Source organism: Thermobia domestica, chromosome 12 (assembly GCF_964235325.1).
Source record: "Thermobia domestica chromosome 12, izTheDome1.hap1.1, whole genome shotgun sequence".
Classification (NCBI taxonomy): domain Eukaryota; kingdom Metazoa; phylum Arthropoda; class Insecta; order Zygentoma; family Lepismatidae; genus Thermobia; species Thermobia domestica.
Window position 1 is genome coordinate 101,611,770 of NC_137465.1, and position 133,308 is coordinate 101,745,077.

General features: G+C 36.4%; 2 protein-coding genes across 3 annotated transcripts; both read right to left on the minus strand.

Annotated features, from left to right (window-relative positions):
• Positions 1-24,995: 24,995 nt before the first annotated feature.
• ClpX (Caseinolytic protease chaperone subunit) lies at positions 24,996-109,098 on the minus strand. 2 transcript variants are annotated; one of them, XM_081733882.1, is made up of 13 exons: positions 108,944-109,098; positions 94,640-94,752; positions 86,249-86,518; positions 75,232-75,374; positions 69,383-69,554; positions 68,249-68,455; positions 62,619-62,783; positions 53,077-53,177; positions 50,371-50,526; positions 48,040-48,210; positions 44,712-44,840; positions 39,602-39,694; positions 24,996-25,774 (listed from the first exon to the last, which is right to left on the minus strand). In XM_081733882.1, the coding sequence occupies exons 2-13, from the start codon at positions 94,710-94,712 to the stop codon at positions 25,616-25,618; spliced, it is 1,839 nt and encodes a 612-aa protein (XP_081590008.1). In that variant the 5' UTR covers positions 94,713-94,752; positions 108,944-109,098; the 3' UTR covers positions 24,996-25,615. The 2 variants fall into 2 exon arrangements, with proteins under 2 accessions (XP_081590008.1, XP_081590009.1); XM_081733883.1 differs by lacking the exon at positions 108,944-109,098 and adding an exon at positions 108,394-108,852.
• A 16,012-nt stretch (positions 109,099-125,110) lies between these two features.
• Positions 125,111-129,974, minus strand: LOC145666056 (zinc finger MYM-type protein 1-like). Its single transcript, XM_081733155.1, has 2 exons — positions 129,931-129,974; positions 125,111-126,869 (listed from the first exon to the last, which is right to left on the minus strand). The coding sequence occupies exons 1-2, from the start codon at positions 129,972-129,974 to the stop codon at positions 125,111-125,113; spliced, it is 1,803 nt and encodes a 600-aa protein (XP_081589281.1).
• Positions 129,975-133,308: the final 3,334 nt, after the last annotated feature.

A 133,308-nucleotide genomic window follows, 5' to 3' on the forward strand; every position in this document is an offset into this window, starting at 1 on the left:
ATGCTGTTACCAGCACTTTTGATTTTCCGTGCCACGTTCCGTGCCCCACCTAACCGTTATTTCGAGGAAAATACGAAACTCGTATCCTCATGTTACGTTTGCAATATCTGCGCTTAATTTCGTTCACTTCGGTTCACTTCTTGCCTTTCGGACATCAAGTTTCAAAATTTTGGGTGGGAGCTTTTGCCCCTAAATCCGTTTTTCCGCAGAAAATTTAAAAAGGCCGTATTCCTTTAGTTTTCGCGTATTTTCAATACAAAATGTTCCGTTGCAATTATTCATGTCTTTTACACACTTCTGACATACTGTTACTAGCAGTTTTGATATTTCGTGATAAAAGGTTTGGAGGGGTCCGTGCCCCACCCAACCGTTTTTTCCAGGAAAATACGAAACTCGTATTCCCTCCTTTTACGTCTACAATATCTGTGCACAATTTTATTCACTTTGGTTCAGTTGTTCTTGCCTTTCGGGTGTCAACTTTCACAATATAGAGTGGGGCTTTTATATTAAAACTTACGTAACTTTATGTAACTCTTTCTTTTTTATGAGATTCTTTTTTGGGAGGTGAGGAGAGAAATGTTTTCCTCTGATATGTGTCTTTTGCCATTCATCTTTTTTGAACTGCTTAAGTAAGATCATTTTGTAACTTTTGATGTCATCCATCTCCGTCATGATAATATTATTGTTATTTTTAACAATTTGTTTTATTCTCTCATTTGCAGTCTGCCACACTGATATATTTATTACAAAATTGAGGTTTGGTCCAGCGCCTTTCGAATTCGGAACCAACCCAACCGCCGAGCTTTTTGGGTTGCCTGCTATTGCAGGAAAACGAGAATTGCAGGTGGTAATGCACTTTTGGAGTCGTGTATACAACCGCTGAAGTTGGAAACTTAAAGCTTGGTCAGTACATAGGATCTGAGACGTAAGATACCACAAAGAAACGATTTTTGGAATTTCGAAGTGGAAGCGAAGAATACGGTTGAAAATTATCTTATAAAAACGTGTACATTTTCGGACTCTATTAAACTCTAGTCATCAAATTTGGTATTTCAACATCTCATTTAAAATAAAAAATAAGTTTTAGCTTTATATATATATATATATATATATATATATATATATATATAGGGTGTTGCAAAATAAGTGTTACAACTTTTGCGAGGTGACTCCTGCCACTGAGACAAGAAAAAAGTTCTCTTGAATTTTCGGCTATCGTACATAGTTTGGGATCTACTAGGTGCCGAAAGCGTGGGAAAGTGACTTTCGGACGCTAATAGTTCGGAAACTATCCAACGGAAAGAGGACGGATAAAAAATTCACTGAAGAAGTCATACCTGCTGTATTGAATTTTGCATGTTTCACAATTCTACCATGCACGCGCAAGGGATTCTACAAAGGAACGTAGGGAGTCCCGGATAATCTGCCAAATGAAAATTGACCTAAATGGATATGAATTGATAGGATTTTTATCAGGTAACAACAGTTCGTTTGTATTAAGTCGATATCTGGAGCAAATACAAAATGACGGACACCTTCATTCCCGTTGTGTGTGGTTGCATAATCACCAGGTACGAATGCTGGCCAAGAGTGACGTTCTGAGTATTAAGTAGCGAATTTGTTCTCAAATGCTCTAAAAAGGCATCTGGAGCAGCGGCCGTCCGTGGGGGTAGTCTGCAGGACTGTAGCCCCCCCAAAGTAATTCCATATTTCCGATCCGAGACTTAATAATCAATCTGTATATGTATGCTCTTTTAACGCGCGTTTTGTTGTTCAATTTTTCGCCTGCTTTTAGCAAATTTGTTGTTCCACTTCACTCCCTGGGACTGTCAGTACAATCTCCTGGCCTTTCTTACGATGTTGTGATTCCACTTCCTCCCCTTTTTAGCATGTCTTTCCTGATAACGTGTGGACTGCTTTCCCTGCAGTCCTTTCGGAGTTTTGACAGTTTGCGCAAGCGCGTTCTTCTCAATTTGTATCCGTCTGCTTTGTTTGACGATGCGCGCGTAAATTCAGACTTGCCAACTCTAGGGAAATCTTCCCTGGCTAATCCTAAATAAAATATTCAGTTTCTGCTTTTTAGCTGCGAGTGGCATAATCTCCCTTTCTTTGATTAGCAACGCTGAGTATACTTGTTTGTCTACTGGCGGGGTGTTTCTAGTAGGCAAGTGATTTATTCTGTGCAATAGTGGATTATATTAATTCTTTGAAAATGCGGTATTCCGTTCCGTGAGTATTTGCGTTGCGTCGTGCGAGTGATCTGGTGTTACTTGTGAATTTTGTCTTCTGTATCAGTGTTCCCAAAAGACAAGTGAAACTATACAACTATACAACAACTATGAAACTATACAATTAGAATTCCTGCAGTTCTTTTAGGGTGGTCTGTTTCGTCCTTGTCTTCTTGTGAGTGCATTGGTGTTCTGTGACGACGTGCGTGTATTTTTTCGTGCTTTGTTATGGTTCCACATCTTGTGTTTGTATAGGGAAAATGAATAATTCAGTAGAATATCTAAAATCTATTCGATTTGGTAGTTTAACATTGGCAGAAAAGTGTGAAATTAAAGCACATGGGAGACTGACTCCTGTATTAAACATAACAAAAACTGCTGTAAGTCGTCAAAAACAGTACATTAGGTGTTTCAATACTGAAATATAGCTATAACAAATATGAGTGGATATGTGGGTGTGAAATAAGAAATGCACTTTTCTGTTTTCCTTGTGTTTTGTTCGGGATTGACGATGACGCAGCGAACATCGCGTGGGTTGAAAAAGGGGTATCGGATTTGAAGAGACTTCATGACAAAAGCCATAAACATGAAATATCAAGGAAGCATGTTAATAATATGTTAAATCTAGCCACACTTGGTTCTGTGAACGTCCAGACTTGTTTAAGTCAAGCCTATAAAGACTCAGTTGAACGTCATAATAGTCAGGTGCAAAAAAAAAAAAAAAAAAAAAAAAAGGGACACTTTCAAAAATCGTTAACTGCGTAAAATTTTGTGGTTTTCATGAACTAGCGTTAAGGGGGCATGATGAGCGTGAAGGATCGAAAAATCAAGGCGTGTTCATGGGGTTGATTAAATATACATCTGAACTAGATTCCTTATTGAAGTCTCATCTTGACAGTACATCAGCATTTAAAGGGACTTCTAAAAGTATTCAAAATGAGTTACTTCAATGTATGCTAGAAGTCACCAGGGAAAATATAATAGAAGAAATTAAAGCTGACGAATATGTTTCTCTTATGGCTGACGAAACAACTGACATTGCAGATATGTTTCAGCTTGTTATTGTCTTAAGGTACTGTACTGCAGAAGGTGTTCCTGTGGAAAGATTCTGGGGCTTTTTTAATCCAAATGGCCAAAATGCCGACTCCATTGCTGAATGCATACTTTCTGAAATTAATCAAATCCAAAGGCGCAAATCTGTCTTCAACATTGGGGGGGACGGGTAAGATGGTCCCGTATATATATATATATATATATATATATATATATATATATATATATATATATATATATATATATATATATATATATATAAGCGATGTTCAAAATATTTATGAAGTTGAAAAACAATGCTGAGAAGGATCAGGGGAGCAGAATTGTCTTCAGTGACGAATTTAGGAGGCTATCGGGCTCATTCTCCCCTCGAAATAATTTGTTAGTTTTACGCATTCCACGTACAACAATAATCCTTCTTACCATTTCTAAGAATGTCATTGACTTTCCATTTTCTTATGCTTTTTGTTTAGAAATAATACTGTATTTGTCAAATTTCATTCCATGTAAGAACCGCGTCCTAATTGTTCTTTCTGTCATCCTTTCTATTTTTCTGTTTCTTTTTCTTGACGTTACTACTTTCATTTCGCCTATCATACTTTATCGACCGTTGTCAGTTGTGATTCAAGTTGGCCGTCATCAGTAACACCAAAACTAAGAGGAGTTGATAAGCGAAACTAGTGTTCCACACCAACATGCGCGGATATCAACATGACAGGACTTTAGTTATTATAACAAAGGAACAATTATATCGTTTAGTTATTTTTAAAAGAAGGAAATGTTTGAATTAAAGAAAATCAAAACGTGGGAATAATTAGCCCGGGAAATTAGGACGGCCAAGAGGATGCTTTCCTTTTCTTGTATGAATAGAATAAAGGGTTAGATTCACTTCTAAATTTTTGTATCATATGATATAGGATTTATCGATCTGTGATTCTTGCCATTATAACTTCAATTTATGCATAAATTAAAATATATTTAATTCTCAAACTCAGGTGGGCAATTGCCCACTTCCTTCCTTGTATTGGGCATAGATCTCAAAAGAAAATCCTAAATACGCCATTGGTTGTCTTCAACATTGGAAGGTGGGCAGATTTGAGGCTTATTCTAGATAAGGGAGATGAAACTCATATTACGGTAGATGAATCTGATCAACTGTTGTAGAGTATATTATATATTAGGTGATGTAGATGAAGTAGTAGTACATATCAGTATTACAAATCACTGCCGTGAAAACATTCTGAAATCTGAATACATGCATATTTATAATTGGTATGTTTCTAATTAGGCATCCACAAAGATCCACGTTAAAATTGTTTTATAGTAATATAATAATATAAATGACGACTTCCCCAAAACTATGAAGAAAGAATATCAATTATGTGTGACGCAACAATACTCTTTGAGCAAAATGATTATAATCTCAATAACATTACAGGAATCGTTTCAGAAATCTGACGCATGTCATACTCTTTACTTAACAGATGTAACCTTAAGATTAGAGAGAAAAATATTCCAGCAATTTTATTCTTTTCTTTGCTTACGAAACATCCTCTCTCAAAAGAAAAATTGGGACACGCGGAAATAATACGTAGGAACAAACCATGGTTCGAACTAGCAGAGAAGAGAAAACAGGCAAAATTACGTTGGCTACAAAATCCGAATGAAGTAACTACACAAAATTTCGTAGACATCAGGCGAGGAACTTCCAAAACTTTTAGAACAAAAAACGCGATATTTTGAAAGCTAAAATTTAGGAACTTGAAGATAGTAAAAATAAAAACATTCGGGACATGTATAAAGGGGTCAACGAATTTAAGAAAGGCTATCAACCTCGTTCTTATATATGAAAGAAAGCTGATGGAACAGTTCTCACTGATACAGATAGCATTTTAAATAGATGGAAAGATTTCTTTGACGATTTGCTTAACACGCAGCCAAAAACTAATGTGCGTGGAGAAAGAAAGATACACACGGCAGAATCATATATTCCAGAACCCAATCGAATAGAAGTAAAACTCGCTATAAAGAAATTAAAGAAACACAAATCTCGGGTGCAAACGAAATTCCGGCTGAGTTAATTTTAGCTGGAGGCAAAAAATTGTGGAACAAGATACACAAACTCATTCTCCTTATCTACAACAAGGAAGAATTGCCACAAGAGTGGGAAGAATCAATCATTGTTCCAATTCACAAGAAAGGCGACAAAACTGACTGTAATAATTATCGAGGCATCTCTCTTCTGTTAACATCCTATAAAATCCTTTCAAACATTCTATTAGCAAGAATGAGCCCATACGCAGATGAAATGTTTGGAGATTATCAGTGTGGATTTAGACGAAATCGATCAACTATCGACCAAATATTTACCATTCGCCAAATACTCGAAAATAAGCGGGAATACAGTAGTCCGGTACATCAACTATTTATTGATTTTAGAAAGGCTTATAACTCGGTTAGGAGAGAAACATTGTACAACGTTCTTACAGAATTTGGAATACCGAAAAAGCTAATTAGATTAATTAAGGCATGTTTAAATGAATCCCAAAGTAAAGTCCGGGTAGGAAAAGTTTTGGCCACGAGCTTTCACGTTAAGAATGGCCTGAAACAAGAAGATGCGTTGTCGTCATTATTATTCAACTTTGTCCTGGAATACGCTATAAGGAAGATGAAGGATAGCAACCAGGGCCTAGAGCTGAACGGTGTTCACCAGGTTATGCGTACGCTGATTATGTAAGTTTAGTAGGGGTTGATATGAGAAAAATAGAAAGAAATGCAGAGGTCTTATTAGACACGCTTGCATGGACATGAGTTTAGAATTTAATGCAGAGAAAACTAAATACATGGAAGTGCGTCGGGACCGTAATACGGCAAATTATGTATTTTTAAAATATTAAATAATACTTTTGATAAAGTGGATACTTTCAAACATCTAGGATCAATATTAACAGACGAAAATCATATTCACGAAGAAATTAAATGTCGACTAAAAACAGGGAATTCGTGTTATTATTCAGTTCAAAACCTCTTGTCGTCGCGAATTCTGTCGAGGGATTTGAAGCTTAAAATGTATAAAACGATAATCATACGCTTACTGAGTACAGAGCATAGACTGAAAGTATTTGAGAACAAGATCCCGAGAGAAATATTCGGACCAAGAGGAACGGGAATGGGGAATGGTGGAAACTTCATAACGACGAACTACGTAAATTATATGGCTTACCAAACATTGTTAAGGTCATCAAGTCTAGGAGGCTTAGGTGGGCAGGACATGTAGCCAGGATGGAAGAAAATAGGAACGCTTTCAAAGTGTTAGCGGTAAGACCAATCGGAAAACGACTATTAAGAAGACCTAGGCGCAGATGGGAAGACAATATTAAGATGAATCTCGCAGAGATAGGAATACAAAGTAGAAACTGGATCCAGTTGGCTAAGAATAGAAGTCAGTGGAGAGCTTTTGTGAACGCGGCATTGAACCTCCGAGTTCCATAGGCTATAGAGTTTGTTAGCTTACGAAGCATGAGTAGATGCCTAGGCTGATACTACAAATAGATTAAATGCGCATTTACTGAAAAGATGGGTTCTACTGACATTGGATAGTCTATATACTCTTCGTGTGCTAGGGCCTAGGGGAGAGGAGGAGATAAGATTTCATATGAGGTTACGTCACGCACAGTCGCACGCCTTCATTTTCATTATAAATGGAAAAGCCAAGAGAAACAAATTTCATCTAACTTTCCTTTGTGGCAGTCGGACACAACTCATCACAGTTATCTGCAAAATGCACTTTTCAAATCGGCACTTTTCAAATCGGATTATTGGGAGAGCCTCTAGTTCCAATGTTGGGGGGGACATGTCTCCCCATTTCCCCGGAATTTGTGCCCGTACCTACAGCTGAGACAACTTTCCAGCATGAGGAGAGGGGCATATCCTCCTCTGGCATTTATTGCAATTTGTGCCCAAATAGCGGAAGTGGAATTAATACATATTGATGAGACTACTAAACTCACTACAGCACGAAGTTCAGTTTGAAATACTACAGAATACGATTCTTTTTTAAAAAAAGTGGAAAAGCCCAGAGAAATCAATTTCATCTTACATTCCTTTGGGGCAGTCGGACACAAATCCGAAAAAGCGCTTTTTAAATCAGATTATTGGGGGGGACAGTCCCCCCCAGGTCCAACATTGGGGGGGACATGTCCCCCTCGTCCCCCCCGGGATTTGCGCCAGTGATCAAATCTTAAAACAAGAAAGTAAACTTATTGGCCAAAGCTATGATGGCGCAGCTGTAATGAGTGGAGCTATAAATGGAGTTCAGGCCAAAGTGAGAGAGGTATACCCTAATGCTTATTTTGTGCACTGTTTTGCTCATCAATTGAATCTTGTGATAGAAAGAGCCACCAGACAAAACACTAAAGCCAGAATATTCTTTTCTAATCTTTCTGCTATCCCGGCTTTTTTTTCTCGCTCTCATAACAGAACAGTTGTTTTAGATTCCTGTTGCCAAGCGGATACCCACTGGTGGACCAACTAGATGGAATTTTAAATCTAGGACTGTTAATGCAGTGTATGAAAAGCAGGAAGAACTGAAAGAATGCTTCCAAATTTTGTCAGAATCCGAGACCTTAAGCACCGCAACAATAAATGAAGCATCTGCCTTGTTGGGTTATCACCAAAATGAATTTTGTTTCTGGCTAATTTTTTTTTCACTTAGTTATGCCACATCTTGATATTCTATATAACCAACTACAGAGTCATCAAATAGATGCAGCAAAAGTCCAGTCATATTTATCTGCCTTTACTACTGAAATTAATAAAATCAGGGAATCAGTAGGACTAATTGATACCGAAACGCAAAGTCAAAACAAAAGGAGAATTGTTTCAAACGCACAATCAAGAACAGCCGCAGCCAAAGAAGTGAGTGATGTTATTTTAAACGAAGTGAACCTGCGCTTCCATTTTACAGACCACTTATCGATATCTTCACTTCTGCAGGAATCTAATTTTGATCAGTTTAGTGCTTCCTTTCCCGAAGAAATCTTCAATAAATGTACAGAACTCTTTCCTGTGTTTGGTAAAGATAAACTTCATACAGAACTTAGGCTAGTTTTAGACAAAAGCATTTATCGTAGCATTTCTTGTAGCAAAAATCGTATCATCAATATCCTACCGTGTAAAGTAGCAAATGCTATAGGATTTCCCATGCCATGGCATATCCTATGGCATTTCTTGTCGATAGAACCTGCTCTATTTCGTAGCATTTTCCCCAGCATTTCTGCTCCGATTGCAGCGCCGTGGTGTGTTAAAAGGAAGCGATGTGTGGAAAATTGAACTGTAGTAAAGAAAAATGAGTTGGAGTAGGGATACTATTATTATGTTGATTAAAAAATATGAGGAACTTCCTTGTTTGTACAAAGTTAAAAGCGTGCAGTTTCACTATACGGATACACACATAAATTCATTTAAAAAAAACTTTTTCGTTTCATTTATTGGTGTGCTCTTGCATTCTCCGGTGCAGGTTCACTTTAAGAGGTGGTAACGTGTAGTTTTACTATACGGATCCATAGTATAAGTAGTAGTAGTAGTAGGAGGAGGGGGAGGAGAAGTAGTAGTAGGTGTATTCATAGTAGTAGTAGTAGTAATAGTAAGAGTAATAGTAGTAGAAGTAAGTAGTAGCAGTAGGAGTACTTAGTAATAGTAACAGTAGCAGTAGATGTAGTAAGAGTAGTAGTAGTAGGAGGAGGAGGAGGAGGAATAGGAGTAGGAGTAGGAACGGATAGTAGTAGTAGTTGGAATAGGAGTAGTAGTGGTAGCAGTAGTAGTAGTAGTAGTAGCAGCAGCAGTAGTGGGAATGGGTTAGAAACCCCGATGGGGATGGTTGGGTTCTGTTTTCGATACAAAATGGGGAAATTACAGACTTGCCAAAATTTTATGGCAGCTTATTGATAATTACGTGCATTTCAGGTTCGACTTTAATTTCTATATTTCCACATAAATACGCATCTCAGATGTAAGTGCACACCATATTTCAATTACTTATACACTACTCTATTAAAACATTAGAAATTTCTTCTGTAAATTTTAAAATCTATGTATCTGTATAGTATAACTGCACCGTTAAAAGTCCTTTGTATCATAATAACCATATGCGAAAAAGGACTTTAGAAGAAATAGTGATTGAAATATCTGTTTTTAGTTTTGGAGCCATAATTGCGCTCTTCTCCAGTGATTTGTTTGCTACGTCACAAAATGCTTATCAAAATGCTACCGTGTAAAAGCACAATATACTTTTGATGCCATAGAATATTATACGAGATTTTTGGCAGCACATCTGCTACGAGAAATGCTACGATAAATGCTTTCGTCTAAAACTGGCCTTAGTGTAGTTTATGCAAGAGAAGAGTTAAGGAAACTTGGTGATGCTGTGAGTTTCCTCCAATATATTATAAACAATAGTCTTGCTTCCACTTTTTCTGAAGTGTTAAAACTTTTGAAAATATTCATAACGTTGCCCCTAACTACTAGTGAACCTGAGCGATGCTTTTCTACCCTTAAAAGAGTGAAAACTTTTCTGAGAAATACAATCTGAGAAGAACGGTTAACAGCACTTGCCATGTTATCAATAGAAAAGGAAATGGTTGAAAAGGTTAAAGATCCCTAACTTTAATAATACAGTTATTGACAAGTTTGCTACAAGGAAGGACCGTCATATGGAATTAATTTTTAAATAAGGTAAGTGTTTTATTTTATGCAGCCCTCCTAAGTATAAGTAGCACGAGCCGCCACTGATCTGGAGTGTCGGTAGAGCACAACACATGAAGCAGGGTGATTCACATGTGTGGAAACACGTTACGAAAAATGCCCAGAAATGCACTCATACTCAGTAAACGTGAGTTCAAAGCGTCGGAAATGTAAGGAATAGCATCAAGAACATGAAAGTCATTACCGATTCACCAATAATATTCCCTCAATTCGATGCAATATGATGTGCACGGTTGCATACCAATAAGGATGCAACAACTCAGGCCAAGTTGAAATTGTGCAAGGGAACTCACAAAGAATCTGGGTAAACTAAATGTCCAGGGGTGTAGCCAAGGGGGGGCCATCGGGGCCAGGCCCCCCAAATGGTTTCCTGGTCCCCCAAATGACCAGCTTTTAAAACATCATAGTAAAATTATCTCGCTTCATTCATTTAAAAGTAACAAAGTTTATTGACAATTAATAGTTTATGGTAAAATAGTATGGAGAAATATGTTTTTTCCATACCGATCGAAAAATAGTATAGTATCTCTTCCTTATATCGATCGAAAAATAGGATACTTTTTTGTGACAGCAGATTACACAATTTACTGCGATTTATATTTGACAGTTTGAAGACAAACGTTTTAACAAGGTACTACAAATACAGCCATAAAACAAAGATACTAAACTGATTTGTAAGTACAGTATATTTTATTTGCTTTAACAAGTGTTTTAAAAGGCATAGAGGATGGAAAATTTGGTGAGAAACAATGTTTTATTCAATTTGGATTTCATTCGCTCTCTTTTATTTCTACTCAGTGTAATAAAATAATTATGTTTTGTTTTAGTCACGAATAATAAATAAGTATTTTTTTCAGGAAACCGTAAAGAAATTAAGTGAAATTTCAAAGAAAATCAATCTTGTGTAGATAGGTTCTGTATAGAAAGTCTTAAATTTAAATATAAAGGTAACCAAGAAAAGTTTTATTGCTTTTCCACCCACCACCTTCGAACATCGATATGTCACCTAACCTGGAAGATCAAAAATAGTCCCCATCACCATCGACGACCTTCTGAAAACGTTCTGGAAGGCCATGCAATCCATCGCGGTAGAACTTGGTGGACCGTGAAACGAAGAAAGTACGAGGTGCATTTTGGACTTTTACTAGGGATTTGAACTGGCGTCCTCTAAGGTGATTGTCCAAAGAATGGAGCAGATGATAATCGGACGGTGCAATACCCGGGGAATATAGTGGTTGCAATATTGTTTCCCATCCAAGGCGGAAAATGGTGTCCTGAGTCATCCTAGCCACGTGGGACTTAGCGTTGTCCCGTAAACGAGGACCTATTTGCAATTCAGAAGTGATGGCTCCAGAGTTTTGAGCTTTTGTTGAGCACAGCTCAACTGCTGACAGTACACAGTTGCATTGATACTCTGACCAGCTGGTAGCAGTTCCCGATGTACGATGCACCCAACACACACAAGGACCTTCTTCTGGTACAGTGCTGGTTTCTGCTGTTTTGAAATCGATTCATGGGATGCTAACCAATGATGACGGCGCCGTGGAGCTTCGTATAGGACACACTTTTTATCACATGTCAACGCCCTGTCCAGAAATGGCTCCGAAACTGTAAATAAACACAGGCGACTGCCGCATTGCCTTCTGGCCGGGAGTAAAAATATGAGAGACCCATCGACCCAACTTGTGGTGCTTCACAAGTTGATGGATGTGCTGCCGAATGGTTTCACCACATACTGAATTGTAGTCCCAGTTCCTTTTTGTACATGTGTTGGTCTTCTGGCACATGGTGTTTTCGGGTGTTTCGTCATCGTTCTTTAACTTGTTAAACTATCGCTGCACTGTCCGCGTCGTCACGACACCCTCACCAAAGGCCTGGCATATCTTCTGTCCCGCTACACTGGCGTTTGACCTCCATTTGAACTCGTTCAGCATACATGCTCTTATGACGCTCTGTGGATGTCCCATGTTCCATTTAATTAGAGAGATTAAAAAAAAAGTCAGGGGCAGATGCATTGGGTTCCATGTTCCTCTGTCTTTACGCAAGTTCACGGTGTGTCTGAATTGCCACAACCAGGTAGTATGTTGGATATACCCACACCAACAACTGACGTTCGCCTTATCTCCACTCGCATTCAACTCACAGTGTGAGGTCCAATTGAACACAGGCCTCCACGAAAAGGGACAGAACTTTCTTGGTTACCTTTATAGTTATGCACAAAAGTATAGCGTTTTGTCCCGGGCAGTAGTTCTTGATTAAGCATAATAAAACTGTCTTGAATATAATTTATGGATAATAATAATAATAATAATAATAATAATAATAATAATAATAATAATAATAATAATAATAATAATAATAATAATAATAATAATAAGCTAAGATAGTGGTTTTAGTCTTCCAGAAGGAAACCAAAACTTTCCTTTCATTCAGGCATCAAAAACACTAGCAGCAACACATTTTTTTTTTTGGCTTTGTACATTGTAGCTGGCCCCCCATCAAAAACGGCGGCCCCCCTACACAAACCTGCTGGCTACACCCCTGTAAATGTCACTAGTGGGATCGCATGATCGATATTGAAATGTGGCTAATGTGTGTGTTGTTATCAACATGTAGCTAATGGACAACACAGTCGACACATACGAAAAGAAATCTCTTAATCCATGGTTCAAATTCTGATAGAGCGTGAAAATAACAAACTTTCTGGGACGTATGACGTACTCGAAATATAGACAAGTACCTCACGAAATTCGTATCTTACACACAGTGCACATGCTAAGACAAAGACGAAAATGAACCAATTTGGCACATGCAACACTACTGTTGGAACATTATACATATGGAAAATAAAACGACATGGGAAATAGGAAGAAACGTCTTAAAGCTCTGATTGTTTACAACTGCGCAGTGGGAGTAACAAAATGAAACACAAGCGTGTCGGGAGGCTGTACAAGAGCGCTTGCCAAACAAAGTGGGTACTCCTCAAAGAAATGAATACAGAGAAAGCGAGACTCCCTCGAAGTCTCAGGGATAGAGCGCTCGCTTTCGCACGCGTGGTCGCAGCTTTCAATCCTACTTGGAGCCCACGGCCTCAGATTCAAGACCCAAGTAGTTATTTTCCTATTTTTCGCACGTGGGACGGTGTCCCAGCAGTAGTGGGACATGTTGACATTTGTCCATTAGCTACATGTTGATATCAACACACACACTGGCCACATTTCAATATCAATTATGCGATCCCACTACTGACTTTCATTTAGTTTACCCAGTTTCTTTGTGAGTTCCCATGCACAGTTTCAACTTGGCCTCAGTTGTTGCATCCTTATTGCTATGCAACCATGTACATCATATTCCATCGAATTGAGGGAATATTATTGGTGACTTGGCAATGGCTTTCATATTCTTGACGCTAATCCTTACATTTCCGACGCTTTGAACTCACGTTTACTGAGTATGAGTGCATTTCTGGGCATTTTTCGTAACGTGTCTCCACACATGTGAATCACCCTGCTTCATGTGTTGTGCTCTACCGACACTCCAGATGCTTTTTTAGAGCATTTGAGAACAAATTCGCTACTTAATACTCAGAACGTCACTCTTGGCCAGCATTCGTACCTGGCGATTATGCAACCACACACAACGGGAATGAAGGTGTCCGCCATTTTGTATTTGTTCCAGATATCGACTTAATACAAACGAATTGTTGTTACCTGATAAAAATCCTATCAATTCATATCCATTTAGGTCAATTTTCATTTGGCAGATTATCCGGGACTCCCTACGTTCCTTTGTAGAATCCCTTGCGCGTGCATGGTAGAATTGTGAAACATGCAAAATTCAATACAGCAATTCAATTCTTCAGTGAATTTTTTATCCGCCCTCTTTCCGTTGGATAATTTCCGAACTATTGGTGTCCGAAAGTCATTTTCCCACGCTTTCGGCACCTTGTAGATCCGAAACTATGTCCGATAGCCGAAAATTCAAGAGAATTTTTTTCTTGTCTCAGTGGCAGGAGTCACCTCGCAAGAGTTGTAACACTTATTTTGCAACACTCGATATATAGCCTATATTATCTCATTACAAAATTTCCGAATGTAAAATCATCCTTCATCCTCCCCAAAGTGAGTGCGTCAGTTAAGACATAAAACGGTATAACATCAACTTATAATGTAATAATTTGACCTTATCCTTGAAGTAGCACAGAACCAATACAAGAGTATAAATTCCCTAGGGAAAAATCACCCCTTACAAAATTTCTGATATAAAGACATCTTACCCACAGTCAGTGCGTCTGTTAACAGATAATAAGGTATAATATCAATTTATAAAGTAACAATAGATTTTGTCTTTGAAATAACCAAGAAGGAATAGCCATTTTGCCCTAAGAAAATAATGCCCCCTCTCAAATTTTCGGATACAATGAAATCTTCGCGAAAGTCACCTTATCTGTTAAGGCATAACACGAAATAATATAAATTTATAATGTTAAATTTCAATTGGTCTTCAAGTAACTAAAAACCGACAGGGGGTATAAATTTCCTAGGGAAATATTATACTCCTATAAAACCTTCGGATTTAAAGCCATTTTGCCCAAAGTGACTGTGTCTGTTAGGAGATACTACGGAGTGATATCAATTTATAATGAAACATTTGAGTTTGTCTTTGAAGTAACCAATAACCGACAGGGGTTAATAATTACCTAGGAAATTTTTACCCCTACCAAATCTTCGGATTTAAAGCCATCTTGCCCAAACTGATTGTGTCTGTTAAGAGTTACTAAGGAGTGATATCAATTTATAATGTAACGTTTAAGTTTGTCTTTGAAGTAACCAATAACCGACAGGGGGTAATAATTTCCTAGGAAATTTTTACCCCCCTACCAAATCTTCGGATTTAAAGCCATTTTGCCCAAACTGATTGTGTCTGTTAGGAGATACTACGGAGTGATATCAATTTATAATGAAACATTTAAGTTTGTCTTTGAAGTAACCATAACCGACAGGGGGGTAATAATTTCCTAGGAAATTTTACCCCCCTACAAAATCTTCAGATTTAAAGCCATCTTGCCCAAAGTGATTGTGTCTGTTAAGAGTTACTAAGAAGTGATATCAATTTATAATGTAACATTTAAGTTTGTCTTTGAAGTAACCATAACCGACAGGGGGGTAATAATTTCCTAGGAAATTATTACCCCCTACCAAATCTTCAGATTTGAAGCCATCTTCCCATAGCGAGTGCATACACTGAAAGAACACATTCAATGGTATGCATTTTTTATGTGACTTCTGACTTTTCCTTTGAAATTACCAGAAACCGACAAGGGGGGGGTAAAGATTTCCAGGGGGTAAAACTTTCCAGGGGTAAAAAATCCCTGTGACACCGGGATGTTTTGAGATATAGTGGTTTGAGACGATTATCAATTTTTACCACGAAGTACTATTGTTTGTGTAAAGAGAAGGCTTAATTCAAAACGTAGAATATAATAATCAATAAAATGTTTGATGAATGGCACACTAACTTTTGTTAATGAGCATTTAAATTCCGTCATTTTATTTGGCCAAACTGGCAACTACTGTAAAATAATTGAACATATATATAATGTAGACTAAGTTACCATTAACACAGTAATATCTATACCAACACAGACTTTGGTAATTAAAGAGGGGTACTGTGCCTGTTGGTAGCCAAGTTGCGCTTTCTCTGTGTGCGATTACGGGTACTATCTTTTGTTCAATACTCTTCTCAGATACAGGATGTCCCAAAAGTCACCGAACCCGATGTTTAAGACCGTATAACTAAAAAAACTAAATGGAATGAGAAGGAACGCTCTTTGCAGCAGAAAGCCCTATATATTGAGAAAATTTTCAGACACAAACATGTTTCTTGCCGTGCATGATTTAATAATAAACATTTAAAAAGTTGCCAGAGTCGGATTTTTTTAAAAATCGATTATACTGAATCACAGAAGCCATACCGGTAAATTTTTTCAACATTTCTCAATACTAGCGAACAATCTGGATGCCCACATATTGAATTTGACAGAAAAAGTACATTGATGAAGTCTTACAAACATTGCACACGTGTATTATTGAGCTGTTCACAAAATCCAAGTTTTTACAATAATATGAACTACGCTGGCAACAGTGCTGCTGTCAAGTGTCACTGACAGATGGGTTTAACAAATGACTACAAACACACTAAGGCACTTTTAATGAAAAAGGAGAAAGTTGATTTTTTAAAGGAAAAATCTGATAACGTACATACACCTTACAACCCTGAAATTGACAAATGACTACAAATCACATGAAATGTTCAAAGTGTTCAAAATGTCCACCGTTTTCTTGGATACATAAGTTTGTACGTTTTATAATGTTTTCGGACACCTTTTTGTTGGTTACTACACAGATATTCCCAATTTTCTGTGTAATGTTTCTTTTCAGATGCTCCAAGTTCCTGGGTTTATTTTGGTTACTTTCCCTTTTAAGTAACTCCACAGGAAATAGCAGACGTCACACCTGGAGAGCGACTGGCTCATAAATCTTTGAAATCAGACGATCGTCAAAAATTTCGCGCAGCATACGAAGTGAATCGTTGGGTGTGACAAGTTGCTCTCCATCTTGTTGCAGCCAAGCATCACGTTCATCTTCTTCCAGGAGAGCAACGAATTGCATTTGAGATTCCCGTACACAGCAATATCCACTGTTGTCTCAAAGAATAACGGTCCGAACGTAACCTGTCTGCTATTAATCCAGTTTCGCGAAACCTTTGAACTAGGGGGGGGGGGGAATGGTCGACTTCTGTGGCAAAGGAGACTTTGGGAACTTTACATGAAATGCTTCTCTTACACCAGAATATGACACTGTTTGGAAGTATTGTTCCACAATATACACTCTTTCCTGGGTAGAAAATTTTATTTTGAAAAACAAAGCACTTCAGCACAAGTGGACACCATCATTTATCAAACAACGAACAGCTAACTGGATAGCAACTATTCTAGGCACATAAACAAATGAAAAATTAATCGCTACATTTCAGGGTTGCAAGGAGTATGTACGTTATCAATCTTTTTCGTTTAAAAATCAACTTTCTCCTTTTTCATTAAAAGTGCCTTATTAAAAGAGCCTTTCATTAGGGCTTTCTGTTGCAAAGAGCGTTCCTTCTCATTCCGTTTAGTTTTTTTTTTTTTTAGTTATACGGTCTTAAACATCGGGTTCGGTGATTTTTGGGACACCCTGTATTAAAAAATGGACTCGGATTCGGATCTTCTCGTAGTAGGTCTTATCCCTATAGCTTTATCGCAGAAAAAAGGCATTTAATTCCGATGAATAAACGAATACGACAGAAAGTAATACGTAAAATAGATAAATGAACTGAAAATTATATTTCCTATACACACTTTAAAGGTCAAAATTAAAACGAACAATGAATTAGGGAACAAACACATATAACCCATATTTTTGGGAACATGATCCGAGTATGTCAATTAACTAATAATGAGTAAATATCTTAGTCCAACTTTTATTGTCAAAAGATGACTGGGATTTCACGCCATACAAATAACAGAATGTGAAAAACCAATAAAAAATATTTAAAAAAGCAGTCTAGATAGGTGGCATGAAATGCAGGTTTCCACGATTAATTTATACTCCCGTAGATGCGAGATAAGTAGGAAGAAGGGAGCCGACCAAGGCCTATACTATATTACATAAAGTAACTGAAGAAAAGCTGCAAAATATTGAGTGAGGAAGATGGGCCACTCGATTTATCCCAAGGACGGACCCTCCTCCAACACCTTGAATACAACCTTCAAAATTTACCATTCTGCTCCCTAAATGAACCTTTCTCTCCTTAAATTTATCAATCCTTGGTTTATCATTTTGAATTGAAAAATTATGTTCTCCCAAATTATCTCATACATAAACCTGTGCGCTAAAACTCGCTTGTGAGATTCCCTGATTGGGAAGCAAGAACACAAACCAATAGCTGACACCTACTAAAACTGAAAACTATACCTCCTGCGAATGAAAACTTGTCCTTCTTTCTGATGACACTATTTCATGGCTTTAGACTGACATTAAGAAATCCAAAATGAAGAAATGGGCTGGGCAGTGTTGGCAACATCAGTTGTTTTCCACTTCTTTGAATAGCTTGAAATTTTTGTGCCGAGTAAAATATTTAAAAGTACGTTATATAATTTTATGTAGAACATACTGGATATACGATTATGCAATGGCAAATTCGTTATTATTTTCCTGTGATACGTATTTGTTTCTCACAACAGAATTTAAAGAATGGCTTCAAAGTGAAAAATCACTAGAGGTCTTTAACATTTTCGATCCTACGAGTTAAATTTCAAAGTTCTGTGTTCTGGAGAAAATAAGGGTTCTTTTAAAAAATTGTATTTTCGTAAGTTTTAAATCTAAACGGTTCAAACTTTCAGAAATGAAAGTAGAAGTACCAATCTATTAGAAAATAATAGTATCATATACTGGTTTTGTCTCACCTAGCAACAGACCTATTTGACACTTCTTGACATTGAATGACAACACATATATGTATACTTAAATGTTTATATACACTTCACAATTGTTTAAAAAATAGTCAATATATAGAAATTAGTTTATTTTTCAATCACACGATACTTAATCATCTCAATATTTGTCTGTCGTGTGAAAAACTTCGAAACATTTTCCAATGCAAAGGGACAGTAAGTTGTGGTGTTTTCCGCCAGCTTTTTCTGTACGTAATCTCTCGCACCTCCAGATTGCAAACAAATCCACTTCTGACCTCAAAAAGTTCAAATATTTTGATGTTCCTTTTCATATAAATCCTCAATGGAACATGACCTCTAAATCCACATATTGCCTCATCTATTGTAAAAGTTTGCTCTGGCGTACACTTCCTGACACTTTCCAGCAAAATGGTCCGATAGTGGTCGAATTTTATGAAGGGGATCATAATTTTGTTTATCCTAACTACTTGGATGTCACTTATATGTAACATGACCAAAATTTCAAAAAAATTATCCTTTTATTTGTCAATTCTCTTGAATATGTATTGTGCAAAATGGGTTATATATTTCAGTAGTCCTTCAATGCCGGTTTTCGTACAAAACATGTTAATAATCACTGGAAAAAATAACTTTATTTCTTGCAAAGTAAACTGACTTCCATTTTGTAAATATTGAGTTTGATTTCAAGGGACCTTCCATACGTTTCTTTTCAATTTGCTGTCGTGCATACCTGTTTGTCTCATCTCCTCTTATGAATGCAAATATATTGTCACTTATTATTAATGGAAGATCGATGTCTCCAATTCAAAAGAATGGGCTTGTATAAAGCACTAATTCAGGCACTTATGTTCTCAAACCAGAGATGCAAAAAAGCCGGCTTTTTTGAATCGATGGCTTTTTGTTAATAAAAAGCCGTTTTTTTTGGGGGGGGGGAACGAGAATTTTGGATTTTTTTTTCATTTTCATGATTTTTCTATTTGAATAGCTTTCTTATAGTATACTCTATGACCTAAATACCATATTTCGCTCTGGAATTCACCATCATGATGGATGGAGCACATGTTCTATGAATTAAAGTAAACATACAGTACGTAGTATTTGAGGGCAATTGTAGAGAATATTTAACTTTATTTTAACTTCTGAGTTATCAACATTTTTTTTCCTTCTCTACATCATTTCTTTTTAATCATCCGTGTTTCATTTCTTAGGGATTAGTAGGCCTACTCTAGCTTCTAGCACGTAAGTTAAACTTATGTTTTTCAATATATCCGTCAGAGCATACGTTTGTCAGTATATCTGTCAGAGCGTACTTCCACATTTTTGTGATACTGTAGCTGTGCAATGATTTAGCAATAATCTTCCGGATACAACATTGAATACAGTTTAATAGAAATAATCAGTAGCGGGTTCAGGAAAGTATCTTGGGAGGTGTTTCTCTGCTTAATGTTTGTTTTTTCTAAAATTTCCTAATATTTATTTGGGAGGAGCTTGAAGTTTATGAGTATAGGCATAACTAATATTTCGTTTTGTTTGTATTCAGCAATAATCTTCCGGATACAACCTTGAAGACCATTTTATACTTATATTCAATGGCGGATTTAGAAAAGTATTTTGGGAGGGTTTTTCCATATTAATGTTTAGTTTTTCTAAAAATACCTAATTTTTATTGAGGAGAGCTTGAAGTTTATGAGTAAAGGCATAACAAATATTTAGATTGTTTTAGAAATTCCGTAATTTCGGGGTTCAGGCTTCAATCTGTAAGACATCCCCACCCTAACCCCCTTCGCAAATCCGTCACCGTTGGTAATTAGTAATAACAACGATTTAAAAACTTTAAAGGAAGTCGGCCAGGATTCACAGTACAGTACACGCACTATCTCTACATTCACAGATACAATTAAGAAAAACTTTTGTCAAAATGCTCGAATTCGAGGTTGAGTCCCGGACTTCCCGATAGAAGTACAAGAACTAACCACTCACTCATGGCTGTTGTGCAGTTGTGCTTAACTTAAATATATTATCTCTCTCTATGGCTTATGGAATCCGAAGGTTGAATGCCGCGTTCACAAAAGCTCTCCACTGACTTCTATCCTTAGCCAACTGGATGCAGTTTTTACTTTATATTCCTATTTCTGCGAGATCAATCTTAATATTGTCCTCCCATCTGCCCCTAGGTTTTCCTAATGGACGTTTTCCGATTGGATTTCCAGTTAAAACTTTGAAAGCGTTCCTACCTTCTTCCATTCTGGCTGCATGACCTGCCCACCTGAGCCTCCATAGACTTGATGACCGTAACAATGTTCAAAATTATGCGGTTTCTCGTTATGAAATTTCCACCATTCCCCACTTCCGTACCCCTTAGGTCCGAATATTCGTTTCAGGATTTTTTTTTTCTCAAATATTTTCAATCTGTCCTGTCACCACGGCATGGCGTGTCCTCAGGTTGCGGATCGAGAAGGCCTCTAGATATAGATGTTAGCAGCGAATATACTGATTAAGCAGTCGCGGACAGCCGACTAGGAGTGGTCCCCCAGCTTGGGGGTTTGGGTAGGGCTAACAACCTCATTCTGTAATAAATAAATAAATAAATAAATAAATAAAAAACACTTGTTCAGAAATATTTACAAAAGCCTCGGACAAGGACTGATAACTGGGCACGACCTCAGCAAAAGAAAATGGACATGAGATTTGGAACATGGACTATTAGGAGTCTTTATAGAGCAGGCGCGTTAAAATTCGTTACGAGTGAGTTAAAGAAATACAGGATGGACGTAGTGGAGTTCAGGAAGTTAGGTGGGAAGGAAATGGATCTGTGAATTCCGGAAATTTTACGTTCTTTTACGGGGAAGGAAATAAAAATCACCAGTTAGGAACAGGGTTTTTCGTTCATAAACGTATATTACCAGCAATTAAACGGGTTGAATTTGTTACTGACAGACTTTCTTTTATTACTCTTAAGGGACGGTGGTGAGATATTGTTGCTTTAAATGTACATGACCCAACTGAAGATAAGAATGACGATATAAAAGACAGTTTTTACGAAGAAGTGGAACGGATATTTGACCAACTCCCGCGATACCATATGAAAATTCTATTAGGGGATTTTAATGCGAAAGTAGGACGAGAGGATATTTTCAAACCGATTATAGGGAACGAAAGTCTGCATAAGGAAAGTAATGACAACGGTGTTACACTCGTGAACTTTGTAACATCCAAAAACCTAATCGTGAAGAGTACAAAATTTCCACGTCGCGACGTTCATAAATATACTTGGACATCACCAGACGGGAAAACACATAATCAAATTGATCACGTTTTAGTAGATAGAAGAAGCCAATCTAGCGTAATTGATGTCCGGTCATTTAGAGGGGCTGATTGTGACACTGACCACTACCTAGTAGCAGCGATAATACGAGAGAGATTATCGTTGAATGAAAATAATATTCATTGTCCGAAAACGGAGAGATTCAATTTAAAGAAATTAGAAGAGAGCCAGGTAAGAGAGAAATACCAAATTGAAGTTTCGAATAGATTCTCGGATTTAGAAGATTCGGAGTGCACTAGTGTTGAGGATACCTGGATTAAAATTAGAGATAGCATTAAAATTTCAGCAAAAGAAAAATTGGGACACGCGGAAATACGTAGTAACAAACCATGGTTCGACCAGGAATGCATAAAACTAGCAGAGAAGAGAAAACAGGCAAAATTACGCTGGCTACAAATTCCGAATGAAATAACTACACAAAATTTCGCAGATATCAGGCGGGAAACTTCCAAAACCTTTAGAACAAAGAAACGCGATTTTTTGAAAGCTAAAATTAAGGAACTTGAAGACAATAGTAAAAATAAAAACATCCGGGACATGTGTAAGGGAATCAACGAATTTAAGAAAGGCTATCAACCTCGTGCTTTATCTGACGGTACAGTTCTCACTGACACGGATAGCATCTTAAATAGATGGAAAGATTTCTTTGACGATTTGCTTAACACGCAACCAAAAACTAGTGTGCGTGGAGAAAAGGAGATGCACACCGCAGAACCGTATATTCCAGAACCCAACCGAATTGAAGTAGAAACCGCTATAAAGAAATTGAAAAAAACAAATTTCCGGGTGTAGATGAAATTCCGGCTAACTTAATTTTAGCTGGAGGCGAAAAATTGTGGAACAAAATACACAAACTCATTCTCCTTATCTGGAACAAGGAAAAACTGCCACAAGAGTGCAAAGAATCAATCATTGTTCCAATTCAAAAGAAAGGCGACAAAACTGACTGTAATAATTATCGAGGCCTTTCTCTTCTGTCAACATCCTATAAAATCCTTTCAAATATTCTATTAGCAAGATTGACTCCATATGCAGATGAAATTATTGGAGATTATCAGTGCGGATTTAGACGAAATCGATCAACTATCGACCAAATATTTACCATTCGCCAAATACTCGAAAAAAAAAAGTGGGAATACAATACCCCGGTACATCAACTATTTATTGATTTTAGAAACGCTTACGACTCGGTTAGGAGAGAAACATTATACAACATTCTTACAGAACTTGGAATACCGAGAAAGCTAATTAGATTAATTAAGATATGTTTAAATGAATCCCAAAGTAAAGTCCGGGTAGGAAAATTTTTGTCCACGAGCTTTCACGTCGAAAATGGTCTGAAACAAGGAGATGCATTGTCGCCATTATTATTGAACTTCGTTCTGGAATACGCTATAAGGAAAATAAAAGATAGCAACCAGGGCCTAGAGTTGAACGGTATTCACCAGGTTATGGCATATGCTGATGATGTAAATTTAATAGGAGATGATAGGAGAACAAGAGAAAGAAATGCAGAGATCTTATTAAACGCTTGCAGGGACATGGGTTTAGAAGTAAATGCAGAGAAAACTAAATACATGGAAGTGCATCGGGACCGGAATACAGCAAATTATGGATGCGTTAAAATATTAAATAATACTTTTGATAAAGTGGATAGTTTCAAATATCTAGGATCAATATTAACAGAGGAAAATCATATTCACGGAGAAATTAAATGTCGACTAAAAGCAGGGAATTCGTGTTACTATTCGGTTTAAAATCTCTTGTCGTCGCGAATTCTGTCGAGGAATTTGAAGCTTAAAATATACAAAACGATACTCATGCCTGTTGTTCTGTATGGCTGCGAAACATGGTCACTTACTCTGAGGGAAGAACATAGACTGAAAGTATTTGAGAACAAGATCCTGAGACGAATATTCGGACCCAAGAGGAACGGGAATGGGGAATGGCGGAAACTTCATAACGAGGAACTACATAATTTATATGGTTTACCCAACATTGTTAGGGTCGTCAAGTCTAGGAGGCTTAGGTGGGCGGGTCATGTAGCTAGAGTGGAAGAAAGTAGAAACGCTTTCAAAGTCTTGACTGGAAGACCAATCGGAAAACGACCATTAGGAAGACCTAGGAGCAGATGGGAGGACAATATTAAGATGGATCTCGCAGAGATTGGAATACAAAGTAGAAACTGGATGCAGTTAGCTAAGGATAGAAGTCAGTGGAGAGCTTCTGTGAACGCGGAATTGAACCTCCGGGTTCCATAGGTCATAGAGTTAATACTTTCAATCTGTGTTCTTCCCTCAGAGTAAGTGACCATGTTTCATAACCATAGAGTACAACAGGCATGATTACCGTTTTATATTCTTAAGCTTCATATTCCTCGACAGAATTCGCTACGACAAAATATTTTGAACTGAATAATAACACGAACTTCCTGATTTCAGTCGACATTTAATTTCTTTGTGGATATGATTTTGGTCTGGTAATATTGATCCTAAAGTATCAATATATTGGAAAGTATCCACTTTGTCTAAAGTATTATTTGATATTTTAACGCATCCACAATTTGCCGTATTACGATCCCGGTGAACTTCCATGTATTTAGTTTCCTCTGCATTTACTCCGGATTGAAAGTGTTAAGCCGGAAGGGGAGTGGGCGGAAAACAAAGTCAGTTTCACCGCCAGTGCCGCTGTGACTTCTTTCATATAGAACTCTGGAGCTGCCACTGGTTTTGGTCCTTCTGAAGCTCCTCTTTGTACATACGATGTATGCGCTGTATAAATATATATATATACAATAAACATTCTGTGAGAGAACTGATTTATTTCCCCTATAGCCGGCTGACATATTTGAATGTTCCTTCCAGGATCTCGGAATTTAACGCTCAGTCCAGATATAAATCATAGTAAGCGAGTGGATGGATATTACAGATCTATTACACAAATTTGGTGCTTTAATCTAATGCGTAATAACTTCGCTAATATATCCTGATAGAAAGAGGGGAGATAATTTCACTCAAGACATTACGAAATATGAATACATTACATATGGCCACATTTTTGTGCCCGAAATATGTTTAACGGAATTAAATGATAATTTGAATAATTTCACTATATATAGAATATAGAATACTAGGCATAATTTATTTAATTCGTATTCAGCAAATATATACATCACCATATGTTAATCTGAACTTATTTATTACAAGTCAACTTTTCACAAAAGTTTCTGCAACAAATTTTATTACAGCACGTCTTGTGAAAATCTATATACATATATTACAATATATATATGTTCTTCATTCATTCAGATTTTCTATCACACAGAACGCACTTGCACAATAACGAAGTTCATGATTCATTCAGTTTCTTTATTTAGTTCAATCTTTTAGAGACAGTAACCTCATAAAAGATTCTAAAAAAAACTATAGACGAAATTACCATATTTGTTCTTTATTCCTCACGTCTGCGAAACAATCACACACGCACCTGAGCATTTGGATTAAGCATGGTAACTGCTTACCAACTATCACATTTGCATACCATTTTTATATTGTATGCATTCGTACCCCACTCTGTTAATTTCATGCTTCCAAAAAAAGAGAACAAATACGCTTTATCTGAAGGAGGAACTGGTGCATTCAAGAAGACTACATTCTTGTTAAATTCTGTTTTGGTTTCCCAACTTCATCAAACGAGAGGCATTTTGTACTCTAGAAGGGACCATATCTTAGTGCTTCAGGCCTGAACTTCCACTGCTTGGTCCTCCTCTTCCGACACTTGCTTCCCTCTGATGTAGACTGGAGGATGTTTACTCTTTACTACGTCTTCAGTTATGTGGACACTTACCACATCTGATCCTGGGATTTCGAACATAGGTTCTAACAATAATGTTTCCTGGAACATAAAAATAATTTAACTAATTCAACAAAGCTTTTAATGAGAGAAAAAAGCACAGAATTATATTGGAGTAAATGGAAACTTAGAAAGTAAAATTTATTACAAAATGGAAAATAGCCTTCAGTTTAACGTTCCATGATTATGTCGTTTGGGCAAACAACGAAGTGTTGAAATGAAGATCGTGTGAAGAAGTGGGAAATGACAGAACTCTCCCATTCCTAAATTGGGGAAAATATGATACGATATATGCCATATTCACATAATTTTTAATTGTTCTTTTCCAAAATTCTTTCACATTATTTTTGATTCTAACTGTCTATCTTCAAAGATATCGTTTCTAAGCTTCAACTGCAGTACCGATTACCGTACTTACCAATACAGACGTGTTCAAATTATTAGATTCAAATATTCAATTTCTGAATATTTTACTGTTCTTACAATATTACGTCAGAAAACGCGTTTGAACTGAGTCCAAATTACTGTTCTATAACTGTTCTAATTTCTTGTGGTCGTGGCACATGCTTTTCAATATCAATAAAACAAACGCGTACGTGATATTCAAATATAAATACAATACTGCTATACAGTGTGTGTATCTAAATTGGAAACAAAAAATGAAATGGAATACTTGCAAGAAAATGATCTCTCACACAAAGATTAATATTTCGTATGAAATCCGTTATTCTTTATTAAGTCTTTTATCCTTTGTGGCATGCAATATACTAATTTAGCACATTTTGACTTCAATTCAGCATCATGATACCACAAATTGTTGATGTCCTTGATCAACTGATGTTTGGTTGTAATATGCTGCTTCTTTAGTTTTTCCTTCGTGAAGCTCCAAGGGTTTTCAATCGGGTTCATATCAGGACTATTGCTCGGCCACTAATTTCGGAAGAACACTAATTTCGTTGTTTTCGAAGAATTGTCACAGTTTTGCCCAGGTGGCATAGGGCTCCATCATGCATAAAGATGAAGTGTGCGTCATCAAACCAGACTGTAGTCTGGGGAAGCACTTCTTCTTGAAGAACTTGTAGGTATTGGTCATGCTTCATTGTTTCTTCTTTTATATACAATTTCCCAGGGCCGAAGACAGACATCACACGCCAGACCACGACTCAAGTAGGATGCTTCACAGTTTGTTGGAGGCATTCCAACTTGAATTCCTCCCCAGGTCGACATCGCACATATTGTGAACATGCATCAGACACGAAGACACATGATTCATCACTGAAACACCTATTCTCCAATCATCAGCAGTTCAATGTTCTAGGCCTCGTGCCCGTTCGAGGCGCTTCTTTGCCATGATTGGAGTAATTTTTGCTTTCTTTCTTGGCCTGAATGCTTCTATTCCCTCAGACAAAGAATCCTTCGAACATTTTCAGGCGAAATGTCTACACCATACTCAGCCATTTTTATGCTTAAGTCTCTAGAAATTGCGTTTGTTTCCCAGAGCCAATCCTTTTAGTTTTCTGATACCTCTTAGCGATAGCTTTGGTTTTCGCCCACACTTCCCAACCCTCTTTTGCTGATACATTTCCTTCTTGCTAATTGCAATAGAGATTTTCCTATTGCACAGCTTTTGTCCTATCCCAACTCTACTAGCAATTTGTCGTTGTGTATATCTTTCTTCCGTCAGAAGTGCTTTGACAACTTCCACTTTACGCGGAGAAAGGTCTCTGGCTTCTCCCACTATGCTGCGGTTACAGGACTTCACAGAATAAAAGATTAATACACAAAACACGTCACGATCACTTTAAACTGGGCCATTCGAACTGCTGTTGAACGCTTTGAATGTCGTAACTGCTTACGACTGCAACCACAATACTTCGGATTGTAACTTGTTAATAGAAACCACAATAGTGCAAGAGATATTATTGACTGGAATAATTTATAGATAATTTTAAATTAACTGAATCATTACTTTTCTTATAACAGAGACTTGTTTTCTCTTGGTTGGTTTTGGACTTAAATTTCATTATTATTTTAGATGAGAAATGAAATTCCATTTGTTTGACGCTCCAGGAATAACAGGATGGCAGATATTATCCTGGAAATGCATACACCACTAAGTTAAATTTTGATGGTTGTGGTTTCCTACGGGAAACGCATTGTACGGAAAATGTGGTTGTAGCAACCACAGGAATTTTGTCATCATCGATAGTGGATAATCAAATTAAGAAAAATAGGGAAAATAATGAAATCCGGAAAACGGATATTCTTCCTCTCAACGTCGCTATGCCATCCTACCTATGTTCTGATACTTAAGTTCATAACCAATCACGAATAAACATGTCAAAGGAATCACCATAAACTCCGCCTAATCATACTATTCGATCCCCCCTTTCTTACCATTTACGTCAATTAACATTGTGTGACTATGTTCCGGCCAACACCCTGTCCGAAAAATATATAAGAAAAATTTACAAAATTCGAGAGCCACTCTCCAACTACCAGCAACCGAGGTTGATTCTCGTGGGATGTCAACTTATAGGAGGTAAATATGTCTTTGACTTTGTTATTGACTAAGTTGCTATAATTGTAACTTCATTTTCCCCTAGACAACATTAATCTTGTCATGGCTCAAGTAATAGTTTAAATTTTCTCAGAGGTATGACTTACAAAATTTCAAGATACAAATACTAGAACAGGTGCCACTTGGCATACACATATTGCTAATCATATTTCTAGAGGATATTTTGAATTAATGAGCTATATCCTTTTCTGCTATGTTGTTTCGTTTTATTTGAATGATCTTGTTCATTGTCAGTTATTATTGTTCATTTTCTTTTAATGTTTTGCTTATTTTTATTTTATTTTAATAAATCATTAGTAGTAATTTGCATTTGTTCTGTTATGTTGTGTTCTCTCTAAGCCTTAAAGACCTCAGGTAAACAAAATTTTCTTTGAAACATCTCCGATCTGAGATTTCTCAGGTTCAGACTCTTGGGATTGTTCGGGGTAATGATTCCAGTTGCCTACTTTACCCCAGACAACCTAAAAATCGTTTCAATAGTTGTCTATAACTGAAATACCACTTTCAGAACTTCCTACCCTCTACTAATGCTATCTGCTGTTCAACGGTGATATCATCACTACTTCAACTATCAAGTAAACAAATGAAAGATCCTATGTTGGTGATTTAACCATTAAATTACATGTTCTAGAATTCCGAAATTAGAACTGAAACATCAACGTTGCAGTTTTCAAGCGTGAGTCTAATAATTTGAGCACGTCTGTAAATATTCATTATCAACACTGTAACGCACACACATGGAAGCACTGGAACTCAATTAACAATTCTGACATGGAAGCACTGAAACTCAATTAACAATTCTAACTTATTTTCGTATCACCTAATTTTCGAACTCTTTCTGAGTACTTCTTTGAGTGATTAACGAAAGACTAAGTTTTGCTGAATCAGAATGGAAGGCTCAGAAGTATGACGTAAGATCTACTTACTTCTCCTTAATTACTTAGTAGAAAAGCTCAACTATATGAAATGATTCTTTTTAGTTTAACGTTCCACCCTTATGTCCTTTAGGCTAAAGCAGACCGATGATTAATGTAAGTTAATGATTATGGAATTATTTTTCGTTCTCTCGCAGCGGGAATCGAATTTTGGACCACGTGCTAGCCACTGGACGAGTGGGAATAAAGTTTGACAAATTAGTTGTATACTAACGGGAACACTTGCATTGCTGATATATTTTTTAGATAGACTTTATACGAACCACGTGTGTTTTCCGTTTCATAAATTAGCATCTCTAATTGGAAGTTCCAGTGAGTGCTCGTGTATTTATTTTCCAATGTTGGAAGTTGATCAATATGAAGAAATACAGTTCAATATAGTAGACTAACAACAAAGTAATAATTTCATGAGAGACTGAGAATCTTTATGACAACATCCATGCACACTGACGCAAAATATGATTTTGCATAATGTTGTTAAAGGTAAAAAGTTTCTGAATTTGGATCTGTGAATCAGGCTAAATTTGAAACTACCAATGGATATAGAAAGTACTTGTTACAGAAAAACTGACTCAGATGTTAACGAAATAAATTACATTAGCTAGCAGTTAGCAGAAGCAAACGGAGTTTATCCTGATGGTGAACTTAAAATCTTAGACTAAAATTTCTTTCTTGTACAGACGGTTATTCTGCGTATGTCCAAACGCGATTCTTTTCTCCCGTGCGTAGAATGAGCTTTAGTCAGAGGAGTCTGTCAGTGTAGTGTGTGAACTGTGAGAGTTACGTTTGGTTTTCTTGTTGGGCCGAAAATCCCTCTCAAACTAAGCAGTTTTCGGGAGTAGTACGTTGTATAATAACTTCTCCAAATGTTCGTATTTTCTTGCTGGGCTGAGAATGCAACCAAAATTAAATCGCTTTTGAGAGTGCTATATTTTAACACTTTACGACGCAAAGTTTAGTGTTTCAATGATAAGGTAGCAGTGCAAGAATAAGGGTGGTGGCATTTACTTAATTTTATGAATATGATCGGCAAGTATACGGGTTCCATGGTCCCCAGATTCGGTTCTCCAACAAAAAAGACAAGAACACTGCCGTATATACAAACCACTACAATCATGCAGGCGAAACTTCGCCGAATGGTCACGTATTCCCCATCGTCACAAGTTTCCCCCTTATTATGTATCATTTCACCAAGAGCTATATGGAAACGATTATCGTATTTGTCAATAATTTTATGACTGGGTATTGGGCCAGAATACACTTGATCTATTTTTCCTTTTTCTTTTTACGAAGCTATATTTACTAATCATGAATCATGGACAGCTGAACCTCTGAAACATGCATTATAAGTCTGTCGACAATCCTCACTGGAACAACTATCCACCGACGTTAGAAGACATTTCACTGTAGATCAGAAGTAAAATGTGATTCCAGCACGACGGTTGTCCAGCCACCGTGCAGGACTCAACAAGGTCTGTCTGCCTTCATGAAATGTCTCTTCATCGTTGAATTGGAAGAACAGAATGTACTAATTGGCTAGCACGCCCCTCTAGGGGATGGTAAAGGACACGAGGATTGCCAAGAGCTCCCAATGATATGAAATGCTATATTACTGTAACCTTGTCGTGCAGCCATAATGGACATAATTTTGAACATAACTTGTGAATCTGTATGCTGTGTTAGAAACATTAAACATCCTTTGTCCCATGGTATTTGTCTCATACTTGTACTGTTGAATGAGACATTTGAACTTGTACTTTGCTTTTTTCGACTATATTTCTTGATCTATTAGATTAGGCGTGTGCAACGACCGTTAACATTCTCACCACTTATACTTTCCTTTGTATGTCATCTCAACCTTTTTTCTTTTTCCAAAACTCCATTCGACTATGTTCATTTTTTATGGTCTACAAATATCAGCTCTTCTATACACGTGACGTTTGAGAACAAAACGTATGTACTATATATATATATCAATATAATGGAAAAATTTTAAAAAGTGCAACTTACTAAATTAATATGGCGTTAGACCACCTTTCGCCATCCCAACATCTGTGATGACCTCTGGAGCCGTAGAGGTTGTGAATGTAGTAAGTAAACTACTACACTATTCGGCGTGCAGAGCATCACTCAGTTCCGTGAGAGAGGATGGAGGCGAAAACCTCTGCTGGATTCATGTCATGAAAACGGACACCAGATGTTAAATTACGTTCAAGTCCTGGGATTGGACAGACCAGGGTAGGTGTTCAACCTCACCCCCATGTCCCTCAAACCACGCCTCAATACCTCTAGTAGGGTGAATGAGCACATTATCATGTCACTATCCGAAAACAACATCTGGGCCAGATATGGTCCCCTAAAATGGTGACAATCACGGCCAGTGACGTAACCATTAAGTGTCAGCACAGAACCCACTCAACAGCAGGATATTGCGGCCCACAGCATTACAGAGTCGCCACCATGTTTCACGGTTATGTTGAGATACGGCGGATCTTCGTTGGGCGTACGCTTCACATATACACTGCCTGTGGTTTGAAACTAGGTGAACTATGACTTATCTGACCATATCACATTTTTCAGTTACCAGCGGTCCATGTTTCATGTTCGCGGCACCATTAGTGTCATGCTAAATTGTTACGATCCCTTATCAACGGTTTCACCAGTGCAACCTGACCCCATTTGTCCATGCCATCTAACTTAGGGCGGACCCTGATTGTCGGTACAAGCTGCGAGAGGTGCTGCTTGAGTTTTTCGTCTCTTACACCACAGTCGCACAATGGTAATGATAACGTGCTTTAAAGCTCGGCGGGACCTGTCACTGATGGTTTCTTTCTGACCACTGTTCCTCTTCGCTGATGATGTTTTGTAGGCCGTTATCATTTACATTATCTCTCGCGACACACTTGCCACTTTCGTTACACTCGTACCACATAAATCAGCGCCAATAATTTGCCCTCTTTGGAAATCAGAGAGGTTGTCCATTTCACACTAACACTGTCTGCTGTAGTTCGCTGCACACTGCTGTTCTACTGCTTCTCACACAGTATGAAATTTGTCCTAACACATCACTAGTAACGCCAAGGCGCTGCTGTTGCAGCCTGAGCATTGCCAACCAGATATCTGACGTGTTTCCAGCTCCAGGCTTTTCCATCAAATTGATAATGATCTATATACAAGGTGTGATATATATATATATATATATATATAAACTGTTTCAGTAAGTCAGTGTACAAACAGAATTAGTTCTCTGTGATGTTATCATCTTCAAAGTAGTCCCCTTCAGCATTCACACACTTCTTCATTCGGTGCTACCATTTCTGGTGACATTTCTGGGACGAGGTTTTTCGAAGGTCCTTCAGGAGATTCTCCGTTTTCACTTAAACATCTTTAAATGTAAAATGGGTTCCCTTTATGTAAGATTTAACTTGAGGGAGAAAAAAATCGCAGGAACCCAAATCTGGTAAATAAGTTGGATACTTCATCACAGTAATGTTTTCGCTGGTCAGAAACTGCTTGACAGATAGGGTCTTGTGAGCGGGTGCATTGTCCTGATGCAACAGCCATCAATCATTCCACAACTGTGGTCTTTCTTTTGTAAGTTTTTCACTAAGTCTTTTTAGTACTTGAATGTAGTAGTGCTGAGTAACAGTCTGACCACTGGGAACCCACTCAATATCATTAGAATTCCTTTAGTGTCGAAGAAGACAATCAACATTGCCTTGATTTTTTTTTCTTGGTGAACAGATTCCAACAAAACTGGCTCATTTCTAATGCGTTCTACCATGTCCACACACAGGTTTTTACAGTATTCTTTCTGGTCATTGGACAGAACTTTTGGAACCAACCAACCAAATCTTCCTCATGTGTAATTCCTCAGTTAAAATGCGTCGAACAGCTTCCCAATTAAAACTATCCAACTCTCCCATTGCATAAACACTTAACCTCGGTCACCCCGGGCCACCTCACGAAGTTTGACAGTTTTGGTATGTAATCCTTGACCCTGGGCACCCAGAACTTTCATCATCTTCTACACTGTCCCTTTCCTCCGAAAACCATTTATGCCATTCAAACACACGTGCCTGAGAAAAAATTCATCTCCTTACGCCTCGGTTAACATTTGAAATGTTGCTATGGCCGATTTCTTAAGTTCCACAAGAAACTTGATGTTCATTCGCTATTCAGTTTTTGCAATAGACATTTTTGCGGCAGAATGCAGTTGCACGTGTTCACTCACTGATGCAATACTCCACTTGTCACTACCGATTGAGTCAAAACTGGCAACATGGATAGAGGAGGAGTGTGGAATTACGTCACCAGAAAAGGTTGTTTCCCACTCCAATCTTTTTTCAAACTATGGACTTGTCTTTTGTCTTTTTTGTCACACCTCATATATATATATACAATACTTTCAGTTTTTCTGTTACTGCATATGATCATGTAAATATTAACTATTGGGCTGTCAAAAACGTCATGACTATTTTTCAAAGGCCATAAAGAACAAAGATTAATCAATGATACATTGCTCGTTTTATTTGATAACCTTTTGCCTTCTTCCAGTGAGATTCATTATTTCTTATTCGTAGAAGACCTGTCTTTATCGCAGAAAAACTAAATAATGTGCTGATCTACAGTCCTATCTGAACTGAAAATTGTACTACGCATAGAGTTTTTAGAAAGTGAAACAAGTGGAAGTCTGATAGTGCAAGGTCAGGCGATCATGTTGGGTATAAGCAACACATTCCATCCATGCACCAATCATTTCTGACGAAAAAACAAACAAGAGTGTTTTCGTGGTGAAAAAAACTCCTTGACGGTTAATGAAATCGGACGTTTCTGGGTGATTCGTTCAAACTAATTACTGATTTTACATGTTTGAAATGATTTTTGGTTCTTTGGTAGGAGATCGAAATCATTACACCTTTAAAATCAAATCACACTGTAGGTTTAATGTTCCTCTGATAATGTATACTTTCGAGGTCATTTGAGGCAAATGAACACGTCGAAACCAAGACCTACAACTGTCAGCTGTTAACATTGATAGCAACAACACAGATGCGAATGACAAGTACTTCCAAAAATCAACTACAGCCATCTATTACCAAAATGCATCATAACTTTTCCGACAAACCAATAGTGACGTATAGCACATTTTTACGCAAAATATTTTTTACTTCAATTTATGAATAACTACTTTAAAACGTTACAAAATTCTTTCCAGATCTCTAGTCTTACCTAGCACTGACTAAAACACATGAAGTTAAAATAAAATCTAATATTAAGAATGTTCATAAGCCCCTAATTCGGTTTTATTTTGTTTCTTTATGTTTTTCAATGTATTGCTGAACTCCGGTTTTCAAGGAACAGGTCGAGTAATGTGGTTGATACACCGACACAAGCTGAAGACATGGGTTCGATTCCCAGCTAAGCCACACTATTCTACTCGAATTTTCATTGAGTTTGTACCTATATACGATAGAGTGTAAGTCGGTTGATTCCTCCTACTTCTCATAGAACTACCAATGTCTTTAAAGCAGGGTTGAAAAAAAAAAAAAAAAAAAAACATGTTAAAAAAACTCCTCTGATAATGTATACTTTCGTTAATGTATTTTTATGTTTAAAACATGTTTATTTTGTTTTAAACAATAATTTAAATAGGCATATATATTCCACTTTTACACGCTCACAGGTATTGCTTGCCATCTATATTCAACCGTCAGATCAAATTTCTGAACTTCCCTAATCCGTCCAAATGTTCAATTCCGCAGAAAGAAATCGGGATTTTCCCAATTTCTGCTCACTGAATATGTAGTTTCTTTGTGTTACGTTCTACTGGTCGTCTGCATTCTTAATCTTTAAACGCCCATTGACGCAACTGCTGTATCAGAGCTTTAAACCTCAATGACTCAGTCCCTAATTAAGGCTGGAAGATGGTTTTGGAACCAATTTATTCCTGAAGGATGCAGCTTTCCGCTGGTGTACATTTTATTTATGTAGGAGTACCACGTGGCGGTGGGAAGAGGGTAAATATCGTGTTCTTTTGTTTCTTTTTAAACGGTTTTTTGGGAGCCATTCACCCTCTTGGGGGATGGATTCATAAAAATTGGTACATGAAGCAATGAAGTAGGCCACTACATGGTAACATCGTGTATTTGTACTTCCTGCTTATATTGGGGAGCAGGGAGAGGGCAAAGTTAAACAATTTTTGGAGTTTCAATTTCTTGACGTAAATTACATTTATTTTTACAACAAACATCAATATCTCAGCCCCTAATTAAGCTAGAAAGATGATTTGGTACCAAAGTATTCCTGAGGAATGAAGCCTTCCGCTAGTATGCATTTTATTAGGGATGGGAACGAGTCGAGCTAAAGCTCGGCTCGACTCGACTCGAAACTCGAAGCAAATTCGAGTCGAGTCAAAGGTAATTTTCTCGAGTCGAGTTTCGAGCAAGTCACTGTTTTGAGGTCGAGTTTGATAAACGGCTCGCTTGTTTTGAAATCATGGCCTGATTAGACTGGAAAGCGAGTCATAAGAAAGGTAAGCAGTAATATGGAACATTTTTAGTGTTGCTCAGAAGATGGGACACTGCTCGCATCTCGTCTCGTCTCGATTAACAGGACGACTATGGATTTTTATAACGAGACAGCCTCAAATGTGAGCACCAATGTGAATACCGGTATATACTGTAGTCCTTACCACCAAGGCTGAGACCTGCACGATCTAACTTTTGAGCCGAAGCAGAAGCCCAACCCAGGTAGTGATGTTAACTGGCTCAGTTCGGTTCAACTGAGTAGCAGCTCGAGCCGGCTCAGTTGAGTGAGCTGTTGGTTCGGTTCGATAGTGAATGAGCTGTGAGCCGAGCCGCTAGAGCCGTTGAGAACCCGAGCCGAGCAGGTTTGAACATGTTTGGCCGACGCAGTCTAACTTTTAACGATTTTTGGATCGAGCCTGGATACTTGCTCCTCCGGAACTGAAACCCAGAACCTCGTGAACGATGTCATTGCCTCCTTGACTTCACCTTATCCGAGGTCAGCTGTCAACTAGTTTCTAGTATTCATATACAAACCGCCTATCATTTATGTTTATACACGCTGGTGTAATAATAATAATAATAATAATAATAATAATAATAATAATAATAATAATAATAATAATAATAATAATAATAATAATAAATAATAATAAGTTGTAGTAATAGTAAGTATCATTGATAATAATTATATTGTCTATGTAGGATACTTTGAAGAAAGTACTTGAAACTACACACAGCATTTGGCTCGAATCGACTCGAAACTCGAGTGGAGTGGAGGAAATTTTTCGAGACGAGCTCAATGATGTCGGTTTCGAGTCAAGTCGAGTTTCAATGAAAACTCGCTCGTGCACATCCCTACATTTTATGTATGTAGTGGGTATTTATGTACGGCCGAGAGAGGGAGGATGAAGTTCGCTTTTTTAAATTTTTCATCAGATTTTGGAGACCATTCCTCCCGTTTTGTGGTACATCCACAAAAATTAGTATGTAAGTAGTCCCCTACATGATAGTAACCTGTATATGTACTTCTGTTTATAGAGGAAGAGGGGGTCAAATTTGGCTAATTTACATTTAGTTTCAGAACGGTTCCATATAAGGCAAGATATATTTTACTGAAGTGGTCTAGAAGCATAATTTTTGTTCGTATACATGATGTGTGCAGCAAAAATGATTTGCATATGGACGTGGTACTGTCGTGGGGGAGGGGAGAGAATGTCTAATTTAATTAATGTTTTTCAGCGCATTTTTTTAATACTTCCTACATAAAACGAATTCGTTACGCAATGGCAGCACTGGGTACCATTTCTTATATTATTATCACAAGTATGTGGCTTACACATTAGCATCATTTTGTCAGCGCAAAAGCACACATTTTGCACATTTTTAGTAGTATTTTGTCACAGCATTTTGCGGTGACTGCACGAGTTGCCAGGGCCCCGCAAAGTCAATATTTTCATATTTTTTAATTATTTTTGTGTCTGTTCGTTCCTACAAATATGGCGGGAATTTCATGAATGTTACCTCGTTGGAATCTGTGGTCTATAAGCTTTCCAACTGTGTATAAATCATGACTCTGTGATAATTGGGAGGGTCACCAGAGCCCCGAACGTGAGATTCTACCATTTTGTTAAAATCCCTGGCGGGCGTCTAAAGGTTAATTGTGTTGTTTACCGTAGACACTAATCATTGTTAGCTATCCATGTTGCAGATAGAGATGTATCTTGAAAACTGTTTAGTTAAAAGATGTCATTTGCTATGAGTTGTATTGTATTTGTCAGAGTATTTCTTCTAACTTATGATGTGAGAACTGTTCATTATTATGGAAATGATAGTGACTAAAAAATACTCAAGTTTTGAATTTGTGAATTTGGATCTTAGAATAGTGTATAGTGTGTTTAACCTCAATTATTCTTGAAAATTAAGAAATGTTCAAATACTTCACTTGAATTTCTGTTGGTTTAGTTATACGCACATTGATGTACAGATTTCGTTCAGTAATTGCTGTTATAATAAGAATATAACTCTGCTTGTAATTTATTTCATGCACAAATCCTGCGGAGGATGGGTTGTTTGTTAGAAAATTAAATTAGCTTCTTCAATCTGATATTTTAGTTGTTTTAAACATGTCCAACCAACATCGAAAAAAAAAACACGTTTAAAACAAACTGAATAAAACAACAGCCCTCGTTTAAAACATGTTTTAAACATATCAACCCTGCTTTAAAGTGTTCCTTTTTGTTGGACAGATCGTTGATGTGACGTCAGAACTGATTTCAAGATGCAATTGGTTGGTTGGTTCGTTGAAATTTAGCAGACATGGAATCCGAACCATCGTAATGCGTTCAAAATATTTTTAATGCTCTTCCACCAGGAATCGAATTCGGGACCTCGTGCACCAAAGGCGCACCCCGTTAGTAATTAGATCAGTGGAGAGGGCACTGGAAGATGCAATTCTTAGCAATGAGGAACATCTCGACAAGAGCAACAATTTCATTAAACGCTACTTCCTAATGGAGAGCAATAGTAAGCTTCACACTATAACTAACCTGTCATATGCTGCAATATTTAACCAGGTGAGAAGTTTTTGAGAGCAATTCATTGAAGAAAGAACGCAAACGTCAAAGAACTTATACTAATATTTCTTATTTGTTTCATTCCATTTTACAAACACGAGTTATTCTATTAAAAACTAGTTGCCCAACTGTGCTTTTACTGCTCACATTCATACAATAAAGAAAGAACAGAATATAGTATAATATGAACACAGAACTGGACAAATAATCGAATCACATCCTTATGTAGCGCTTTTGAGCATTAAAAAAGCAAAAGTGGGATTGACATTCAGTCATGTAAAATTTTGATCTCGTTTATCCTCAAAGGGGTTATACAGACGTGATGTTCGCTGAAGTGGTTCCGGTATACTCTGTGCAGTGCTGTGTAAACAGTTTTTAAATAGAATAACTTGTGTGTCAGACATTTTATTAGTAAGTTTATCTTTTGGATTTTGAACTTGAAGTATTTTGATAAACGTGAAAAGTAAAAGGGCAACAGGTGAATCTTATTAATGCTTATAAACTGACATACTGCAAAATGTAAGACAACCGATCCTTAGATGTTTCTGTTCCCTTCTCTACAAATGGCCCACCCTGATACTGAAACGATATGAGAATTGAAGACTTAAGAAGTACAGTGTAGACGTTAACCATTTACCACAGACAGTACAAGGATGACAGAAATGGGATATTATTATACTATATATATTCTACGTAGCAAATATTCTGATTTTCAAGGAACCCCAATGGATACTTGTGGGATATATTATTTATATCTCAGTCAATACCTTACAGTTATTCAATCAACAACTGGTCTCAACATTTACAATTCATACTAAGTAAAGGGGCATTCTTATCCATATGAAGGTATGATGAGATAAAATATTTAGTTTAACATGGAACATAGAAGAAAATTAAACGTAATACATGCAAATGAACAGTGAATCAACTGCTGGAATAAAAGTGTGCATCCCGAGAAACTCATAGGCATAACATAAAAATACATAGTCTTTCTTGTATTTAATTTCAAGTTTACTTATAAGGAGTCTGAGGATCTTCAAAAAGTCACTTCCTTCCAGTTAATTTTCAGATAACGATATTTGTATTTCAAGATAATTGAAACAACTATTCAGAACTAAACTCCGTTACGAATATCTAACACATGATATACAATTCTTATGTTGGATTACGTAACACATGTACTTCCATGTGTAGCTTCTCGTAGATGTTAAAAGAGTTAGTACAAGTTTTATAAAGTGAACAAAACTTACCATAATTGCTCGTAATCCACGAGCTCCAGTCTTTCTTTCCATTGCCAAACGAGCGATGGCAATTAGAGCATCTGGAGAAAACGTCAAATCAACCTATTAAGAAGAACGTTAATTAAGACAGTTAGTAAGACAAAAAAATTAATATATGCTATTTATTAATATTATTTTTCAAGAGTTTTAGATTTTTTGACTTCTTACCGTATATACAAATTCTAAATGCGTTCGTAAACAGCATCTTGACTAACAAACTAGTTACGAGATATATCAGGTAGTCTTAAAAAGTAATGAGTCGTTTGCGCTTGAGACAGCATAATGTCCCAAATCACAGAATATATAAGTCGAAGCAGGTCAGACTTAAATCATTTGTCGGTTACTGACAGTTGAAGCTAGTAGGTGTGCAAAAAATGTTGAAACTCCTGTAATGAGACGTAAGGTATTGCGTCGTAAAGATGAGTGTATTTTCCATAAAACTGTGCTACATTTTACAATTATTTCTCGATAAAAGTGCAAATTCTGGATAGGCCAGTGAATAATTTTGTGGTGTTTATGGGCGAGATACGTTATCAAAAGCAAGAGCTAAAAAATGATTCAGATGTTCTCATTCTGGAAATTTCGATGTCCAAGATGCTCTTCGCCGTAGGCGGCTTATCACAGCAAAAGTGTATGATATTCTGGTAACAGTCAGTCAAGACCGGCATATAATCAGTCATAACATCGCCGATAACCTAAATAGTGTTAAACCATTTGGAGAAAGTTGGATACAAAAAAGAAGCTCAACGTTTGGGTGCCACATAACCTGACTCAAAAACATTTACTCGATCGGATTTCCATCTTCGAATCTCTACTGAAACCTTACCAACTCGAGTCATATTTGAAGCTCTTGCTCACGAGCGATGAGAAGCAGATAACCTACGATAAGAATGCGAGAAAAAGATCGAAGTTGAACCTAGGAGAAGCTCCCTAGTTTGTGGCGAATCATACAAAGACCCTCAGAAAAGTTACGACGTGCGTTTGGTGGGACTGAATGCATCATCTATCAAGAGCTGCTGCCACCAGGCAGAACAATAGACTCAAATCTGTACTATCGACAATTAACGCAAGTGCACCTAGCAATTAAAATGAAATGAAATCTTTGAGTTTTACGTCCCACGAATATGCCGGTTAGGCTAAAGGAGACGGTGATTATGAGAAATGAATGAAATGAAGAAAGTGGGAAGAAACGGGAGAACCCCGAGAAAACCCACGAGCACAGTGTTCCACCACAAAGTCCACACGGCGGGAGTTGGGATCGAACCAGGTACCCCAAGCACCGCAGATGAACGCTCTACCACTGAGCCACCACGCCCTCACCTAGCAATTAAGTAAAATGGTAGGAACTGGTCAACAGAAAGAGTGTCATAAAATACTGACAACGGCAGACCGCATACATCTTTAATGATCTTTCAGAAGTCGTAAGAACTTGTCTGGGAAGTTTCAATAATCCACCTTATAACTAGGACCTGGCATCGTCAAGCCTATCGCTTGTTTCGGTGTCTGTAGAACTCCCTGAATGGTGTTAAGTTATGCTAAAAGAGTCCTGTAAAACCCACGCGTCACAATTTTTGACCAGAAACAACAGAAATTTTACAGCGACGGGATTATGGCGTTCTACAGTGGTTCAGGACTAGCAAAAAGCTGGCCAAAACCCAATTTTTGAAAATTGCATTAGAAGGACACTGGTTTAGTGTATGGGTTACGAAATACCCATAGTTTACTATATATAAATAATGAACACGAGTAACATGTAACGTGTGAGTTAGAAAGGATGAAAGTTAACCATTGTGAACATGTCTGTGAAATAGCTGCCAAATAGAGCATTTATCATTCAAGTTCATGGCTTGGTATCTGAGAATATGTGGTTACAAGAAACATTTGATGTATATGGCACCAAAAGCACTGCAACTGTCCCAAGTGGCTATGCAGTATCTTCCATATCTACGTTCCCTCGAACAAAATATGTTAATGTGACAAAATCTAATTTGCTTTAGCAAAAGGTCCACAAAACTACAGAGATTTAGTATAGTGCCCAGCGTTCCCCAGCAGAATTATTGAAATGGCCTGAAAGAATAATCCATGATGAATTGTTTTTCAGGAAGTTTAGATGCGAATTCGTGAAATAGGTGTTCCTTTGTGATTGTGTGTGGTGACAGGACACTGAAATTAATAATTCCTACTTTTTACTTGCAGGACATCTATAGTTCACAATGATGCTGAGAAGCATTCAGCTCAATGAGAAAATGAGAGAAATGTAAGGACGTTGTCAAAGGGAACAAACACGGCATGTCCAGACCTGGGTTTTGACGTAATTGGACCTTTGTGATCACTCAGCCCACGTTAGTGAAAACATTCGACGAATTGTTTCCAGGTTTTGCAGTCAAGCGTACCAAAAACTGTATAAGAGTGGCAGAAATCATGACATCTTCCTAAAGACACATACAGAATGGCTTGATGCAGAACCGACATTTAAATTCCGGAGACAGATGGAACGTCGATCAAATCCTGGCGGTCGTCCATCAAAAGATTTCAAAGAATCTATTGACAGAACTAAACGGAGAAAAGCGGAAGATTTAAGCATATCTACAAGTACGTCGGAACTGGCTTTTGCTGCCAAAATGAGGCTTCGGGCATCAGAACAAGATGCAGCAAAAGTACTTCGTGAGGTGACAAACAACTTCGACTAGAGTTCGTAAGATGAGACAAGCGTTTTTGAGCGCAAAGGACCAGAGCATTTTACCTAAACCGTACACCCAAGAAGAGGCGCTTGCATTGCTTCTCGATCGTAAGGTAACCAAAAGCCAATACAAATGTCTACGTCTTGGTGCCAAAACACGCAACGCAGACATTTATCCAAGTTATCACCAATTACTCGAGGCTAAGAAAGTTTGTTACCCGTCAGATGAGAGTATTACTGTTTCAGATGTCAGTGCAGAAATTAAATCGCAGGCTTTGTTGTAGAAAAAAAAAAAAAAAAAAAAAAATTAAACGAGTTCAGTGCATCGAACAGCAGATTCAAGATCTTCACCTATCAACTGTGAACGTCAGTGGAATCCAATTTACTATGCATCACGAGCTCATTCTCACTACGGTAGATGGAAAAGTTGTAATGCACTCCTGAACAACAAATCTCTTCAAAAGTGTTATACTTGCAAAGCATCTCTCAAAGAAATGAACGATTTAGAGAGAGTTTCTACGAAAGACATAGACACATCCATATTTCTATTTGGATTGTCAGTGTTACATGTGTACATATGATTTTTTGAATGCCTCCTCCATATTGCATATAGACTCAATTTCAAGACATGACAAGTTCGAAAGAAGCACAAGGAACTATTGAAATTACAAAGACATGAGATTCGGAAGCAGTTTAGAGAAAACATAGGCCTTAATATGATAGACCCAAAGCAGAAGACAGCGGAACAAGCAAGATTGGGAACACTGGTAGGAGATGTTTTGCGGACTCACATCAATCTTCGCAAATAATGGGGATTTCTGAACAACTGATTACACGTTTTTTGGTGATACTATATGTAATCAATTCTGGACTTGATATTGATCCCAACGCTTTTGACAGTTATGCACTGGAGACAGACAAACTCTTTGTTTATCTTTACAGTTGGTTCTGTGTCTGCTAGTGTCCATAAAATTCTTGTTCATGGATAGGCTACAGAATGCCATTTTACCAATAGGTCAGCTTTCTGAAGAGGCACAAGAGGGACGGAATAAAGACTTACAAACATTTCGGAAAGATCACTCACACAAATTCTCTTGCACTATTACGAATCAGGATATACTGCATATGCTCCTTATTACTTCCGATCCCTTTCTTTCGCATATTAGGCACATGGCTACCGGGAAGAAAAGACGTTGCTTGTCACATGAAGGACGACTGCTGTTAAAGACGTCGGAGCGTGGAGGGGAAGGCATCCAAAATAATGAAGGCATCTCATTTTCATTCAGCGATATTGACAGTGATAGTGATGATTGACGTACAAATGTGGTTGACAAAATCAATTCTAGTTTTTCATTTGTGTGCGTGAGTGTAATGAAGACTTGTATGTGTGAGTGTAGTGCAGTGCAGATTTGTAAGTGTGAGTGTACTGACGTAATGCATACCAATACACAGACTTTATCAGTATTTACAAACATTTCCTATTAACTCTGTCGTGCAGATAAAGCTAGTGCAACCGAACGATGAACGTGTTCGTTAATTCGTAGTACTATAAATATACAATTTTCACATATTTGGGACATTAGAAGCATTTTGTACATTGTTATAAACAGTTATAGGTTTTGGCCAGATTTTTGCTCGTTCTGAACCACTGTGCGTTGTCGGGAAAATGGCAGTGGTGCATATGTGGTTTCACAATGTTAATTCAAATCACAACAAATGTTTCTTAATTTTGAACTTCGAAGGTTCAACATTTTTTATACAAGCTGATATATAGTCTACTCCTGATCAGAGCACGCTATTCAATAGTCTTAATCACTACATTTATTTTGAATTTTAATTCCTACATGATAAATCGATGTTTTCGGCTCTGTTAATGATTCTTTTTCATGCAGGATAAATGTAACAGTATGAGAAATACAGTGCTAGCAAATAATAATAATAATAATAATATTTTCTTACGCAAGAACAATATACATCAAAAGGTGGTTTTGGCCTATTCTTCCTTACTGTGCTCATTCGTTTTTGATTTCTTAGATGTTTTTTATTGTTTTTACTCTTATTTTTATAACCTATGAACAAGGGCCCGGTGGAATTATTACGGATTAAAAATGAAATGAAAAGAAATGAAATCTTTCAGTTTAATGTCCCACGTTTATCCCCTTGAGACTAAAGGAGACAAATGATTAAAGTAAGTAATGGATGATGGAAGAATTGATAGAGTAAGAGTATAGTAGGAAACGGGAGTATCCCGAAAGAACCCCGCGGACATGATGTCCACCATAAACTTACTTGGTCGGGGATCGAACCAGGAACACCACACATCAGAGGTAAGTGTCCTACCACTGGGCCCCCTTATTCGGGATTAAGAATATGTTCTTTGAATTTCTAAAAAGTGCTTACCTTATCCATGCCGAAAAGCATCTGATATTGCGGTACCATTGCATTTCGTGGTTCTGTAAGAATTCTAACTAAAAGCTCTTGATTTAGAGAATGGAATGGTACCAAGACTGGAAAACGTCCAACGAATTCCTGTAACGAAGAAGAACGCAAATTATTAAACACCGTGTGAAATGAACACGGAAATAGAGGATTTCAAAGGATAGTTCGATGGAGACTATTTTCCCATTAAATATTTTTAAATAAAAGTATTAACAGTAATAATAATCAATTTCTGGCTTAACAAGTCATGAAGAGCTATGGCTGGCCAGTGTTTTAATACCGTGATAGCACACAGCTCCCATCGCGGTTATTTCTGCATTTTTAAACTACAGTCTTGCTTCTTATTTCAAATAGCTCCACAATGAACTTACGTATTGAAGTAACTGCCAAAAATTCTCTAATCTCACCAGGAGTCGAACCTGGAACCACCTGGAACTACGAGTCGAACTTGCAAGGGAGGACGCCGAGATTTCTTATGGCGTGATTCGTTCCACTTAGACGTTATGTTGATTCCCAGCGCTGTTAGGCGTGGTTTAACAATAGACTTACATGCTCATGTTGCAGGTTTTTTTTTTTTTTTGCTCCGGACTGTACCATCCGACTCAACCTGCGTATATGTGTCTGCAAAGGCGGCTTTGTAACGTAATCACAAAGTCAAGTGTTTTTTCCAATTAATACAAAAAACAAAAGTTAAAAAATAATTAAGGATATTTATTTCTGTATAGGAATGAGGAGCAACCGAAATTAAAAAAAATATTTTAGTCTGGAGTTTGCAACCCTGATTTAGGATTTGTAACGTTAGCATCGCGACTTTAGCTTGGCTCTTTCTCGCGTTAGCCTGCTTCAGAGAACAGCCCTTTCACGCCTGCCCTTACATAATACAAATTTAATCACACTTTTATCGTGAAGGAAAGAAACGCTTTCTATCTAACTCCTTGCGCCTAGCGGGCGAGAAAGAAGTGGGGGTGGACAAAAAGGTTTTACCTTTCACCTCTATGCTGGTTCTGCGAGTTCCACAGTCACACATTGAAGGTGGACATAAGACCTCGTAGTCGTGGAAGATAGAACGTTTCACATCGTTTCAAAGGAGAAATAGCTTCCCACATTTTAGACGAAGGATTTCTTTACAATGCTCATACACAAATTATTACGAACAAAAATAAAATACTTACTTTCTTAATGCACTTTAGTATTTTTAATTTTTAATTTTTTTTTTTTTTTTTTTTGTGATGTGTTTTTATTTATTTACATTCAAGCGTTTAGAGAACGAATGAATAAGCTTGAACTACATTTTAAATTATTTACATCTGAAATTTCATTGTGAAATCAAGCACGCGAACTCATTGTTAAATCACTCAAGATAGGTTTAAGGCGGAAAACACTCACGAAGGAATGGGCGGGGAAGGGGGGGGGGAAGTAAATTCTACCCCCGCTAGACTTGACGAATTACACGCATATTTTGGAGCTTTCTCGCGGATATAGAGTTAGTAAGCACGTCTTCCACATGGAACAGGAAGCACATGTGACTCCGATTCAACGTCAAATAATAGGTTTACATCTTGGTGCTGAAAATGAATGATCGAATGAATTCTCATTTGCTGTACGAACGACAGAAACAGAATGAATACTTGAATTTCCATGCATAATGAAAATATTACCATGTCCCATTTTACAAGTTAATAAATATTATGCACTTAATTTTCTTGTATCTATTTTATATTACATTGATAATAATTATACATATTACTATATATGTAACCAAATGATTTTTATAGAAGCAATTGAGAAATTCATTTTGAAGAAGCAATATAAATTATTTTCCACTTCTTGGATAGCCTGAATTATTTGCGCTGAATAAAGTATTTAAAGTTAAGTTAAATAACTCTGTACCATACATACTGGATATTGATTATGCAATGTTATATTAGCTGTGTTTTCTGTAGTATTTGTACCTCACATGAAAATCTAAAGAAAGTGAAAAATCACTAGAGGTCCCGAAAAAGGGGACTGATTTTGTAGTGAAGGAGTACAAAGCCAATTTCGCCCCCATTGTTGATGTGACTTCCCTCTTGTAGAACTCTGAAGTTGTCACTGTGTGTTTGTCTGCTCCACAAGAAGTCTCGTTATCTTATCCGATTTTGATGAAAATCAGTATACCTTCCCCAAACTTTTCGAAATGAAGTCTTATTATTTTGGGTTGCAATTATGAAGAGTACGTAATTTACTCCATGTCGCAAATTTGAACATATGCACACCGAATAATTTTGAATTAGAAACGACAAAAAATTATCTCCTTCCTCCACTTTAAAAATATATATAATTTTGGTAAGAAAAGTATGTTCGCTTTTGATGTAATATGATCTACATTTTCTTTGAGGTTTCTCAACTATTCCCTCTGCATATCAGAATTACTGAAATATAAGAGGTAGATCAATCCCTTCCCCCGCAATACCTTTTCTGAAAAAAAAATCTGCAATAACTTCGTACGTATATTTTCTTTTTGAGATTAAAATCACCCAAGATTGAGCGGAAAATTTAGTTTCATAATGTAGAGTGGATATGTTAATGAGAACGTGAATGAACTTATCCCCTCCCCCCACCCCCAAGTTAAAATTATTTGATTTTGATACAATATGGTGTATATGTTTTTGATGCTCTCACACAACCCGGAAATACTCCAAGTTGAAGTCAGTCAAAAATAAAGAATTAAATGAACCCCTATGATTAAAAAAAAAAAAAAAAAAAGTATCTTTCATGATATCTTTCGTCAAAAAAATCCATTCGATTTTGGTGAAATATGGCGTAAACTTTCAGAGGATTCAAAATCGTTTCTACTGCTTGAAGGTGAAATGGATAAACAATGAGGAAATGATTGCTTGATTTTAAATAAAACATGTTCCGTGAAAATACGCCGATTTTTAGTGTGTGTGTTTTCGAGATCAGAGGATTATCAGTCTAGTTTGGGGATGAAAGTGAGAGGAAAGAGGTATAGTTGACCCAACTAGCCGCTCACCCACACATACGTAATTTTCGTATGTTTTCACTATTTTGTGGTAAGAATGTTATAAATTTACTTATAAATTGGCTCCTTAGCCATAAAATACATACACTCACAGTCGCATACTTGCTTCTAGATTTCTACAGTTGACTCATAATACTTAAGATTGGAATACATTTATATATCTAATTACAGTCATGCACATAAATATAAAAAATGTGCATTATTTACGGACACAAAAATCCATGTAATTGAGTGAAAACTATGCTAAAGAAAAACAGAACAACGTACTGGGATCATTCCAAATTCGATAAGATCCCGTGCTTCCACAGCCCTCAAAAGAGCATCGCGTTCTGCATTGTCTTCTTCTGCAGAGACAGCAGCACTCTGATTTGCTATATCTGCTTGAGTAGCGGCACGTCTTCCAGGAGATTCAGTAGCCGGAGCTCCAAATCCTAAATACTGAACAGGAAATGATTTTTAAACAGTTACGTGTAAAGTTAAAAGTTATTATAAACTTAAAACAATTACAGAGCCCTGGACCACAAAGAAGAGTACCTACTAGATCATGGAACTTCTATGCAATTTATTGGAATTTAGCAATACACAGACAAATATTCCTAGGAACTACTGTACTACCATTTCTTTCAATTACCAAAGGCAACATTAAGTATCAGCATTAAAATAACGCTATTATTTCATAATTCTAATACAGAAATGAAAATAAGAATTATAATACTCCTTCCTTACAAAACAAAACAACCAGCAAAGTATAACATAATAAAGTATGACTAAAGAAACCAGGTCGAATAAAAGGAAGGTTTACATTAACAGGTTTACAGAAAGTTGTTTAGTATATATACATATATCGGACGGAATTAGAATTAGGAACACCATTGCTACTGTGGAATGACGCTTGGTTGGTTGGATTGGAGTCTATTGGTTCTTTCAGACTATATGAGACATGGATCTACAGCTTAATGTGTGATCCGAACCGCAAGCTCCTGCTGGGAATCGGATCGGGGGTAGAACGAAACATCTGCTATCGTGAGCAGTAGTGTGTGTGAGGTTGTAGGTGGCTGAGTATCATCAAATAGGCCTGGGACTATTAATGGGACGGGTATGCTATGGCTTTTTCCATACTCGTTTTTACATGCATGGTAAAACTGTCAAGAAAATGGGTTCATACTTGGGATGGCTACTACGAAAGCTATTGGAATTCGTTACACAAACCAAAATGTGGCCCGCGAAAAGCACAAGGAAACGAGCTATACGGAAAGTGACGTCCATAGTGCAGAAAGGGATAGGCCGATCAGTCTGCCGGGAAAATCCACCGACCTAACGTGAGATGCGCCAGCGATTCATACCTTCAACTGTGAACATGTTTATTCGAAAGTGGCGTCCGTAAAGTCCGCGTACACACCTGCTTCCCGCCACATAGCAGAACGATAAAAGAACTGCAAGAAATTGTATGAAGAATACCTACAGGAGTCCAGATAGACACCCATTACAATGGATGAAACATTCATATATCTCATTACTAGTGATCATATTTGGGCGCTGACATACCGTAAAGCGATGCGAAGGGCTGCTGTTTGTTTGCCCCTGCCAGGAACGTTCCCAGCGTGGTTTTGTGGTTGTTACGGAATCAGTTCTCCGGAAAAGTTCCTGATAGGAAAGGTTGATAGAAACGTATAATTGAATGCAAGATACTTTCAGAAATCTATTATGACACCTATGCTTCAGATCGACATTTCACAACCGGACGGTGTAAACATCAACCAACTGAGGATCTATGTAGATACAAAGCTACAGGTCATCCCGCTAGAACATTTATGTGTTTCTACCAGGAAAGAAACAGGAATTCGTGTCGATCCGTACCAAAACAATCCAGTAAGGAGCCCTGATGCCAGTTCAATGGATTTCTGTGGTTTTCGCCTATTGAAAAGACCTCTCTAACATCGGCATCCGAGCATCCTCGCTGCTCTCTAGAAAGCTTGCAAGCCAGAGTGGGACCGAATTTCTTTGCTCGTGCTCCGCCCGAGTTTGCTCCAATTGAGCATTAGCGGTGGTGACGGCGTGGTTACTTGTAAGGTGAGTAGCTTTCAAAATTAGTACGATATAAAGAGAACAACCTTCTATATATGAAATGCAGACGTACATTCATACTCATTAAAGTAGCCTCTCGACATAAGTTAACATGTTCATAATCTGCAGAAACAATTTCCAAATGACCAACGGTAAAATTTATCTTCACATTGCACGGTTTTCACATATCATGAATGAAAAATATTTACATAATAATAATAATACGTTTAGAAAATTGACATCTACATCGGGTGATAAAAGAATGCGTATCAAATATTACCCTGATTAAATGCTATTTACACCGACCATATCAATCAGGGTAGTAAACCATAAATTAAAAACTTTTATTATTGAGCAACAATGACGTATCTAGAAATGACTGTTGCTCCTTTTCAGACATAGTACATTTACGCTGAATTAGGGGCAGATGTTCCTTACAGAATGTGAACATTTGTCTCCAGAAGAAAATTATATCAGTTATTAGATTTAAAAAAACAACTCTAATTTATTGAACACTATCTACTAGGAACATACCTTTTCATTTTTTCTTCTACTTATGAGCCGATCTAAACCATTAAACGCACCAGAAGCAACAAAAAGGATATTTGTAGTATCTATCTGAACCGTTTCACCTCGCAACTTTCTTGGAGAATTTCGTTCTGGAACATTTACAATAGTGCCTTCGAGCATCTGCAAAGGTATACAACAATGTAGGTACTAAAATATAATAAGGGCACGGTCATGAAATAAACAAATGTCTATGAATAACTTTTATTTTTTTCTGATTGTTATAAAACAGCTGTCTCAACACATCTTCATGGCTAATTTTACACTTAGCTCGTATAAATTACCCAAGTAAGTTTTGTCTGATTTTGATCCTACAATGAGAAAGGTGCAGCATGCAGCAAAATTTACTTGAAGAAAGAAAGAAAGAAAGAAAGAAGAAAAAAAAAACGCCAATCAGCATCAATAATGTATCTCCATCGCTTAGGCAGTCTATGAATCCCGAAGTGGTAGAACTCATGGGAACATAAAACAAAGAAGTCGTCCAGTCTGTGGGGCACCTTCTTAAGAGTTCGAATCCATTTTCTCCGCACATACTTATTTAACGAATGAAACAAATGTTAATCCGATGGTGTAATACACATGGAATATGGGACATTATAATTAGCGATTTTCGAAGTCGGATAATGGTGTGACACGTGACCTTAACAATATGTCGCTTCACAGAAGCAGAATAATATTTCTATGACTCACACGAAATTGCTGTACAGTTGTCAATTATTCATGTGCACTTTCCAATTGGTACGGAGAGTTGCATTGATCGTTTGCTCAGGCGGCAGTAGTCCACGATGTACTTGGAATAGTCCAAACACACAAGATAAACTTTTGTTCATGCGGCAGTGGCTTTGGTTGTTTCGGAGTGGGCCCATGTAGGGCTAAGAAATGACGACAGCGCCGGGAAGTATAGTAATAATAATAATAATAATAATAATAATAATAATAATAATAATAATAATAATAATAATAATAAAGAATAAAAATTAAAATTAAAATAATAATAAAAAACTTCTCATCGTATTCAGGGTTCTGTTCAGAAACAGGTCATTGTTCTAACGATAACAACAAACACAAGCATTTTCTAGTGTCGCTTTCAGAGCTGCAGTAAACTCATGTAGGATCTGATTCATATCTTTTCCCTAACTATATCTATACTTAGGTCAAACTATATATTTTCCCAAATCGATGGAGGTGGTGGCCAATGGTTTCTGCACCGTAATTGAATGCTTCTTCCAGTTCTCACATGTTTGGGTTTTATCGACCTTTCTGAGTGCCTTGTCTATGGTTTCTCAACATCCCGTATGTGATGATATCTGAGAGATTCCTCGCCGCTCTTACAGCTGCTAAATACCATTGCATGATCAGCTTATGTACCTCACATTTACCGAATACTTGATATATTTCCATATCGATAGCATAAAGCATAACAGGCATACAATACTGGTTTTTCGAACTCACTACACTAACAACAGTCTTCAGACTAAAGTTTTTTTTTGGTTCATCTCGAAACGAAATGTGCAGGGAGCACTACGAAAGTATACGAAGTCCAACAAGACTTCTGAGCACCTACCGTAATATATACTGTACCTCCTTCAAGGATCTGACTAGTTAACTATATAATGTCAAGGAGCATATTGAGAAAATATTAACTGATACAAACAAGTGCATGTATGGCAAATGTAATCGTAACTACACAGTTTTTCTGTGCTTCATGTTCCCAATTCTAATCTTAATCTATTCCTTAACCAGCTAATTTCCTGTTTTTCAGGTAAACTTATACCACAGCAAAAAGAAACCAGCCACCCCATCCGTACTTACTTACCTGGTCTAATTACCCCGCGTAGCCCTCTTCGCAAATGAGCAAAAACTTGCCTTTGTGCAGAACACCCACTCACCTATACATATAAGCTTGAATTCAAGTATCACTAAAACAATTACAGAGTAAGGACATGTTGAATTTCGTAAATGAAAAGCAACGAACTTTAAGTTATTAATTTTTCGACCAAAGTTTGCGATTAAGTTTAACTTTTATTACTTCTAAGTGAAGGTGGCAGGGAAAAATTCGACGGAAAAATTCTATGCGAATAACAACAAAAACTACGAACGTAAGGCATGAAAAAGGCGGTTACATGCTAGTGTACTACATAGATGCTCTAATGTTCCATTAAATTTTAAGAACCAGCTCACTATTGATACACCAAATTCAAAAGAACGGAAATATGCCCCAAGAGTCTTCATGATCTCTTAAAGACAATCTTCTGAACTTCATAGACCATACGTCACCAAAGTTATATTCTAAAATTTGCGGATGCTTTTTGGCTCATACTTTAAATATATTCGTATACTGCAAAATGAAGTTATACAGTGAAGGCAATACCACAATCTACAACCTATATTTAAAATACTATATAAAAGCAGAAAACATAATTAAATGCAATGCATATAGAAGCCTTGAAAGATTGTTACATGCAATAACGAAATGAGGGAGGTGTACAATTACACTGCAATTATTAATTTTAAAAAACCCTACGAAGCTTTAAAATAGTAAAAAAAATATACTACTTTAAAAAACCACATATAGAAGTAATTAATAAGAATGACTATCCACAATATTAGAATAAGGCGGAGGACCTTCACATTACTGTTTTCACATTCATACTTGAAGTTCTAGTTGGTTACCTTTAGCATTCCTTGTTGAACTCCCTCCCCTCCAACATCTCTCAGTTGATGGATACCTGGCACAGCTCCGATTTTGTCTACTTCATCCAAGAAAACTATACCTGTTACAAATAATAAAGTATATTATTAAAGAATGCTCGTATCAATATGCCGCAATGGAACTGTATTATCTTCTTGAATAAATAAATAAGGGGAATTTTTAAGTAATCTGAGCCCTTAGGCAAAGCACAAATTTAACGTCCCCGTAAATAAAATTTTATAAAAAGTAGTATGAGTTTTGTTCTCAGCTGGGTAAATTTTGAGTTTAAGCTTTTTTTTTTTTCTGAGGGGAGAGTAAGGAAATTGCCATAGCTTTCATGATTATATTCTTTACCAAGAAACAGTGTTAGTAGGATATAGTTTACCTAACATGCGCGCATATTGTTAACGCTGGACAACAATAAAACAAATACAACATTAAGATGAACCGAAACAAAAACGATTTCCAATTATATTTTTACGAGCAGCTTGGCGTTCTTAGGTGGACGTCTATAGTCGCCTTGTGGTAAAAATGCCACTAAAGGGAAGTATGTATCTAACAATTTGGACATTGTTATCTTTCTTTATATGGAGCCAGCACTTCTGAATCGCAAAAGATCCTCCTCTTACAGGGCCGTCCTCCATGGGGGCCCAGGACCCAAATTTAAATTTTTAAATGGAAACAGAGGGCGAGTGATACATCGTTCGATAGATCTATAAAAACTAAAAAGCGTTGTGGCAAAAGATTTTTCATATGTCACTGTATCCAAGATGGCCGCCAAGACATGATGCCTGTAACAGATAAAACGTTCAGAACAACTAATATGAAAACGGTTGAATAAATGAACACTCAAAAAGCGAAACAGGAAAATGTAATGGGGCACGTCGAATAATGTTCTCGCGGTGTCCGCAGGATCGTTTTTCATGGATGCCCAGGGCCCAACTTAGAAATTTTATACCAAAATATTGGTCCAGTGATACCTCGTTCGATAGATCTTCAAACACTAAACAGAGTTGTGGCAAAAGATTTTTCATATGGATCAGCGTTTTTAGAATGGCCGCTAAGACATGGTGCCGGTATCAGATAAAACGTCCAGTACATCTAATATGAAAACAGTTGGAGATAAACAGAATAAATCTCGTATAGGAAATCACAGAGGCTATTTCTCATTCCACGGCTCGAGAATAATGCAACGGAGAAAAGATTATTAAAGTATAATTGACATAAGGCGAAAGAGGAAATGTAATTCTTAGAAAATTATAATTTAATAATCGCCCCTGATAACTTAACGCAATGCGTGCAAGATGTTTGGGAGGCATCTGCATCAGTATGTACTGTTTCTTTACTGAGGATCACAACTGAGATTACCGCTGAAAGTTATTCAGAATGTAACTGTGAACAACATTCCAGTCAAGCTCATATTCTATCATATGCAAGAAGACATAAAAGGAAAAGAACCAATATCATGCAGACGACTGTTGAACAAAACCAACGTTTGTACACATTGTTCTAAAATTGCATTGTTCGACAAATTTGTTTCGCATTGCAGTTGATTCATTTTTGCAACAAATCATTGCTGCAATCAAAATGGAAGGTACCATTGAACAAGAATTTTACATACTTTATCCCATTACAGTGATATCTATCTCTTATAAAAACACATTTAACATAATTTTGTTTCGGAGACACAATTTGCAAAAACTAAGGTTCTCATTTGCATATTTCACCGTTCCTTCCCGCTTCATCTTCTTATGGAGGGAGGTTGGAGTGATAATTTTCTAGAAATTAGATTTCCTCCTTTGAATTATGGCACTTTCATTCTAATCATCTTTTCCTCTGCTGCAACATTCTCGAGCCGTGGAATGATAAATACCCTCTGTGATTTACTATTCGAATTTTTGTTCTGTTCATTAATCTTTAACAATTTTTCATATTAGTGGTACTGGACATCATCTGATACAGGTACCATGTCTTGGTGGTCATTTTGAAAACGATTACACATATGAACAATCTTTTGCAACAGCGCTTTTTAGTTTTAAAGATATGTCGAATCGAGGTATCACTCACCCCATGTTTCCATTTACAATTTTGAAGTTGGGCCGTAGCCCCCCATGAAGAGTGGTCCTAGGAGCCACCGCGACAATACCAATCGATGTGCCCCATGACATTTTCTATTTGAGTTTTTGTTCGGTTCATTTATATTCAACCGTTTTCATATTAGTGGTACTGGACGTTTTATCTGATACAGGCAACATGTCTTGGCGGCCACTTTGAATACTCGTACAGTGACCGATATGAAAAATCTTTTGCCACAGCGCTTTTTATTTTTAAAGATCTATTGAACGATGTATCACTCGCCCCCTGTTAATATTTAAAAATTTAAAGATGGGCCTTGGGCCCCCATGGGGGACGGCCCGGTAACAGGAAGACCCTTTTGCGATTCAGAAGTGCTGGCTCCAGAGTTTTGAGTTTTTCTTCAACACGGTTCAATTGCTGACAGTACACAGTTGCACTGATGCTCTGACGAGCTGGTAGCAGTTCCCGATGCCGCTAGCAGTCCACCAAACACACAGGAGGACCTTCTTCTGGTGCAGTGCTGGTTTCGGCCGTTTAGGAACCTGTTCATGGGATGCTAACCAATCATTACGGCACCGTAGTATTTTGTTCAGGACCCACTTCTCATCACATGTCAACACCCTGTCCAGAAATGGTTCTTTCCTCAGACGAAACAGCAAAGCAACACAGGTGTGTGCTCGCGTTGCCCTCTGGCCCGGAGTCAAATCATGTGGGACCCATCGACCCAACTTGTAGTGTTTCCCAAGTTGATGGAGGTGCTGCGAATTATTTCTCCACTCACACTGAATTGTAGGCCCAGTTCCTCACATGTCGGGCCACTATTCGCCTCAATTGCTGCCTGCATATCTTCATTTTGTACGTATGTTGATCTTCCGGCACTTGGTGCGTCTTCGAGTGTTTCGTCACCGTCCTTAAACTTGTCAAACCTTCGCTGCACTGTTCGTGTAGTCACGACACTCTCATCAAAGGCCTTGCATATCTTCCGCCCCGCTGCAGCGGCGTTTTGACCGCAGTTTGAACTCATCGTACATGCCCTTATGACGCTCTGTGGAGTCTCACGTTCACTGTGTCTTTACCCAAGTTCACGGTGTAACTGAACTGCCATAACCAGGTAATATATTGGATATACCTACATCAACAACTGGCCTTCGCCTTATCTCCATTCGCAAAAAGCGACAGAATTTCTTGGTTACCTTTTACACTAATTTTGCTTTAATGTATGTACAGAGAGCGTGATTATCCGGACTTGATCCGGAAAAAGGGCAAGAAAAAATGTATTCGCTATACTGTAGTAAAGTACTGTACTATGATGCATACGCAGTTTTACAAACCACAGTAGTATAAAACAAAACAAGAAAAAAAGCAACTGTATGGTATGTAAGCCTACTTGAACATGTCCATGCCACCAGGACTCTCATCGCTTCACTGTGAGCAGCTGAAGGTGGTCTCACTCGGGCTGTTTTTTCAGTCACTCACTTCCAGTATACCCTGTTTCTGATTCAACTGGAACAATGTCGTCGTCTTAGTCTTTCTGACGAGTGCCGTCTAATACGCTCTCTAAAATTTCATCGTCAGTCAGCATTTGGAAACAGAGTTATGTTATCTGAAGTGCACTCAGAACAATTAGGAATTTGTTGAATAATGTTCTTAATTTCTTCCGCTGAAATATCGTCTTCATTTTCTATTTCAACAATTTGACTTGCTTTTTCTTCTTCCTTTTGAACCTCTTCTTTTGGTGAAATTTCATATAAGTTTGTTCTAGGCACTCTTTTAAGTTAAAGCTTTCTCAGAATTCCATGAGTCGGCAATCATATAGAGTAATCTTTCCTGTCATTTTTACTTCATGCTGGGCTACCCTCCCCATCTTCATCTGCTTTCTTAATAGCTGCCTTAAACAGTGGCGTTTCATGCACTCAATCACCCCCTGATTCATCAGCTATAGCAAACCTGTCATATTGGGTGCAAAGAAGGGAACTTCAAAACTGCCATCGTCTCTTTCAAGAGCAATGAGTAAGATATTTCCTTTTCTCCCGAAGTTTCTTGATTTTTTATTTTTTTATTTTATTTTTTTTTTTGGAACAAACACATCATTAAACCACTCTGTAAACAATGCAGCTGTCATTCAAGCATTTTTGTTTCTATTATTATTATTTACTCTTATACATCAACCTTTTTTAAAAACTTTGTGAAAGCTCTACGCTTCACTGACTCACCCACCAGAAGCAAAGTGATTCGATGGCTGCATGTTGCTTGTCACACTAACTTTTTTGACTTTGTGACCTATTCTTTTAAGCCAAAGTTGAAAGGCAGTGCTTTCCACGTAAGGCCAGTTTCATGAGCACTGTACAAAAACACTAGATCGTAAGCCTCCGTAACGGTTTTAAATTTCTCCAGAAACTTTTTAGCTGCATCGTTATTGGCAGAAAGATTTTTCACAGCATAAATCAAGCTCTCGAATGTTATGCCTAACCTTAAAGTTAAGGAGTCAATCATTACTCGCTTTGAACTCAGACAAACCGTCCATTTTTTTCAGTAAATATTTATGCTTTCTCACAAATTGTGTGTTCAGATAAAGAATTTGCAACCGACCTCTGTTGAAGAAACTATTTAAAACCGGCATCGTCTAGCTCCTTACTTTGAAAAATAATTTAAATTTTGACTTTACAATTAAACAAATTAAAATTTCATTCTCAGTCTCATTTCCATCGAGCCAAATTCTGGTTGCACACGCCAATTTGAAAATGTCATTAATAATAATAATAATAATAATAATAATAATAATAATAATAATAATAAAGCCCAGTTTAATTTTTCAAAATCCAACGCTTACTCCCAATACGTTCCATTTTTTTTTTCCAAGTCCTTACCAAAGTAGTAACCGCTTGTAAAAAATTTGCAACTTTTCTAGAATAAGGTACTATTCTGTTTATTTTATATATATATATATATATATATATATATATATATATATCTATAGAGAGAGAGAGAGAGAGAGAGAGATTTTTTTTACTATAACAGTTTAATTATGACACAAAACTGAAATAGAATGTTTGATTTATTTATCATTGACTTTTTATTGTTTTCAGATAATGGAATACAAAATATTCAACATTGTGGTTAAGATGGATAACATCAATACCGTTCGAACGAAGGAAAGATATTTAAATAGAAAATTTTTGTAAACTGTTAAAGACTTACATTACTATTCATACAAAGTACCATTCTTTGTTATTTGCTTTCATAACACAAATTTTGATGTATTCTCTCATACAGAAATAAATTATTGAATATTTTAAATTGGTTGTTTATATTGAGAAAGAACGAAAGAAGAGAGAAAAAATCTTACTTTTCTGTTTAAAAAAAACTCATTGTACTAACATATGCAGCACCTCTATGATATTACAAACTGATCGCATCTCATTATAATTATACGAAACATGATAACAAGAAAATGACACACAAGTAGAATTACAATTCTCCTCCTATAACAGCATTGTATTGAATTCTATGACTCTAACATTCAAGCTGTCCCATTCCATATGTTGGTTTAACGAGCGATACTATCCTCCTTTCTGTATCCCACAGTTTCACGTTTTCTTTATTTCTGAATTAGAAGAAAACAGTGGCAGATATGAGGCATCGCTCTGTATGGCCATAGTATTGACTTACTCAATTCAGCCACTAAACCACACACAATGAAATTAATGACATACGAAATATATACAAATGTGCATGCAAAACCTACAAAAACTACCATACAGCACTTTAGAGTTACTTCACTACACATATCAATCGTAATGAGGAGAATTACAGAAACGAAAATTCAAAACGAGGGACGTGCCACACACACACACACACACACACACACACACACATATATATATATATATATATATATATATATATATATATATATATATATATATATATATATATATATATATATATATATATATATAAATGTGGTATAACTAATCAGCCAAATTCATTATATAATTAATTCAAGATTTCCAAAATAATTTGTGCTTAAGGGTTCAGAATTTATCTAATTTATGGATTCCTCATGTTCATAGAAATTTACAAGCTATTTCAAGTTAATAACGCTGTTGAAAGAAAGAAGACATAGAAACGGAAGTTATTCAATGTTACCATCATTGTTCTAGAAGACTCTGACAGATCTTTGCTTAATTAAACTACATCAGTGGAGAGACGATCAAAGAATGTTTGAGATGTGTGACGCCGTACAAGATTTTAACCTAACATTTTTATATCCATTACTTTCAACACATACATAAAATATTATACACAGTCACTCAAGATTACTTCAATAATGATTCTTATGATGGTAGCATTGAAGTCGCCATATTGGTTCTAGAAATTTCGACTTCCTGATCGTCTAAAAATTTAAGAAAATTTTAGGTTACCTGAGTTCTAGTAACTTAAGCATTGTTGATTAGCTCCCGGACTCAACCAAATTTCACTCCCATTTGGATTTATTTTCGGTCGGATCCCGCCGCTATTAACAGTTCTGCTTGTTCCGTGATGCCATTTCAATTATGGCCGAAACGAACGTTAATTCGTGACGATTGTCCACATGAGGTTCCACAATTTAGCACAGAGGATCATTTATCACCAAAATGTAGTACAGGTTGTTTCTAAACAAAATTTTTCCACAGGTTGGCCGAAAGAAGCAATTTAGCTAGATAATTTCTAAATTCCGATCACTCTGCGTCGTCACAGTATGTTTAAGTAAACGGGTTTCCTTTCCTCTATATGTGCACTTGACATGCTTACCCGCAGATCAAGCATAATATATCACATCCTAATAATAACAAATGTAAACATCATTACCCGCTCGCATTTAAAAACTTTTATTATTAAATATATATATGAATCCTAAAAATTTAACTTTCTAAGTCGTACAAAAATTTATTTATTATTCTCACCTAATCTCGTCATGCAACTCAATCCATTGTCATCTCGAAACAAAAGAATAGCGTAATACTTGCAATAGTACAAATAAATGAAAAGCGAAAAGGAAACGATAGTTATAATGATAGTTTAGCCTCGGTTCCAGAAAGAATCACATAACAAAGACTGCAGGAATATTACAGGATAGATTTAAGAGTAAGTACTATCAATCGCGAAGCCAAATTAACTATTAACCTGAAATAATGAAATTTTAAAAATAACTACATGTAAGTGTTCGTTTCGTGTAGCGGGATAACTCGTATTCATATACATGTACATGGTGCCATGTTATGAAACTAGCATATCATGCATGCTGAAAAGACGGTCTGACTCTGAACGTTTAATTTAAGTTAGGTTCTCAGAATAATTCAATTTTTACGGTCACCGTTACGTACTGGTTATCTACCGGTTTTACTCTCCACTGACAACATGGTCTGCAGATATAGAATATACTGCCAATGAAGATAACATTTATATTGTAATTAGACAATTGTAGTGCAAAATATCTATCACGTATCATTACCGAATTAATTTAAATGAAGGCCTACCAAGTCGTATTAATGTTTACCTAGCTTATTTGAGATTTTGAATCACAAAGTCAGCATCGGTCAAATGTATCCCTATGTATATGGCACAAATAAAAATACGAATATTATAACAATACAACCGTAACATTACTGAACATTAAATAGAAGGGTTATCAATGATAAGTTCATACGGAACTCAATAATAATAAATTGAACGCAACCTAACACAACCTAGAACACACACACACACACAAATGAAATCTTTTAAGTTTTACGTCCCACGCATATGCCGGTTAAGCTAAAGGAAACGATGATGATGAGTGAAATGGTGGAATGAAGAAAGTGGGGGGACGGGGGACGGGAGAACCCAGAGAAAACCCACGAGCACGATGTCTGTCTACCACAAAGTCCACACGGCGCGAGCTGGGAGCGAACCAGGGACCCCAAGCACTGGAGGTGAACGCTCTACGACTGAGCCACCAACCTAAAACACAAATTCAAACCACATTCAAATTAAACCTGCAATGTATCGTTACCGATAGAATCGGTACGTTATAATTTTCAGAAATTTTCATTACTTTTCTACTTGCACTACCGTCATTACGCTCCAATACAGAAACAAAATTTATAATAGACGTACGATTTTTCTTAAAGTCTGAAATGTTTGAAGTTTCTAAATCCCAAGCCTCTCCTAAGTTTTTGCCACTACTTACGCCTTTATCAAGCTGTTCAATAATTTTCACTTTGTAAAGCACTGTCCGATTGACACTTTTCTTTTTGAAGACATTTTTCACTTCAAGCAGTCACTGTTTACAATAAACTAACACACAAGACAACAGGCACTAGTTATAGTGATTGTAAAATGACCATGCAAGTACACATATACGCATTTTATGAATATGCAGTAGAAACTCAGAATATTACAGAAATTGCCTCCTTTCTTTCTTTAGAAGTTGAATTTTAGGAAACTTTCTAACACGTGTGGATAAAATTAATATGGAACATATATTTTCAACCCAACGTAATGCATTTATTTCAATTTGGAGATAAATACTTTAAACATTAATTGTCTCATTCAGAGTTGTGAACTATTAATGACGCCATCAAAATTGTAACAACAATGTATATATAGTGCAAGGAATATGTACAGAAATATAGTGCAAGGATAGATTAGAATCAGCGATACACAAGAAAAATTGAAAAAAAAAAAAAAGTTGGAAAACATAATAACTAAACCTGATCAACAGAATGATCGAAGATAGTAACCGAGAAACTCATTTAGAATCGGTGTTTTCAATAATTTTTGTAAGTTATAACTGCTAGCAGTTTTTCCCCTGAATTATGCATACATATGATAAATACTGAACTTTCATATGGAGTTCACTATATAAATAATGAATTAAGTGTTTGCTAACTCTACGAACTCTGTTGCTATATCATACGATCACAGGTACTACTATACATAAAACAAAATTAGAAATAAATTGGTAGTTGAAAACCATGTGAAAATTTGTGTTGAAAAGGGAAGCGACGTCACGAGATTATTGATATCACAAACAAAAACAAATCACAAACATTGTGGTGGTAGTTACAAGTAAAGGGTTTCTAGAAAGCGACATTACAATGTTGCTACTTTGTAACACATATTCTGAATGGAGAGTATTGTTTCCCCACAGAGCCTTTATCAGGGAACACTGGGTCATTCGAAAATTTTAAATGGGAAGGTACGTTATTTGATATATCATAGAAAAAAAAAAAAACTTTTGTAGGAAAATCCTTTTTGTGTGGGGCACACAGTTTCCGAAATGGCCACCATTTAATGTGGGTTTTATGCAACTGTGCAAGACGATTTCCCTATCTCATTTTTTGTTTCAACTTTCTATCTTTAGCCATTTATAATTTACAAGCACTGGACGTTGTACACCCGGTATATATTACTTATTACTTACCCATCTGTGCTCTTTCAACATTATAGTTGGCATCTTGAAGTAATTTTGCTATAACACTTTCAATATCTTCCCCTACGTAGCCAGCTTGAGTAAGTGTCGTACAATCACATATTGCAAACGGAACATCAAGACATTGAGCTATTGTCTGTGCTAATAAGGTTTTACCTGAAAGTATAAAAATGAAACCACCTCTATAAAAATACTAAATTTTATGTAACACAAAATCAATGTGAACATGGCACGTAAAAAATGAGCTTGTTGCTTAATTTCTCGAATATATTAAAAAAAAAAAGTGGGTTTTTGTTCAAAATAAGTCACTGGATTTGTCCATGCAGTCAATTGTGGAACAGCTTATGTGATCTCCGACGTAGAGCACCGTCCTCATAATTTAAGGTATGTGGCTGGTTTTAGGGAGCATTAAGCTGCGTAGTGGATAACATACCAAGATAACAGCCAGACACAGGGTTCGATCGCTTGGTTCAGTCGTACCTTGAAATGAAATGAAATCTTTGAGTTTTACGTCCCACGGTTATGCCGGTTAGGCTAAAGGAGACGGTGATTATGAGAGATGAGTGAAAATGGTGGAATGAAGAAAGTGGGAGGAAACGGGAGAACCCCGAGAAAACCCACGAGCACGATGTTTGTCCACCACAAAGTTCACTTGGCGGGGGCTGGGTTCGAACCCGGGACCCCAAGCACCAGAGGTGAACGCTCTACCACTGAACCACCGTGCCCCCACAGTCGTACCTTGTCTCTCTTCCAAATTCATTGTAATTTCAGCTGTAGTATAAATTAGGTGACGGAAAAAATCGGTTCTTGCATTTCCTTCTCATATAACTACAAATGTTTGTATTGATCACAATGATCAATGAGCAGAAACAAACAAGTAAGGAAAAAGGATAATTTAGACGCCTTATGTCAAAGTCAAGTACTCAAAAGTGAAATAAACTATAAATCTGCAAAATACGTAAAAATTAAATAAACTAAAATTTGTAAAATCATTTAACACAAGAAATCAAACTTATAGGATAAACTGTCTTCACAGTAAGCACCTTAGGCAGCGAAACATTTCTACCAGCATCTGCACCATTTACCAAAATTGTCTTTAGGCCATACAGTACTTTCTTTTGCAGCATGTATCGCGCCGCAGTTCCTTATGTCTTCTGTCAAGATGAATTTACATGAGCAAATCTTACCACTGAAAAACATAATTATCATATGGAATAAAATCCAGAGAGTAGAAAAGCTGTGGAAAGGCACCATAATTGCGTAGAGAGCATTCATTCATCAAGAGAGACTGGTGCTCCTAGAAGTAATAAGAATGCTTGCAATAAATGAAGCATTCTTCGACGTACTGCACTGCGAAGACGTCGAAGAAATACAGCATAGAACTCCTTATTGACAGTCTGAATTACGAGAACGAATCAAATGTTCTAGTCCCTAACTCTCCTCCATAGAAGATATCTCAAATGCACATTAAGCACTCTAAAAAATCAGTAAAAGTGTTGCTATCAAGATTGCCCACATGAAGGTGATGTTTAGTAAAATCATGCACTGATCTATGGAAGAAGAATAGTATCTTCTGTCACCGGCCTAAAGCTCATTTTCTCTAAATTTAAAAGAGATATTGGAAAAACAGACTTAATCTAAACTTTATTAACCAAGCCTCGTATATCTCCAATGTTCTAGAAACTATTCTCTCATCACTTTGGAATGCTTTTTCATCTGTGTTAGTGAGCCTCCGTCAGTTTTTGTGACTAAATATGGACATACGTTGCAGAGACAATGATTTCCTTTGTGAACGCTCTCTGAGTCCGGAAAAACGGGAAAGTTGCAAAAACATCTTACTTCTTGTCATCGCCCAACGCTGATTCGATTATTTAAAATGTCCGCACTTCTTCAACCAAAGAGTATGAACTTGGTATTATACGTCATCACCGGGGACCTCCAGCCCCGAGAACATGTATAGAATAGCAAGCTGAACAAAGCAAGCAGTGTGTCTGCACCCTTGGGACGATAGTCCTCGTGTCGTCGTTTGTTCGCGCATAGCGCGTTTTCACCAGAGCAGCGTTGACTGCTGCCTCAAAATATAACGTATATCTGCATTAGTGATTAAATATCTTATCCATTACAAAAGGCTTGTATTTGTGAACCAGTTGAGTAATTATCAGTGCAACTTATGGTTTAATACTAACGTGTGTGGAAGTTGAATCTATAATAGTTCTATTTACTAAACGTTTTGATACGACTAGTCAGTCGAATTTATTAATTACCACGACGAATATGAACTAAGCTCAAAGCACGAGCCGGCCGAGACTGTGGACTAAACATCATACTCATAGCACCAACTTGGGATACTTATCGAGGAGATAGCAGTCGAGACTCAAACCTAGGACTTCGATTCCAGAACCAGCGCACATATTTGGACACGGGACGTCGAGGGAGCAACTCGTAAGGCTAGCCGAAGAAACACGTGAGTCAACTCTTAGTTATGCCACGCCACCTCAACGTTAATAATAATGAATTGTTAATTATAGGTATATTTAAAACTTGAATGCATGTAACATTTGTGCTTATACAGTAACATTATATTCTTTTTATAAAAGGAGTGATTTTATCATTTGTTATATAGTTAATATTTAGTTCTATTATACGTGTAGCTTAACAGATATCTTTACGTTGTCTACATTTTCGTTTGCCGTGTTTCCAGTCACCGCAAGTCGGAATTGTAGGCATGGGCAGTGACCATAATCGTCGTAGCGTAACTGGAAATTAAGACTAGGAAAAGGGGAATATATGAGAATAAAAAGTCAATCCGAACCACGACGTATACACTGGTCACACTTCTCTCAGAATACGAATAAATTAATTTATCAACAAATTGAATCCTCAGATGGACATCACATCTCACATATAGACAGCGGAAGACATTTATGTCCATTAGCGGCCGTCTTATGAACGAAATTCAAATGAGTGTTCATTTAAACGCGTTCAAAATTGAACATAGTTCAATCAATTTTGATGGATCATTGAAAATCTAAGTTCAGTTTATTTGGTTCAAGTGAACGAACCAAATGGAATGTTCGGTAGTAATTGATACTCAAACCATTGTCTGAACCTATCAGCATCCATTTCTTCGTGATGGTCTTACGTAGATTTCGAAAGGAAACTCAAGAGTCCATTGTCAACAACACCGAAGGAAGCCCCAGCATGGGTAAAGTCGTTGACCTTTCCGTGTTGGTACTTTTAGAGGAGGTTTATCGTTGTCTGAAACCCACATTTCATTTTTCCCTTCGTGTGGTGTGTGTTCACCCACGTTTCATCGAGGTATACTATATGCTTTCCCTCCTCCCTCGCTTGTTTGATTTTACGAAGATATTGACATCTCTTGAATATGATGTCTTCCCTTTCGATCAAACACTTTCTGCCATTATCTGCCTTTTTGTACTGAAAACCCATGTCTCTGACAATTTTACGCAGAGACCAAAGCAACCCACTAAAATTTATTTCAGTTTTTGCCCTCACATGGATTTCCTCCATGCTTGGAATATTTTTTTTTCATTGTATATTCTCAAAATAAGACGCCGCAATACATCTTTATCAAAAGCGTCTATTATTTGTTTTTGTAGCAGGTTTCTTTCTTTCTTTGCCTGGTGTGCGTAACGGAGAGCCGCGTGCATCTGCTTTCTTTTTTTGTTCAAGAATTGTCCTAATACAAGTGGGGGACAAACCTGTTGCACTTGATGTTCTGTTCATCACCGAACTCACGGAAAAAAATGGCATATTGTTCCGAGCAGCATCAAACTCAGATTGAAAAAAGTTATACACTTTTACTACAATTTCTTGTGCATCGGAGCGGAGAGCTCTTTCACGCCACACTCCCCCCAAAACCAACAAAAATACGATGCACAACGTTCCTGTAACAAGGATAGGATAGAAAAAATCAAATCAAATCTTTTAGTTTAACGTTCTACGATCATGCCTTTTAGACTAAGGGAGATGGATGATTAAGGCAAGTGAATGATGGAAAAATTAGTTGAATGATAATGCGGGAGAACACGATGATGCCCACCACAAATTTACTTGGATGGAACTGAATCAGGAACCCCACGCACCAGAGATAAGCGCTCTACCACCAAGCCAGTGCGCCCCAGAAGTCACGAAGAAAATAGTATTATTTGAGTATATGCGAAATCTATGGATGGTGAAACGTTCAGTTTTTATAAATAACACCTGAAGTAAATATTTCCTATTACTGAACAAAATGTACGTTTCTTGCAAAAATAAACCAAACTGTAAAACTATTGTTATCAGTGTTCCATGCAATTAAAACTGCAGGAATATTCAGACATTTAAACTGAACAAAAACTTTTCTTCAACGTATTCTTGACAGAAGTAGCCCGAAGCTGTAGCTTAGCAAGTGAGATAGCAAAACCAAATTACCGAAACCTGCTAGTATGTGAAAATTTCATACTTCTTTGGGAATTCTTGAAAAAGTTTCTACCCACTTGTCGTGAAATACAGTGATTCTATGGGGCATTATGGTAAGCGCTGTCTCCCACAGCAAACAGTACACTCGTTCAAACAAAATACATTTAAAAGACGTAGCTCCACTCCCCCCTCCCCCTCTGATGAAGTTTGTACTCTATTATGTAATAAACCTTTCATTTTATGATTCAACAAATTTGTTACGTTTTCACTGCATTGTCTTTTGTCTCCTAAAACTGGTAGGAAGAATACACGCCACATTGTATATATATATATATATATACTGTTGAAACAAAAGGATCCAAAATGCAAATAGATCACGAATTATGTACCACAAATTAGTGAACACATTGTTATATAGCACTAGTAAGTACATAAAAAATTGTATCATGCGTCCAGCTAAGCGCTATAATGGAATGCAGTCAAGTAATAGGTTGTCAGGATAAAAGTTGAGAGGTTTTATTTTAAGAACAGAACTACTGGAACGTGGCTGATATTACAGAAAAAAAGAGTTTACAAATTTTTTATATATTCAAACCAAGTATCCCAAAAGTAATACCTCCTCATTAATTAATAAATTCTGTTGTTTCTATTTAATTGTCAGATAATTAGACACAAACGTAACATGTTATCTAATTTATAATATTTTGTTTTCAGATTGGTGAATAAACAGCATAGACACGGATTAAAAACAGAGGCCCGTGGTTGAATTCTTGGAAAAAGAGTGACGTGAATGGCGAAAAGAAAGAGATCCAGAGAAACATAAGAGCAGTTTTCGTCAATACTTTGATGTGAAACAGAATAAACCGGCTCTAAATTTGAATGAAACAGAATTAAGAAGAATTTTTCCAAAATGAATTCAAACATCTCGCAAATATATTCACAGCCAGAACAATACTTCGAACAGATTTGATTTATTCCAAACACTTCAAGGCATTGTCACAAGTATATCTAACTTTTAATTTGAAAAGTATGCCTGTTCTTAATAAGATATGACATAAAAATATGACGTAAAAAGACAATGTCACGTAACAACATAAATATCTTCCTCTTATCGTATTAAATCATCCATTCTTTACAGACAGGTATAGACAATATCATTACTAATTGATTTTCTTTACAACATACATTAAAATGTATACCTGATCCTGTGGGTCCTAGTAACAAAATGTTGCTTTTCTCAAGCTTGAGTTCATGGCTGTTAGAATCTAAGATGTCACTGCCTAATGGATGAGGCCCCGCTGCTGATCCATGGTTATTGGAGCCTCTTCTTGTTTCTGGTTCAGGTGCTTGCTGGAAGCTCACACCCAAAGGTGTACCATGACCAATACCAGATATATGAAGCAAATCTGAAAAGTGAAATGTTTATTCAACATTAAAATTAATTTTATCTTCAGATAAGAATTCCATTTACTATATATTTTGACAGCTGCTTGCAGAACGATTCTTAAGGATAAATACTGAATACGCAAGTAACACTGCTGTTGCGTGAGGGACTTGAGTCAGGTAGCTACAAGTATTTGGTAGTCGATAACGGAAGGTTAGACGAGCAAGTGTGATACGATTTGTTTTCTTCAATCAAATATAGTGTTCTGAAATAAAAGCGGAGATTTCAAGTGCCGTAACGAGACGTTCATGAAAATGGAACAACATTCGTGAATCAAAATTGAAATGACAAGTCATCGGAGTGCATACAAATGTTTATAGAGACTGTGCGAAGCATGCAGTGACAACGCGTTGCTGTATCGAGCAGATGCGATGAGCTGAAGTGTTTCGGGAAGGCAGGGACGTCGTCCATTCAAGACGAAACTGAAAACCGCGCAATACGCTCCTTTCTTCCTTGTTTGTGGTGGATTGCAGGTAGACTACACATTCAAAAATCCACGCTTAAATTCTGCAAAATTCGGAGCACGGTGGATACCACATCAAATCACTGAGGTGCAAAAATGTGAATGCTATGCAATTTCTCAGCCTTGTATGCATTTAGTACGATTTTTGCTGCTTAAGGAGTGTGCGAGAAAAAAACTACAAAATGAGCAAGAAAAGATGAAAAATGTAAATTGTGTATGATGACAGAAACTGACTAGCAGGGTCTCCAAATCATATAGCATTTCAGATTTTTGTATTAACTTTAAATTTCACTCAAATTTAGCTAAATTTTAGATCTCAATAAAGGGACATCTTAGTATACGTCCATACAAACTGAAGCTTTTCTTTTATAACCCTTATAATAAAGATTGGCCACCTATTCTTGTATTTACGTATGTTTTACTTACCTCTATGTGTAAACGATTGTTGAGGTCCTTGTTCCATCACAGCCACATCCTGCCTATGAGCAGATTGAGGAATATTGTTGTATATCCTCTTATAATGATTATATACAGCAACAGACAGAACTTTCTTTGCATATTCTTGTCCCACGACATGTTTATTTAAATATTCAAAAATCTGTAAATATAAGAAATAAGATGATTAGATTATCCAATTAATTCTTTCATTATCTTACCATTAAAGTATGCTCCCTTAGGAAAAAATTCAAATTAACAGTATATTTCCAATTGCTGTCATAATAAAATAACCAAAATACTACCGATTTATATATATATATATATATATATATATATATATATATATATATATATATATATATATATATATATATATAAACCTCTTGAAATACATATTCTGAAAATTTAGACATAAATAAAACTGGAGGTTTGACGCAATAAATTTTCAAAATGGTAGTTGTTTTTATTTAAAAACCTTAGATAGTCATTTTTCCTCTTCATATAAATAATCAAATAACTCTCTAAAACATGCATGATCACAATGCCTTTCCATCAGAACTTGTTCCACTTTTCTATCCCTGTTATTGTTATTTATATTATTCCAGAATCGTACACAAAACAAGCAGAAACCTTTAAGTGCTGTACAGATGAGGTACAAACAGGATGACACTCCAAATCAGGTTTCTTGATTCACAAAGGCATAACTGTTTCTAATATTGAAATGGACGTGGCCATCTGTACAGCTTTTTATCATCTGCACATGTAACTTGCTACCGCTTGCAGTCCTATGTTACTCAGCAGACAGACGTGGAAATCTCCCAACAGTTCTTCTCTATGAGATGGCACAGGAACAAATGGTAGCCATCACGAACGAACAGGTCTTTTCGAACGAGTTACAATGCAGGATGGTGTCAACTTTGAAACTGCATCTCCAAATCTTCGGCAAACAGGTTGTCATTCCCAAACAATGGTTTACTCACCAGCGCCATTCCCCTCATTTCCAAACCTGTTTGTGCCTCCAACTTCCTGATTTGCAGCATTTATAAACTCCTTATTTTGTTATCACTTGTCGTGCTTCAAGATGTGTGACTCACTTGTTTGTACTCTTTAAACAGAGGAAGACACCAGCCACGGCACGTAGGAGGGAAAGGAACAATCTCCGCTGTCGTAAATTCACAAGAATGATTCATCTCTTACATTTGCCACTGATTTGTGGGCTAATTTTAAAGGGTTTTTATTTCGTGTTAAATGCACGATTTTAGTTCTGCATTCTGTTCGTATACACAAAATACACATTCTTTACAGAATCGTGACTAACAGGATTAGCAATTTTTGGCAAAACTCCATCTAATTTGTCCTAAATTTGCGTAACTCAAATCTAAGACGCACCCTGATTTTGGAGGCAATAAAAATCTACAAAAAAAGTGCGTCTTTGAATCGCGTAAATACGGTAAATCTCTTTGCGAATTAAAAAACATTCCAATGAAAACAGAGAAGATTAAATTATTCTATTTGTCTGAGTGGGAACGAGAAAAAAAAAATGATTGGAATTATGCATGGATCGAGTGAATTTCCCAGTGGATCGTTAATCCAATTGCATTCTGTGAATGATTCAACAATATGATATTCTATTGCACAAGCAAAACCAGATGAATGGGTATAACTACAAAACACACGTTTGTTACAGATCGTTTGTCGAAAATATAGATTAAGCTTCTAAGTGTTAAAGTTGCTAATTAAAAATCAAGCATTGAACCACATCTGAAACTGTCTTAAAATTTTCATTTCAAATGTTATTGATACCTTGTTCTTAACAAATCGAAATTCTCAAACTTTTAACAGAATTTCCCGACTTTCCAGGTTTGTCTCGCCACCCTGAATAACTGACTGGCTCCGCCACGATACCATCAGTGATCATGCTTTTCTAATGCATTTGATTGAGTGTCTTAAGGTAAACATAAGAATAATCAATAACATTTATTACTTAGTGACAAGTCGGCTGCTCAGAATAAGAATTTCAAGAATTTATGTCTGCATGAAGAGGATTTTGACATCACTGCTGAATGGAATTTATTCAGAACAAGCTATGGCAAATATCCGTGCGACGACATCGAAGGAATAGCAAAAGGCCTATCAGCTCGTGCTAGTTTACAGAGGCCCTTAGATTGACTCAAATATTGACCCCCTTAATCTATTCAAATGACACCATATCCAGCCTGATCAGGAAAGATTTTCTAGGGGTCACACAATTGCCAGAATAAGAGAAAATCACCAATTTAAGGCTATTAGTTTTAATAAGATTAGAAATGAAATGAAATCTTTTGAGTTTTACGTGATGATGAGTAATGAATGAAATGGCGAAATAAAGAAATAGGGAGGAAACGGGAGAATCCCGAGGAAAACCACGCACACGGTGTTTGTCCACCACAAAGTTCACTTGGCGGGGGCTGGGATTGAACCCGGGACCCCAAGCACCAGAGGTGAACGCTCTACTGAGCCACCGCGGCCCCATTAATAAGATTAGAGTAACCAAAGTATGCAATGATGCTGCAGCAAGCCTTTGAAGCAAATGACGAAATCTGAGCCATTCAATTGCAAGTCTACAACTGAGCAGTATGTTGCATATACGTACGTATAACAATGTTTGGTGGGAGGGAAATGTATAAGAAATTTCATATGAACAAGACGTCTCGTCAGCTTCATGCACCGCCATGGTCCTGCTCGCTCTCCTACTTGGCCAACTGTTCAAGATATATGTTGGATTCCAGAGTAACATATATTTATGGCCTTAAACGCATCCAAGACAGAATTGCAGCCCTGTTTAGCCACAAATGGACAAATAAACACAGGGTTTTAGAAAATTAAACTGTGCACCTTCTAAAAGCTTGAAGCATGTTCTTTCCAGTCGTGGCAAGAAAATTAAGATTGGGGAGGGTATAGCAGAGGTATCCCCCGAAGATATCCAAAAATTTGCATCTACGAGATTTTGACCAATTCTACAAGCGCATAACTTTGAATCTAGCTGACCAGTGTCAACTGAATGTAATTCACACATCATCATAGATAGGAATCATGCCTCCAAATTTTGATTGAATTGGTGCATTCACAACGTAACTATGGTATGTTTAATGTGGGTTTCTTGAATTGCGCAACGACTTTCTTGCCAACTTTCAAGAGTTGTATCTATACTGAGATATGTTTAAACGGCTAATTAGTAACATTCTGAATCAGCGTCAAAAGTTGTCCAAGCGTCCACAAAAGATCATGTCTTTATATTTGCTATAACAGTTACAAACACTGGGCAAACTTTGTACCTTCGCACGTGAAGCGAAGGTGAATGACCTCTCTTTGAAAGAGCATAGCAATGCAACCAAAAGCAGGTATTTCATGGAAATCTGGCACATAACCAACGAAGAAAATACAGAATCTTTCAACCAAATTTCAGCAACTTTGGAAATGGCTGAGCTGAGACCCCTGGTACCTTTGACGTGAAATGACCCAGATTTCTCCTCATGCGCGAATATATTTTACATTAAAAACAAAACAGTTAATAATTTAATAGAATGCATTTTGCAAATTCATTCAAAAATACTTAGTCTAAACGAACTCAAAATTATCTCATTGTGAACATTTCGGGAAAAAGTTTAATTCACAATATGCCTTCTTCAGCACTTATCTTATCAGAAAAGTAACAATGTCTGTGAAACTACATCCCGTTGATTATCTTCTTCCGATTAGCGTACGTTTCTTACTTCTAGTATTGACAAACACTAAGATAATACTAGCACGCATTTGTAACGTGATCCACTACAAACATGGACATCACATCAATGAGTTTTCTCGCGCTTCTTGTTTCCTCCCATATTATCATTCCACCAATTCTTTCATAATCACTCATTTTCATTAACCATCCAATTCCTTTAGCCTAAATGGAATAATTGTGGGTCGTTAAAGATTTCACTTCATTTTTACACTAGCATGACCGACACTGTAACTGATCATTTCCAGTAACACATGCTAAATCATAGGAATATTATTCCACCTTGCAACCTTTATCACGTAATATAACAATGTTCAAAATTGCGACTTACTTGCTGCTTTTGTTATTTTGTAACATCAAAACAAAGCGAGAACTGAAAATATCACGCCCTACTTCGTCAAACATGACCGTTGCTTTCGTCATTCTAAATAGTATTAGAAGTTGTAGCTTATTGCGTTCAAGAAAATAGTTTCAAAGTTTTTAATCATACTTTGCAATCAAATTCAGCAGTTCAATGTAGTTACTTTTGTTCATTCACTCAATATCCTTTTCATGTCCTCTAAATGCCAATTCTTGCTTTGCTAAAGAAAACCTGTGACACTAATCAGACGTTTTGATATTTTCCTGTTCTTGTTTATATATTCATTGTGCACAAATATCATTAAGATATTGCTCATCCACTAGAGTGCTGATTCTTATGTAATTGAATGGCTTCAACGCAGCAATTGGATGGCGATGCCTTTCGAACCATTCATGATGTCCACTATCTACATGAAGATTATTTATATCACAGAGTTCTAAGGCATTCCAAACTCCGTTTTCAATAAACACCTCCAGCATTGAAATTTATTTAATAAGCACATGGTTAATCATTTTGTAGAATAATGATACTTTAGAAATGCCTAGTATAAGGTTTAGTTTTGGATTTAAGTTCTCCAAGGGGTAGCCTGCCATTTAAAATAATCTTACTTCCTCACGAAATTCAGTGAACCAAAACACTACAACTTCGTCTGGTCAATCACTGGTTGGTTCATTTCTGTGCGAAGACGAAATTTCGAGATCGCGTGCTACTGTCTACATGTTCCATTGTAGTCTTATTTACATAGATTTAAGTAGGAATATAGTAACCTAACCCTTCCCGCCTTTCTTCTTCTTCTTTTATTTTTAAGTGATGAAATATCATACATAACCAAACGATGAATAAAGTGCTTTATTATTTAGAATATTAAAATTACATAAACAAAATGAACTGGACGAAACGAGAAATTCCACGAAGTTCAATACACTGGAGGGAAGAGCTCATTTCCTTGCCATATTTGTGATTTGGTTCGTATCTGTTCCATTTTATTCCGAGGAAAACGCCTCTAAAATGAATGCTGAAAGACATTGCAATAAGGCAGCAAATGCAGGTTTCTTTTCCTTTTAAGGTTTCAAAATTAACGTTAATCTCACATACAGAGGCATAAATGTTCAGTCTGTTTCATGGAAGAATCACCACTGATATTTCTTCCAAAGTTTTGGGCTAAGAATACTTTAATTCCATGTCAATTGTCTGTGTCGCTTCAGAGTGTTACATCACAATATGTACATGATATGTAATTCACAGAAGAATTAATATTAATTTCTTATCTGTAGAGTGAGTCTTTTCAATTCTATTTACCGACTACTAATAGCACAATCGAAAAACCTGAATCCAAGTGAATTTACATATTACGTGAAATACATGCTATTAGAGGCTTGCAAAAAAGGATGGAATTTTTATTAAGAATGGGTATTATTTTATCTATTATAAGTTGCTTAAGCAATAATAGTATTTAAACTTTGATTCAGTTTATTTATCACTTTACTATGTACCGCAAGGCATTTTTTTACTCTCTTTTTCATTTCGTTATTTCATATTAAGTAAAAGTGAAATTTTTTATTTCAGAATAAAAATTAATTCTGTTATTATTTCAGATTGTTAAATCGCAAAATAATTTAATACATTCATCCCTAAAGTGACAAATAATTCAATAGGTATTTTGTTTGATTATAATGAACATAAACAGTACTCCAATATCCTAGCGTTTAAACTCACCTTTTTCGGAGGCGGCGGAGGCTTACGGAAGAAACCATTCTTTTGCTCTTCTCTATTCTCTTTCAGACTTTTCTTTGAATCCATCTCAGACAACACAACGAAAAAATGGTGACATTTCTCACACTTCACAAACCTTGTGGAAGCTTAGGGGGGAAAAAAAGTACAAAAATCAGGTATAATCAAGCAAGCATTTGAAAAATCCGGATACTACACACAAACAATGTTCTACTGAAATGAATACAACTATTGGATATGTTTAATACAGAGCGGATTTCAATGATAATCAACGTTTCAATAAAACGGAATATTCTAGAAACGACGCATTCATACTGTAACGGACCACTTTGTTTCACTTTATGTTCTGCTTGTTTGCATCTTTTGCTTTATATAATAATATTTTTTCATCTCTCATTAATACCACAACTATTACCTGACCAGCGAACGAGTGTGGGCGGCCGGTTTTGGAACTAAAATGCAAGCAGCAGTGTTTCTAACCGGATTACTTGTAATCAATCTATCACAGTTCTTTTTGTCCTGTTCGTAATAAACCACTTCACGCATATGCTCAAGCCAGGGGCAGATCCAGGGGGCGGGGTGATCGGGACGATTCGCCCCCAAGATTAGGGTATTTTCTTTTATTTTAAAAATAAAACCTAAGAATTTTCGCCTTTGTATTATAAATGTAAAATAAAACCTAAAATAGGTAGGTCTTACTTTTTTTTGTTTTACGTTGCAGAGGTCAAATAAACCAATAAATTGAAAGAACTAACTTACATTGGCGTTTATGCTATTAAAAAAAAAAAAAAAAAAAAAAAAAAAAAAATCCACCTTCGAAATCGTAGGTGGCCATTTCTGTTCTAGAAATTGCAGACAATAGCTACTTCTCCTTTTCTAAAGTTGTTTTACTTTTTTTTTTTTCAATACACACTTATTTTGATTTGACTTCGAACGACCGCCCCCCAAACATTCAGTCTGGATCCGCCCCTGGCTCAAGTTAAGACAAACAATTTCAAAAGTTATTGAAGTTATTTGCAGAAGTAACAAGCAAAAAAACAACTACAACAAAAATACACCCTCCATATTAACTTGCGAACAAGCTAGCGAGCAGCGTTTTACAGGCTGCTCCTGTTTTATAATGACATCGAATCAATTTTTATACAATCTGCTTAATACACGATAGAAGCTCACTGAATTGTCAATTGTGCTATGTTGTTTTTAAATGGGTAATTTCCATTCATATATCACTATTCACAATACATCTACATTACTACAACCACATAACTTACGGCGTTCTTTATTAAGCGGAAAGAGATTAGGCTATGCATAACATCCAAACTGCAACTTTTAAAAACCGTTGGATATACTGCAGAGTGAAACTCTCCGCTCCCCTGTCCCACCGCGCTTGCCAAGAAACTGATGTACACACAACAGCAGCGCCATCCTTCCAAAACCGCACTGCTATCCTGGTCAGGTAATAGTCTTTAGATAGTTGATATTACATTGCACTTACTTGTTTTCTCTTTTTTCTCGTTCAGTTTTTAAAGATTATTCCTTTCGGATTCAGGTCATTTTTGGCGTTTTCCTATATTTTCAGTTAGTGACTTATTGCTCAAAAACTATTTACTCGACTGATATGGTTAAAAAAAGGCCTGGTTTTTTAGAAGAGGGACGTGGCTACTTTTTGGTGTAAGTTACATTGTAGTGTTGCCAACAGGAGGGAAATTATTGAGGGAAATGTAAGGGTGAAAATTCGGCATCATGAAGTGAAAAAATGAAATTCTGTTTTTGATGTTTACGGTCAAATATCTTCGTAAGCGTACGAATTCCAAAAAAACTAAAAAACTTGAAACTATCACTATTGAGTACTTCCAAGCTATTATGAAAAATTTTGAGGAAACATGCAATGTTTTGTACATGAAATTACCTGTAAAAGCCTGTCAGATTTTGACAGGCATTACACAGGCGCCTGTTTCGGCGAAAACACATGTAAATAAAATATTACAGGCACATTGTCTTCAGGTGATATGCATGTCGAAAAAGTATTAAACTTCTGCTGGAAATTTTGCACGGAAACACGCGTTGTACAGAGCCTGTACATTAAAATGACAACATGCAATGTACACGTAGTCACTCACATGCAAGTAAATGGAGGGAATATGTGCATGTAAAGTACCTTGAATGAATTGTTGATAACATTCGCAATACGGTAAGAATGAAAAGTACAAGGAAGGTGCCTGTTTATCAACATGTAATATAAATTTGTGACATTCGCATTACATGTAAATACCATGCATTTGCGTATAGCATGGAAAACGCATGACGTAGAATATGTTATTTTACATTTATCATTTTCGTGTACATGCGAAGTGTGTAACTCCCCTACGTGCAGTATGCAGGCAATGTACAGGTGAACGGGAACATGCAATGATCATGATTGTCAATAAATAGATTAAACAGATACGTGTGGTGAACAAGGTGGATTGGAGCTAAACATTCACGTTATAGGCATAGGAGACATCTAATATTCATGCACAAATCTCCATTTCGGTATTCGCTATGCAAGTCCTGACACATGTATAATACATGGGATTACAACTGAATACATTGCCTGTATTATCTCCGTGTACATGCGAAGTGGGAACTCACCTATATGCAATGTACAGGCAATGAGCAGGTAAACGGAAAATGCAATGATCATGATTGCCAATAAATGGGTTAAACAGGTGCATGCAATGAACAAGGTTGATTGGAGTGAATCATTAATGTTACAGGTGTAGGAAACAAGTAATATTCAGGCACCAAGTCTCCAGTTTGTCATGCACATATGTAAGGTCCTGATACATGTATAGTACATTGGAATAGAATTGGACACTGCCTGTAACATGCAAAGTGTGAACTCACCTACATGCAGTGTACACGCACTGTACAGATGAATGGGAACATGCAATGATCATGACTGCCAATAAATGAATTGAACAGATACGTGTAGTGAGTAAATAGCTTAAACAGGTAAATACGGTGGACAAGGTTGATTAGAGTGAAACATTCACGTTACAGGCGTAGGGAACATGCAATATCCAGACATCGAGTCTCCGCTTTGGCATGCACACATGCAAGGTACTGACACATATATACAGAAGCGTGCGCAGACCCTTGGATTAGAAGGATCAAATAGTAGTATTACTCCTTAAAGTGACACGCAAATTTTATGTACACTTAATGCGATGTACTCTGCATGTATATTCCGCTAACACGCCCCTGTAATTCGCTAACACCTGTATTTCGCATGTATTTAACATGCCAATTATATTTTTATCAAATGAAAAGCAGCTGTCGTCAGATCCTCATGAGGTAGCGTATATGTCAACTACATGGAATATGCCGGTTACGTACATGTTTTTCCACACTCTGCATGTTGTTTACATGCATTTTTCACGTTGTAAGGTTGCAACCCTATCAATATGAAAACTACCTGTTTCCGTGAAACGAACATGCAATGATCTTGAAAAAAATCGATACCTGTCTCATGCATTTAAAAGTGTTCCATTTTCAGGCGCATGTACAGGCACCTGTAAAAATATGCCTGTTTATGCATGGTTCACAGGCGCCTATAACCACCTGCATTTTCTGTCTGGGAGAGCTTTCCAATGAAGTATTTATCATTGATGTATCTTTAGCTAATACATTTTATATAATGGAAGATGTAATGCATAATTTTCAGTTACACCAGTAATAGTGATAGCATCAGAACCAATAATTTAAATGTTTCCAGGAATTTGCAGCAATATTCTGAATAAATTCTACTTTTCTGTATAATATCTTTATAACTAACACGTTTTTATGGTTACAGTAAAAATGACAGTTTAATTACAGTTGTAACACAGTAATGGAAGCTCCTACCTTCAGATAGGTATTGTAATTTAAACATCTACACATCAATAAGAAATCACACTACGTTAACCGTTCAATTTACTCTTAATTACTTCATTAATAATTATTATACACTTTAGAAATATAAATACTGAATTCTCACATTGTGAAAAAAATAATATCTTCATTGAAACTCTGGAGTTTCAAGGAAAGAGTTTTGTGCTTCATTCAATTCTACGACGGCGATAAGATGTTTTAGCAGTCTCATTTTTATTTGCTTCTTCATCATCCGAAGAAGGTAGATTAGTTAAGTCTTTCTCTTCTACCGCATCATTATTACTGCATCCATAGCCAGTACATTGACCACAAAAGCTGCTGCATATAAACTGATGTCTCCGACATGTGCATCTGAAGTTGCAATCTTCTATCCAATAACACGATATCAAATTCAAGAGATCACCAGGCGCTGGCTTATGCTGAGAAAGAATAGGCTGAAGATAATTCCTTCTTTCTTCCAACCCCATTTGATTAGATTTACTTTCACACTTCTCCACTCTTGTATCTGGTAATAGGCCCTCAATGAATGTTCCCGTGTGGCAGCAGATGTTGGAGGGAGGGGAGCAAGATTGAAATCGGCATTAGTTTGTCGACGTCCAATAATTCTCACGTATGTTAAATCTCTCTTCTTATTTAATGTCTCATTAGAATTTCCTGAATACTTTGAAGAATTCCTCTCCTACAGCAAGAATTGAATTATGACAGGCAACCGGACTGTTGGAAACCTCCACTGCTCTTTATAATGAAACCGTTTGTGTCAATTTCTTGAAAAAGTTTTCTTTTCCCTAACTTGCAAAGTACAGAAATCGTATCACAACCAGTGATCAGATATGGAAAATATACAGGTAAACTGTCCTTAATGCTTCCTGCGGAAATTTGGAGCTGAAGATCTTTTTGGAGATTACATTTGATCCAGGCATTAAATAAATAAAAATCTTTAGATATGAAGGCAACGAGAAGTACCAGGAGATCTGTATCCTGGCCAAAAACTACCGACCAGCCTCCCCTTTATTGTAATTTCTTCTGCTATTTTTATAATTAATATGTCCGTGTCACCAGCAGCCTAATTAACAGGTACACCAGCTTCGTGTAAATATGCGATAAGCAGATTTACAAGACATGTCTTGTTATTAGCATTTGTAAGAAATACTCCAGGTGCCACAGCAGATTTTTTCCCTTTTTAACTTCTATATCTGGACCTGTTCCGTTGCCTGAATGACGAATGTTTTCCCCGTAGTTTGCTGAGAACTCTACATATTCAATAAACACAACTGCTGAATTAATGCCATATTTTTCAAAACGAAGAGGACAAAATTTTTATCTGTTCCTGCCCAAGATAACTGTGAAACAGGTATACACCATCGATTATGCAGATTGGATTTGACGGTTAACTCAATGTCAGCTTGTAAACTTTGACTGTAAAACTTGTAAAACTATATGCTCATCATATAAAGCAGGTAGAACAGCTGATAATTCACATCTGAGATAATTTGCAAATTCTTCATTGCTTCTGACAATGCAAATCATGCGATAGAATAGCTGGTTTGAGTTAACTGTTTCTAACCTTTCTCCAATAAATATAAACCATTCTTTGCACTAGCAAGTAACTATTTCATTTTTCCGTGATAAACATATATCACTGTAGGGTTTCCCCTTCATTACAACGACAGATCTTTTCCTTTCTTTTAAGGCATTGTCACAATTTACTTCTTCACCTGCTATGACACCAGTAGTTCGAGATGCAAGGAGCACGGTATTCCTTTGAAAAGGGTTGTGTAACCAAAGCCAATCAACAAATGCTTCAATATCTTTCATATCTCTAATTTGGACTTCCTTAATTCAACATATTGCTCTGACGAAAACAAAGAAATCCCTTTAAATTTCTCCTTTGCGTGTATAACGTTGGCAGTCAAGGAACTTCATAAGAACTGTTGATTTCACGAGTTCTAAAATCTTCAAATGAAATATTTCAGTTTAACGTCCTACGATTATGCTCCCTAGACTAAGGGAGATGGATGATTAAGGTAAGTGAATAATGATGGAATAAGAATGTGGGAGGAAACAGGAGTACCCGAGAAAATCCACGGACACGATGTCCACCACAAACTTACTTGGGCGGGGATCGCACCAGGGACCCCACGTACCAGAGGTAAGTGCTCTACCACTGAGCCACCATGTCCTCTCCACATAGAAGTTCGAGTATCAGATTTATTATTCACTTATTATGTTATGGCTGCTTGAGTAAGAAAATGACCACGAAGAGCACGGGAAAAGGCATGACTGGCTTTCATGCGAGAAACTGTATTATTTGTATACACTGAACACTGAAGTTACTCTAGTCCACTTCCATCCATTACGATTTCTATATAGCTCCCAGATTGATATCAGTTCATTCAAGACAATGTAATATAATATCTTGATTCACGCGTGCATGTTAAAATATACGTAGCTACCAGAAGGTGAAGGCGTACTGTGTTCAAAGTAATGTATCCTAAACTGTAACCACAAAATCTTATCATAACTAAAAATATTATAAAATCTATTCAGAATATACCTGCAACTTCCTCGAAATTTCTAAATTATTAAATCTGATGATTTATTGATATAACGGAAAATTACGCATTACATCTTCCAATATATAAAATGTATTAGTTAAAGATACCTCAATAATAAATACCTCATTTGAAAGCTCTTGAAGTACCCAATAGTGATCGTTTCAAGTTGTTTTTTGGAATTCGTAGCGCTTACGAAGATATTTGACCTTAAACATCAAAAACAGATATTTTTAATTCCATTCAGAATTCCACTTTTTCACTTCAAGGTACCATATTTAAAAATGGCAGCAACAAATAAAAACACTTTAGCCCAGAAAACACTTTACAATGTGTTCTCTCATAAATGGCGCAAAAACAAAGTTCTTATCGTATAATGACCTGCTATAGTTAAAATAGTTTGAAATTTGAGAAACGAGTTCGGCTGGCAGCCATATTAATGACGTCATACCTCCGTTTCCTCAAATGGGATTCCTTGGGACTTTCAGTACATTTATATATAGTTATAGTGGAATTGATGCTGAAAATTTCACCTTCTTATTACAAATTTACATCTTTAAACCTATTTGGAGCTAGTTTTACTGGACTAATATTAAACGTATATTATTATTTCTACTTTATATCTTACTGATATACACTTTTTTTTTTTTCAAGGAAGTCTACACTGTAACAAAGATAAATATTTATCTTTAATGTAAGCACACACGTACATGCCAAATCTTTATAATAACTCTACTCTGAATGTTATCATAACTAATATACAGATACTTATCAATTTAATAGAAAAGCCTGGAGTTGAAAACACATCAGATTTCTGGATTAGCAACGGTCAGGTGGAAACCGCAGCACTGGGTCGTTGGTGGTAGTGTGTTAGGGCAAACTTCATATTATGTGAGGAGCAAAAGAACGGCAGTGTGCAGTGAAATGAACAGACTGTTGAAAGTATAAAATAAGCGATTTCCAAAGAGGGCACATTGTTGGTGCTCAGTTATATGGGAAGCGTGACGAACGTGGCGTGTGTTGGATGTGTCGTGAGAGACAGTGTCCAAGGTGATGATGGACTACAAAATTCACGGCAAAACAATATCGGCGAAGAGGAACAGTAGTCAGAGAAAAATCTACAGCGACGGTCCCATCGCAAATTAAAGGACTGTCACTCAGAACGGTCGTGCGACTGCGGTACAATTGACGAAGAACTCAAGTAGTTCATGGAGTTACATGACATGGACATACACGGTCAGGTTGCAGGGTAAAACTGCTGATAAGGAACATCACGTTTTAGTATGACGTTAATGGTGCTGCGAACATGCAACATGGACCGCTGATGACTGCAACGTGTGATATGATCAAATCAGTCTCATCATTCACTTTATTTCTAATCATGATCCATTTATATGTGGCGAACATCCTAAGACGTGCATGATCCGCAGTGTCTTCGCCCTATCATGAAACATGGCGGAGGCTCTGTAATGCATGGGCCACACTATCCTGGTACGTCTTGTGATGACTGTTAATGGTCGTGTCACTGCCCGTCATTATGTCACCATTTTAGAGGACCATGTGATTTCAATGATCTACGAGGTGCACACCAAAAGTATGTGTCGTTTTGTTTTGAAGTCCACATTTTTTGTCATTTCAGGAACGCATCTGCGGCGTCGGAGACATCCATGCTTCGTCTCTAAGCAGTGCAGATTTTGTTTACTAGGTGGCAGCAGTTCACAGTGCCTGAAAGAGTAACATACGTTTGGAACATTGGGCTGGAACATGGAACTTTCGGTTGAAGAACAACTGGTAGTTGTGTAATTCCTCACTGCAGCTGGATGTTTTGCAGCCGATATTCTTCGTTAATTGGAGGGTATGTGTGGTGATAGTACTCTTGCAGAAAACATTGTTAGAAAGTGGATGCGTGAGTTCAAAGCAGTGTGAACTAGTGTGAGAAAGGAGCAGAGGTCTCGACGTCCAGAAACAGCATCAACTGACGCTAATATTGGAAATGTTGAAAATTTCATCATGGGAGATAGGTGTGTAATCATGCAGGAAATATGTGATACACTGAGAATAACAATGGGAACAGTAGGACAAATAATTACAAACGAACTGCGCCTAAGGAAGTTTTTTTCTTTTTTTTTTTCCTCGCTAAGTTATACGAATGTTTAATGACGATTAAAAAAAAAAAAAAAAAAGGGCGGCAAGGATTAGATCAAGTGTTGTGACAATGGATGAACCACAGATTTCATTATTCAACCAGAAACAAAAAGGCAGTCGATGCGACGTCTAAAAGCACAAAGATTCACCACCATTCAAAAAATTTAGTCAGGTGGCATTCAATAAGGTGCTGTGGCAAGGAGTGATATTGTTCCACTCTATCCCGAAAGGTCATACTATAACGGTCAAGTATTGTCATACACTTCGGATGCAGAATTTTTGCCAAAATTGATTAAGAAACGACCACAAACTGCAATTTCACCACCACATAGACAATGCTCCGCCACGAAGTGTTAATGTTGTGACCTCATTCTTGGCTGACCACGGTACTGAACTTCTGTCACTCCCACCCTACTCACCAGATTTAGCTCCGAGTGACTTCTGGCGGTTTCCAAATGCCAAAACGTCAAGGATTCTCTTTGTAGATGCTACTTGGCCAGTAGGCCACCCCTGGGAAGTGCTATTTTCCAGTATTTGAAACATACCCTCAGAGATGACTAAGCCACATGCTATACAAAATGAACGAAGCGATGACGACTGTGTATTAACAGAGAAAGGGAGAGTTTGTTGAGAAATAAGACACAGGTTAGTTTCCTGTATTTCCTTGTTCTTGGAAATTAGAATGAAACGGCACGTACTTTTGGTGAGCACCTCATATAGGTTGTTTTCGGGTAATGACGCCATATTTCAGATAATAATGTGTTCATTTACACAGCTGAAACTGTTGCGATGCGGTTTCTGGAGCATCAGGTTGAAGTTGAACAGCTCCTTGGCCCGTCCAATACCCGGCCCCGAACCTAACTGAATAACTGTTGTCCGTTTTGGAGACATGAATTTGGCACAATTTCTGCCTCAATCCCCTCTCACGGAATTGAGTGATTGCACTGCACGCGAAATGACGTAATTTCCACTTGGTACCATTCACGGGTCCATGACATTTGGGCGCAAAACCTTTTATCCAAATAGGTTTACTTATCTATATATGTTATAATGTATTTCATAAGAAGAGCCCAAATGTTTAAGCACAGCGAATTTCGAAAAACTTCCGCAAATAATTTTTCAAAAATTAAAAGTAACACCCTAAACACAGCGAAGTTTTTGCATATCGCGCAGCTTGTCTCTACCAGCTGAAAAGAAATGGGAAGAAAACGTAGGAAACTATTGACTGTTCCGTCTCCGTACCATGCAGTTTAGTTTTAAAAGAATATTTCCTTTGAATGAAATAAGAGATATGTAGTAAAGACATGTAATTTGTGTTAAAAAAAAAAAGTTTTTCATTAATGTTAAGTTACTTTAAAGATGTGACTATATATTCATACTGTGCACTTGATTTTTTGAGTCAGACATTATTAAATTTATCTTAAAATGTGTACAATACTGTACATATTTTCATTTTCTATAATAAATTATTAAAATGCGCGGTACAAAACACAAGAAATGTTTATTAAGTGCTGGCCAGTACCAACAGGTCAGAAGAAACTAATAAGATCTGTTTTTGGAACAAAAATGGTATTTTTAATGATATGGGTGATTGAGGAAATATTTATCGATTGCTTTTTTGTTATTTGATCTGCCCATTAGAACGGACAGTTGATACTCTATTGTATTAATAAAAAGTTCATATTATATTCAGATTTCATAAAAATAGGCAATTATAGGCACTAAGCTATACATTGAAATAGGAAGAATAGGTCAAATAAAATTTACTATAGGCATTCTGTGACACCCCAAAACAAATTTTTGTCCTTTATAATATATCTAACGTAAAGGAACGATACAATTGGGCGGCAAAAGAACAGCATCATTTCCAATAAGGATCTGGAATCTGTATGACAGTATGGCAGAGTTCTCAATGACTAGTTAAGAACGAACAACCACGCCGAAGCAGCTCATCTTCTCGGACTGCTTTGCGCCCAAAGGCCGCGCCTAAACGTCCTGCTCCGCCATTCACGACCTCTATTACTTCATTCCACGTCGCATTAGTGTTCTTCTGAGGGCGAAAGAACATTCAATGGCATATTAATCAGGTTAAGTTGTGTTTTTCTCAGGTGCTTAGATTAAAATGGTATCTATATAAATATTTCGACCACACTTACAATAACAAAATAACATCATCTTCCTACTAACACAATTTTTGATTCCACATCTGTTATTCATAACTTTTAATGAAAGGAAGAGAACTGAAAAAATAAATAAATAAATAAATAAATAAATAAATAAATAAAAATTTGTCTGGTGAAATACCATAAAGTCAAAATCTGAAAAGATCGTTGAAATCTGGAAAGATTTAATCTATAGATATTGGTGGTTAAACTGAATATTTAATCACTTACAGACAAATGTTTCGACATGTGTGCAAGGATCACCACACTTGGGACAGGACAACTGCATTCCACCGCTACTTCCACCCCCTTCCTTTCCTCCACTTTTATTTGAAGTTTTCTTTGTGCCATCTCCTTTTCCGGAGCTGCTGCCACTGCTGGGCCCACCATCTCCAGGGGGACCTGTCACGATCTTCAACGATGGAGATGTAGTAACAAGACCTCGTCGAAAAACAACCGAAATTCGATGATTGAGGTCTCTGTGGATGGTGCAATATATACCTGCGAACATAATCACCTACATCACAATTTGTACATATGCACAGTAGCAGAATTAGATCTCTACATAAGATCCTCTTTTACCCCATTACAATACGAAAAAGAAAATAATTACTATATAAAAAAAAAAAAAAATAAAGGAAGAAATATTTTCAAGAATCAAAGAAAACTATTCAATAATGTTTTCTTATTTGTTTCCATCCGTCAGTCAGTTTCCATGTATAGTAATGTGCAAAAGGAAATTTAACACTATCTACAATTCTACACTTCATAAATCCCTATGCTAGAAGTTTCTCAGTAAGATACAATACTCTAAGATTATTTATTTTTTAGAACGAATTAATGAAATAAAAATAGTTTGCATTACTTATGTTACATTTCATATCACAAAGGTAAGGTACATCTCAAGAACAGTTTGTAATTCGGTCTTTATACAATGAACTGATAATAAGACCCGTATATAATCAATCTTTTGTACCATATGATCAGCGTTCAACAAGTAATTACATTTTTTTTTTCAAAAGTTTAACATTTCATGATTATGAACCGAGGCTAAGGCAGACGGTGACAATGAAATTAATATGATAATGATGGAATGAAGAAAGTGAGAGGAAACGTGAAGGAAGAAAAATACACAGTGGTTGTCCAGCACAAATCACAGTCATCGACTTGAAATCAAGACTCACAGGCAACTGCAAAGAGGTGGGAATTTATACAAAATTTCAATACAAACTCTCTGATTTAACGTCTCAAGATTATGCCTTTTAGGTTAAGGGAACGATGATCATGTTAGCTGCCAAGGGTGAATTTTGTTATTTACCACTAGAGTGCCAAACGTACGTACTTACATTATTATTTTGCACACATTTTTTGAACATACTCTTAATGTTGAAACATACTCTGAAGCAAGGTATAGAATCAGCGAGCACGAAAGTTGGGGGTCCGATCGGACCTATGAGAGTATTTTTTGTATATGGGCAAGAGGATAAGTTACACTTGAACTGGCAACTCTGTTTGATAGTCGTTTATTCATTATTACATGTGTATGCAAGCTGCTTTGTGCGAGAAGTGTGGATGAATTTCTCGTGCTTAAGTAGTTTCTTTGTGGAACGAAAAACGAACAAATATACGCATAACTAGTAATAACAATATACTGACCTAGACCTTACTGCAAATTCAGCAAATGACGGGGAGTTCACAACACTTGCATCTTGTCAAAGTAAATTAATTTAATATCTTAGGATTTTTAGATTTTTGGGCTTTCGGCACTTATGACCATGTTAGCCCGTCATGTATGAGGGATGATGTCATTCGGTGATCACACTATCCAAGGAAACGGAAGGAAGGAAGCGGTCTGGAACCTGTATGTTAGGAATCATCCCAATCGGACCTATGAGGATATTTTCTTAGACCACTCCAGTGGGTCCGATCGGACCCACATGGCACCTAACGTGTTAAGGCAAGTGAACTATGATGGAAGAATTGGTGGAATGAGTGTGTAGAAGGAAACAGGAGTACATCAAACAAAACCCATAAAACTCGACGCTGTCCACCATAAACTTACTTGGCCGGGAATCGAAACATAGACCCGCACACACCAGAGATAATCGCTCACCACTGAGCCACCGTATCCCTTCTGTAATGAATGTTACTACAAAACTTGCGTAAACCAAACATATTTTAAAACACGTTAAGGCATTCGACGCACTATTTTCTATAAAAGTCACGGTTCGTTTACTTGAATGATGTGTCATACTTTGGAAAAGCTACATTTCGTCGATTTTATTTCTTTGTCGACGCCCATATTATTACTCTTAAGATTATTTCGAATAATGGGAACATAACTTATATTGATTGAAGTTGTAAAAGCTCGTAAGGAAAAAACTTTTTTTTCTAAATGAATTTTTTGACCTGGAAAATTTTGGAATTTGTACCAAATTTTAAATTTCAATCGTGGAACAAGGGTTCGTTCAATTTCTTTTAGTATGATGTAATAAATATAAAAATTGTATTTAAAACAGAAAGACAACTTGTAGATGTGGCGGGTTCTCCAATTTCAACGAACGGTTCGTAGAGCTACTATGGTAATGTTCCAAGGACAAAACTATATTAATCAAGACTAATGGTAACAATATGATTTATATATAAAATGTAATGATTATAACGAGACACAGAACTATCATTTACCTAGAACAAATCGTAACATAAAACTTTCGTTTACAACTTAAGTAAAAACTGAAACTTTAATTACACAGAAGTTTCGATAATACTGTATGTGTATGTCTCCGCGTCGAAGACGAATGTGCTAACCATATAGCTACAATACGGGACGAAGAGGAAGCAGTTCTTTCTATGCTATTCCCTAAGTTTGTAGTTGGCCCATATACTGAAACGGAGGTTCTGTTAATAATAAATGAATTTTTCCGAGTTCCCACTCTCTTTGCCTAAAAAAATTTCCAGGACAAATCACCAATTTTCCAGGACTCCGACACAGGAAGGTGTAACAGGATTGCAACTGTAGATTCAAAATTCACAACAGTGAAATGAAAAGTATAGGTAGCTTATGCAGTGAATATTAATGCAGTACAGTATTAATACACAATAACTAAATACACAAAGCGGAGTGTAATGTGCTGTTTTTTTTTTTTTTTTTAACTCCTCTTAGAGCCACCCGATCCACCTACATCCAGCAAATATATTTTCATTCTTTCTACAAGACATTTTAATTGTGCACCGAACAAATTTACAAACAACAAAAATCTATTTTTCGTACATGGCATCTCTTCATTGCGTGATAGTGTGACAGATATAATTAGGGGGAAAAAGGAATTATATTACAAGTTTTTCCACTGAGCATAGAGTTGTGTGATTTCTTCATCTATAGATATAATCTCTTTCTCCTTTAGTGAAGCTGCTCTATGGATAGCATTTGACTTTGTCAATAAAGTAAAACACGACTTCTGCTCTGCTCCACGTGTAAGCAAGTTTGCTTTAGTCTCCAAAGCTTCACTTGTTTCCATCAATTTCCTTTTCTTTCTCTGCAGCTGCTGTACATTTTCACTTATCTCTTTCCCCTTGCTCTGCATTTGACCTTCTCTTTCAACAGTTCGTATTTCAACAACTTAGTAAACAACTCAGGAAAACTGAAAGTTTCTTTGGTATAGCAAGGAATTTAGTTTCACCTAGATATGGCCTTGTCACAAAGACACGAGCGGATTAAGGGCGGAGCCAATGAATGGAGCCGAGGCTCCGGGGCCCCCGAAAAATCCCTCTCCTTAATACTAAAATATAGCTATCAATTTATTATATTATACGCTTCAGATCCATGCTATTTTTTTCCGCTCGCTACACTTGCCGTATCGGTAGAGTTAAGTCTTCTTCCACCAGCATCTTCACGATACTTATTTTGTGACGAGTGAGCTATTTTGGGCCTCCATTACAAACCAAATTATTAGCTTGTGGTGACAATTCCTTTGAAATATCTCTGTCATTACTTAGAGCAAATCTAGGAGGTTTTTTAAATCTGCTGATGGCTCAATAGATGTTAGGCAAGATCGTCGAAGAAATAAAGAGCGCAGTGGACTTGACACCGGACAGAATGCATGTAGACCAGCTTATCTAGGAGCTAATTTGGTCAGCTGATGGCTTGAAAGGTGTTAGGCAAAATCGCCGACGAAACAAAGCGAGCAAAATATTATAGTATCAGTGTGAACTCGACACCGGACAGAACGCATGCAGACCACCTTACTGTAACCATTAGGTACGTTAAGGAGAAAGGAGAAGTAGTAGAAGGATTTCTTCAGTTTATCCCTATTTTCAGTTATAAAGGTCCTTTGCTGAGATAGATGTTACAACATTGAAAGAGTACGAGATTTCTGTAGGAGATTGTCGAGGACAGTCATATGATAATGCATGTAACATACCGGGGCAGTATGAAGGAGTGCAAGCTCATGTTAAAGGTCCTAATGATTTAGCTGAATTTGTTCCATGCGCAGCACACTCTCTAAACCTTGAAGGAAAAGTTGCTGTTGAATCATGCCTAATTGCAGTCAATTACTTCAGTCTTCTCCAGCTCATATATAATTTCTTTAATTCGTCCACACACCTATGGCACTTGCTACAGGAAGGGATTAACGAAACAAATAAAACACTGGAAACTTTGAAAACTTTGTCTGGAACAAGGTGGTCTGCTAACAGCAATGCAGCATGTTTGTCAGGAAATATTTTGCCACTATAAAGAATGTGTTAGCATCCATCAAAAAAGAGCCAATGGAAAACAATAAAACGCGTCAGGAAAAACCTTTTGTAAAAGTTTATTTTCCTTGAAACCTATTTCATGTCAACCTTATGGGATGTTATTTTAAGCAGAATGGATAAAATTAGTCAGTATCTCCAAATGAAAACATGGAGCTAGAAACTGCGGTCAATGTACTTGAGTCCTTGATCAGTTGCGTTTCTTCCCTTAGAGAAATGGAAACATCTGTGAAATCAGAGAGTGGAATGCAAAAGCACAGTGATGAAATGAAAAGAAAAATCTGTAGAAAGGGACATTTTGACGAAAGTGGTACAGAAGAAGCGGTGTTATTAGGGAGTGATAAATTAGGTGTGGAAACTTTCTTTCTGATCATAGATAAACTCACTTCAGAGCTACAGTGAAGGACAGCTCTGTACAAAAATCTTCACAAGACTTTCGAGTTTCTTACCAAATTTAACTCCATGAACGAAGAGGATATAACCCGAGCCATCAGTGATTTTATTTCTAAAGTACCATCGTGACGTGGATTGTACAATCGTGACAATTTCTAAAGTACAATTTTTACGAAGAGTTTCGTCATTTCTTATTGTATATACAAACTCTTATTGCTAATAAGAACGCCCAAAATAACAGTGCGAGTTCCCTTACAGCAAGTAAAATATTTTTGATGTTATATGAAAGTAACTTAGATACAATTTTCCGAAATGCCTGCATTGCGTACAGAATTTCTCTCTCTCTTTTTATCAGGGTGGAAAAAAATCACGATTTTTTTTCAAAAAAATCATTTTTGTTGATTTTTTTTTTTTTATTTAAATCAAATCTTTCTCCTCGTATAATGCAAATCGCGAACTGAAGAAAAAGGATTAGGAATTAGCGTTAAATGTTAATTATGCCATTTAAGTGAAAGTATTGGGATTTAATTTTGAATTAATCCTCAATCGTTAACCTATTTCAATCCCAAACAATGTTTCTTAAGAATTAAGGAATTAAGGCGTACAGCAACGTTTATCAACATGACACTTTTCTATTCACGAAAATTACTGATATTTGGCAGGGGCATATTTTCAAAAAAATAAAAAAAGCCGGAACCAGCTAACGGCACGAAATACATATTAAGTACATAAATTTCGCCTAAATTTAACTAACTCTATATCCTATGGAACACGGAGGTTCAATGCCGCGTTCACGAAAACTCTCCACTGACTTCTATCCTTAGCCAACTGGATCCAGTTTCTACTTTGTATTCCTATTTCTGCGAGATCCATCTTAATATTGTCCTCCCATCTGCGTCTAGGTCTTCCTAATGGTCGTTTTCCTATTGGTCTTCCAGTTCAGACTTTGAAAGTGTTCCTACTTTCTTCCATCCTGGCTACATGACCTGCCCATCTGAGTCTCCTAGACTTGATGACCCTAACAATGTTTGGTAAACCGTATAAATTATGTAGTTCCTCGTTATGAAGTTTCCGCCATTCCCCATTCCCGTTCCTCTTGGGTCCGAATATTCATCTCAGAATTTTGTTCTCAAATACTTTCAGTTTATGTTCTTCCCTCAGAGTAAGTGACCATGTTTCGCAACCATACAGATCAACAGGCATGATTATCGTTTTATATATTTTAAGCTTCAAATTCCTCGACAGAATTCGCGACAACAAGAGATTTTGAACTGAATAATAACACGAATTCCCTGCTTTTAGTCGACACTTAATTTCTTCGTAAATATAATTTTTGTCTGTTAATATTGATCCTAGATATTTGAAAGTATCCACTTTATCAAAAGTATTATTCGATATTTTAACGCATCCAAAATTTGCCGTATTACGATCCCAGACGAACTTCTTTGTATTTTGTACATAAATTTCGCCTAAAGTTTTAAAATCTGATTTTTTTTTGTTTGTTTGTTTGTTTGTTTCGGAGAAGGGATCGGGCCTCTCTAAATATACCCCTATTATCTGGAAACAAACAAATAGACTTGAACAGAAAAGAATTTTTGTGTTTAAATGTCCAGGGTGATTTCTCCGTTGGAATAGTTAACGATTTAAAAACCCTATGTTACAAAGAGAAGAAAGCAGGATTCAAAATGGGATTTTCCCTAATCATCCTCTGCACGACACTAGTTTTCATACTGTGCTTCCATACATTTGAGTCTCATTGTATTTGATTTTATTATCTTCTATAATCGAAATAACAGAACAGAAATGGAATTTTACTTATTTTCACTTTAATTTATTTCGGAATTTGATTTAAATCAATCCACCCTGCTTTTTATTACAAATTATACTGGCGAAAGATCCTTATCTAAACTTAAATGGCTAAAATGTTCAGTGAGGTCTAACATGACGCAGCAGAAGCTCAATGCTCTTGTCCTGTTATCTATTGAATCATGTTTGGTCAGACAGTTCTCGTTTAATGACATAACAGAATCCTTTGCAGAGCAAAAAAATAGGAAGAAAACTTTTCTAACAATGTAGCCTTGTACAGTTTTACCTATTTGTATATGATTTTTCTCCTTTTACTCTATTAGTGTTTTTGGAGGGATTGTTGACCATTTAGCTTATATTTGGCATTTCTGAGTTACACTGCGGTGTATGAGCGTAACTGTTAATAATTAATGTAATTAAACTAATTATTGTAAACTTGGAGCACATTAAAATATTACAGAATAGTTCTCAGTGAGTCGATAAGTCTATGAAGCTGTGGAAGGCAGCAAAGAAAATTTATGCGCTGGAATTATTCGTAACATAGGGGACCTTGAAATAGTGGCTCCAGGGCCCCAAAAGCTTTAATCTGTTCCTGCACAAAGAGCATTCTTATGAAATTTTACTGAAGAGTAAGTACTATTACGAAAATAGACTGATTATGGAGGATTGATACTGGTACAAAGTACAGTTTATGGAGGATAGTGCTACTGAAGACAACATCCAAGAATGACAGATTAGTGGATGAAAGATGTTCTCCCAACCAACAACCCTGTTGGGAGAAAGAAAGACCACTAACCACCCACACATGCAGGATCATGACAAATTATTATTCAGCACAAAAACAGGAATAGCAAACAAAAAAGCAATCAATTCAAATCTTCATTATAATTATGAAAAATCATTATAACTATGAAAAATCTGACATTCAGTATCTCTGTACATTTCAAGGACAGAAATGCATTTTCAAGGACATTTCCAGGTTTTCCAGGACGAGTGGGAACCCTGTTTTTTACTACCGTTTAATGCTTACAATCTATTCAAATATACAGTTTTTCAATTTTGCAAACATAACTTACGCCACGCTCTTCGAACACAATACTTGAAGCTTGTATACAGGTATGTTTCTCGAACCAAAAATATGTTCTAAAGGTACTTTTACATCAAAACGTACTTCAAAGGGAGATCGTCTTAATCAATCTTTATATGTGTTAAAAAAAAACGTTAAAAAATTATTTTCCCCAACCCTCATAATTCAGTGTCTATTTATGACGTCAGGAATAAGGAACAGAATCTCAACTTAATTCAAGATACGTCCTAGTATTTAGAGCTTTCTAGTAAGTCTTCTGAATCTGTCATTATGTGTGACCATTGATTATAAAACTCACCTTATCTAGAACTAAACCATGGGATATACGTACATAAAATTCAATATGTTTGTTACCTTTCCTATCAAGTATTATGTTCGAGCTAATGATGAGTTCTATAATGATACCACGGGATACTTTGAAAAATTAATGCGATACACAAAATACTCGTCAAGTACACTGTTTACATTGCAGATGATCTGGTATTCTGGAAAATATCAATATGGATACGGCGAGGTTTGCATTTAATTGACTTAACTTTTAAATAGGTTTCAAACCAATGTATCTACAATATTAATGTCCTTACCATGTTGCAGTCTGAAACCGTGAGTGCTGATTAATTTTCTAATAGGAACAAATCCACACCTGACAGTTGTCATTTTTCACTTCAATTTAGATGCCAAATTTTTTCTTGAAGACCTGGAATGACAATAACATTTGTAAGTGCTACTATCTTTTTATATATATCTAACGTAACTGGTAAGGAAAGGGAACTATTTTGGACAATGAAAGGATAGGTTATGACAAGCACAAAATGCTCTATACACAATACAAGTTGCCTTAATTTGCGATGAAACGAACAACGTATTACAGATAAGTAATTTGGAGGTCCCAATCCGAAAGCATGAAGATAACTAACTGAAAATTACAGACTGCTCTGTGAGTCTATTTACTTATATCAGGGTAGTGTATATGGTTACCAAAATAATGGAAATACCCAACTTTGCAACACTGCAACTGCTTTGTAATAGAACAGTGTTTAGTGTTAGTGAGTAGTGCGAAACGTAGTGCAATACCCCAACTCGCTGGTTGTCGGTTGCGTTGGGGTTTCGCGTCTTTAAGCAGTGAGGCTATATGAGACGTGGGATCCGAACAATATGAACTGCCGCCAGAAATCGAACCAGCCGCCGGAAATCGAAGGTCTCCAGCACCAAAAACGAGTACGCTAACCATAGTGCCACAAAGGGGTTCTAGTACGGATTCGAGTGTGCAATAGCTTAGGAGTTTATAGTGCAAAGTGTGAGTCCTTTCCAATTATCAAAGAGGGTAAATTACGGGAGCGCGGTTAGTAGGGGTATCGACAGCAAAGGGTGATGGCATACTAACTCGTGGCAACACATCAGAGAAGAGGAGTAGAGGACGAAAATTAAACGTAAAGAAGAAGAAAATATGAATTTTTTAGTTTAACGTCTACCGGTTGTGCCCTTTAGGCTAAACGAGACCGGTAATTAATGAAAGTTAATGATTATGAAATTAATTTTACTGTGCTCTCCCATCGAGAATCGAACCCGGAACCACCTGCAAAGGTCCACGCACTAGCCACTACACCAGCTGGGAAAAATTAACTAAAACTGAAAAGAACTCACCAAGAACTGTAGAACTAATGGCGACACAACTAATTACAGAGATCAATCATCATCTTGAAGATCTGTTTTTACAATCATAGCTCAACGAAAGCTGTATCTCACCAATCGCTGTCGGGCCGATTTTGAACCGCCGCCTACGCACTACATAAGATTAGGCAGAATTAATGTTATGAAGTCGTCCACGTTCCCAAATCCCATACACAAAGAATATAAAGCTCATAGGTAGCGCGTTTAACAAGAAAGGGGTAGCGGCTGGGAAGCTAGGTAGGATTAATGTCAATGTAACCAAAATTTTTTAATTAAAATCTTGACGACACAATATCAGTCAGTTCCTTATCAAGGTTAAATCGTAGGACTTTTGGTTGGTTGATTTAGAGTTTAAGAGTCCCGTTCAGTACAGAGACAATTTGAAATGTAAAACTCAGTTTAGTTCGATTCGATTTGTTTTTGTGAATATTTTAATTTCCTTAAGCTAAATTTGGACATATCTATATGTTTGGTAACAGCAGATCTTGATCCTTGACGTCTCTCATATATACAAATATGTAATTCTGGAATCAATATTCCTCTTTGTCATACCAATATATGAAAAATCACATTGACAAATAGCTTCATAGACTTCCGCATAAAGAGCCTTCTTTAATAAAGTATTTCTTCAAACCTGTAGAGTGTTCTGTATTTATACCAGATTTGTGTAACTCCCTCGTGGGTGCATGGTTAACATGCTCGCCTTCGCGCGGAAGCTCATGTGGTTCCTGGTGCGGATCCCACGTTAAGCAGTAAGTCCACGTCTTATATAGCTTCGGTGATAAAGGAGACGACAAACTCCAAATCAACCAACCAACAATATTCTTGGGTACTTGGCCATATTTTTCTGGTACTTTATTCAAATTAAATTACAAGTAGCCACACAAAGACGAAATACACAGGTTATTAGGTTTAACTGAAATCTTACATTGTGATGAAAGTTGTACGTCCAACGCAAGTCTTCTTAATCTTTGCTTAGTATCCATGGAAAATCCTACTATTTTACATTAGATTCAAGTTTAGTGTCGCTTTCAGCAGCAAGATTATATAAGACATGGACTTACAGCTTAAAGTAGGATCCGAACCACATGCCCTCCCTCTGTGAATCTAATCCTGGACTTCCGCGCGAAAGACGCGTACGCTAACCATATAGGCACGAGACACTTCCCAATTACTTTAAAAATTTAGCCGTCACGAGACAATAATTTCGCATGAATTAGAGGATTTGCTATGTAAGTAAAAGTTACAAGCGAAAGCGACTGGTTTTCTATATAATTTCCATATGAATTTATTAACCCGTTATATCAAATTCAGAAAATACCAAACTAATAACCTTTCCTACTCAACAGTGAATGTGATTTTTGGATGTACCAAGTTCAATTGCTGAAGAAGTGTCTGTAATCACTTATTAGTTATGCAGACTAACATCATCATCATCATATCTATAATTGAAGACTAGAGCATCTACACTACATAACCTTAAGTACGATTCGGTATTAATACCTTATTTGCGTTTAATGACTGTACGTTCGTGTTAATTTCTAGGACACATTTCACATGTCAGCTAGTTTCTAATACAAAGAGCACTGTTAGAAAAGGACAAATAAGAATGTGAGTTCTTCAAGGCATACGTCCATTTTTCGAAATATAACGAATAGGGGAACAGGAGCTGTTCTCGAAATAATTTCATCATGTAAAATATTACAGCTTAATAAAGGTTAGTTATTGTTATATGTTTCACAAACATTTTTTTAATTTCCTGCTCTCTTTATCCTTCACTACTACGTATGCTTCCATATTGTATTACTGCGCAAAAGTAATACCTTTCAATTGTTCAGCGTTGCAAACTGAGATATTCAGCAATAACGAAAACTATGTATCAAACGAATTATAACTTGTTTCCTTGCCTTATCACCGTACATTGATGATCTTCATTACTCGTTGTTGTTGTTGGATGCTTAAATTTCGTATAATTCTTTCAATTTCCCCGCAAATTTTGGGGAGTCATCTACAGAAATTAACCCAGGGAAAACATTTACCACAACAGATAAATATAAGATAAAGAAAAGAATGTGTCTGTTCATCATTGTTGGGTCACATAACATATCCTACTCTAACCTCTGGGAAATTTACATTCCACTATTCTCCTCCCACTAATTAATATAACGCATTTCTAATCTATGATATGACTACCATCTGCGGAACCTAAGTTTATTTTGCGAAGAATTCTAGCACTTCTTTCTTTCTATCTTTTTTCCAAATATTAAATCATCAACATTATAGGTATTCTGCCATTATTGGCAAGTCACTTGCCGCAACTGCGAAGCTTCCATGCTCCACGGTTTTCCGCTAATCTCTTCGTCTTCAAGTACAATTTTTCTGTTCTGATATCGTCCATTAATCGTAGTTTTCTTCGCCCCCTCCCTCTTTCCTGCAACCATACCCTCTAGCACGTCCCTCATGATAAAGCTCCTTCTTAGCCAACGTCCCAACCAGTTTCTTTTCCTCTTCTTAACCCTTTTAAATTCCGGCTTTCTTTTAGGGTAAATTACAGACTTTTAGTCAAGCGGCTACTGCATCGTTACTATTTATCCTAGGATCATGGTTCATACCTCGTTTTTTTTCACAATAGAGCAATCTTTCTAATGGTACAATCCGCGGCAAAAAACCTGCAACATGAGGATGTAAGTTTATTGTGAAACTACGCCTAACAGCACAGGGAATGAACACAAAGTCTAAGTGGAACGAATCACGGCAGGATAAACCTCGGCCTCCTCCCGTGCACACTTATTTTGGAGTAAAAGACTGCGTCATTTCACAATAAACTTATATGCTCATGTTGCAGGTTTTTTGCCGCGGATTGTACCATTCACATTTCGCTATCATGTCCCTGAGGCGGGAAATATTCAGAGAAATCGAGATTCTTTTCTGAAAATAATATATATATATATATATATATATATATATATATATATATATATATATATTAATTTTGAGCCCCCTGGACCTCCTTGTGTTAACGCAGGGACTTGAAAATCAACTGAAAAATACTAAGGGGTATACTAAATGTGTGTACCAAATTTCAAGCTTCTATCTTGAATACCAAAGGCGAGAAAAATATTTATCAATAATCCCCACAATGTCCCAGATTACCGCAAAAGACCCTGATCTCTGGTATAAAAAAATCCTGAGACATCCATATTCATCTTAAAATTATGGTTCGCTCATCATTCTCTTCAGAATATAACTACCTCTCAAACGGTACCATTCACATGACTCCATCAAGTATATAAGGCGGGAAGATCGCGAAGAAAGGGATTTTTTGGTTAAAATATCATTTTTTAAACTTTTTGCCCTCTGGACCTCCCGTATGTTAAGGCAGAGGTTTGAAAAAGAACCTGATAAATACTACTCGGTGGAATGAACGTTTATACAAAATTTCAATCTCATAGGTACAAACGTAAGTCTGCCTAAAAAATAAATAAAAATAGGCCTAACAAACAAAACATTTTTTTAGTTATGACGTCATCACCTCCTGTCTCGACGCAGAAAGGCGTGAAACCACACGTAACGTGTTCTACAATGCCACTCGACTTGAAAAAACAAACCAAATAAAAAAAACCAAAGTAAAAAGCTTTATTGGTTCTTTTTTAATCGAATAATGAAGACACTACTTTAGTACCTAAAAACAGGTACTAGAACTCCAAAGGGTTAATAATATTTAAAATTGTTCTTTTTTGACCCAGCATTTTCTAACACACACTCATTCGTTTTCCGCTCGACCCAGCTAATTCTCTCCATTCTTCTCTACACCCATATTTCGAAAGCTTCCAGGCGTTTTTCATCATTTTTGTGTAATGTCCATGTTTCTGACCCATACAGTGCAATACTCCACATAAAGCATTTTATGAGTCTTTTCCTCAACTCTTTATTCAATGTCCCACAAAATAGCCTTTTCTTCCTCCTATGCTTCTATTTCACTTTCACATTTCATATCATCATTAATAATACTACCCAGGTGTCCAAAACTAGTCACCTGTTCTATTTTCTCCCCTCCTATTTCTATATTTGACACCGACCTGTTCGTTCCACTCACCATGGCTTTTGTCTTTCTAACATTTATTTTCATCTAATTTTCTTCACAGCCCTTCGTCAAGTTTCCTAACATCTTACTGATTTTCTCTTCAGATTCTGCAACATATCATCTGCAAACCGTATACATCTAATCATTCAACCTCCTACTGAAATGTCGTCTTCGAAAGACGAGTTGGTATTAATGGTTCAAATAAGTTTTGAGGTTAAATTCTGCATCTGCATCTCAGTGGAAATCCCCAATACTGCTTTAAATCGTCACAATCGAAACAAGTTAAAAGATACTATTGAGTAGATAGACCTACATCACAAGGTAGTAACAGGATTTCGGTGGGGTATGGACTTTTGGGTTTCGGGTAGAATAACGAAAAATTGAGGCTTACCAACTCAAAATGTATTACTTCACAACAGTAGGTGGGCTGAAGCTACCATGCGGTACCTAATTTCTGTATTTTTTAAATATTTTGAAACACTTGTCCCAAAACGTTGAAAAGGACGTCACTGATATCTGTTTACGAAAACCACAACTCGATATGCCTTATGGTTACCGAAATATGGGGAATTAAAGAGCGACACTATAGATGTGTGGGGTTTGTGCATTACTTGATGGGTCATTCCATATGAAATCAACACAGAAAAAGCACATTTTTCCCTTACATTTTCGGATTTTTATGATTTTTACGTCACATGAAGATATCACAGCAAGATTAAAAAATACCAAATTTAAACTTTCTAGGTTGATTAGTTTTCGAAATTTTACGGTTCGAAATTTCCAATTTTGGTAAAAAAAATTGCATATATTCTCTAATTTGACATATATCGACTCCTAATTAACATACCGAACTAAGATTTACGTCACTGCAAAGCCATTGTTTTAAGCTTTTCTTAGATATTATAAATCAATAGGTATGTACTGAAAAAATGTTCGAAAATTCGAATTTCTCGAAAAAGGACAATTTTAAATTTGTGAATAAATCTCACATGTAAGTTAGACCTTTATAAAGATACGATCAAAATATAATTTTGGGATCGCGAGATACAAATAATTGAAACGAATCGCGTAAAGTCTTCCACCAGAAAACGCCCAGGCCATCAAGGAATTATACCAAAGTGATGACATTTCTAGGATTATGCCAGGCATGAAAGAATGTATTTCAGTAAGTCGGACAGTAGTGGGAAGAAAATGCGAAGTTGCAAACTCTCGCCAATGGTTCTATACCCATTTACAAGGACTGGCTACTCCTCATGACGTGTGAACCTGGGTCAGATTACTGTTCTATAGGAACTTGCTCTTCATACCCAGGAACTGACGTCATCAAAATTCTGCTGGAAGACCCTAGAGCAGGTTTTCTCAACCTGGGGATCGCGAAGATAAGAGGAAGAGATAAATATAATCAGAATCGAATACAGGAAAATATATTTAATTATTATTTTGAATTTTGTTCTGATAGGCATATTTTTATTTTTATACATACTGTTAAGAATAACAGAAATAGATCTACTAAACATTTTCAACAGGTGCAGAGTTGTTTAAAAATCAATTTAAATGAAAGAGAGATGATATGAAACTAACGAGAACTGCAGATTGAAATACCAGAAAAATACAAATGCAACAAGACCTGCATATTGAAATACAATTAAAATTGAAAACATTAATCCGCAATAGCGTGTTGCGTTTGTTGATAAATCAACAATTCTATTGGCATAAAAGGGATTGCTTTTGTTTAGGATCCTTTGTTGTTCTTTGCAGAATTGTATACGTATGTGTGTGAGCGAATAGTCTTCTTGCCAGCAAGCTGGCCACAATAAAGGTATACTTTTCGTATATTTTTCCTAAATTTTAAATGTAAACAAATTGCTTTTAACAGTTTTTGGTGATACTGAACACACACAAAAATGTACCAAATTCACAACAACATGAGGTAACTCAACATTGGGACCTCTCGAAAATTAAAATAGTCGGCAACTTTTTAAACAACTTTTAAGTTTTTTTTAACAAAAATTAGAAATGACTTTATTTTTATATCACATAACTCAAAATTAAGGGAGTTATGAAGTTTTAAAATTTTCAAACGGCCTCCATTTTGAAACAGTATGATGGATCGGATTCGATATTTGTAATATGAATGAACTGACCAAATTTGATTTTAATCCATTCGCTTTTAGGGAAGTTACTGTATCCACTATATACAAGAAATGGATTCTATTATTATAGAAATGGATATCGTGAAATTTCTGCAACAGTTTTATTAAAAAACCCACACAAGCTTATTACAAACCATAAATTGTAAGGGGGTCGCTGGCAAGAGGATATGATAAAATGGGGGTAGTGATAGGAATTAAGTTGAGAACCACTGCCCTAGAGGAAAACTTACTCGAAACTGTGACTTTCCGTCAATGATTGTCTATTGATAGATGTACATTAGAAACTCTTCAGAAGCCATCATAAGAATTTTTTCAGCTATTTTATCAAAAATTAAATGATCTTTATCAAGACATCATAGCAAAGCAACAACGTTTACTTTTCGACCATACTGAAGGAAAAATTTCTGAACGTGAATTCGTTGTTTGTGACTTCGCGGAAAATTATGACTTTGTTGTACAAGATGAGACACAATCATTTTCCTGGTATACCAACCAACCCCTTCGTCATTTATAGCCGAAAAGGTAACAAATATTACCACCGTAACTTGATTATATCTCACTGCCTTGAGCACAATACTGAGACATTCTACTCTTTTCAGAAGAAGCTTGTGGAATTCCTTCAAAGCAAACATAGTACTGCCCCTGAGAAAATTTTCTATTTTTCGGATGGTTCAACTTTACTGTATAAAAACTGTAAGAACTTTCTCAAGTTATGTTTACACCAACAAGACTTCGGAATATAGGTTGAGTGGAACTTCTTTGCCACAGCCCATGGTCAAGGCCCATGCGATGGTATAGGAAGCACTGTGAAGAAACTGGCAAGAAAACCTAGCCTCCAGCGCCCATTTTCAGATCAAATCTTGGAACCATTACAACTTTATGACTGGGCAAAGAAGAGTATCTCCGGGATTGAGTTCATATTTCCTACTCACTCAGAATATGCTGCAACGTATGTATTTCTTGAAAAAGTTTCGAAGATATTCACGGAGTTCAAGGGACAGGAAGACTCAATGCCTTTGTTCTCCGTGACAGAACGTCTGTAGTGACTAAAGCCCTTCTCCTTTTCTTCAACACCCAGCATACACCAGCTACTGACACCCAGGACGCTTCCATTAAGTGGAATTCATGAATATGTGACTACAAATTTACGAAGGAAATTGGTGGCTCGGACATTCAGTCACTACTAATCAAGAAGATGGCTAGGTGATGATAGCATTCAAGCTACTTAACTGTAGTGCATCTATAAGCAGAAACTAACCTCTAGCTAAAGTCTTTCGAAGAGATGTTTCTTGAAAGCTCTGGTAGTTCTTTTGACGTCATCTTCAGAAATACGGTAAACATGACCAGTAGGTGTCACTGGGCTCACGTCGAACAAAATGTCTCGTAACTGAACCCACAGACCATCATCTTTTTTTTTTTTTTTTTTTTTTCAATCCAAATATGGTGGACGTATTGTGGGTTCAGTCACGAGACATTCTGTTCGACGTGAGCCCAGTGACACCTACTGGTCATGTTTACCGTATTTCTGAAGATGACGTCAAAAGAACTACCACAGCTTTCAAGAAACATCTCTTCAAAAGACTTTAGCTAGAGGTTAGTTTCTGCTTATAGATGCGCTACAGTTAAATAGCTTGAATGATTGTCAAATCTTACAGCGCAAGGAAAGTTCAGTGAACACTATGCAAATCATGTAAGACATTTTTTTCTTTATTTACACAATTTCCTTCGAAGTCTGTCTCTCTCGATCCCATAACGAGCCCAAAATTATATTTTGCCTGTACCTTTATAAAGACCTCACCTACATATAAGATGTTTTTTACAAATTTAAAATTGCCCTTTTTCGAGAAATTTGAATTTTCGAACATTCTTTTTAATACACCCCCATTGATTTATATATCTAAAAAAAAAAAAAAAAAGCTTAAAACAATGGCTTTGCGATGACGTGTCTTAGTTCGGTACGTTAAAGAAGTTAATATATGCAATTTTTTGACCAAAATTGGAAATTTTGAGAGCTAATCAACCTGGAAGGTTTAAATTTGGTATTTTTCAATCTTGTGTGATATCTTAATGTGACGTAAACATCATCAAAATCTGAAAGGGTCAGTATAAATCGGTATGTTGATATGGAATGACCCGGGTGCAATTTCGAAAAATGAATTACTGAGGCATAACAATCACCTCAAAAGTAGATTCAATCCAAAACACACACACACATTCATATGAGGTTTGTAGGTACCATAGTGTTCGCAAAACTCTCATATTTAGACATTTCCAAAATATATCTTAAGGAAGTTTTAAAGAATGTTACAGATAAGTATTTACCCAAAACTGCAAGTTGGAACATCTAATGGTAAACGTAATAGGGGAAATAAATAGCGATACCATAGGTATCTGGGGATTGCGTACTAGAGAGTACAATTTTGAAGAATTAATTACAGAGAAGCTCCAACTCCAAGAACACTTATAATCTGAAACACCCCTATAGGGTTTGGCAGTTTAATGGGGTTCGTGAAACTCGTATTTTTAAATATTTCCAAAATATGACGTAACAAAAATTTGAACAATGATACAGATACATGTTCTATCGAAAACAGTCAAGTCGGAATACCTAATGGTTACAGAAAAGCGATTAAATAAAAATACCATAGGGTGTGGAGTATGCGTATTAGACGGTACAATTTCGAAAAATTAATTACTAAAGTCCAACAACAACTCCCAGAACAGCTCCAGTCCAAAAACAAATGTACACTTCTATGGAGCTGGGCGTACCATGGGATTCGTACAACTACTAATTTATACACATTTCCAAAACATATATAGCAAAGATTCAAAGAACGTTGCACACAGCCTATGTATTTAACGAAACCTAGAATTCAATATATCTAAGGCTATGAAAATATTGTCAAATAAAGAGAGGCATTCTATACAGTTACGGGCTTTTCGTGTTAGATGATAAAATTTCCGAAATCGGTCATGAAAGGTTAATAAACACTTCAGAAGCAATTTCATCCTAAAATAATTAGGTATCTCCATGAGGTTTTAGAATATCATGCGGTCTGCCAAGATTAAATTTTAGAAGCTTTGGAAAATATATTTTTTTTATATTTTTAAAGTGTGTTAGAAATATGTGTTTATCCAAAACTTTCGGCCGGTACACCTAAGGGCTATAGAGAGACATCATGAAATAAAAACGTACTACATGTTAGAATTTGGGAAACAATTATTGATGCCCAAAAACCTAAGTAAGATGGTAACCTTATGGGTTAAGTGAGTACCATAGTACATTTTTTATCGAAAAAATAGTATAGTTCTAAGTTTTCTTCCAACAATTCCAAGAGTACATCGAGCCGTGTGAAACAGTGAAATTTTCATTTCATTATCCCATATAGCAAAAGAGATATACGGAATTATATTTTTGATGACGTCATATATAGAGACCCTTTGCATTGGAACTTTTGGATCTATGTTATAAGGAGGAGAACGTTAAGATAACAAGTATACCTTAATTGAGTCTGGTGAGAACTTTCCAGTTGATTATGACCGTACCCTTGTGGATTAAATGTACCCTGTATAATTAAAAAACAAATACTATTCGATTTTTAAATTTCTTCCGAAGCAGCTTAAAGAGTATACAGAGCTATGTTAAACGGTGAAAACTTCATGTCAATATCTAATATAGTAAACGAGATATTAGGAATTATATTTTTGATGACGTCATAAATATAGAAATCCTTAGGAAGTTAGACTTTGGGATCTATGTTATAAGTAGTAGTAGTTTCAGAAAACTAATGTATATACATTAATTGAGAGTCTCGTGGAAATTCTGAAGTTTATTATGATTTTCATTTTCATTTAACATTTGACGCATAAAGAGTTATTGTCCGATTAAAAAAAAAAAAAAAAAAAGAAAACTTTCACTTTAGATCGAAAACATATTTGGAGATGATTTTCCCTCTTACATTTTGTTGTAACTCTGACAACAGTGTTACCCTGTATCAGGGGACTTTTGAGACACCCTGTACTTTATTCATTATCTACACATCTCTTTATGCTTCTTCGGACGAGTCGTTTGGGCTATACACTCTTTATACGTCCAATGTTAAATGAAAATGCTACGTTGACATTTACCGGGACCCACAATATAAGTGACTGAAGATACTGTCTTTTACGCTATAGTGTCGATGGCCAACCCCCATTTCAAACATGTCCCCATTCATCATACTCTTACAAAATTTACCCACCTGCCGGTAAATGGCAACGTTGCATTTCCATATAACATTGGAAACATAAAGAGTGTACAGCACGATCGGTTAATCCGATTTAAAAAAAAAAAAATCCTTCACTTTAGATTGAAAACATCATACTTGGAGACGGTTTATCCTCTTACATTTTGTTGTAACTCTGATGGAGTGATAATAACAGAGTTATCTTATTTCAGGGGACTTTTGAGACACCCTGTATATTAGAGATATGTTTAATGCCTCATTCGAAAGGACACATAATGCTGAACAACTTTTATTAGAGACTAGCAGCGTTCACCCCGCTTCGCTGCGGTCACCCCGGAACGCAATAAACGTTGTTACTTAGATAATTTTTACTTTTTCGCTTTCAAAGCGCCTGTCATTTATGTTAACCCGCCGAGTGACACGGTCATGCGGGTTGCATATAAATACGTTTATTTTTACCTATGATGAACTAATAACAAAGGATTTGTACGTATGGACACTTGAATGGTCAATTATCTCAAGACACTGGTAATTAAAAATTAAAGTGATATGATAAAAACCATCTAGGGTCCAAATCCTAATAACCCCCCAAAAATGAAAGAAATTGGTTCAGCCGTATTAGCGTGATGAGTTCACAAAGGATTTGTGCGTTCTCTTTTATATATATAGATGTTTAGCCTGTAATTGTGTTACAAAGTCACATAATTACTCCGTTTGTTATTATGTCTGTCGTAAATGACCACCAACGGCGGCCATATTGGACTTAACGATCTTCCAGACTGAATATCCTTAAGGACTTTTTCAGGTTTGCTTAGAATGTGCTCACCATCATTTTGGCGCAGGTTTCATTTCTATTGCAATTTGTTCAAGGTAAGGTGTCTTTTTTACATACGTTGACTGGGCTAATGTTCTGGTCGAGTTTTGGCACACTACATTTCGGAAAATTTACACGTACTATTTAATACTCTGCAAGAAAAGACATGCCGTATTTATAAGGAACAAATTTCTGTAGGCGACAGAATTAAATAGAAACTAATACATCTGTACTTTAGGTTATGTGTAGGATTACTAGTGTAAAATCACTTCAAATATTTTAAGAAGGATAAAATAAGTGCACCCATATGAAAGATGATTATACTATTTTCCACCGGTGTAGAGAAGGTGTGTTTTATGTTTACAAGTACAGCATAACTAGTGTGAAACCATGACAAGTGCTATTGAAACTCGTTATCATTGCCAAAACCCACTTGTTTTCACTACTCACGCTTAAGCACATAAGCATCGCTGATGCGCCTGCTCACTTAGGACGTACTCCCGCAAGGTCACCCGCTTAGCCCTGCGCTGACTCGTTTAAGTAGCAGTCGTATTTTTCGTAGCCACCTGACACGGATTGGTTTGAGTTTTTGCTTCTTATATTTATACCATCCATTTGAACACCATATTTATACGCAAATCGTGAAAGAATTGTAATTTTTCAACAATTACTTCTGCTGGCCCTTGTACTTTATCTAAGCTAAATTGAGTAATGTTATGTCGCACAGTGCAAATCTGTTGGAGAACAATAACAAGGAAACTACTGAAAGAATTATAGGGTAATCTTCCAATACTGACCTGCAAGTTCAGAATATTCAAAAATGCAGAAATTAGGTACCTCAAACCTCACTGGGATACGTACCCACCTACTTTTGTGTAGTAACACATTTTGAATTGTTACACCTAACTAAATACTTCGCAATTCTTCGGTTTTCTACCAGAAACCACAGTCCATACCGACCAAAATATATTTTTCGTTTAAGTTCAATTTTTGAATATATCCTTATATATTGCAACCACATCATAGTATCAGCAACATCAACGGTCGTCGTAAAGATGTAACCATTCGCAAGATAAATTATAAATGCCTACTAAAATTTGCAGTTTTCTCGAATTACATTACCATTGTTGTTTTTACTTTTTCATACAATGTGTGTGTTACATTATTAAATTAAGTACGGAGTACTTCTTGTACGCATATACAAAGATTGATTAGATGTTAGCAGAATATATAAATATCTACTGGAATTCTACGATTCGAACTATATTGTCAGTTGTATCAATTCCATTGGGAAAATGGTTTAAATTACGGAACTTCACATTTTCGTTAAAACTGATTGAAATTCGAGATTACCAAGTAAATAAATAAAATGTAAACTGTACTTGCTTACCTTGTTAGAATTTTACACAGCGTCAATTAAATTAAAATGTACACAAAAGTCTGTTTTACATTCATTTGTAAAGCTGTACTTCGCATACAAAATGTTTAACTGTACTTAACAACGATCTTCCTTCATCATATTCATGTGCCAGATTCTAGAAGATATCTCTAAATTGCGATATTAATTGTAGCAAGGTCAAAGAATGTACAGGTTTCGCAACATATGATTAAAATAAAATAACAATTGTGGGAAGTAAATGAGAACGACGTAATAAAAAGCTCCAATTCTGAAATCACTTATTTAATGTCCACACATTGTTCCTATGGCTTGACGTTAAAATAGTACAAATTTTATTTCCATATATGTTTACTCTGCAATAAATTACTTCTTACTATATACTGCTTATCTACAAAATCTCACCGCACTTCAGACAATGCATATCGAGGGGTATGACGTCATTGAACCTTTGATATATATTCGTATAAAAAACTTATGTAAAAATTAAAGTATAGGCAAATCCTCATAACTTTACACTTTTAAATTCACACTTTAAACCTACCTATATAGGTAGACTGGTAAATCAGTCTACCTTCTTATTTCATGTAGTCTTCATTTAATTTTCAAACACAACAGCAGATGGCTACCGTATCACGGCTAGGAAAGGAAAATATAAACAATTGCCATACGAAGACAAATACATTACTACTGATCTAGACACTTATTAGCAAATAATGTACTGCGCCATATTTGATCAATGATCTTTCTTCTCTTAAATAGACTTTCGAGTTTTGAAGGAATCTTTCTCAGCTGCAAAATAAATATTTAAAAAGTCGAAAGCAAACTTAGTAGTCCTCCTAAGATTAGAACATTTTCTAAAGTTGTATCATCTCGTTCACTGGCGTCTCTGGCAGGTAATTTTTTTTTTTTTGGGGGGGGGGCATCGAAGAAAGTGATTAAAATGGTGCTACCTAGCCCAACCTATTTATTATCTTCGATTCCATTTATTAACTTTCTGCTTACCTTCACGGATCCCCTAAGGTATATCAAGAACTCTGATATTTCTATAATCGTTCCACAGCCTGAATAATATATTCCAAATAAATATGATTATTATTTATTTATATATATTTATTTGTTATTCTGTCGTTAGTAAATAAATTAAATTAGAATGAAATGTTGAATATTTTGTACTTAAAAATATTGGGGGACGCGACCCCCTCGTCCCTCCGCCAGAGACGCCTATGATCTCGTTAACATAAGCAGCACCGATTAGAAAAGATATCCTCCCCAGGGGGATAGTGACAATGCTAGAGGGGAAAACAGAGCGGATGCCCCTGGTGTTATCTTCCTCCTTGACTGCCCCAGACATTGGTAAAATAATTAGTCTATGGACCAGACAAGATTTGAGTATAATTTGGGAGTACCAGATTTCCTTCAAACCACAATTGTATTAGTACCTGATGACCACGAAAAATTGTGATGGCCGTCTCGGAACGGTAGCTTTTCAAGATGGCATTGAATCTAAGGTGGCGTCCGAGTCGATTTATATACCTGGCTATATCTCGGTTCCTAATTATCGAATTTTAACGCTCTTTCTTTTTAGACGATAGCTCATTATATTTGCAACAAGTGCCGTTGTAATCATTTTGCCGTATCTTGGACGATATATGAGGAAAACAGTCTTGGGAAGTAACATAACGCAAGTAACGCGTTACTTTTTAAGTAACGTTTCCTAGTAACGCGTTACATTTTTTCCAAAGTAACTGTAACGGTAACGCGTTACAAATTTTTAAGTAACGTACCTAGTTTGCGTTACTTTTTTCGCGTTACATTTCGGATGAGTAACTACAATATATGTATATTTTTTTTTCGGAAACAAATGTTTCTTTCCTGTAAGTGAATTTCTCAGAATGGAACTATGGAGCATAAACGATGTCAGTGACCGACAATTCCTGCACTGTTGACCTTTTCCCGTTTCGCCTTATGACCTCTAGCAATGAAATTTGCATGTAAAACCTGTTATCACTTTTCATCTTAATGCAAGGCGGAACGGGAAATCTCGATGTGCATTTTCCGGTTTCGCCTTACGAACTTTACGTTGGTAAGCTTGCAAATACATTCATAGATACAATTTGATTTGTTTATTTACATAACAAAATATAGTGCCACTTGCTGTTTTTGGAAGATGAGGACAGCCTCAGGGAAATCACGTGTACTGATTGCAAGCACCTGGAAGATTTTGTCTTAGATTTTGACAGCTCCAAATCAATACATTCAGTGTGAACTACGAGTGCAATGATACTGGTAGTCTATTTTACTTTTGAATGGTGTTTTTATAAAGATGGAGAACGAAAATACACTATTTTATCGTTCGAACATTTGAAAGAATACTTTTTCTTAAAAGCTGAAGATGATGGTGAACAGCAGTGGCGTATTTAGAGGTGGGGCTTACGGCTTAAGTCCCCCCCGAAATCTTACTTACTATAGTAAAGTATATAAAATATCTTGCAGAATTTTCACATTTTCAGGCAAAGCCCCCCGAAACAAAATCGTAAATATGTCTCTGGTGAACAGAATTTAAAAGTAAAGTGGGAAATATTTATCAACAACTAGGGTGCCATAATTAATGACATTCAGTAAGGGTTTAATATGAATAAACTGTGTTCTGATGAGCAGGCCTACTTTATTGATGTAATGTTGATGGTATGTAATATTAGAGTTCTTTTAGATCAGTTTGCATATCCTAAAGTCCCGTTGATTATAGAGTTTGGAACAACTAGCTTTAGAAAGCATGTATCGATTTTAGAGTTATTGGCAAATTTTGATTCACCCCCAGTTCATGAGTTCTCATTTTATCAGTTGCAGTGTAATGCTTCTCAACATTGTTATTATTATATAATTAGTTTAGCAGAATAATAATAAGCAACCATTTTTTTCTAACGCATAGGGATGGGTACGAGTCAAGCTAAAACTCTACTCGAATCCAAGTCGTGTTTTGAGTCAAGTCAAAAGTAATATTCTCGAGTCGAGTTCCGAGCCGATTCACTGTTTTTGGCGTCGAGTCGAGTTTGATAAATGGCTCGCTCGTTTTAACTCGTTTTGAAATCATGGCCTGATTAGACTGGAAAGCGAAAGCCATGAGAAATGTAAGATAAGCAGTAATATGGAATACTTTTAGTGTTGGTCACGAGAGGGGACACTGCTCACATCTCGTCTCATCTCGATAGCGAGACTACAAGAGATTTTTTATAACAAGCTTAGCTCGGCTCGGCTTAACTAAGCCGATAGCTCGAGCCGGCTCGCTTGGGGTGAACCATCGGCTCGAGCTGGCTTGGTTGGGATAAGCCAACTGCTCGGTTTGACTCAACTGAGCGTAGGGCTCTAGCCGATTCGGCTGGGTGAGTTGTTGGCTCAGCTCACTTCTAGGTTTGGGTCGATAGTGAATGAGCTGTGAGCCGATCTGCTCGAGTTGTTGACAATTCTAAATCCGGGCCGAGCAGTTTTGAAGATATTTGGCCAGTGCCCTATAACTTTTAACAACGTTTGGCTCGAGCCCGAATCATTAACCTACACCCTGAACCCAAATTCAGAACAATGTCCTTGACTCCTAGACTTCACGACTATCGAGGTTGGCAATCAACTACTTTTTTGGTATTCATATATAAACCGCCTATCTTTCATGTTTATACACAGTGTTGTTATAATAATAATAATAATAAGAAGAAGAAGAAGAAGTTGTAGTAGTAGTAGTAGTAGTAGTAGTAGTACAATTGATAATAATTATATTGTCTATGTAAGATACTTGAACAGAGTACTCGAAACTATACACCAGATTTGGCTCGACTCGACTCGAAACTTGACCCGAATTGGAGAAAATTTTTCAAGCCAAGTTCTCGGGTCGAGCTCAGAGATGTCTGTTTCTAGTCGAATCGAGTTTCAAAGAAAACTTGCTCGAATTCACTCGTGCTACGAGTAACGCAGTATGGCATTTTAGTCAATGTTACATTACATTAAAGTGTTCATATAGTTGTCAAGTAAAGATTTGTCCTTATATTTACATAAATCGATTCAGAACGTGCAATAATAATAATAATAATAATAATAATAATAATAATAATAATAATAATAATAATAATAATAATAATAATAATAATAATAATAATAATAATAATAATAATAATAATAATAATAGCGGTAGTAATAGCAGTACGGAAAACTGAAGTAATAAGATTTTTTTACATATTCAAAGTTTCGGACCTAAAAGTAACGCGTTAGTAACGCGTTACTATCGAAGTAAACTAACAGTTACTTTTTTGAGGCAAGCAACGCGTTACATTTTAAGAGAAAGTAAAGTAACTTGTAACGCGTTACATTTTTACAAGTAACTTACCCAACACTGGAGGAAAATAACAAAAAATGAATTTCGAAGCGCTTGAAGTTTTATTTAATCTATATTAATCGTAACAACAAAACATTTTATGAAAAAATACTTTGGCCAAAAGAGAAGAAACATTAATTAACTTTCGTTTGATGTATTTGTGAACATTCTATCAAAAGTGAATGTGCCAGTACTCAGCCTTCTAACTCAAATTGTAAGTTTGAATGTCATACTTGATTTGAATTTTGAACAGAATGAGACTTCTTCATGATATATGTATTCATTATTTAGTCTAGTTTACAATGAAAGGAGTGCATTTAATGTCATTTTTAGGATTTTAACAATATTTATAAATTTCCTAAAGTGACGAAGAATATCAGTATTCAGCCACTACATTCTAGAACTCAGCCATTAACGAACCTAAAGTCAGCCAACAAAATTCGAAATTAATGATAAAAACAAATGTAATATCATGGAGCTTTTTTATTTTGTTACATGACACTGCAAATATAACAGATTACATTGTAATTATCTAACAAAAAAAAAAAACATTATTTATTTCTTGGAAAAACAGGAACAAAATTGTATTCAGCGGTCCCTTCATAAAAATATAAGCTGCCATGAACCTAAAACATTTCAAATAGAACTAAAGTTGATACATCATAGCCAAATTTCATGACCAGTTTATCACAATGTCATTTGATCACTCTAGTTAAAAGTTAGAAAACGCAAAGAGAAAAAAACTCACAAAAATATTAAATAAAATTGAGTTATGTTTTCATAAAAATTGTACAAAGTTAGGAATATTTCATGCAGAACTAGAGTGGAAATATGTCAAAGCCACCAGTTCATCACCATTATTGTTTGAACACCTTCATTAAGTTAGAAAACGCAAATAAAACATTTACTTCTCACAAATAATAGTAAAATTGTATTAGTTGTCTCCACAAAAATTCCACGAAGTTGGATTTTTTTTTTTTTGCTTAAATTGCTTTCATCCGTTCTAAGATCTTGGTCATCATTATATTTATCCATTCATTTGATGATATGGCCCTTGGTAATTTATTTTCCTTCGTTTCTTCTTTGAAGTATTCGCAATTGGTCCTGGCCAAAATAAATTATTTTCCAAATTTGGTGAGACTTGTCTACTGTTATTTGAACTCTTTTCTGGAGCTTTATCTATGATTGTGTTCTCAATATTAACGTAGGCGCTTTGAACTTGAAGTAATGTACCATCTTTCAAAACATTGTACCATCTCTACAACAGCCTAACTTGTTATATATAGGTCCTCAGTCATATTTTTAGCTATATCACTAAATTCACTCAAAAACAATTTATGTTGCATCTAGACTTCTTAGCTTTTATGGTGGCACACAATTATTGAAATAAAATACACCTTTTAATTATCCATACATACTTTATATGATGGTTCGAGAACTATTATATTATTTATTTATATAGAACGTTGTTATGACAACCTAAGAACACAAAACTCATCAAATTAACACATTAGAATAAATTTTGATTCTCTTCCTTTTCGTATTATTTTCCTCCTCTTCTTCTAACTAGTTAGTGCATACTTTAAAATTTCACACATTGCCCAGAAGTATAATAAAAGATATTTAGAATTACACTGAAAATACAAAGATATCGTTACATATGTCGCCCGAAATACAGGACTTTCTTTTATTGAATTTACAAATAAAAGAAAAGAATCCTGGACTGTTAAGTAATACATATTAATCATGCGATTTTTTGAATGCACCTCGTATATATGAAAATTACAATTCATATAAATATACATGTATCATATTTATTTTTATAACAATATTATATTTATTTTAAATGTTATCATTGACTTCATTTATTTATACATTTCAACGTTGATAAGGCACATTCGAAATTTAATTTACAAGTTATTTAATTTTAAGTCCTCTTTCGGGTCCATTAAATGCTTGTTACAAGTTAATAATTATTTACTTGGGCATAATGAAGAGGGTTTTGAAAGAGATATATCTATGATATTCATATGGTTGTTCTTTGCACGAAAAAGGATCAAATATGGAATATAGTTTAACAAAATATAGATTAAGATTGAAATATCGACAACATCCAGAACGAAATACGATAATTAACTTCTTATCAAATGTACAAATGAATTATCTTCATAGAATTCAAATAAGGTACGAATAACAAACAAAACCGTAACAATATTTAAAACGAAATAAAGCAAAAATCAATTGGATATGGTTTTCTCGGATGCCATAACTTTAGCTTAAGTTACACGACCAAGAAATTCATTCAAGTTGCATTGAAAATCATAAATCGGGATACAGTCTTGCGCGTTACTTATTTCTATGGTTCCTTGTTTCTTGTTTTGAGAATTTGTATCATCTATGAGATTTCTACGAAGTTCACTTCGATGAAAATTAGATCTAATGAGTACATGCTTCTTAAGTGTACGATTACTATTACGGTTGCTACCAAGATTAGGTTCGATTACGCGATTTCTATTACTGTTATTAAGAAGGTTAGGTTCGGTTATCTTACCGGTAGAATTAGGTTCAGTTCTCATTCGCTTCACTGGTGGCGAAATATCGTGTCTCCTAACGGATCTGTACTTGTCCTTTACACGATATCCACGGCAGTCTGTCCTACCACAGTTTCTGTTTCTTATGTGATTAAGTTCGGTTGCATTATCGATACACGTGAATTTAGCATTACCTTTTACATTAGAATCACACTTTAATTTCACATGAATGTTTTGAATTTGATTTCGACTAAGGTTAGTTTGGTTCAGGTTAGTACGGTATTGCTCCATGGATGGATTTTCAAAATTTTGCAATGTCATACTTAGATGATTGAAATCAACGCATTGTGCCGCATTCGGTAAAAGCACTATAGTATTGTTCACTACTATCATTTTAGTTTTTTTCGTTGAGTGAACAGCTCCAACTCAAATGACCAATCACTACAAGCATTGGTGGGAAACCACGTTTTCTTTCTGAATTTCACGAATACTGGGATCAATATTCTCCCTGCTATATGCACCAATGTCGTGTATATATCATTAAACGGTTCCATTATCATTATTTTATCTTCAGGATTAATACCATGTTGAATATATCGTGAATACAAGCAGTCAATAGCGTTCACGATACGAAAATGATCATAACTTTTCGCACATTGATACATACCAAAATCTTCATTACACGTAGCATCAGTAAGACAATCAAAAACATTCGAATGAAAAGAGAAGTCAGAATAATCTGATCCACCCAATACCGCAGTATGTATTATTTTCTTCCTCTTCTTCTAACTAGTTAGTGTATATTTTAAAATTTCACACATTGCCCAAAAGTATAATAAAAGATATTTAGAATTACACTGAAAATACAAAGATATCGTTACATTTCCCATTACATTATGGACCAATATTTCAGTACGATCTGATTGACAAGGAAATAAAGAAGGAATCTGCGAGGAAATCAACTCGCAGATGAGCTGAGTTGAGATTCGGCGTTGCTTTTCTTTGATGTTATTTACAGTTGATAAATTCCCCATTCTTTCAATAGAATTATAAATCGAAGCTTCCTCCTGGATATCACTTAACATTGTTTCAACATCTACACCTTTCTCCTCCAGTTTTTCTTTTACATAAGAAATCATTGACTGAGCTGATTGAAAGTGTTGTGAATTAACGTCATCCGATACACTGCAATCTTTTTCCAAACGTCTTTTCACTAGGCTATTTTTAATGCATTTAGAGTAGTCTACAGCATTTGCATTGAAAGGACACAAGTTACAATTCCTGAAACCATTTCTAATTGAATCAGAGAGAAGAATGGTTCACTACCGTTGACAAGAGTGAATAGAAGTGAGCTTTTGTTATACACTTATTTATGTTTTTGGGTTGGCTTTGCCAGTCATGAACTGTCTTCTTCCATTCTATCTTTAGGGGTTTGAAGACACTGACATCTGCTGGCTGAAGAATGTGTATTGTATTAGGTGGTAAGGCATTTAGAATTATTCCGTTTTCGCTGCAAAACACATTAAGTTCCATAGTTGGATGTGTGCGATGTCCATCAGCAAATAAAATCATTGGTCTTTTAACGTTATTTCTTCCAGCCGTTTGTGTATACCATTTACAATATACTCATAAAAAGTATCACTCCTCATCCAGCCTGTTTCTGGTCTTCCCCAAAACCAGACCTTTGGCATACTTTCTATGGTGTCACACGGTGGTGTAACATACGGGAAAATAACCATTGGAAATGCAGTTTCGCCGTTTGCAGAGAAAACTAGAAGAACAGTGATTGTTTCTTTGTCAATTGCACGTCGGATTCCATAAACATTTTTCAAACCTTTCGATGCAATAACTTTACCAGTTTCGGGGCAAAAGCTAAAACTAGTTTCATCACCATTAAAGATTCGGATGGGATCTTGAAGAATATCGGATGTGTTAATGCTTTGGAGGTACTCCTCGAGTTCTTTAAACCACTTCCGAATGAATTCTTCGGTAACTGTTGCTCTTGCCTTCGGGAACTCTGCAAACTAATTCTGGGTTTCCTCGTAAGAACAATTTATACCATTTCTCTCCTGGATAGCTCTCTTTGAAAGGTTTCTTTCTTGTCACCTTTTACAATAGTGTATACTGCATTCAATATATCCATTTTATTTTGCCCGAATCCAATTTTGGCTATTTCGGTAATTCACTGAACTAGCTTCTTTTCTTCTGGTAGTATTAACACTGGATCTGGTCTCATTTTCCTTTTCTTTTCATGTACTCGACAATGAATCCTATCTTGCATTGTGTTGTGAAAAACATTGAATGTTCTGCTAGCTTCACGTACAGTCATTCCATTTTCTAAAGTCCTCAGTACATTGTAGAGAGACTCTTCTAAGTACTGGTGAATTGACCACCGTTTTCGTTTCTGAATTTCCATTTTTCTTCCTTCTTCACTCATTTATATTTACTTACATGAAATGAATAAGTGAAAATCTGATTTTAGCAAATTTGGATATTGATATTTGAAATTGCAGTAAAATTACCAGCAGGGCTGACTTTTGGCTTTCGAGGCACCAGTATTCGGCCTTTGCATTTTTATCGGGGCTGATTACTGGAAAAACAAAGATTTATGAGTCATGCTGCATATTATTAACAGAAGGGAAGTGAATACTTGGTCTGGGCATGTGATGGACGAAATTGTAACCGGGACATATGCGATAACTCCAGTACTCATTCCCGGGGGCTGACTATTAGAAAATCAGTCATTTTTCAATTCCAATACCCGGCCTCCCCAGTGGCGGCATAAGGGCGGGGAGAGCGGTGCCCCCGTCCCGGGCCTCACTTTGTGGGGGCCCCGGACGGTAGATAAAAAGTTACTAAAGAACATTGTTAGTATGAGCCGTACAAAGGCCGTGAAGGTTTATAATCCACACCTTCTCTAAAAGTAAATGCAATTAATTGTCGATCGATATTACACCAAATAACAGATGAAACAACAGAAATATCTTTTAATAAAACTAATCAGTGCCGGATTACGTATAAGCTAAACAAGTCATAGCTTAGGGCCTCACTCTCTTGGGGACCTGGAAAGAAATTTAAAGAAAAATCGGAATGTAGATTAAAAATAAATAAAATAAACGTTCCACGCTCTTGGGGGGGGGAGGCCAGAGAAAGGGTCTTTCCTAGTAAGATAGTGAAATCGGCCCTGGGGGCACGGTGGCTCAATGGTAGAGCGTTCCCCTCCGGTGTTTGGGGTCCCTGATTCGATCCCAGCTTGCGCCGTGTGGACTTTGTAGTAGACAAACGCCGTGCTCGTGGGTTTTCTCGGATTCCCCCGTTTCCTTTCACTTTCTCCATTCCACCATTTCATTCATTACTCAACATCACCGTCTCCTTTAGCCTAGCCGGCATAACCGTGAAACGTAAAACTTAAATATTTCATTTTTTTTAAAATCGGCCCTTGATCCAAGTTGGATCGCTATTGACCCAAAAGGTTACCCTTGACCTAAAACTACCTCCAAAAAAATTTTGACCCCTACCCCTCCTCTTACCGAATTATCGTATCTTACATGCTCAAAATTGAATATTTTTAAATTTTGGTGCCGGTGGTCGAAAAATTTTGAAAGTTTCATAGCTTGTAGATACTATCTAGATGTAAATGTGATTTTTTTTTTCAAAACCATCGATGCGTATTTTCTTTATTTTTTGCGTGTTGATAATTTCAAAAAAATTGTAAAAAAAAAATGGGGGGACACGTCGCTGATGTTTTTGGTTAAAAAGTTTGTTATACCCTTAGGTACAACATATATTTTTTTCGGGTCCTGAAAGTGATGGCAACATTGTCAAAAAGAAATAAAACTGAGAACAAACTTGTTTTTCGCACATTTTTTTTTTTTTTTTTTTTTTTTACCATTTTAGGGCCCTCAAGGTGAGGGCCCCATCAAACAATCCTTTGCCAAAGTTCACAATTTTCCTTTCTCTTGCGTCCCTTCCGCTTCTGTCATTCTTTAGCTGCTTCGATTGTGTCCATTTCGGAATAGAAACTCCAAATATATCTCCGTAACAGTGCTTCCACTTCAACCGACTCTTGCACAAGTTACACAGCTTGCGGTAGAGAGCGTTCCCTTTAGAGAGCCCCACTGTGTGTGTGGCCAGTGAAGCAAGCACTGATAGATACGAGGAGCCGACGCGAGGTGTGTGTAACTTCGTTGTGCAAGAGTCCGTAGCAGTGGAAGCACTGTTGCGAAGATATATTTGTTTTTTCTATTCCGAAACGGACACAATCAAAGCAGCCGAAGAACGACAGAATCGGAAAGGACACAAAAGAAAGGAAAATTATGAACTCTGGCAAAGAGTTGTTTGAAGGGGCCCTCAGTGAGAAAACTGCGCGAAAAACACGTTTGTTTTCAGTTTTATTTCTTTTTGACAATGTTGCCATTACTTTCAGGCCCCGAAAAAAGTATATGTTGTGGGTACCTAAGGGTGTAACAAATTTTTTAACCAAAAAATCAGCGACGTGTCCCCCACAATTTTTTCTACAATTTTTTGAAATTTTCAACACGCAAAAAAATAAAGAAAATACGCATCGATGGTTTTGAAAAAAATTGCACATTTACATCTAGATAGTATCTACAATCTGTGAAACTCAAAATTTTTCGTCCATCCCCACCAAAATTAAAAAATATTCAATTTTGAGCATGTATGATGTGATAATTCGGTAAGGGGAGAGGGAAGGGGTCAATATTGTTTTGAAGTAGTTTTAGGTCAAAGGTAACCTTTTGGGTCAATAGCGACCCAATTTGGATCAAGAGCCGATTTCACTAGGTAACCTTTTGGGTCAATAGCGACCCAATTTGGATCAAGAGCCGATTTCACTATCTTACTAGGAAAGACTCTTTAAAGAAAAAGGCTGAATGTAGGTGAAAAAATTATAACACAAGCGTTTCACTTTCTTGGCCTCCCCCCCCCCAAAAAAAAGAAAATAAAGGAAACAGCTGAATGTAGGTGAAAAATAAAAAGTTTCACTCTCTTAGGGCCCCAAAGAAACTTAAAGGAAAAAATGTACGTGGATTAAAATATGGATAAAATAAAGGAAAGTGTACTTTAAAAAGGAAAAAAGGAAAAAAAAAAAAGATGGCCATGAGTGGAGATTAAAATATAATAAAAGTCGAAGTATATTGTGTTGTTTACATTCTAAGGTCTTATGATGCAAGTAATGGGGCCCTGTCTGCTAACATGCTTCCTAGAGTATCACCGTTTATTTATTTATTTATCAGTCCAAGGGAAGGGCACAAAGAAGGGATCAACGTTCATAATGCTTTATTAGGGTACTAGCATTCTGTTGCTAACTAAAAGCTCTTTGATGCAGACGCTATAGTCGCTGATTCACTTGCTTTCCTTTTGTCTGCTTTCGTTTGTCCTTTACAAGTCGAATTTTCAGCGAACGAAACCTTTTTGCTTAGCTAGTTTCCCCTTTTTTGGTCTTGTTTTTTGACATATGAATTTACACTTCAGCCCACAAATTTAGAGTGAAGAAAATGTTCAATAAAAAAAGAAATGTTCAAATATTCAAAAGAAAAAAAATACGTGAATTATATTTATATTACTTCCTTTTATATATAGATGGAAATAAAATAGATTTTTTTTTTTTTTTTTTTTTTACTTTGACAACTCTGTGCAGAGCTAGATGATGAGAGCGAGGAAAGGCTAAAGGCATGTTATTCTGATTTGGCTTTGTTCTACCCGAATGACTGGACGACGTAGAATTATTTCAGGATTGTAAGGGTATAATCCATTCTCTAAGGTGTGCTCAGAAAGCTAAAGAACAACTTGACTTTTCCCCACAAGGCATACTGAAATATGTATCTTCAATGAGTATTGAAGCTTACAAAAGTTTGGCAACTGCTATTCAGATTTTGATAACACTGCCTGTATCTGTCGCATCACGTGAACGGTCTTTCACCAAATTAAGCTGATAAAATCATACTTGCAGTCCACAATGGGTCAAGAAAGACTCACGAATTTGGCCATTCTTTCTATTGAAAATGAAATAACAACTACTTTGGATTTTGATAATACAGGGTGCGGCACGTAAAACCGGCCCGTAAAGTGAACACTAATGTATTGAATATGACTACTCACCTTCACAGCAGGTGCTGAAAGTGTCCTCCGCCCACTTCAACACACATGTGAGCACGATTGAGGAGATTCATACATACCCTTGTCAGTTCTTGTGTTGTAATGCTATTGGTGACATCCTGGATCCTGGTCTTGAGTTCTTCAATTGTGTGTGGATTTGTTTCGTATACTCTTCCCTTTAACCGTCCCCATAAGTAAAAGTCACACGTGGACAAATCTGGTGACCGAGGAGGCCACAAGCCTTTGCTGATTGTCCTCTCTGGTGTAAACATCTCAAGCACAAGGGACAATGATGCAGCTGATGTGTGGCATGTTGCACCGTCCTGCTGAAAGTAACATAACTGACGCTCCTCTTCGGTCGTGTGTATAAAACTCCTCCAGGGTTCCCATATACACGTCACTGTTCACTGTCTTCTCAAAGAATATGGGCCCAATAACGCGTGTGGCGGAAATGGCACACCAAACACCAATCTTCTCATCATGCAAGGGTACCTGGTGGATTGCGTGTGGATTTTCTGTCGACCAATACCGGTTGTTTTGGGAATTTACGTACCCAGGCAGGTGGAACCACGCCTCGTCACTCATGATGAGCATTAGTGGATCCAAGAAACCACTGGCAACATTGCTCAACAGCCATGAACAGAAATGCACCCTCTTCTGCAGGTCAGGCTCCTTCAGTTCTTGCACAACACTTATCCGGTACGGTTTTAACTTCAGTCCCCTTAAAACACGTCTGCAACTTCTCTCACTCGCATGAACCTGTTGACTCAATCTCCTGGTTGACTTTCGAGGACTTCTTGTCATTATCTCCTCTACCTGCATCTTTAATTCAGGTGTGCAGACAGATGGTCGTCTGTTCCTGGGAACATTTTGAACCGATCCTGTACGCCGCCATTTTTCAATCAATTCCTGAATGGTGATTTTTGCTGGCACAGAACGTCCTGGAAATTTCTCCCGAAACAAATTCTTTGTTTTCACAAAAGATCCAGTGAGAATGAACCCTTCAACAATGGCAACACGCTCGGGTATCGAATACGGCATTATCACACACTGACACTCACCCGGCTTAACACAACGAGGCCTTTTTCTCAACTGGTTTCGACAAGTTTCTCTGGCTGCGGCTGCACGTGACTGCTGCAGGTCACGTAAGTCGACCCGACCTCGACACGCCATCTCTTGGTAGGAAGGTAGATTATTTAAGTGTTGCCAAAAACACAATATACCAGAATATTACGACGGGCCGGTTTTACGTGCCGCACCCTGTATAAGTTAGTTGAGATTTCCGCAGCAACGAAAGCAAGGAAGGTAATATTCTGAATGCTGGTGGAACACAGGCTATTAAGGTAGTGGAAATATCATTGAAAATAGTTTCATGTTTCAACTTAAGACAATAAAAATACGAAAGTACCAAAACAATAATAAAAAGCTGTCAAGATCTGTCAATTGACTGGTGATGGGTGGTAATGAAAAGTAGGATGGTACAACCCATAGAAGAATTCTGTGTTCACATATTTAATCTATGATATATTCCCAATTATTCAATATATTCAGGATTTTTTGTTATAATATATTCTAATACTAAAGATGTTAGTAAATGGTAATGGAAAGTCATAAGTGACAGAATATAAATATGAGTGAATTATTAAACGCAAAATGATGTAATCATAATACAAGTATGAAACCTGGAAACAATAGTAAAAAAAGACAAGCAGGAGAGAAACATACTAGTGCTTAACTATTCACTGATATTTCGGCAAAAGCAGTGGGACTAAATAGATCGTATATTATCACTGAAGAGAAACCTAGTAAAAGATAAATGAAGAAGAAAGGCAAGAGAGAAATCTATTCTAGTAATTATTTATTGATACTTCGTTTTTTTTTTTAAAAAAAAAAAGTGTTTAAGTATCGTGTATGATCACTGGAGAGCAGGGGTGCCCATCCCCCCAAAGCTGATGGCGCACTCCCCCCCAAAACTAATAATCTCTTCCCTCCTCAAAACTCAAGTCCTCTAAAAACAATTGCCCAGTGTAGCAGTAGTTTTTATAGTACTAGTAATTGTTATTTTTGTTGTTGTTTTTATTTCCTGTAGTAGTATTATAGAATGCTTGTAGTAATAGTAGGGGCAGTAGTAATTATAAAAATGGCATTACTTTTATTAGTAGTCTTGGTAGTGTACAATACTAAATATGTTCTATAAGGATATTGAAGGGTATAAAAACTTCTACACACTGTGTACGGCACAGGTATTCTTTTTTTACAATTAGTAGTATTATTTTTTTCTTTACAAAATATTGATATAATTCCCTTGTACATGAAAAGTAAGACGCAAGTTACAAGTTATTGAGTTTGATACCAAAAGAAAATGTTATCCTCGAAATTAGCCTACAAAAAGAAGTGATATCCAACAAAAAACATTCCTGTAAAAGAGCCAAGTACGAGTGGCCTTAAAAAGAATTGAAATCACAAAAATAGGCGCCAAGTTCTGGTGGACAACAGTTACACTCACTGGCTCATTTCAAATTTAGATTTGAAACTTGGTTGTTGTCCGTATGGTTACCACTAGCTCACAATTATGTCAAACTACTTTATAATTTTCAACAGACAACATAGGCAAGTTTCAAATCTAAATTTGAAAGTGATTCCTTGAGTGTTTGTAACTGTTGTTCACCAGAACTTGGCGCTCATTTTTGTGATTTCACTTCTTTTTAAGGCCGCTCATACTTGTTTTATTTTTTTTACAGGAATGATTTTGTTGGATTAAATTATTACTGGTCGTGGTGATGGCATTAACCTACCCTTGATGTCATTTATAGAGTAATAATTTTTTTCTTTGCTCACTCGACAAAGCAAATTTGTCTATAATATCGCTGTTGGGAATGCATTCTAAAATGTATTTTTCGGAAGAAAGGACAAGCATGTCGGAGAGCCATACATCTTCCATGCTGCTTCTTAGTCTATTTTTTACAATCTTTACTTTACTCATAATCCTCTCTGCTGAGCAACTCGTTGCTGGTAATGACAGAAGTATCTGGTATAATATTGTTAGGTATGGAAAACCAGACATATTCAACAAACGCCTGTAAGGCCTAATGAATCCTTTCTTCACCCACTGATCCAGTGATCTTTGTTTGGCCATTTTATCGTCATTACTTACACCATCAGATTTGTTCTCACAAGAATCTTGGAAGTCGTCTTCATTATTTTCACTCTGACTCCCGACACTCGAGCAAAGTACATCGTCCAAATCGATGTTCGGGTAGCTTACTTTGTACAATTTACTAAACACATTAACTTCTTCACACTCGATGCCATAATACTCACACAAATCACTGACAAGAACCGGGCTTAGAGTACCATCCATACTTTCAGCAACCCTTCATGTGAAAAGTATGCCATTTGTGAGACAATATTCAGAGAGCTTTCAGGAAAACGATCCTGCAGCTGTTGAGTCAAAGAGTCAAGTAGTTGAAAGTACACTTCTGTTCGCAGTTTGGCTATTGGGTCACTAGTTGTTTCATGAATAGCAAGCTCGTCCATGAATCTTTTCCTTTTGCGAATTCTTCTATTGGAAGTTTGCTGGAGGTTGTGTTGAACTCTAAACTGACTAATGCAATCCGCCATGTTGCTCCAAGCTCCGTCGCTTCTCATTGCCTCCAGTTTGGCTACAGTCTCAGAAACAACTGTCGGAACAATTCCATAGTCAATGTTTTTTTGACTGTAAGCAAACAATCACTGGCGACAGAACTTTAAAAATTTCTGAAACGATCAGCATGGTTGCAACGGTATCATAATCGCATATTGATTTTAGAAGTCCTTTTGCTGAATCTGTTTCTGAGTCTTCGGATACGTCCTCTAAAGCTTCTATTAACTTATCGTAGCAACTGATGATTGTTTTAAGAGCATCACTTTTGCTCCACCATCTAGTCGTGTTGATTCTTTTCAGTCGCATTCTTCTAGCCTTACATGGACCTTTTTTCAATTTTTCAATGAAGGTGTGATGCTTTTTGTGGCCAAACATAAACACATAGAGCTCTTGTAGAATTGAGAACATGTGTCGTACTTGAGGACAAACATCCATAGACTTCTCAACGACCAATGCAAACCTATGTGAACTACACCAAATGTAGTAAGCTTTAGGACATTCTCTAAGTACAAATGACTTAAGTCCATTAAATTTACCAGACATATTTCCTGCGCCATCCATACTCTGACCAACCATACCATTTGTATCAATTTCAATTGTTCGCAGAGTATTAAACAGCTCAGATGACAAGTGTTCGCCCGTTGTGTCTCCACTGGTAAACACTTTAACAAGTCGCTCCTCTGGCTTCACATTTTCTTTCATTTTTCCATGCCCATCTCTGTGTTCGACATATCGAACTAACACGGTGGTACGTTCCTTTTTGCTTACATCTTGTATAAAGTCAAGAATTACGGAGTATGTGTTGGTTTCATTAAAACGCTTCACGATTTTTGAAACAACCATTTCATTCATAATGTTTGTTAAATCAAATATGTTTCTGTAACTAAGGAAATTAGATCCAAGTTTTGTTTTGCTTTCTTTTGATTTCTTAAGCTTATCCAAATAAACTCTTGCGTCCGGGTTATACTTGGCAAGCACTTTGAAAAGATTTACAAGTTTTCCGTTCAGTGAATCTTTATTTCTAAAGGGCAACATCTCCTCCAATAGATAACGGCAGCAATCTATAATGACAGATAGAACTTCACGATTGTGATTTACCAATTTGTCACCTTGTTCAGTCAGATCTTTGTCAACCGTTTGTTTACAGATCCACTGAAGCCTTGCAATTTGCGAAGATGTGTGGTTTTTGGATTTTTCATGGAGTTCTATATCTCTATCTCCTCTGTGGTCTGTCCATCCCCTATAACCTGTAGTGCCCCATATACTTCTTTCTGTTGGTAAAGAAAATAACAGGCAATGCAAGCGAAAGACAGCATCATAGTGCTTACTGTAAACAAGCCATTTCCGTTCTTGTGTGGTTCCGTTTGGTAGAATAGCTATCTTAACTTTTGGATTGAATTTCCTTCCACACGAAGTTGGAAAATCCATAGAGTTTAGATTTTGGGATTCTAATTTTAAAGCCTGATTACTAAGTTCTGGTGAAAGATTTTTATTTGCATAGAAAGCTGGATCTTTTGAATCATCCAAACATGTTGAAGTTTGCGTTGAGAGGGAAGGCTTGGTTATTTTTTCTGGTTCATTTTGAAGAATAGGACCTTCTTCTGGTGGCAGGTCAGGCTCGTTGACGGAAAATTCAATTCCTGCGTCGGGAGAATATGATACATACGTTAATTCAACATCGTCTGTTGTTTTATTGTCAGACTCAGAACTTAATCTGACTTCTTTGCCGTGCGTAATTTCATTGCGGTTTTCATTAGTGTTTGAACTGGACGCAGATGTAGAAGCTCGAATGTATTCTTCTTCAATAACCGGTAATCTGAAAAGAGACAAACACCCGAGCTGTAAATATTCATCTTTTGTAAATGAAAAGTGGTAAGTAAAATAGATATGTACGTTATTTTTAACCTCTCCACAAACATTAAAAAAAAAAAAAAGCGTTAAAATTCTGTACACTTCCTTTAATTATAAAGGCTGTACAAGCTGATTTCAACAAAGTTTTCTTATTTTCATTTAGTATTGCATTAAAGTACACTTACTGCAGTGTAAAAGTGATACTTACTGCAGAGATCATATTACTAACTAACATTTAGTAATCAAAGAAATATCAGAGGATGGGAGAAATGGCCCTTGCATCTACCGGTAGAGCTACTAGTAGAACTCGGAATACGCCCATAATGTGCTCATTATGAATGTTCAAGTCGAAAAAGGTCTGTTTTCGCTATTCTCAAGAAAGCGGAGCCATAGACTACTAGCTTTGAACGGTGATAATCTAACCGCTAGGACCGGGAGACCATCTGGTGAATAATCATAACCACCCGGTCGCAGCAGTAATACATCCACATAATGTATTAACGTGCATTTGTGTTGCGACCAAGGGGTTGCGATTGCTCATCAGATGATTTGCTAAATTCTCCAATCGCTAGGGTCTGCCCATCAGCACTTATTCAGGAGCTTGTCCAATTCGTACGGTTTATACACGAATTTTCACCATCTTTGCAAAGTCGTTTTGAAATTGTTTTTTATGGAGCCTATCTGCCAACAAGAAAAGGAGAATTTAGAAATGTTTATGAACACATGGTACCGAGGGGGGAAAGATTTTACTAAGTGCCGAACCAGGGGCGCCGGAACCGGGGGGGCAAGGGGGGCAGTTGCCCCTCCTGAAATTTTCAAAGGGGGCAAGATACTCGTTTTGCCCCCTCACTTTCAAACTGTAAAAACATCACACAACACTCATTATATGAACTAAATTTTGCCTTTTATAGTAATGTGAAAAAAAAATCTGTTTTCCAGATTCATCTTTCTCCTTGAAACAAGGGACCGGGCGCTTTTTCTGCCCCCATGTTAGACAGAAAGAATTAGGAAAAATAATTGAAAATTCTCTTTATTTCCATTGGTGTACATTCTCAAAACACTGTAAATTCTTTGAAAATTGTTGTTTAAGTAATCGTAAGTCTGCAATATGAAACGAGTCGTCGAGAGAGGTTTTAAACAGATAGAAAAATATAACAGTTTAAATGAGTAACAGGACACTTAGGGTCTAAATACATTTCCCATACAGTTAAATTAATGTTCTTACAAACAATATGCAGAGTGCTGTAAGTTTTATAGTGAGGAGGAAAAATGTATAAGGTAGGATTAATAATTCAGAGCATATGAAAAATGCGAACTCTATTGTCGTTCCGTTCGTTTAATCGTTTCACTACCATTTTTTTTTTCGGAGTGAGAAACATTAATGTATGGCTATTTTAAGTTGTTCTCAAACGTATAAATATATATTAAAAAAAAAAAAACATTTTCCACCGTTTCGTTTTTCGACGTGGGAAGGGTGGGACATTATGTATCCCTCTGATATTTTTACGTGGGACCTATATGTCCCAGTGGTATTGACATGAATGATCATCTTGTATTTTCAATTATGAAACGTATATTCTCAGAAAAACAATTGGGTCGTATTTATGATTACAAATATTTTACATTTCGGCATCCTTTTTCAAATTACAGTACATGCAACCACTGCTTTATCACTAGCACATTGTTCCTCACTTTCATCTGTTCCATTATCACTTTCATTGTTTACGTTCACTCCCACTACTGTCTATTTGATAATGTTAATAAGAATTCTGTGAACCATTAGCAGGCTTCTCTTTACCAGTGGAACATTGATTTATAGCAATAAAATGTGGTAAATTACCAGGGGTCCTCTGAGAATGTATCGTGGGACACAAATGTCCCAGTGGTAGTGAAAGGATTAAGATATGTGTGCAGAAATAGAACACCTGTTTCAGCTCTCCTTTCAGACCAAGTTTGTAAACAATAATAAGGAAGACAGTCACTGCGTATAATAACTAGTAGTGTTAGATATTTAGCTCGCAATGGTCAAGCAATCAGTGGACATTTGCATAGTACGGGTAATTTGATGTCACTCATGGATAAAAGAAAAATGGGTGTGCCTGTTCTCAGCCAATGGATTAATCGACAGGATAACTGGCTTAGTGCTGATTGAAAGAATGAAATTTTAAAGATTATGGGACATACAATGTAAAGAGACTTGGTAGCAGAAGTTAAAGAGTCTCCATTTTATGCAATCATAGCCGATATTTAAAAGAACAGTTGTCTCTGTGTGCGCTGTATTGACTCTGATTAATCAAACCCAACAAAATATTTATGGAAATGATCACCCCACATGACACAAAATCGGAAACAGAATTCACGATCAAAGATATTCTAACGAAGCCTAACCTGAATACAGAAAATATAAGCGAACAGTGTCATGATGGTGCTGCTATTATGTCAGGACGAGTGAATGGTGTGCAGAAGATAACTTCGACTCAACATCCGAAAGCTGTATGCATTCATTGCAATAATCATGCAGCCGACATTGTTCTTGAACCCTGTAAAACTATCAACGAAAGTAATCCTAAATATTTGCTGCCTGTTTGTCCTACTCGCTGCCGTTGTGTTAGGCGATTTCAATCTACTACAAACGAATTCAAATCACGTTGGAAAAGAATCATCAGTAATACAAGTGGTCCAAATGATGTTCAAAAAGTAATTCTAAAAGGGTATTTGAGAAGAATGAACAAATTCGGAATGATATTTTTTCTGATAGTCAGTATACGTGCTATTGTACCTTGCGGACAACTGGCGAAAGTGCTTCAAAATTCTGAAGTTTTTGCTTCTGGAGCTAAAAGAGCAGCAGCGATTCTATCTAGAGGACACTCTGAGCAACCTACGAACGAACAGTGCATTTGAAAACATCTACAAGGAAGCAAAGGGAAATACAGACAGACTACACTTAAAATTGCCCACTTCATCAAGATCAAAAGAGAACATCAATTAGGTTGGAGGACACTGATAATCCTTGTATAACAGCTAACCTAGAACTTGTATCAGATCTTTCAAAATTGTACTTAGAAATCATTGACTATTTGTTGAATGAAGTGCAGCGTCGTTTCAATCAGCCAGGCCTCAAACAACTCATAAAACTATAGAAGATACTTTCTGAAGGAGCTATATGTGCTGATGGGCCTCTCTCGAGAGAATATTTGAAGCAGGAATTGGGAGTTCACTCGGATTTTAACCTGGATAGATTATATGGTCAGCTCAGGCTGCTTCATCCTACCTTGATGACGACTGAGTCGCTGCCGACCATCAGAATATTAAAAACTATTAGTGCTGAAACCTCAATTGTTCGCAGCCTTCTCGACCAAGTTGTTCGTCTAGGGACTTTCATTCTCACTATGCCAGCTTCTTGAGCATTTGCGAAAGATCATTCAGCTATTTGCGTCGTCTAAAGACTTATTTGAGGACGTCCATTTTGCAGGAAAGATTGGCTCATCTGCTCTTGTTGCATATGTGTAGCGACCAGACTTAAACAACATTGCAAGAGAATTCATATCAAAGACAAGCGAAAGAAAATATACTATTGGTCAATTTAAAAAAAAAAAATGAATGTAGAATTACTTAAGTGAAAATATTATGCGAATTATAACCAATTAATTAAATAACAAAATAGCACTTAAAATTCAATATAAACTTAAATTATTCCTTATTAATTGTGTCGCACTTTATTAGTGAATATAATGTGATTAGAAAGAGAGGTGAATGTGATAAACTGGATATACTGAAGTAAGTGTAGTAAAAAATATAAATAACTCTGGATAATTAGTGTAATTGAATTTTCTATATAAGTTTTATGAAGTCTTTAGGGAAAATTCCATTTTTCCATTTCTGGTACGAAGTCAAGTAGGTAGAAAAAATATATTTTCTTATTTTTCCCTTAATTATGTAGCCTGTTTTGTAATGTACAAGTTACTTTCTACTACAAAGTGCTACAAAGTTTGTACTTCTAAATAGCAAGTTCTATTATTACAGTGTACAGCAACACCAGAACTGGATTTTTAAAAACATAATTTTAATTTCCTCTCTTCAATAGTGTCCGTGTGACCATACAGTTAAAAATATGTACCAAAATATAAAATGGTAAAATACAGTTAAAAATATGTACCAAAATATAAAATGGTAAAATACAGTTAAAAATATGTACCAGTATATATTTTAAAATGGTAAAATTTGTACTTACAAACAGTCATTGTGAGCAGTACAAATTTTACAATTTTATATGTTTTTAATTCTGATTTCAGTGGTTGAGAATTTCTGCAGCAGACCAAAATCCAGCACAAAACTGACACGGGATTAATTAATCTAAAGATGTAAACTAAGATGCCTCTAATAGATGGAAATTTCACTCTCACGAAACTGTTTACAGCATCATTTATTATTATTATTATTATTATTATTATTATTATTATTATTAAAAATCAAATCAAATTATTGTTATATTACAAACATATATTCTTATTGTCTTACCTATGTTACATTCCCGTGTCTATTTTCAAGACAGTAGTTTGCCCCCCCAGCTAAAAAATACTTCCGACGCCACTGTGCCGAACACTCAGAAAAAGTGACTGTAACTCTGACAAAAAATCTTACGTGTAAGGGCAAAAATGTTATTATTAGTCACTTAAACTAGAAATGATACTTAGTAACATTTTTGCCCTTGTATTTAAAAATTTTAGTCAGGGTTACAGTTACAGTACCGTCAAATGGGGTGAATAGAGACACATTTTTGGCTATATGAGAATATAAGTCTGGTAATGTTAAAGATTTCGCGTATCAGATTATTCCGAAAGAAAGGTCTTAATATGCTAATGAATTTCAGTAAACGTCATATTAATTTATCAACTCCGCTTTTCTTCACCTTGATTTTTCTTAATGTTTCTATTCACCCCTACCCATGGGGTGAATAGAAACAATTACTTTATTTTCATTGTTGTTTCTTTTATACTATTGGAAAGGTAAAAAAGAAACAGCGTATTTGTTGAAACGAACTATTTATTTGATACCTGCAAGATATTAGTTCAATAAGACCAGTATTACATAAGTTACAAACTTATAAAACAATACAATGCACAATATAGGTATAAACGACCATGTAGTTTTGATGATATTTGAATAAGATTTAAACCACTGAAATCATCAGGGAAACTTATCATGAGTTGAGTTGATTTTGAGGTTTACGTCCCGTTCAGCAGCGAGGCTATATGAGACGTGGACCTACTGATTAACGTAGAATCAGAACTACATGAGCTCCCGCCGGGAATCGAACCCGGGTCTCCCACGCCAAAGGCGCGTACGCTAACCGCTTAGCCACGAAGGGGCCCGAAAGTTATCATATTCTTACGCTTGTGCATTCGGTAGGAATGCTTTCGTCGTCGTTTTGAAGAAAGAAAGGAAACTATTATCGTTAACTTGGGAAATATAGCTCACTGGTAGAATTGAGAGGTAACTGAGAAGACGACGAGCGTTTTAGTTTATAGGGCATGTGGGTAGAAATAAATAAAAACAAATATTTAAAAAAAAAAGAGAGTCGAGAGTTTGTTTAGGAAGAAAGAAAAGGAAGGTTGTTTGGGCGTTTAGGACCTTGGATGTGTATTCCGTACCTCCGTTCCTGGTCGTCGACTGGTGGTCTCCATGTCTCGGCTTCTGTGTCGAATTGGCGAGGAACTTGGTATAGGTCTCTCCTGTCGTTGCTCACACTCGCTCCTCGTGAACTTTACCGCTCCTCGTGTACTTCACCGCTTCTCGAGTGCTACTCCCCTCTTCCGGGTCCTGGGACGTTTTTATATGAAACAAAGTAGGAAGATGGCCGACGAAATTACGGAAAAACATCCAAAGTACGCACGTGTAGGATTCAGGAAAGTGCAAGGTAAATGGAATTCTCGACTTATTTAATAATTTGTCAACAGTTACAGAACGCTTTGGTTACATCAGATTACATAAGTTACATAAATTTACCAAGAATGAAGAATGAGGAATCGTCTACTAAAGAGAATTTTGAAATGTTTGCTGACTGTCTTATTATTCCAAGTTGTGTCTGTCTCTCATCATCCACAGAAAATAAAGAAAGAAAAAAAATAAAAAATAATATCGTTTTTAAATCTTGATTTGTTTATATACTGAATATTAAAAATATTAGGGAAATCCAATATCTCTACATTCCCGCCACTAAATCTTACTGAACGACGAAAAGAGGAACGCTGTCGTTACAGGTCCAATTACTTATTGAACGCACTGTATATCTTTATGTATGTTAAATACATATAAAAAAATAATTAATCACACATCACTAAAAAAAAACACTTAAATCACTAGCGTTAACAGATAATAAAATGTAGCACTAAACCAATCAATCA

Bases quoted from the DNA above. Each gene is read 5' to 3' on its own strand.
- ClpX (XM_081733882.1), bottom strand. From the start codon at position 94,712: ATGACAACTGTCAGGTGTGGATTTGTTCCTATTAGAAAATTAATCAGC. The intron at 68,456-69,382 runs GTAAGTAAAACA...TTCACTTTTCAG, and splicing joins ACAATCGTTTACACATAGAG to ATTTGCTTCATATATCTGGT. The intron at 44,841-48,039 runs GTACGTTGTTCT...TCTTCGTTACAG, and splicing joins TCGAATTTGGAATGATCCCA to GAATTCGTTGGACGTTTTCC.
- LOC145666056 (XM_081733155.1), bottom strand. From the start codon at position 129,974: ATGATTTCTAAGTACAATTTTGAAAGATCTGATACAAGTTCTAG. The intron at 126,870-129,930 runs GTTAGCTGTTAT...GTCTCTTTTCAG, and splicing joins AGATCTGATACAAGTTCTAG to ATTACCGGTTATTGAAGAAG.